Source organism: Lepisosteus platostomus, chromosome 11 (genome assembly GCF_059453375.1).
Source record: "Lepisosteus platostomus isolate fLepPlt1 chromosome 11, fLepPlt1.hap1, whole genome shotgun sequence".
Classification (NCBI taxonomy): domain Eukaryota; kingdom Metazoa; phylum Chordata; class Actinopteri; order Semionotiformes; family Lepisosteidae; genus Lepisosteus; species Lepisosteus platostomus.
The window spans coordinates 31,874,008-32,018,186 of NC_142621.1; the positions used below are offsets into that span (position 1 = coordinate 31,874,008).

Sequence of the window (144,179 nt, forward strand, 5' to 3'; positions counted from 1 at the left end):
TTTGGAAGCTCACAAAATTTCACAGTCAGATTATTGTCATTTTATCTGTAGTTGAAGCCAGAAAGCAGCTGTCGCAGAAAAAAAAAATCTCCTTTTCCCTTAGGCAAAACAGACATTCATGAAACTAAAGACACTGACAATATTTTAAGCTAGTATTAACTTATTTTATGAAATATGATGAAAAACTTTTTTAGGTATTTCTTCTACCCCATAAACTATGAACAAATTTTTTATCAATTTTACATTTTTCTTTATTTCCATGACTGGAACCCTTAGTTAAATCAGTATCTTTAACCTTCTTGTTTCTTACTTTGCTAAGCATCAACATTTCATCTCAGTCTGAATTATTACTTAGATACTTAAATCTATGTCCACACTAACCCTAATACCTACTGTAGGTCGCTGCTTCAGTGGTTTCCAATTGCATTTTTAACAACATTAATGAGATGACACAAACGTTTTGACAGGTCCATGTGATTATTTTTTGTTTTGATTATTGTAGTGACATTAAAGTCACAGGAGGCTTTTAAACATGAGAGTCCAACTCTGGCCCTGGAGATCCAGCAGGTTATTTAGGTCACCATTAAATTACCAATTTCTAAAGATATAGAGCAGGTCTATTAAGATCAGTTAAACAGGAAAGAACAGGAGAACAGGAGTAATAAAACTAACTAGACTGAGGCTCTCTGGGACAGGTGTTGGAGAAAACTGCTCGAAAACTACATTTAACAAGTTACAATACGGTTTGAATTTGCCTAAAATCCCGACTAGGTTTTGGAGTCCTTGCACTGGCTTCCTGTGAGGTTTCAAGCTGACATTTAAACCCTTAGGAACAAGTAAAGGTTTATCCGAGGCTGAAAAGAGAAGAAAGGAAACACGACAGTTCGGCTGTGGAGCCTTCTTCGAGTGTCAGTTAAAATCCCTATGCTTACTTTATATGGTAACAATGTGGGAGTGGGAGGAGCTGCGGAGAACACAGGTCAAAGTCGACACCCCATCTGAGGGTGAAAACCGAACAAAAACACAAGAAGGAAAAAACCAAAAGGAATAAGAAAAATGTGCCACTTTGCACCGCAGCGTCCAGGGTGGGCTGTCCGTGTTTAACAGGGTGCTGGCAGTGGATGGTTAAGGGAACTTGGCAAGAGGGAAGGGTAGATCTAGTAGCAATCAATCAATGGAATGATTTGCGAGTCTGGCACAGAGGTTCCCGTCAGAAGGTCATCCTGTGAATCGGGGAACTTGATGACCTCGGCAACAGAAAGAGAGTTGAGGTGGAAGGAGAAGACGAGGGGCATGTGGCTCGGGGTGCAAGGATTCTTCATGGGGTTCCAAGGGATATTTTGGGCTATTTGGCCTTAGCCTCATTGCAGCATGACTTCTGAGTAACTGTGAGAAATGAAGAGAGTTATTTTGGGGTGGAAGGAGCAGTAAAGGATATAACTGTGAGACAATGGGATTGGACAAAGGTTTTCAGTCCTAAACAAAGATACTTACAGAATGTCCAGAAGCCAAAGAGTGATGGTAATCACTGTGGCAGTAGCTGGGTGGAACAAGTGGTGAAGTGATCTAGAAATAGGTGTAGATTGGGTTAGTGGATTTCAAGAGTAGATAGTGGCACTGGAGCCCCACCTGTAGATTTCAGGGATGCAGGAACGATACAAACTCCTTTAGATAGTCAGTGGTTGAAACCTGTTAACTGTAGCAGAAGTGTGAAGATAGTTGTTCTGAAGCTTCTGTATTGTTAACAAGTTTATACTCTAGGTTTATCAGAGGAGACGCCTGGTTACAAGCCTTCTGACGTTTGCCATATGACATACTGTACACAGGAAGCAGGACAGTCAGCCCTGTCTATCATTACTACTGTATGTTGTCTGCAATCTTAAAATTAGCCTTGTGTTCTGGTAACCACATTTCTGATAAGCTTGTTGAGTTTGCTGGACTTCTGGTGTTTAACACTTCTGACACATTGCAGTCAGTGTGTTCAAAACATTTGCATATAAATGATTTTTGCTTGCGCAGTAATGGTTATGTAGAAGCAAATAGCGCTTCATATCCCATTATGTGACTGCTGTAAATCAGAATGGAAATGCTTCAGTTCTAAAGGTATTTGTTTAAATATAAACATACAAAATGAAACTCACTCAAAGTAGGGCATGCAAAGGAAGTGCTATAAATATAAGTTCCAAGGGGTCTTTTGAGTGGCTCAAATAATAAAGACGTTCAATTAGAGCACAAGATGAACCCTATAGGTCAGATGTCACTGAAGCTGGATTAGTTAGTGACTGTGACTCGAATTCCTTTTGTGGTGGCACAAGGTTTTGAGGATGGACAGCCTTAAACCCAACTTTGTTTTCTTTGGCTTGCTATGTGACAGATGTTCTTGGGCCCTCCCAGCTTCCTGAATGAGAGACTTTTGGGTGGTATCATTCTGCTGTTTTTTTACCAAAATGAAAGCTGATAAAAAAAACTGTCCACAGGAAAAGTGGTTCTAACATCTTTGTGTATACACTGGTCTTCGTTCTTCTTTTACAATTCAGTTGTTATCTTAGCTCGATAACAAGGGACAGTTCTAGATCAGTGCAAAGTAGAAAATACTGACAACTGCATCTAAAAATTATTGTATATAAATACAGTTCAAGAATAACTCAATAAAGAGTGCAGAAATCACATACACATTGTCAAGGTTCCTTGTTGTATAATAAACGCTCATGAACATCAGCCAAAAATATGTTTTAAATCTTTGGTACTGAATATTTTTAGAAATTAATTTCTGATGTAATAATTGCTTTTGAACTATCCCAGTTGTCCACTATTCCTGAGACAGGAAATGACTGAGATTCCAGTACAAGGAGTGTTTGCTTACTTTGTCAATTAGTGTCTTTAAACGTTTTTAGTCTCTTGTCTTCTCTCTGTCTCAGTTAAAAATAAATTTACAAATTGCTCCAGGAGCTTGTTTCTTGTCACATGCAGAGACTGAGGAGAAATTCCCACTGTGTTTTCCATTAAAAGTTTTATTTTTTCTGCCTCCACAGAAGCATTCCGAACTAAAGAAGTTTTACATTAAGTGAGTTGGCTGTCGGGAGAAACCGCATTTTTCAATTCAATTAAACTTTAATTATCGTGGCAGGAATTTAGAAGCTTAAAGTTATTTGAATGTAACTTTCTGTAGTTCAGCCTTCTGGGGAACTGACCTGTATAGCGCAATTCCTCTCTCTAATCTGCAAAGGAACAAGTAAAGGTTTATTCCATGCTGAAAAGAGAAGAAAAGAAACACAATGTTTGGGTTGTGGAGCCTTCTTCAGGTGTCAAGACTCCACAGCCAAAACATTGTGTTATTTTTTCTGCTCAGCATAGAATGAACCTTTACTTGTTCCTTTGCAGCCTATGCGTGTTACCTAAATGAACTCTTTCTAATCGGTCTTATAATCAATTTTTAAAGTATATACTGCATGTACTGTATTCACTTTCTCTTGATACCAACTTGTGTACATTAATTCCTACATTATCTGAAAGCCACTGGGCCCTAGTAAAGTACCCAAAAAGACAGTGCCATTCCCTGAAGCATGGGTGAGAAAAGCAGAACTGTGCTCCGAACATAATGCCAGTACATTGCGTGGCACACACACACACACACAGGTACGATTTAGAAATGCTAATGGACATAGCCAGCACTGGGAGTTGGGAAGAAGCTGGAGACCCCTCAGAAAGACCAAGTGAGCACATGGAGAGCATGCAGACTCCACAGAGAAGGTGCTGAGGTCAGAATTAAACCCAGGACCCAAGAGCTTTGAGGCAGCAGAGCTCACCAACATGCCACCATTCCTGCCTAGCATATACAATACAATTAAACGTCAAATAGCTAGGCTAACGAATCACAGTAAAATTGTGAGAAAAGGTCTTCACTGTTCTCTGGCACTTATTTCGTTGCTCCCTTAAGTGAAGATTCAGCGAATACTACACGTTTGAAAGTATTATCTATGTTCTTTCTGACATTGCTCCATGTGCTGCATATAAAGAAAACTGAATATTAATCAAATACCTATTTATCTGTTTAGACAAATATTAATTTAAGTTCTCTCAATGAAAACAGGGTCTTATGGTGTGCTGCCTGACCACTACCCAGATCTCTGATCTGAGTAGGTACAGTAGGCTCCAGGTCACACACTGAGTCATTACTATAACTGCTTAGAATTATGTATTCAAAATGACCTATCCCTTTATACACCTGGGTTCACAAGAGCCTGTAAACATGGCTATTGCGGTTTTCCAGTAAATACAAGTCTTCTGTTGGCATTTAGTTCAATTTTTAGTTGGTGTTTTGCAGCTGTGAAGAATTCCTTCCGAGGTGAGTCTTATTATGTGGGATCTTATCAGAGGAGGAAATAAACACTGTGATGATTGTTGTATTTGGAAAAGAAGTAAAACACATACTTTATGTTTTTGGTTTTAATTCAGATCATATTTTCTGTTTGCTTTGTTTCTTACACCTCTGTGAGATTCCACAACAAGGACTTGCGGACAGTCAATGGTACACAAATTCTCTCTGCCAGGCCCAGTCTGGCTCCATGAAGACTGCACTGTATTGTTCAGAAGTGAAGCAGCACTTTCCCACACACTTCTTTAAAAAAAAAAAGTTTACAAAAAATTAAAGATTTTCTTTAGCAATTGGTCAATAAAATTGTTACTGTTACAAACTCAGAAAGAACACCTCAACTGCCTCAATGGGCTATTAACCTAGAAACGGAAAGATTTATGGGGCCTGTTACAGCTTCATTAAGTTTGTGCCCCGTTGGGGAAAAACAGGTGTAAACCAAAGAGGTTTGTGAATATTGCTCTTAGATTCATTGTAGGGAACCCACAGAAACTTTAGAAGATGCAGTTGTTCCCACTCTGCGAGTTGTTCATCAACACAAATGTAAAAATATAAAGATAAAATGCATACCTTCAAACTGTTTACTTGTACATTGTCTGCTGTTAGTTTGTATATTGTCTTGATACACTGTCTGCACTTTGTGTTTTTACACTTTTTTAACAATCAAGAGACTTTCTGTAAGAATTCTGTGGTACCATTACATGTACCAGTTACATATGGCAATAAAGTTCCAGTTCATGGTTTCACCTACTGTAACTGGTCCGGTCCAGCAGCTTCATTCCTAAATAAAAACCAGCACAGAAATCTAATCTCCCAGGTCACTGCTCTTCACTTCAGACTGATTCTTCTTCAGTCCCAGAGTTCCTCTTTATGCACGAGGACATGCTTAAAGAAGAGCAGAAAGGTTGAAATCACAAATTCATGCTGGAATTCTGACACAATCCCCAAGGTTTTGTTAACAGGGTTTAAAAAACAAGATTCGGTGGATGGAGGAAGTGTCTTTGTATATCCCAGTGTCTGGCACCCATTTTACCCAACACTGTTGTGTAAACCTATACTGCATGTCAACCTGACTTCCACTACACCTTTATGTTCTGAGCAAAGGCCTCATGGTTGAACATCAACCAAGCTCAAACCTGGCCAGTACTGTCCTATAATCTGGCACACTCTAAGGGATTTTTGTTGGTCCATTGTGATTTTTAAGTTAATGAAGATACAATACTTACACACCGTTCACTGATACCTTCTCCATAGGAAGGTTACTGATATAATATTTCAAAACAAAGGGAGCTGGACTTTCAAAGCTGATTGCAATTTTCTAGATTGTGTTAGTTTTTGCATTATTAAAACTAAAAAAAATAAATAAAAGAAAAGTAAAATTTACAGTACCTGAATGATGCAGTATATTTGAGTATATTTAAAAGCATATTTTAGAAGTGAAAAGGCAGATATCTTGGTGCAGGGATTTTGTAACACATACAGTACAGTACTACTGTATATACCCATATTTTACTTGCCATTTTCCTTAGTAAATATTAAAATGTAGTCTTGTCTTATCTCATTGACCAAATCAAAATGATGTGCATTAGCACAAATTTACACAACAGGGCATTTTACTCCAGCAGTCTTAATGAAGTACCTTGGTTAAAAGGACATCAACATCATCTCATCTGGGATTTGAACTGACAGCTTCCCTTTTATAAATCCCAAAGCCTAACAACTGGTCCACAATTTTTTGAATTGGCACACAAGTGCCATCTGGACAAGAGATCACTCAACCTGGTCAGGAGCTGTTGGCTAGAAATTTGAAGTAGTCTGACTACATTTTCCTGCCCTGGTTCAAAACCAGGCATTACCCCTGTCCATTGAACCAGTAGTCAGCAGCAACATTTATGCTCTGTATAGCTCTGCTATTATTATTTTTTTAATAGAGATTTTAATGTTGTGTTAGAAGAAAGAAGAGCTTCAGTTGTACAAAAATAATGACCTTGTTCATTGAATTGTATTTTATTTTGATTAAATCCATTTTCATGTGTTTCCTCTGTATCAACTCAATTCTCTTCATGCATGTTTGTCAGTGATTTTGCTAGATGATCCCAAATGAGAGGTTCATAATAATAGACGCCTTATGTTTTTTAAGACAGATTTTGAAAGACTGTTGCTAGCTAAGCATTCAATTGCCTATGGATGGTCATGGTACATTTTATTCCTTAAACATCCAGTTTTTTTGTGTTAATCCTCAATTGAAGGACAAAAGGCTTGATACTCAAATATAGAAAAAGCATTCTTAATAAAAGCTCATTGCATTCTCACTATATGCTCCCTGAGGGGATCTTTCACTATATTGGAGACATTGTTCAGCAGCTGAATAGTCCTCCCACAGTGTGTCAAGAACATGGTGTCCTCTTCTCTCCTCCCCTCTCCACAGTCCAGACCCCGAACAGAAGGAGACAACTCCAGCCAAGCTGACCCCAACTTGACTTTCTCCTTAATGCCTCAGGAAGTCAGGCGAGAGAACCGCAACAATATTTTGAGACCGACACTGAATCAATATTGTCTTGTGTTTCATGTGCAGGAAAGGCGAGGCAGGAGGAAGAGCAGGGCTGTGACACTCTGCCGGGGTCTGACAGCTGGAAGTGAAAGCTGGGCTCTTCTTATCTGTCAGTCTCAACTGCAGGGCACCTTTCTTCTCCTGTCAGGGCCTGCCCCTGCCTGTCACGGCCTGTGGGGGAGGCGGACATGGAGATAAGACAACTCAACTCTCAATCCCTCTCACGTCCCTGTACTGTATCTCTCTCCAGCCTCGCTCTCCATCCAGCCTCTATGGCCAGTCTCTTCACATTCAAATTCAAAGAGCTTTATTAGCATTATAGTGCTGCCAAAGAGTGACAATGACCAGTTCACTCTCCCTCCAGTCTTGTGGTCTTTTCGTCCACGTTCCTCAACACACTGCTTTTTCCTTATCTTTTCTTACCTATTTTGCATTGCCCCCCTCTTTCTCTTCCTTCTGTCTATACCCCTGTCTAATTTCTTAGCCCTATTACAACTCTCTGCATTACACTTCTCGATCCATCCATCCAACCACTTTCTAACTGTGTTATCCAGTACAGGATCATGGGGGAGCCAGAGCCTATCTCGGCAAGCAACAGGAACTGGGGTGTACCTACCCGGGACACCAGTCCATTGCAGGGCACACAGACACAAAGATAGATACAGTATGCACATCGCAGCTCACACCAGGGCCACTTTTCACAGAAGCCAACTAAAACTACTAGCATGGTTTTGGATTGTAGGAGGAAACTGAAGCACCAGGACGAAACCCCTGAAAACATAAGGAAAACACACAAACTCCAAACAGATAGCACCCCAGGAAGTGAACCTAGGGCTTCAGCTCTGCGAGGCAGCAATGCTAGCCACTGTCCCACTATACTGCGCTTCCACCTCTCTATAGGAACTAAAATTCAGTGTGGTTCTGGGATTTGCCAGACAAGAACTTTGAAATATGAAGAGCAATAATTGTTTCTTGACAAAACTACACACCCCTCCCTTTTGCTTTGTGTGATTGCCAGTTAGCCCTATTTAACTTTTCATCTGAAATTTCATCTGAAAAACTAAAAGACTTATGGTGTGGAGATGCATCTTAATCTACCACAAAATGAATTCCACAACCTTCCGCAAAATAAAATGACAACAATCAGTTTTCTGGGCTCGCAGCTCTCTCGGTGACGTATCTGGGTACTGCAGCACTGTTCTTGGCCCAACCTTGTCATTAACCCAGGACCATAAACCACACTGCTGGTCAGTTACAAAAGACAAGAAACATTTGCTTCTAAGTTCTGGGAATTCTATATGTCTGTGGGAGAGAAAAGTAGGAGTTGATGGAAATACAGTAAAACTTCAGGATTGTCGCCCACATGAAAACCATGATGCTGAGGAAATGAAGAGCGATTGTGTGTATCTAATTTCATTTAGAATATTGTGAACATCGCTGGTTCCATCACAGTGATTACCACATCACAAAAAAGTACGCATGGTTAAAGTATGTATTACAATACGTTCAAACGAACAGATTAGATCATCAAAGGAGCCTTGATACAAGTATTCAAAATAGTGGACACTACTGCTGAAGTTAATCAAATAGACAAAAGACATTTCAGGATCAACAAAGAATCAAGGCTGCAGGAGCAGACATGAAAATTAAGAAGTAGGTACATTTTAGAACTGAAGAAGCACTTGAAGAGTAAGAGTTTCTCCCATTTCAGAAATAACAAAGACTATAGATCTACTGTATATACTGTAGATCAAAGCCAATCAACTTATATGATGAATATATTGCCTTTAATTGTTGAGAATCAACTAATTTACAGTCACGGTGATCCAAAAGCTGGTATCACAGCAAAAGCAGAAAGAACACATGGGTAAGCAGACATATTGTAACAGAACCCATTGTCAGATAAAGACATTCATACTCACACACGGCTGTGAGACAAAACAATTCAATTAACATATACCAGAAAATACATTCAGGACTTCACAGACTCACACACCGTAAGGACAGTAATCGAATTCAGGCAGTGGTCTGTGTTTTATCACACTGTGTGCAACAAAGCTGTGGTAACAATAAAATCCTGTCAGCCCAGGTTTGCATTCTTTCTCCCCGGCCTCAGTCAGCATAAGTGAGTCTGTGTTCTCGAGTGTCAGCTCCAATCATGTTTCTGACCGAGCGGCTTGCTGCCTGCTTGGTTTTGTTCCGTCTCCTAACCTCAGGAATGTGACTGTGTTCCAGGCTCGCAGGCAGACCTGCACATGGCAAAATGATTTGGATTCTTTACGGTGAAGATTCGGGAGCAGTAGAAGCATGAAGGAGGGAGCAGGACAGAGGAACAGCAGATCTGCACAGGAGATGGAATGATGGCAATGGTAAATCGACACAACACACCACACAGCCTTAACGGTATCACTGTTATTATTACTAGAGTAGCAGCACGTCCTTGATCAAGCTGATGCTGACAGCTAAGGTACTCAAGGTCAGCTTCAAGGTACTGTAATTCAAACTCCAAGCAAAAACAGAGAAAGATATTGGAGTATGTACTGCATGGTACAAGTCATTGAGATCTTCAAGATATCCATTATCATTACTGAAAGAAACAGGACCTTTTGTAACAGCTCTGATGGGCTGACCCATAAACACAGAGTATCCTAATCCCGTGTCTGGAATCACAGCACAGATAAGGCACTTTGTTAAAACCCCTAAAATGACACATGCACTGGGATGCCATTACTTAGTCTAGGTTTTTGCTCATGTATCTTAACAGCAGGTCTGGTTAGGTAAAAGGAAATATTGTAGATACTAGTGGCAGCACATCAGTAGTGTCAGAGCAGGAAGGGACAGAGTAGCTTGAGGCCTGTAGCTCACTCACAATGTGAACACTTACTCATTTAAATGCATATCCTTTAACCTCTATATATGCCTAAGCATCCATTTCATCTCTGAGGGTTTTCTGTGGTTTGAAAACAGAAAACTAACTTGATCTTTTCTTCTTTTTTTTTCCATTTTTTACACTATAAAAGGCTTGGCTTTCGACCAGAAATACCCTTCAACACGTTACTGGCTCATCTCTGTCCAGAGAATGCATGCGAAGGGATGGGAAGAAAGAAGGTGGCTTAAACAGAAACAGATTTTCTAATGGTTTTGTTTCCATTTAGGCCTCCTGCGTCCACAGTTACCGCAGTTAACTCTTTTCCGTTTTCTTTGTTGTGAAACAGTGTTGATGCATTTTACATGTTCAAACCTGAACAAATCCAAAACAAAACAATGTAACATTACCCCATATCCAAAATTACCTCTATAAAACTTTTTGCTTAAATTTAATTCACTAATAAGCATAACTTATAATACTAGTAATCGTTTTATTCTCAGTTCAATATTTTTATGTTTATTTTTCTTATATATGTTTCTACTCTATCCCTGTTTTCTAATTTTTATTCTCTTTGCTGTCGTGTAATTCACTTTGGATCTTTTTTATGCAGTCGGCAAGGTTGAAGAGAGTGCTGGACTGTTCTGTGGATTTCTATTTATTTTGTCACTTGTAATCCAATCAAATAGTCTGATTTGTGCACATAGTGCCTAACGTGGACATGCCATTTTATGTGATAAAGACGCATATGCCAAGTACATTCCCTTTATTGAACATAAATCCACTTGTGCTTCTGCAAGAAGAGGAAAAGAAGAAGACAGACAAGACAATGACAATGAAGGGCACTGCTTGCAGACCTTGGGGGAGACTCCTTGTACACCTCTTCTTTGCTACAGTGAAAAGGTAACATCTCCTACTTCAGTCAAACACACAGTACACTATGCCAAAACATATTATGTTATCATGTTCTGTGTAGTACATTTCAATAGTCTGTAGTAATTAAAAAAAACTCATTCTGGCTTGGGCCTTCTGAACCTACAGAAGAGCAATTGATCTTTTATCTTAAAACGGGGAAACGTCTAGTAAATCCTCATTTCAGTTTCACCCTGGTAATTTCTCTTACAAAACTGGCGAGCCAGGCAGGAGGGACGATAATAGCACAAGCCGGTATTTATTCAGAATGTATTTGCTTAAACAGACAGTAAAGGGAGATTCCTAACTTAATTCGACTTAACTGTATACGGTGCTCTTCAGAGAACCTACCATGAGAAGGTCAGGGCTATTTGTGTTACACACAGTACTCAAAGTATGAATTGTGGCCAAAACATACTTTGAGTAGGAAACCACAGTTTTGTGGGAGTGTGATTGATATAGTCACTGTCTGGGAAAGAGTTAATAAGGGAGAACCACCAGATTGGTGTCCCCTTAAAGGATATGATTGACAAAGAGATAGCAAAGGATCCTAATAGTTCCTCAAATTCAAATTTGGAACTGCTGTTAGATCAACTGAAAGCAGAGAAGGGTAAGAAAAAGCCTCTGAAATATTCAGGAATTAATGGACTGGGACAGTGTGTTGGCACAGGACCAGAAAGACAAGTTAAAAATGACTGCTGAGGAGAAAGTCAGTGTTCTGACAATTCATACTTGGAACAACAAGACCAGTTTCTGACTTCTGCAATTACTGTTGCATCAGCAATGACCTTCAATTCCCCAAAACAGAGATCTGAGAATGAGAGTCTGAGGGCAGAGAATATTGGGTTACAGCACAAGCTGTCTGATGCGAACACCATCTCAGGACATGGCCCAAGCACCACCTTCAACTCAGGCAACCACAGCAAATGTGTAGAAGAAGCTGAGACATTAATGTCTAAATCAAGAATAAAGCAGGTCATGATATCAGTCATAAAAAGGTCTTGATCTGATGAGAATTATGAGGACCATTACTAAATTAACTGGGATGATCTTGATTCTAAGGCTTGAATCTAAGGCTTGAGAAATAGGAGACTGAGAAAGAGGTTTCCAAATCCTTTTCATCTCCTCCTGTAAGTGGGGTTTCAACAAGAAGAACGTTAAAATTCGTTTTACAAAAAGCAGCTGAAATTTTAAACGAGGCAAAATCTGACACTCGCAGTGAACAGTCTCAAAGACTAATGCTTTCGAAATGAGAGCACTCAAGGATGATTTAGGCCCCATTAATTTAAATACCGATATAGAAAAACTCTGCAATCGGCTCATTGCTCAAAGTCAAATATACTGCATGCACATCTAAATGAAACCAACTGGAAATCAGTGTAGTGTTAGGAGCTTGTTCTCCCAAACTAAGAGCTTTATTAAACACTACTGAAGTAAACAGGGCTGATAACTGGTCTGATATTTTAGAGCTCACCGGTGATGCGTGTGGTTGGTCAGGAAGGAGGGAAGCAGATTGGGGAGAGTGGGGAAATCCAAAGGAAAGGTGAACATGTAAGATGCTCCAGAAACCTGATCACACCAATTGGAAAGTGGATACTAGGATGATAATGATGAAAAGTTTAGGAAAGCTTTCATGGTTTACATCCAAATCTTAAGGTGATTCTTGGATTAAAAATTGACTTTTCTGAGGAATGGGACAGTTTATTCCCTGAGGTTTAAGAAACTGCTAAAAGACGGCACATGGAAAAACACTACAATTGAAATTGAAAGGGGAAACAGAGAAAGAAATAATAGGCAAATTGTTTGTAGATGAAGGGCCTTTCAATTTTTCAGCAGATCAAAAAATTTTGTAAGATCAAAAGATCTTTCAACAGAAAGATCAGCCTCCTGAAAATTGGCAAAATCACCCATATAATCCACAATGGAGACAACATACTACAACAATGGTTTTGATCAGGGACAGGGTCAGAGCTGGGGTTGGGATGGCTGTCAGAACCACAATTAATAAATCAGGCAGGCAAACTAAAGACAGGAGTCTGAGCGTACTCCAAAAGTCACAACTCAGGCAGACCAAGGCCAATATCCTCAGACCGAACTAAAGTGGTAATTAAAAGACATTTTTACTCATTCTGGCTTGGGTCTGCGTCCTTTCTTTTGAACCTACAGTATAGAAATAATATCTCTGACACCACCTACTCCTAAATCTTTTTCCGGGAGACAACCCTTCCAACTTCTTTTTCGCATTTTTCCCCACTGCAAGAATGAGAAAATCCTCTCAAAGTTATGTATTTTCTATTATTTGTCTCAATTAAAATATAAGCCTTCTTTTCTAAGTAAAAATATATTTTTTTAAAGTCTGAGTAGGGGGCTGCATCAGCCTGCGTAGGCTGTGAAGGAACAGGTAAAGGTTTATTCCACGCTGAAAGGAAAAGAAAAGAGAACATTTTGTGTTTCAGCTGTGGAGCCTTCTACAGGGGTCACCATTTCACAGCAGAAACGTTGTGTCTCTTTTCCTTTCAGCATGGAAAAAACCTTTATCTTTTTAAAAAGCAGACAACACATACTATTGTTATGTTTCATATGAAATGTGTCTTTGATAATATAATGTTCTTTTGGTTCACATACTGTAAGTGGGTCCTCCTCAAGTCACTATATCTCCTGTACAGAAGTTTGACATCGCCTTCCAGTCTTTAATGCTGGGACTGAAAGAAGATTTCCATAAAGAGACATACAATGACCTATAAATAAAACACAAATTGCAGAATTCCTATGACAGCGCCCAAAAATAGACAACAGAAATATTTGGAAACGAAACAAGATTGCTGCTTACTGTATGTTTGTAACGTTTAATCCAAATTTAATTCCGAAACTCAGTGTCACAGACAAAAAAGGAAGGCAGTCTGCAAATCCTTCTCACAACGCTGGGTGCAAGAGACAAATAAAGCTGGTCACAATTCAAAGCAGATCATGTCCAACACAGAGACACATGTACGAAGAAAAAAAAAACACTACAAGAATCTCTTTGTAATGTTAAGCAAATGGAAAAGGAAATCTTGAATAAGGAGTTTGTGGTTCTGGTTATGAAGGATGTCTGCCTTGAAGAAGCCACCCAGGGTTTTCTAGGCTGATGGGACTTCGCTTCAGGCGCAGACCCAGATGTGTAGGAAACCGACAGTTAGCGTTCTTCCTCAGGGTGAAGATTCCAAAATCAACAAGAGAAATGAAGGGAGAAGAAAAAGGAGAGAGAATAAAACTTCAGAGCTGTGCTCACCATGTTTTTTTTCAACAGAACACCAGCTTCTCTTAACCCACTACTTGTAAGAAACAGCAGTAAAGCAGCAAAATAGACTGTCAGACATAAAATGACCCAGAAGAACACACTAAAGATATGACTTGCTTTGACTGTTTGCATACTCAGATTACTATGCAAACTGTAAGGAGAGAATGTTAAAAATGACAATGCTTTCAGTGCTAATGTACTTGAGAATGGTCACTTGAGAACTGTTCTCTAGGTCCACTTAAGTCTCACTGTAATATTTTCTCATTCATTTGGTTTTCAAAACTGTTCTGCTATGGTTATGCTGTCTAGTGTTCACATTCACGACAAAGGATACTGAGTTCCACACTTACTTGAACCTATGCTTTCTCTTTTTGTCAGAAAAACACATGGCCCTGCAGCGTGCTGAATTATCAGTGTCTTCAAACAATATTTTTGTCAGTATAAATATATAGAGGTAAACAGGGTCCAGGATTAAATAACACAATGTTTTGTATTATCTTGAAATACTGTAAAGAGCAGAGAATTCTTGACTAAGCCTGGACTGGCTGTTTAAGCAATGCCACATGATTGTAATGATGAGTATTATAAGAGAATAAACATATCACGTTGAAAGATTTAAAATCCTAGCAAAATATAACGTTTAATTATGATGCGACAAAAACTTAATAAGAAAAAATGACATTCAATAGTTTGAAAATAGAAATCATGGCTCATGAATCAATTGGTAATTACTAAAATCAACCGATGTTGGGAATACAACCTGTTTTCTCATACTTAAGTTACATACCGAAATGATTGTTTCTAAGAATTTGAAAATGAGACTTCTTTAATCAAAAGTAAATTAATAACGTATCTATTGAATTGTTCGAGTCGACCGATTAAATCGTTAAAAAGGACCATCAAAGCCTACATTGTGAGTCACCGCGCCCTCTAGTGGCCGGTGTGTTGTGTGTTTACATTTTTTAAGTTTTAATGGATTTTCTAAAGTTTAGCATTCAGACAAATTGTCAAACTGGGTTCATCCCCGCCTCCCGTGTTGCCCAAAATCAAACCTGAAATCAACAGAACACGATCCTTAACCCACGAGTTCCTGAAAGGAATTATTTCGCCTTCTTTCCTTGTATCTTTAAAAAGAAAAAAAAAACCTTCCTACCTCCTCCTCCGGTAAACAGTAAAGCACAACTTCATTCAGCTTCACTCGGCAGGGTTAGGGGGAACCGAAGCAAACGGGAGCATGGCGGAAATTCGGGCAGACTTGTTCGCTTCTTTCCAGGCAACGTAAGGCGAGGTGCAGTGTGGACCGTATTTTAGTTGTTTATTATATAACCTTGTATAAGGGTTCAACTATTAATAAAAAGACAAGAAAAGGCAGCGCACACTCTGAGGCGGCCGATACCTTTCGCACTTTCAGAAGTAAAGATGCGTTTTCACCCTGGATTGTGCTGGGTCCTCGTGAATGCGCTCCTGCGGTGTGTCTCCTCCAGAGCAGCCCAGAGTGGGTCAGGGCATTGCCAGCCGCACAAGTCGGTAAGTTACCTGTCGGACCTGATGCTCACTGCCGGACCAGTGCTGCGGCACCCACACTTGATTTCTGACGAGACAGTCTGCCTTGCGCTGTATCCCCATCTCACGGGGGAGAACGTATTTATTTTTAAAATACACGTTGTGCGCCTCTCAGCAAAGTTTTCATAGAAGCACGTCTTTCTAAAACAAATCGTTTTTGATTTGGGGGAAAAAAAAGACAAATTGGGGAAACCCAACAGCAGTGGTCGCCGACCACTTTACATTTTTTACTGACCTGTTAAAATTATTATGAAAGGAAACCTTTGGCATTCTGAATTGGAATTGGCTTAAACTGACTATGTGTTGGAAAAATCTGGGAGCACAGACAGGAACAACAATAATTGAAATTGAAAATAACTGTCAAGAACAGAATTCTGTATTTTGTTCACTAGATACATTATTCAGTCAGGAAATATCGCTGTGTCATGGGTTTAAGTTAAAATTATCTCGTTTTCACCGCCGTTTTCAAGACGTAAGCACAATTTTACTATAGGAAGTGTTTAACAAAGCTACAACGTGAAAAAAAACATTATTTTGACTATTTTCTTAGTTATTAGATGAACTAAGAGTATCAATAACTGATACAGTAAAATACGGACTGTTATCTGTCAAACTTTATAAGAACGTTTTGAAGATCTGAGACTGAGCGTCGGTGGCTGATTAATTGAGTAATTAATACTAATAATAACCTCCTCAAAACCTGCATTGCTGATAATAGGAAATGAAATTCTGAGTTCTTCATTACACAAGTGCTTCCTACTAACTTTCGATTGAACACCAATAATTGTAGAAGTTGTTCCTGTCCACTGCGGTCACAGTACAAGGGAAATTACTAAATTAAATCGGGAATTACATTTTATTTCTTGTTCTCGTAATAATTTGTTTAACACAGATATGCTTTATATACGCACATTTTATTTCACCGCGCTTACATCTATGCTTGCTTGCGGCTTCAATTAGAATTCTTTCTTTAATAGTGACAAACCCAAATTTCGACCCCAGAGGAAGAGATTGTTTTGCCCGCTTTTGACGCACACTTGAACTTCTCTTATGACAACATTGACGAAACGTCGAAAATTTAAACTAGAAGTGCACGACCAATTACAGCTACACTGCCAGGCTTGCAGTATTTTACCCTATAGGCAGATACTAAATGAACTTCAGATCAGTCTTTTTAATAGAGTGTCAGAAATTTACAAACTCAAAACCACGAGCAAATCTATTGAAAGAAGCATTTGTTTAAACACTGATTACAACACTTTTGTTGAAACGAAAACAAAAGTACATTAAGTGCATTTATTATACAGTACATTAGACTCATAGCGTGTTTGTTTATCGATTTTTGTTACCTTGTTTTGTATTAAGGGTATATCAATTTCGGAAACAGAAAGGTACAACATAAGCTGCTAAATTTAACTCCATCTACGACTGAACTATATTTGTAGTAATGTTGTAATAACCTACACGGGGGCTGTTCATATACTGTATGTCTTCAGTATTTTTAGTTTAGCAAAATAAAACGGGATTCTGTCATATCCACTTTAAATGCTTATTCATGAAGACGTACAAACAGAACACAACTTGTTCCGATTTGCAGACAAATTAGATAGCAAAATTTAACATAGGGCAAAACTGCAAAACTAATTTAGAGAAGAAATGCAAAACAAAGGTGGGATTGAGTGCCGAAACATGAACGATGCTCTCTGCGTCGATTGTCCTACAGGAAATTCTCTTTTGCACGTCGGGCCTACAGCATGACTATGGTGCGGGCTATTTCTGGGTTTATTTCCTCACGTCAGTTAATTTCAGCAGTTTAAATCACACCCAGAACATTCAGTGAAAAAAAGTGCAGGTTAATTCCACACAAAGAGTAGAACAGACATCCTTTTCAGGTGTCTCAGACCTGATTAAGGCCACACAACCGAAATGATCCGTATTGTAACTGTACCAGTTTCTTTGTAGACGACACGATGCTGCACCTCTTAACAATTAACACTCCCGTCGTTAAATTCCATGTTTCAATTTTTATTTAGCGACCTAGATTTGACCCACGGACTATAAACATATCAGGTGTTTTAGTGACATAACTGCATATCAGCCCTAAAATCTTAGAATTTACTTTTTTCATTACATTCGGTGCTTATTGTAATAATGTCTTAATGTCCATATCCACTTGCTTCCCCTTTGAACTGTAGCTACAGTACAGTTCAGTACAATTCAAATTGTTGAATTGTCACATTCCCCAGCTAACAGAGGTACAGTACGAAAGCGAAATTCTTCACGTTCCGTTTTGCACATGTGGAAATATCAGTTCTCATTGTTCTTAAGAGTATTATGCCGTGTATTGCTGATCATCTGTTGGATCGGTCTCTGAATTGGATATAAACTATTTAAAACAGGACCATTTGAAATAAGCTTTTACGATTAAAGAGCTATTTATAGACTTTGTACTATGTCCAAGTTTTGAAAAACCCATCTACTCGGTTTTTTTTTTGCCAGCATCGTTTACCAACCGTTTTATTAAAAAATGAACACTTTTACCCTTGAAAGTTGGGACCTTTTTGTCTACGCTCGCCTTATAATGATTAAATATCGTGTTTACTCATACTGAGTAGGTTTGTCCAGTAAATATGAAGCCAATAACAATGAGGCTGTCATGCTCAATGCTACTGAATGTACAGTAGTACAGTATGTTGCCCTTTGTATATCACAACCAGAGTATACACAGCAGATTATATAACAATGTTCTATACTCTCTCTATATATACAATCGATTCAAATTTTAAATATCCTGAAATTGATTGACTAAGTTTACACTTAAATTACAAAGGAAGAAAAACTAATTTCCTATAGGTACATTATCGATGTATTTTGTTAACCGAAACAAAAGTATAACACGGAACGTTATTTTTTCGAGGATATATTTCAGGGACAGGACGTTGGAACAAGCACACGTATTGTATAACTGTTTTCACTGACGTGGTACCGTTAGTCTTTCCCTGCCAAGCCCCGACACAGCCCCGTCAGTGTCCCGTTTGTGTCACAACCCAGATGACCGACTCAATTGCAAAGCAGTAGTAGATATCGCGACTTCATACGCAAAAAAAAGTTCGTGTGCTATCAGCTTTTAGGGATGTGATATTAGCTTGGAAACGTAATGCTATTACAATTACTGAAAAAATAAATGACATACTGTAGACTTTTTCTGAGGGTGTCAGTTACCAATTTGCAATCGAGTCAGAAACCATATGAAGTCACTCAGAACACATACTGTAATATTACGTAGGAGTGTACGTCATATTTCATGACTATTCCTTTTACTGTATATCATTTTTTCGTAATGTTTTGTTGATATAGAAATATGCCTTTCATTGCAAGGCAGTTTCAACAATTTATGGCACTACTGCGTGCGATCCAAGCAGCAATACCAATTTCAGAAGCAAACGTGATATTACTGTATGCTTGGATGTGCAGGTGACTACTGTATGTGGTGCGTACTTTGTGTAGCTTTATCAAGGTAACAATTTCGGCAGGTTATAAAAATGAAATGTCTTCTTTTGAAATAGGCCTTTTTATTTTAAACAAACATGGAAGAACTGTAAAAAGGAAAAAACATTCTGTCCATCTTACAAGTTTAGAGCCAAAGCTACAGTAGCAGCTACAGTATTGATCTGAGGATCTCAGCCAGCTGTCTTGCTTCAGCATCTCTAAGTAACTTGTTCTCACAACCCATCTTCTAAGTTCCTCCTCAGTATTAAAAACACTTTTCTTTAGTTTCTATTTATGTTCTCTGATTTATTTTTCACGCTAATCTTTAAGTCCATAAAGGATTGACTTTGTCCCTGCTTTTGAAAATTTTAAATGTTCTTTGTAACCTTTGCTTTTCCAAGACAAAATCCATTAAAGGGTGTAAGACTGTACTTTAAGCCTGTGAATATACAGTGTGCATAGCCGCTATTCTACAGTATGTACTCCTGAGTATCTTATTTGTCATTTGGTGACCATATTCTATGTAAGAAAACTAGAAAATTCATCCCTATTAGCTCTATACTGTACAGTAGCTACAGTAAGTGAAAACACCCAGTTTTTGTGCCTGAAACTCCTGGCTGGGAATCTAGTTCAAGTTAACTTTGTGTAAGGGATATTTCCTTGTATCTGTTCTAAAGAAATTCCATTTTAGTTTCCAATTGTGATCCTGTGTTCTTTTTTTGCAAACTGAGTGTAAAAGAATGAATTAACTTTCTTTTCCCTGAGGATTTCACACTTGCATCTTATACTTATACCCTTATACTCTTTCTAAGGGTGTAATATAATTTTTGTGGAATTGTGACTAAAACTGAATACTTCATTATTAATGAGGTATTTATAATGCAGTGTACAATTTTAACAAAATTATTTATGACTGAAATTTAATGCTTTCAAATAGATATCCTTACATTTTGTTAATTTGTCTTTGTAATGTTGTCTGGAAGAAGAATTATGTCAAAATGAGCACATATTAATCTCTTTTGTGTTTCCTATAATTTTTTCTGTCTGCACTTACTGTATCTACAATATGTCATTTATTGAATTTACTTTGCTGCCTCTACAGATTTTGCTGCCCTTTCAATTTTTGTATCCTTTCTGTGTTTTCATCTGTTTTGTATTGCTTACTGTGTATGTTCTGCTTGGTTTCATTCATGCTTCTCTCACATTTCATAATACTTTATCGGAATAATTCAGTGTTCAAGACAGACACCCAGAATGGTGATTCTCTTCCAGGATGGGTACATGTGAAACAAATTGCATTAGTTAGAGTGATAAACCATTATGGCAAAAGATTTCTATTTTCTGGCAGGGCTTGTTTTCTGGTCCATTTTTGAAAGGTTTCATAGTGGGCATTTTCGTTTGAAAAGCTGTAATGGTAAAGAAGAAATTTAAGCACAGAAAACATACTTGACAAAACATGGAGTATAAGGAATCAAATAAGCCGTGGATTAAATATAGTAAGGAATTTTTTCAAAGCAAATGTTATTTGTTTTTCCGTTATTATTCACCCCAAAGAAAAACACATTCTTCTGTTACTTTCACTTAATGGTGCTGATAAACTGAAGTTTGTAGGGGGGACCAAATTGTAATATTGCACTGGACACTCTTTCCTCACTATTAGTGCAGCAAATACAGCAATTAGAATTTGACCAGACTATTGAAAAGGATTGAATAGTCTGTATCTTCTTGGAGTTTGGAAATACTAGTAACTGTCTGCTCTCAGTTGTATAAATAAGGGTAATTAAATAATTGTTGCTCAGAGTTCATACCCCTCCACAGTTCTTAAGGTTGTCACACAGAGTCCAGACTTCCATCTTCATATTTCCAGGTGGTCATCCTTCAAACCACGCAGGTTAGAGGACAGCCAAATGCTCGGTTGTCTGCAGTTGCTGTATGTTCTTGTGATTTAGCTGCCCTCCAAATTCCGGTCTTTTTTCCTTTCAGGAAAGCGACATGAACTCGTTCCTCTGGAAAATCAAGAGAGATCCCCCTTCCTTCCTTTTCGGGACGATCCACGTGCCTTACACCCGCGTCTGGGACTTCATCCCGGAGAACTCCAAGGCGGCTTTCCAGCAGAGCAGCAACGTGTTCTTCGAGCTCGACCTCACCGACCCCTACACCATCTCCGCCCTCACCAGCTGCCAGCTGCTGCCCCAGGGCGAGAACCTCCAGACGCTGCTGCCCCGCGACCTCTACCGCCGGCTCAAGCGGCACCTGGACTACGTCAAGCACATGATGGCCCACTGGGTCACCCCCGACCAGCGCGGGAAGGGGCTCTACGCCGACTACCTCTTCAACGCCATCGCCGGGAACTGGGAGCGCAAGCGCCCGGTGTGGGTGATGCTGATGGTGAACTCGCTGACCGAGTCGGACGTGCGCTCCCGCGGGGTGCCCGTGCTGGATCTGTACCTGGCCCAGGAGGCAGAGCGACTGCGCAAGAGGACGGGCGCCGTGGAGAAAGTAGAGGAGCAGTGCCACCCTCTCAACGGCCTCAATTTCTCCCAGGTAGGGACGGCCGGAGCGCCGTGAAGGGAAATGGGACGATTTCCCCTCAGCCCGTGAATGAGCCTCAGTGGACTCTACTAGTTTCCCCTAGATATAAATCTCAAGTTCAGGGGAAACAGATGCGTTCGAGCACTTCGGGCGGTTTATAACGGTGTTTCGTGTTTATGTTGGGGGGTTTCCTTCCTTTCGGAAAAAGAAACCAGCGGGGGAAAAAGACAGGTGAAATTAAAGACTTGGTCCGGAAGTGGAAGCACTGACCGGGACTGTTAAAGAGTAGAAAAACGCTGATAAAGACATTGCTGGTGCCCTAGTGAGGAGAGTCCTGCAGCAGGGGAAAGTCAAGAAGAGGAAACTCTGTGGGTATAATAGCTAGGCAGTGCTTTGCTTTGGTATTGACCGTGATCAGAATTAAAAGAACAAAGATCTTACAGCCCAAAGTAATACAATATCAAAGAAAGAGCTATGTAATTGTAACATTTAATATAGAAATACTGTATATACAAAAGCCCCCTTTGTGTTTTTCTGCATGTATAACAACTTTTGTTATGAATACAGCTTAGTTAGGTGAGAAAACATAGTTAGGTTCTTTACCGCAATCTTTACCTCATATTGACCTTCAACTTCTTGATCACAACAGCTCGGGGAAAATCATGTATGAGTAGCCAGCAACTTAAAACAAAATGTCTAAAATGTACCACTGAACCGTGATATTGCTTAAAGAAGGAAAACCATTAAGTGAAAAGTGTAAAACAAAGCAAAATGCCTGACTTTTGCGTGACAAAGTATAGCTTTCAGGATCAGAATCAGCCTTTGGGTATATGGAGGTTTTGTTTTGAGGCACAGCAGTGCTGTCAGGGCGGTCTGTGTGAAGGAATCCATCACACATCTGTCAGCAAGCTGATTGGCTACATGACATTATCTCATACTTGGTATACAATACGGTTCCTACTCAGTCAGTAACCTGAGATTCTGTCACGGCCAAAATAGTTTGCTTACCGATGACATAACATCAAGACATTTCATTTTCTGGGGTTGTAGGGTGATATAGAGTTTGAAACAAGAGGTCTTTAGAAGTTGTTTAAGTGATGTCAACTACAGGAAAACGGCTCAATTTAAAGCCAGTGCTGTGATGTAGGAGTTGGCAACCTTGGCACTTTCATTACATTCCTTTGCAAGTCAGGCTCCTTATTTATAGGCGATCTTCAACAGCACAGTCATAGTACATTAAGTAAATAAAATACTTGCTTGATTGAAGTCCTGAAATGGAATGGAATCCCTGATCTAATGAATTTGTAATACAGCGTTGTATAATCTTCTGTCCTCATGAGAAATTCCTCAGTGGGAGTAGACTCCCGCTGATCAGAGCTTGACTGCAGTTCTGTTGGAGAGTGTTAACATGACGTCCAGGCTATTCACGATTTCAGGAGAGCATTGTGACAGGGTCACTAAATTCACACATCTCTGAGGCACTATTGTTTAAACATCAACTTCACACTGAGCTGTCAGTATCATAAGAGCCTGTCTAAGCAGTCCCTCCCACATAAGCCCAAAGCACTGAAGAGGGGCCCGCAGTAGAGAACAAGCTATTGAATTTTTCATGTTTAAGGACATTATGCTCTTTAACTATATTGTTATTTTGCAAATTAGGTTTTTAGATATGTTCAATTAAATTTAGATTAATACATCCTAATTAGACCCATTGTGCAAATGAACAGATCACATTTAAGATCAAGCTGTGCATAGAACCAACAGTAGCCTCAGTCCCACTCAGCTCCTTGTCTTGCCTGGCTGTCACAGTGTGACAAACCACGATGCCGGTCTCTTCATGAGTCTTTTTCTCTTCTAAAGACTGTTTTTTTACACACTGGTGAGCACAAAGGACCCTAACAGACCTTGTGTCCTGTACATTAGTTACTTAGTAATACTAGCAGGACAAGTTTCTTCTCCCCAGTGGAATTGTTTCTTCATGTACCTGCAGTTAAAAATTCCACTACGCTTTCATGCCAATACTAGAATAATTATTTTCCAGCTGCTTAAGAAGGGGCAGGAGCAAAAAGTCTTGAGAATCACACTGCTAATGGTTTAATTGCAGTCAAAGATTACTTAATTAATTGCTGGAGTGTTGGAGTAAGGACTTACAGTGAAAGGGGAAGGAGAGACCCCAGTAATGACAGTAATCCATTGCAGTTCGTAAGCATGCAGCTCCAGCTACTCTCAAGAGCATGCTCTGCCCCTCCAGTCACACATCCTGGCATGTTGTTTCAGGGCTGCCTGGAGCTGCTGTGCGGTAACAAAATCTGGATATCCTGCTGCCCGCAATAAAGTTGTGCTAATTTGAGAGATTTCCCTTGGCAACCTTTCTCTTTCATCAGCACCTCTTAACTACACTGTCAAGACAGGCTTGTCACACACGTAGTGAGCCACTTAAAATTCACTTTCAGACCAGTAGGCATCTCAGCCAGTACAGTGCAATTCTATACGCAAAGGGCATTCTCCATATAGAAACGTTTGACTGGTTTTCTCTCCTTTTATCCCCAGTGTTTCAGTAATGTACACCGTATTGTAAGGATCTTTAGCTGAGTGCATGTATTGTATGCTGAAGTACAATTCTATATGGAGATAGCAAGGGTTTTTAAATGCGGTCCGTTTGCTCAAACCACCAGACTGAGTCAGTTACAGCTTTATGAATCCTCTTTTTATATAAACACAAGCTGGCACATTGCGCCACTGTGTCTTAGCTGCTTTTCCCTATGTCTTGTCAAACTGATCGTGGCATTTCCAAATGTCAGCAGAACAGTTTTAGATATTTTCCTTTTAAATTGGCTTCATAACTCTGCTCTCCTCCCCACTGATAGCTGATGTGTGGTGAGCGTTCTGGCGCACTATGGCTGCCGTCGCATCATCCAGGTGGGGCTGCACATTGGTGGTGGTGGAGCGGAGTCCCCATTACCTGTAAAGCGCTTTGAGTGGAGTGTCCAGAAAAGCGCTATATAAGTGTAAGCAATTATTATTATTATAATTAAACAGATTCATCTGAGCTCAACTGCATGGTCTCATATAACAAAATGTGGATGTTCAGTTTTCCCATGTATGAGGAATCCCTTCTGAGGCTAGGAATATTCTCCAGCAGGTTTTGATGCTACTGTAGCTTACAAGTTCATCTGCTGTTGCCTGTGTGGGAATTATGCTGAAAATGATAAACAAATCATATTTATTTAAACTGCCATCTTCAACCCACATCCCAGTGGTGCATTCTGGTGCCCTGTATTCTTAAAGTACTTTCGTCCAAAGACTTTCTGTTAACTGTCGAATAACTTTAGGAAGGCTAGAGTTGGTGCCAATGTTTAATTATTGGAGGTTCGACCTGAAGCCACACTAAATGAAGTATAAATAGGGGTAACAGATGCTCGTTTCCGAATGTTTATTGGTTGGCATCCCTCCCTGTCAGACTCTGTAGCAGCTCTTTGACTCTTTGGTAGTGATTGTGATAGCCTTATCCATGTGGCCAGGCAGTTGTTCCCTCAAGCAAGCAGGTTTATGCCAAATCTGTATCTCTGTTTACTCTGAGAACTGATTTCTGCTCTTCCCCGTATCCAACATACTGTATAACGCCTAAATAAATAATAACTGCCAAACCCACTGTGCCAAAAGACACAACTTGTGACATGGGAGGTTTTAAGTTTGTTAAATATATTAAAGTAAAAAGTTCCAGTCGCCTGAAATCAGCTTGAAGCTCTTTGCCTTGTCATTTTCTTGGTATCTGTGTTGTTTCAGCTTGAATCGGTTACAGTGGCTTGTGTATCTGAGAATGTTATAAGGGAGGGTGTGTACAGATAGAGGAGACACCGAAAGGCCTTAACTAGAATTTGGGCCAGTATGCAAGCTCATTTGTTTTCTAAAGAGAAGACAAACGCTGAATAAACGCGAGACTGCCAGTTCTAGAAAAGGCTGGTGGTTTGTTTAAACGTTGTCGTTTGATGGCATCAATCTTAACTATCAGCAATTGAAACTGGTTAAGTATGGCTAAAGTTTTTATGTGCTAGTACCAGTGAACTTTGTCTGGACTGGCATGGGCTGGGAACCTACAGATCAATGCATTGATATTACTGTATACCAGATTTAAACTAGTCAGGCCATCCCTCTACCAAAACTTATCTTGAGATGTTGCTTTTGGTAAAGATGCTGTACAAAGGGTCGTAGCCGTGGCAAGTTGGAACTAATGAATCTTTACTGAGGATCACGTCTTGAATGTTATTTACAGTAGTAGCTCTTAAGTCTTGTAATTTGAGTTATTTTTATCTCCTCTGACTGAGGCAATTGTACAATATTGATACTTTTATTGGTGTTTTATTCAAAAGACATGTAAGGACTCCCATCAGCACTGACGGGCATGGAGAAAGGTAAGTTAAGGTTTACTGCCTACTAATCAAAGAACAAATTATTTCACTTATTCAGTTATTGTGGTTCTGTTATGATCAGCCCACATATTACTTGTTCACAATAAAAAACAGCAGCTTACACTATCCTGTAATTAGCCTAGCAAGATTAACTTTAAATGTTTGTGATTCATCTTTTACTCCTGAACTGTGAAAAATGCCTTAGTGCTTTGAAGTAGGATCCTTTCTAAGACACACTAACACTGTATATTCCTGTCAAAGAACAGCACAAACTTCAATATTTCCCCCCCGTTTCACACTCCAATATTTTTCTGTAGCTTTGTTCTTATTTCTAAGGTTTGTGTTAGTTTGTGAATGCTTCGTACAGAATGGAAGTCCTGGTAAACAAAAATGCTGTACAGAAAAGCCTCCACTGGTGTATGTCATTCACATTCAAGCTCTTGTTCAGTGTGCCACTCATTGCTGAAACCAAATTAAATTAAAAGGTGTTTTTTCAAACAAGAGTGTGGATGTTTAATCTAGGGCTGCTGGAGAACAATCTGTCCTGACAGCTGGTGGGCTTGTTTACTGTGAAGTGTCTCTGACATTACAAAAAGATGGAGGGGAATCATCTTTCGTTTGTGAGAGATCAGGGCTTATTTTGATAAGTCGAGCAGCAAAGTAGGTAAACAAATTTTGGGCATGCAACTTTCCCCGATATTTGTTTTTGATTGTATTCTAGTCAGAGCCCACCCCTGTGTCCGTGGGCTGAGGTCACACGAGCTGGCGCCCCGCTCTTGCACAAGGGTCAGAGGTCAAAGCCTTGCTGACAGTGCTGGTTGGTGTCAGGAGACACTAGTCTGTGCAGATTAGTACACAGACTGGCTTTCATGGGGCCACAATTTCTATTTTTAGAGAAATTATTTGCCAGACCTGAACCCACCCCAAGGTCCATCATTTCATCCACGCAGATTGTTCTAGGCACATCTTCTCCATGTTAAGCACTGTGGTACCAACTTACACAATATACTGAAAATGAGTCACTTTAAGTGAACATGATATATTGTTTTAAATGGAAAATACTTGAATTTCTTAAACTAAATTATTTATATTCTACACTTAATATGTGAGCCCCCCCTCCAAGTACTTTAAATGTGGAGAAATAGATATTTCCTTGAAAACTGGACAAAGAGATCAACACAGATGTTGATTTAAAGCTGAGGTTTAGGAGAGAGCAGGAGCTGCAATCATTCTCTGCATTGTAGTTGACATGAGGAGACGTGCAGTAGAGACCCAAGGGACATTGGAGATTTCTGTGGGAATCATGGGAAACGCAACTGTCTGTTGTGATGAGACAGGCAGACATTTTGCACCAGGTTATTCTAAGCTAAGGGACATCCAAATATTGTGGCACATCTCCAGATGAATGTAATTAAAAATTGACTTAATGAAACCCCTAAGCAACACATGTGATTTAATAGTCATTTCATGACCTCTACATGACCTGCTTATAATAAAATCTCAGAACAAGTTGGATGCCGAGTTTTGAGTGTTTGAACCACTATGGAGTGTGCACAAAACATACAGTTTCACACAAACAAATCTCCCGAAAGAAGCAGCTGACAGTACTGTCCCGATTCTTGAAGATAACCATTACTTGCAATCCTCATACCTGAGCAAAAACCAAGAGCCCTAAACTAACCTGAATGATTAATTACTTGCATTAGAAATACAAAACACATGGTAAAACAGTTATAATATAGTCATAGTGGAACTGATAAAGCCATCATGAATGGTATGCTTTATGATCTTATCACTCATTATGGCTAACCAAATTCTAAAACTGTGATAATGGAAACACCAGACACTAGGTTTCAAATTAACAATACTGCCAGCGTGTCACTATTCATTTCCGTGTTTGAGCGGTCTGTCTTTGTCTTAGAATTTCCTACAGGATTCTAGTTCTGACAGTGGTCCCCTTTTGGGAAAGACTGCACAGTTAACTTTCAGTTTATCTTCACTTGTTTCTATTCACTACAATTTCTCTTCAGTTTGACTCTACAATAGTCATTCCTAAATCGACAGGCACAGGAGAGTTCTACTCAATTACTACATGTCACCCATTTGCAATATTCACTGCATTGTCACTTTTACTCAGAAACACTTGTGCATTGAACCTGGCTTAACATTTAAAAAAGTTTTCATTTTATTAATCACTATTCCCCCTTTACAATGGGAAACTCGATTAATTTAATGCTCCAATGTTCATCTTCACACTATGCACTACACAATTATTCTCTGGTTATTAATTTTTGATTAATAACCACTAATTTCCCCTATAACTATCTCCACCAGCTGATCCTGTTTGGCCAGAGACACCACTCTTTAATCAAAACTTGCACCCCTGACACAGCTGCAGCAACAGGTTTGTCAGCAGTACAACAGATATTCACCCTCTGCTATCCAAGTTCAGATATAGACTGTCTTCCTTTTCTTCCTGACTTCTCTTATAGTCTTCACAATTAGCCCAGAGATGACCCAATCACACCAGTTCCTCTCCCTTATGTGGAATTGCACTCCCTGTGATTGCTAATTACTTATTCGGAACATCTGCTTCTCTTTCAAATGGTTCTTTCAATGAGCAGTCAGCCTTCCAGACAGATAGTTTGATAGCTATTTAGCATACTGACTTCTGAATATTAAAATATATCCCATAGTGCACTCAAATTCCAAAAACACTTTTGGCCAAAGCAATAGCAATTAGTAAAAAATTACTAAAGATATTTATAATAAATACATATTGTTTTTTGGTATTTACAAAAAAATATTTCAGAAGCTCATTGTCTGTCCCTCTGAATTTGGGACACATCCTGGGCTGCAGCTCTACTGAGGTTCCCCCCTGCCCAGTAGAATTAGAAAAGCTGTTCTGATTCTGGTAGGAGCTGGAATTCTAGCATTAGATTGGTTATTTTAGTGAATAATGTTTGATCCTAATTTAGTTCTTGCATTCTTGCACTGCAGCAGAAAGTGCATCTCTGTCTCTGTTTCCACTTCCTGGCAGTGGGTGCACAGCCAGGTCTGCCTGTGTTGCCCAGTTTCTACGGCCAGGCTGTGGTCACTGAGCCCGTACTTCATCAGAAACCGTTTCTCCTTGCAAAACCCTAGCCTGCTTAGATACTCAGCTAGTGCGTCTTTTTAGTCTGTTGTCTTTTTAGGGCACAGTAGCTTTCTAATTTGTGTTTGTGTGTGTGCATCCCAGTGTGTGAGGCAGTGTTGTCTGGTCTGTGCTGTGATTAGTTGACTTTGATTTGTGCAGTTCTGGTTTTGCCATCCTGAGGCTGGTTGATGTCAGTGAGCTGCAGGACCAGTTGGCTGAGGGATCAGCTCGGCTCTTGGATCAGGGCCTCATGGTGGTAGGAATTCTGGCCACTACATTTTAGGTGTAGTCAATATTTTATTGCTCTTTTCTGTATGTTGGTTAGCAGTGTGTACTGGCCTATTTCAGGCCTCCATCTTCTGTCCCATTTGTTTTAAACCTTGTTTACTATCAGACAGGATAAAAAACCGCCTGGAATTTCCTGTTCTCAATATTGCTAGTACATTCTCTGGCTAAAGACTGACAAACCGCTTAATCTTCACAATAATAAAATGCAGCTCTGGGAAACTGTATTACTTTTAATCCATCATACACATTTTTTCATGTCAGAAATGTAACTGAAACTGATCAACTTCAGTTCAGTAATTAAATACTTTAAGAGTGGTGTATGACAGTGAAGAGTCCCAAATGTTTCTATTGCATTATTATAATACCTCGGTATTTCGAATTTAATTAATTTGACAATTCAGGTGCTTTTCATAGTGAGTTTACCAGCTGAAAAGTCTTAGCTGTCTGAATGGAAATCTTCTGTTTTTAATCTTATTGATCCAGTAGCACTGTGTTTTCTTTTATATTCGCTGCCATTTGCACCTCACTAACTCTTTTTCCACATTGGACCTGCTGGATTAGGGACCTAGCTTCGGGGATTTTATTTATTGAACGTCTGTCCTCCGTATCCTGAGTATGTTTCTCTCCGTATTGAATGTCCTAGCTGTGAGAACGAATTCTCCACATTGAAACTGCTGATCCCAGCACAGTGTTTTCTGAAAGAAATAAAGGACTGGTATTGAACAGCCTTTTGGTTATGTTTTTAATGCCAACATAATCCCTGATTCAAAATCCCATACAAATGGATCACTCGTTTCTTCCTTATTTAGCAGTAAGGCATTACAGAAGAGAGGAAAGATTGTTTTTTTAATTTGACACAGATTTTGAGTAATATAATTCATTGACTTTTGAATTAAAAATGGATTCTAAATTATTTCCCAAAACTTTCCTCTCAGTATGTTATGGACATTTTGAATGAACAATGGTATTGTAACTTTGGAAGTATGGAGCATTTGAATTACGTCTGATTATGAATTATTATATCAAAAACCAAATAATCCTTTTAATTTGATTATAATCTCTGTTCAATGTGAGAAAGACTTAGTCTTCGTGTATGCGTTAATTAAGTAGTTTATGGCAAGGGCATTAAATTGCAATAAGGATGTGCCCCATCCTATAAATTTAGTCATTCACAATGAAGTAGCACCCATGCACCCATAAACTACGAGGTGAAAAAGATGTGTCAAATAGCAGCACAGTTTTAGGACGATCTACCTTTCAGAATAAAAAAATAGGCAAAGGCTTCTTCCATACTGAAAAAAAAAGAAAAGAAATGAGACGTAATGTTTTGGCTGTGGAGCCTTTTTGAGGTGCTCTCTTTCCTTTCCTTTCAGCATGGAATAAACCTTTACCTGTTCCTTTCCAGCCTACGCATGCTGATGCAGCCCCCTACTTGAACTGATAAAAACTAAACGGCACGAAAACGTGTACCTATACAGTACAGCCCTCCCAAGATAGGTTGCTGGGTGGCTTGTGAAGAATGTGAGCCACCTCACAGAGAGCAGGCTTAATATCCCTCTTCTTATGTTCACAGTGTGAACTCTGTGTCAGAACAAAGACCGTATTTTATTAAGAGAACCAATTTGTTCTTAATTGACCTGTCTGGTTGCAAGCGGTAAAAAGAATCTTCTGTGTCCTGCCAACATGTTTTGGGAGATCAATGTGAGAAATGGCCCAATATGTAAACATACTTTCTGGAATAATTAGCTCTAAGCAGTCAGTCGTTTGTAACATCCCAGGCTTGTTTTGTTTATGTGAAAATCACATTTTCCCATTTTCTTTTTACGGGCTAGATGTACAGAAGCTTACAGGTTGTTTTACAGCGCCAGAATTGTTTCCATCTGGAATCATCTCGCTCTGTGCCCTTGAGGCCGTCTTTCTTCATGAAGTCATCTCTGATTATGTTAGAGAAAATGTGCCCAGATATCTAAATATCTGTGCATGCACTTTCCAGTGTGAAATCTTACTGCAGGGGTTACAGCTCATCACCTCCTTCACATACCGTAGATAAAACGTCCTTTGACTGCTAAATTGCTGTCCTCATTGGACTTTACATTGTTTTCTTGTTACATTTTTCTGAACTTTTTCTGTTGTTGCCAATCTGTTTTGAAATTGTCTTTACAGATGGTGAAGGCCTGAAGATGTATATTAAAATATTTCTCTGAGGGCTATGATGCCTTGGTTTTAGTCACACAGGTGTTGTGCACCTGTTGTGTCTTTCCATTACTCTAAAGAGTTGCATTTTTCACCGGGCTAGTTGACACTGTATTTTAATCATGCCTGTGCTATTGTTCATGGAGTGAGTTAGGTCCTTTGTATTATGTAAGTCCTTCAACTGTTGCTGACAAATGTTTCGTGACTTAAGTTTCCCACTGACGCAAAAACCACCAGTTGCAGTCATAAAGTTTTAGTAGTGTGCACATAAATCCTAATTTTTATTTCCTTCAGGAACACTTTGTGCCCATTTTAAGAAAAAAAAAAAGACAGACTCAAATAAACACGCATTTATAGGGAATTTGTGTAATGTTACATGGTTGAATGTGGATTGGAACTCATTTCTGCCCTTTATGCAATTTAAACCAGTTTTCACTTAGTTCTGGTCCCAAAGAGCCTCTGGTTCTCATTGCATCCATTGGGAAGCTTTTAAGGTCATGACCACTGCATTCTTGGAACTGTACCCAAAGAAATGTATTCAGAATCAGGAATCATGGATTAGGTGTACAATAATGTGACCCCATTCACATCAGAAAACACTGACTAAAGCCACAAAGCCCAGTGACCATCACTACAATGATAAAACAGTAAAAATAAAAAAAATCTTAATAATAAAACACTTCCAAGTCCATAAAAGTTTTTAAAAAGATAAAAAAGAATAGGTTCTGCTTTGGAGGATGAAGCACTAGCAATATTTGAAGATATATTTATCCTGCCATAAGTAAAAGGACAGTGAATTCAAAACTGCTACTGTACTTCTGTGGTATGCTCAATATTTCGGATTTAAGATGAAACGATGAATATGAAGCAACAGTACAGAATGTACTGAGTTTTTCTGTGCACATATGCGTTAACTTTTTAGAATAATACCACTTTTTGTGTTCCATCCCTCCCCATTTCAGGTGAGCACAATATGAACAAGGAAACAACTGACCAAAAAGAAACACCTGACAGCCAGTTGTCCCAATACTTATACTTACCTGACGTGGGGGGGATTGAACACAAAAAGTGCTATTATTCCAAATATAAGAACAGAAATACCCAGAAATAAAAGGAGGCATTGTGTGTTTCCCTCATATTAATTTGTTCATCTCAAATCTGAATTACATGAGTATGCAGGAAAAAATAGCAATGCTGACTTCATTGTCCAAATATGTACTGTATGGAAGGCACTGTATTTGCATGTCTGTAAATCATTCACAACACATAAACATGCATGAGCACTAGAATGTGGAAAATGAAACAAGTAACAACCTTGCAGTGAACCCTGTTTGCCAAGTATGTTCGTCCTGGCCACTGTGCAGGCTGGGTACATGGCCTCTAATGCCAAGCCTTGTAATGGAGCCCAAGCTTAGCTCGGCTGTCCTGCTGTAGCAATGCGGGAACAGAGCTGAGTGAAGCAGCAGGCAGGAGCAGAAGGGGGCAAGCAAGTCCCACAACCATGGAACATGGGATTGCATACACAACAGGGAAATCTGTTTATCCCTGAGAGATTATCAAAGGCTTGAATAAAGTGCAACAATCGCTGCCATTGGACCTGACTGATTTGCCGGGTCTTTTCCACTCTAATCTCCTCACTCAGAGACTGACCTGTTGTTTTAAAGAAGGACAAAACCAGATGTGAAGTCTGCACCCACATCCCTCCTAACCCAGGGCTGGCTTGGAACCACAAAACAAGGAGAAAACCTGAACTGCACGATGTTACAATATTACACAGAAATGCTGACTATATTGGAAAAGTCAAGGTTTGTGTTACAGTATATAAACACAGTCCTTCTTAAAGTAGGAGTCACTTAATATAACTTCAGAAAACAAAATGGTACAGTTGCTCTAGTCAGACTCACAGACATTTACAAAACACACCAACACCATATTAGGTATTGTAATATCAGGAAGGTACCTTACTGATAACAGTAGTGCTATCAATTTTTACTAAGGCACCTTGATACTTCTACAAATTAAATGACATTAATGAATCAACTACAGTTTGAAATGACTGTTAGTTTTACATTTTTTGCTACTATCTTCAACTGGCTTACTACCCTGCATATTTAAGGCAGACAGTTTTTGCTTTAGGTGCAATAATGCCCAAGTTATACTGCATCTGACTCTTTTTCAAAAGGAAGACAAATGACAGAAATTCTCACATTTACAGTACATGGCAGCTGAGACCCAGAACTTCGTAGAAAAAGGTCCAGAAAAAGGAAAACACCAGCTTGAAAGATGAGACCTCAAAGATAAAATCCACATTTTTGAAACAATGTAACTGTTTGGAATGGAAACAAAGGACTGTGATGTGGAATGAAGTAAACCTTTTTAAAAGTCCTTTCTCCCATTTTCTCTTCCATTTAACTACTATACTGTATGTACTGTAGTCAGTTTGAAAACCTTTCAGTTTTCTTGCACTGTTGGCCATAATGAAGTTTAAATGTGAATGAAAAGATTGTATTTTCGAATATGAAACTGGATTTAAATTATTCATATACACCCTATTATTGTTATGTTAAAGACCTTTATGTACAGTACATGTTAGTTGAGGACAGTGGCTTGGTTTGGAGTTTTAATTAAGCTCTGTAGGCACTTGCTCATTTGAGTCCTAAATTTATTATTAACTGACTATGAGCACAGCTCCTCAAACGCCATCACATAATTCAGCAGAGTTGGCTCTCTGGGGCTGGCAGTGCATATAGCAGCACAGATGTGTAACAAGCACATTTCTGGAAGAGCAGTGCTCACAGTCTTCATTTTCCCTGGGATGTACAAGTATTGCAGCAGTGAGCAGAGACGAATAACAATTTGCAACTCTAAATGTGGAGTGCATAAAAATAAATATTACTGGCATTTGTAGTCTCTGTGAGCAGCTATTTCAACCTTTTTAACTGTGATGTGGTTAAGGTGCTTGTAGCTACAAAACAAGCACAAGCCTACTCTATTCAGTGTGGTCTCACAACATTTGCCCCATATTATTATTTTTAATTAACAGTCCCAAATACTTGTGATCATTGACAACCTCTACAGTCTGTTTAATACAATGGATTTGAAGCAGGCTACATTTTAATTTAAAAAAACTCATGAACAGGTACTATACTGTATGTACTGAGAGGGCAAAAAGGACCTAAACTCTTTCTCTGCTTTGAGAGACATGATACAAAGGATGAGTGGAAGGAGATTCAATCTTTGTAAATCATCACCATGGAAACGTGGTGAAACAAAATGAAGAAAATAGGAAAAGGTGATGATGCATTTTAAAGAAATGTGTGGGTTAGGATATGGTCATAAAACATCTCAACCCTTTGCCAGGATGTCAGTATCCTGGGAGATGAATAACCTGGCTCAGCACCTCTGCAGCTCTGAGTCTACACTCATCTCAAGTCACAGGAGAATTAAAATTCATCATTACTCCCTTCCTGGAAAGAGACTGGAGTTGGAAGCTTAGTGTGGCTCCTACATGCGTCTAGGACGTGGAGTCAATGGTTATTTGAAAGTACAGCAGATCCCTTTGGGGGACCTTTACAAAAGTGAATGATGGAGGCACATTTGTAGAAACAAAAAGAAAGTACTATGCAATCAGGGTGAAATAATGTATTGTTGGACGATTGTTAGCACTGTTCTGGCTGCGTATGGTGTCACCGAAATAAATCTCGCTGAGAATATGAACGTTTTATTTCCCAGATCAGAAGTATCAAGTACTCTAACTCTACTTATGGTTTCCAGTCGCAGCTGGGTGTGCGTCCTCGTCCTCCAAAGTTTCCTTGCACTTTTTAGTGCCTCGCTGCCCGTTTACCGATTTAGGCCTTATTTAATTCTCTCTGCAAAGTCAGTCTGCTTACAGTAAGTTTGGTGGAGGAATTGGGAAATTTAATTTGGAATTGGCTCCCTTTTTTTCCCCTAACCTTCAACCCTTCGTATTCAAAATGTTTTCTGTCCAAACAGAGAAGGACAGGCCAAGGAAAATGAACAGACTGACAACTCAAAGAGCACAGCGAGGGAGAGGGGCTAGAGCCACAGTGGGGGAAGAGAGGCTCAGACTGGGAAACATTCTCACAGGAAAACAGGAAACCTTTCAGTTTCTCTATTTTCACTCCTGCCAGGAGATGCAGTTTCATAGTTTTCTTTGCATCAGATTTGAAAGGCAAATCGGTCAATTTCACCTGTCATTCACTGTTTTTTCTTCTTCGTTCGGTCCCTGGAACAGTTTAAATCTAATATCAAACACATGTGAGCATTTAAGAGGCAAATGAGTTGAAAAATCAAATTTACTTAAAGATTACTTTAAAGTTTGATCCCCAAAGGGTCACATTCGTCTGCCAGAGACTGATGGCCTGATTTAATTATACCTCAGGCTGAGACAGAGTGAAGGAAATAAGCACTGAAATAAGCTGACTAAATGGAATTGGTAATAGGAGCATAGTCACTGACTTAGTGCTGGAGGTGTACAGCAGGTGAAAATGCCTTAGAAAGACGATGAGCTGCTCCTTCTAAAATTACTTGGCTTTTTCTCATTTGAAATTCACCCCTGTGTCTTTACCAAATGGTGTTTTAATGAAAATATAGAAATTTCACAGGGCCTTTCCACACCTATATTATCTCTAGCTCACATTCGACTGTCAAAAGTTACCCTCACACTGACCAGCAGATTTTGCACGTCAGCCGTGGTCTTTAGAAAACCCTTTACAAATCAGCACTTATAAAAAAATGTTTGTGGAAAAAATTAACATTCCACCCTGTGGGCATGTGGTGTTGCTGTTGCTAAGGTGCTTATAGGTTCAGAATTCTGAGGTGTTCAGGGACAGTGAGTGTTTCTTGAGGCATCGAGAGGCTCAAGTCTGATTTTCTTCCTATGTAACCGTACAATGAACACTTACAAACTCCCTAAAATGGAACTGGGGAAAGAGGCAACTTCTCCTGCCTAGACAGTCATCTACAAAACTAAACTAATACTCTATAGTTTTATTATTTTAAAACTTCTGTTGGAATTCTACAGTTGCTCTTTCCACAAAAGGGCATTCCATGAAATGCTGTTTGATATGATTGCCGTGTGTAAACAGTGCCTTCATAGACTTTGTGGAACCTGCGTTGTGATTTCAAGGATATCCAGAATTGCAGGAACAGTAAGATCTGTAACCTATTAATACACCACCAGAAAAGCTCATTTCTGAGAAATATCTGGTTCACTAACACTAACTCCAAATAAACTACAAATTATCCAATCCTTTATTTGCAAGTGAATATTGCCAACTATTTCCTTTTTATGTTCCCAATCAAATTATTTTTCTTCTTAACCTACTGTAGGTCTCCAATATAAATACCGTATGTGTGCTTAGTTTTAACAGCCATCTGCCACTTGTTCCATTGTGAGTCCCTCAGTGCCTATAGGACATTGAGCATGAAGTTGAGGATTCATGCTGAGCTCTGGGACAGAACCATAAGTTAGCAGCAGGCAGGTGAGCAGGGGACACTGTCAGACTCAAACATGCATAACCTCAACCAATTCTGTGCAAATACTTAGGAGATCCCAGACCTACATCCATTACTGGGCTGAATCCATAGAATTTATAATTAATAATAATTGGTTACACTTATATGGCACTTTTCTGGACACTCCACTCAAAGCGCTTTACAGGTACTGTAATGGGGACTCCCCTCCACTACCACCAATGTGCAGCCCCACCTGGATGATGTGACGGCAGCCATAGTGCGCCAGAACGCTCACCACACACCAGCTATCAGTGGGGAGGAGAGCAGAGTGATGAAGCCAGTTCATAGAGGGGGATTATTAGGAGACCATGGATGGTAAAGGCCAATGGGAAATATTGGCCAGGACGCCGGGGTAACACCCCTACTCTTTTGGAGAAACACCCTGGGATTTTTAATGACCACAGAGAGTCAGGAAGTCAGTTTTATGTCTCATGCCAAGGACGGCATATATTTTTACAGTATAGTTTCCCCGTCACTAGACTGGGGCATTAGGACCAACATAGACCACAGTGTGGACGACCCCTGTTGGCCCCACTAACACCTCTTCCAGCAGCAACCTTAGTTTTTCCCAGGAGGTCTCCCATCCAGGTACTGACCAGACTCACACCTGCTTACAGTAGGTTCAGTGGGTTGCCAGTTGTGAGTTGCAAGGTGATATGGCTGCTGGCTATTCCTCAGAACTAGGGCCTTTAACAGCTGAGCCTCCCAGGTCCTCTTGTCTTCAATATCTATTTCATCTCTTGGTAGATTAACACTGTACATCTCTTTCATTGCTTTGAGAAAACTGAGTGGAAATTTTGCTGTGGAGCAAAATCACTCTTGAGTTTCCACTGTAGTCAGCTGCACCCTTACCAGCAAAAAGATAGAAATCATTGTTATTTCAATCTCACATATCTCAAATATTCGCAGCGCTTGAGCTTTTCTCAAAGCGAGGCGTGGGTTACGCCTCTGATCTGAGGTACTGACACCAGTGAGCTGTGCAAGGTGAAGCCCCAACTGTTTGCCATTAGAGAAACAGGATGCTGTTCCAAGATTCCTGCTCCAGCAGGACCTCCTCACCACATGCACATCAACGTCAGCTATTGAATAAGAGAGAACGACTCGAGCTCTTTTGAACACAGAACCCACTCGGATATGAAAATTTAGCTTGGCTCTGAAAGCCTGTGTGTAAACAGTGTAATTGGTTCCTGCTGCCCAGGGTAGAGTGATTCTGCCAGCCTGCTAACCTGGGCATTCACAACTCTGGACTCCCGGGTCCTCTGGAGAAGGCCCTCACTGCAGTGACCCTGATGGCCACCTTAAAGCATGTTATTTTCCTTGTTGCTGAGGTTTTCAAATTAGCTGTATTGCACAGCAAAAGAGACATGTCATCCATGTTAGAAACATTCTCCGTCTGTGTTTATCAGTGAATGATACTATAGAACATAGAATATATATTTTTTATAGTTTAACACATCCTTTTTTTATATCACCAAAAGTGTTTTTAATTTATTTACCAATTCAATGTTTTTTTAAACACATTGGTGTATGCAATAGGAAAAAAATTATCATAAGAAATGGGGTATGTGAAATAACAACTAAATCCCTAGGTTACTTTGTACAAATAAGGGGTTAATTTAATTGGGAGGTTAAATTATTGGGTAACATGTAAGCATGAAAGCCACCCTGTCTGTAATTTCCTGAGTTTGGTCATCATCACATAGGTTGGTGGACTCAAACCATGTAACAATAAAAAGACATTTCAGAGGACCCCAGAAAAAGAGTAGTTGATGCTCAACCCTCTCCACAGTGATATAAAAGACATTTCTAAACATCTGGGGCTCCATCAATCCATTCTCAGACACATGGGTAATATTCTTCAAATGTAAAATATTCGAGTCCATGGTGACTTGACCCACGACTGGTCATCCTGTCAAGATCTCCCCAAGAGCAATCCACAAGACTACTGGAAGAATGTTAAATGGAGAGACGCGTCGAAAGGTAAACTTTTAGGCCACGATGCCAATGGTATTGTGTGGTAAAAGCTAAACCCTGACTTTCAACAGAAGAACCCAATCTGAACTTCAAACTGTCAGGCATAGTGGGTGGGAATATCGTAGACTGGGGTTGCTTTGCTGCCTCAAACCAAGATGGATTACTATCACAGAACCATAAACTTGGTGTTACATCAAAATCTGGAGAAGAATGTCCAGCCATCCCTTCATTGGTTAAAACAATGATTCTTGCCATCCTTTTCAAAATGGCTGAAGACCAAGAAAATTTGCCTTTTGGACTGACCAAGTCAAGGTACACACCTAAACGTAAACACCATTTGTGGGGAAGACCCACAGATGGCAAATGACTGTTCTGTAAGGAATGACTGAACAAAATTAAAGTCAATGTGATAGATACACAGCTACAGAAATCATCTAATTGAAATCACTTCTGTTCAAGGAGGTGCCACCAGCTACTGAATATAGAAGTTCACATACTCGCACAAGGATACTTACTGTTAGATGATTGTTAATTAAATTTTCCAAATGTATCTAATTTCTTTGTTTCATACATGTAATCAAATTATATCTCTCCTTTATTAAGACGTTTAGTTGTAAAATGTACAGACTACAGACCAACGCAGGAGGAGACAAACGTTTTAGTGGCAGTGTAGATCAAGTTAACAGCAACCTGGACATGTACCCAATACCAAATTTATACAAAAGGTTACACTGTAGGCCTTGTTCATAACATAAAAGAGCTTGCTCATTGTTGAGGGTTGAGTTGTATTGGTGTACCAGGAATGGAAGGAGCTCAGGGCTTCATCACTCATAGACAGACACAAGAGCATAATATTTAGTTCTTCCAAAAATCATAACTCATGGCTTTGAAACCAAATTTAGAGCTTAATGCTGTGCTATATACATTTTAAAGAATGTTGCGGCAGACTGGGGCTGCGACACCTAATTAATTAATGTGAATGGGGTACTCGTTCTCTTAATCTGTTTAATTAGCTGATTGACTATGCTGCAAATCAGTCAATTAGCTGCTCTGGCGGCTGCCTCCAGCTCTTAAAAGAAGCTTTTCAGGGAACCCAGTAGAATTTTTACTTTTGAGGTTTGGGTTTTGAGTTTATTTATATATATAATATATATAACATTACTTGATTAACCCTTTACAATTTCTTGCATTAGGAATTATCTTTTTGTATACCCCAGCTTGCTCTCCATGAGACACACAGACAAGGAGAGAGCCTGGGATCAGAGTGCAGGGTCTGCCATTGTATAGCACCCCTGGAGCAGTTGGGATTAGTTCTTGCTCAGGAGCCCAACAGAGTAGGATTCCTCTGCCAGCTGCGGGATTTGAACCGGCAACCTTTCAGCCACAGGCGCAGATCCTTAGCCACAGAGCCACTGCTCCGCCCCAAGCGGTTTGGTCCGTTTATGAGCTTTGTCTCAACTTATTTTGCACTAACTAGAATGTGTTGTTACATTAACAAAAGGATCATTTGATGGAACCTCCACATGTGTACCATGTTTGCATTGATAAGACCACAATTGCGTAAAGTATTGTAGAGATGGTCTGTCAAAGATGGTTAAGGAGATAAACTAGTGGATGAGGTTTTAACCCAGTCAACATACTTATGTGTCCCACAATGCTCCACACTTTCACCAGTAAAGCTACATCTGTAGATTTAACTTATGAATCTGGTAAGAGGCTGGTCTGCACACCTTCCAGAGTGAACCACAGCCACAGCTAGCACCTGCCAGTATCTCAAACGTTTGGTTTCCTGTGTTCTTTAAACTCTGTACCTCTCCTGTTACAAGATTAGTCCGTGCTCAAGCCTGGAGGCTCTTCGGGACAGATCCTCTCCTGGTGTCTGTAGCGATAAGCAGATTGAGAGCACTTGCCACACCATGAATGCAGTGCCAGTCCTTCTTAGAGTGACCTCCTTTGCTGAGTGGGTAGCCATTGTGCAGTTAAGTGGGCTACAGCAGTTGGGATAAGGTATTGTGCTGAAGGATACAACCAGGGATTTAAAGTACCGATGGCGATGATGTGCAGTTTAACATGTCCTTTAGCAATGTTTTGTTTTGTAGAAATGAAAAATGTGGAATTGAACAAGCTACTGGAAGATGCAGAATGTTTGGTAACTCTTAAATGTGCAAGTACAGCAGTGATTGTGCCAGCTTTCCTATTGACTGTGAAGGACAATGTTGAGAACAATGAGTGATAATGAGATCACAGGGCACATTTCTGCATTGTTAAAGCTGTTTCAAACTACATAGCACAAAACAAAACCCTTACTACATCACTAAAACATATGACTCTCTAGCTCTGACAAAAGATAAATCCTGGGATTGTCAGCACTTTTACAGCAAGCTTTAAGAACCTCATTAAGATATCAAGAACCAAAACAGGCAAAATCTTGTCTCTGAAGCTAAATTTTCACCAAATTACTACATTAATAAAGCAGTTATATATTTCAACAACTCAAAAAATCTTTACAAATCATGGTTAAATGATTACTACATTGGTCATCCTTTTCCTAAATTATGGTCATATAATAAGAAAGACTACAGCAGCTCATCGTGCTACTTTTAATTTATTTCTTGCTTCTCCATTTTGTTCGGTACTGCTCTCCAGCCGCCTGTGCCTCGACATGTACAGTATATACAGTATGTATCCATCTATAACTTATGAAGGGATACAAACAAGGACAAGATATTTGACTGGTTTGTTTGGCTTCTACAAGCTAATTGATCTAAGGATCTCATCCTGCTGTTTCTTGAAAGGACCCAGGATATCAGCTTGACAACACAAGAGTCTTCTAGACTGTCAGAGTGTGCAGAGTGTGACATTCCTCTGAGCCTGGGAATGGATCTGGTCACTTTTGTCTGGCCTGATTCCAGAGCAGCAACATCTTTTTTTTTTTTTGCAATTTGGTGACTAAACCTTCACACAGCATTCTAAATGAGGTCAACGCATCAGACAAATCCATTGTACAATTTAACTCCATGTTTTGGGCTATTACTGTAAATTTGCACATTCTACTTGCCTTGTTTATGGCTTTTGAGTATGTTGAGTATGATGTCATCATAAACCCATAAATCCTCATCATAAGCAGCTTTTTTTTAAAGTGTGTGTCATATTATATTTATAATGTGTCCTTTCTTTGCTTATTTTTATGGAAAATGACAGTGTACTAATACTAATATACAAAGTGTAAAACACACCCCAGACACATACTGTAATCCTGTTGCTTGTGCTGAAGTGAATTCTAAGGTATGTGTTCTGAAACCATCACTGGTGTTTAATGTAACTTTCTAGTCTGATATTCCTCATGATTCACAAGATCTGAACACCTCTGTATAGCAAAAACCTCCCTATTTCCTTTAAGCTTCGTGAGACAGGCAGCTATAATTTTTGATAAACCAAAAGAAAAACGTTTATACAGAATCTAAGAAAACCAAGACCAGGCTACAGAAACCCTAAGAAAGTTAGCTGTAGTTTTTTTTCCCCTATTGTGTGTGATAAGAGGGGATATATTAGGGTTAGCTAATGAACTGCACTTTTGAAGTTTGGTGTTTGTTACAATGAAAATACTGTAAGTATTGCCTTCACAATGAAAATGAAGTATTTCAAGTCTTTTTACAATGCTTTGTACTGTACATGAACACTGAATATGACTCTTGGTGTGTATATACTGTATGGGATATAGGTGTGAGGATGACAACACCATACGTTTGGCTGCAGTGTCAGCAGCAGGGACTCAAACCCACAGGCTTCCAGTTAGGGATACAGAAGCCTTAATGTCTGCTGCATGCAGCTTTTGTTTGCTGTATTCTTTATTCTATTAAAAGAGTATCAATATTCTTGGACGGCACAGTTAGCACCGGTTAGCATTGTGCTGGGGCCCTGGGCTCAATTCCTGACCTGAGGTGCTATCTGTGTGTAGTTTGTAAGTTCTCCCAGTGTTTGAATGGGTTTCGTCTGGGTGTTCCAGTTTCCTCCCACAATCCAAAGACATACTCATAGTTTCGTTGGCTCCTGAGAAATTTTGGGGCGTGTGCCCATCATGTGGCATGAGAGGCTCCGGCTTCCCCCACAACCCAGCTTCACTTTGACCCAGAAAAAGGTTTTCTTCTGTAATCTACTGTACGCAAACGCATGCATGTTTTTAAGCGAGGGCCCTAAGTGCTGGTCTTCTTGAGCCACAAGATCCTTGCTCTTTTGTTTCACGCGTCTACGAAATTATATGATTGAAAGAATTATTAGCTGGAAAAGGAGGTATAAATGTGGTAATGGCTTTAAATTATTAAAAGATGGCAATTATGAGTACAGTCTAATAAATTAAGTGATCAAATGAATAACACTGTGTCAGATCATGGATTGCAGTAGTTTTGTATGCCACTTTACAGATCCTGCTTGACTTCAGCCCGTAAAGGTTGGGGGAAGGGCCCTGCTTTATAGCAGGAGGAGATGATAATACGAGGGAATATAGACTTTCTTGTGAATTTAATCTCTAGAGCAAGAAAAGTGCAAGCTTTAGGAAAAACAAATGTCTGGGCTTCTCTCCACATGACCTACTGAAATCGCAAAGCCACATACACGTTTTTAATGTACTTGTCTTACACATACAAAGCCAAAATAATGAAGTAAAGAATTTCCCCAGAAACCGAGGTGAGTACGAGCTGCACTGTTTTCAACCTCCCCTCGACACGTGAAAGTGCACTTTATGAGGGCCTAGTGGAGACTGCAGGGCCTCACTGAGCTTGCTGGAGACAACTCAGTCCAAAAGACTATTCACAGGGCAGACTGACCACAAAACCTGAAGGTCCTTTTGAATCCCAGGGCAGGAGTGACACCATTTTCTCTCTGTGAGACTTCAGTTCCAAGCTGCTTTCCAGCAAGTCAGAGATTGTTATTACTGGGGTCACAGTGTTCTCAGACTGTTGGGATTATAGATGAGATAATCCAAACAATTGTTGGTTGGATCCAAGTTTATGTTATGGCTCTTAACCTTGGTGTTTAATACATCTATATATTTTATGTAAAAATTTGAATTTTCTCAATTGTGAATTCCATTCTACACTCAGGGTGAAGGTAGAAAAGGCACTTCTAAGTGTGATAAGCAAAGCATCTTGTAGTGGATCTAAAAGCTTCAAACAGAAGCACCATCTGTTGCGAGATGTAGCGAGGGTGTGAGTTTCAAACAGCTGTGGAACTCAAAGAAAAAACTGAAGACAATAGTAGAACTGAGCCAGGAGTAGTGCTGAGAAGTTGTTCATCTGAAGGATATCTTAATAATCACATCTTAACAACTGCAACACACCCTCAGCCCTCTGCTAACATGAAGCCCACATGTGCTTCTGCGATGTGACCTCTGGGGCAGGGTTAATTGGGACATTCACACTGAGAGTACCGCACAATGTCCAAACACTGATAGCTTCTCCAAAACACAGACGAATGCTATCTGAAAACATTCCAATAAAATGTGGAAAATAAACTGTCTGTAACAAGCTGTTTAAGAGACTTGAGAGTCTTTTTTTATTTTATGGACATAAAGTGAGAGAAAATGATTTTTAATGCTTTTAACACTCTCCTGGTTTAAGATGTTGGCTTGTGCTGGTCTATAAATGTTACACAAAATGTTTATTTTAATGTACCATTAAGTACTGCCTTGCTCTCTGTGTTCAACAAGAAACCATTGATTATATGTTGTAACCTCAGTTAAAAAAAAAAAGATAGTCAATTTTGGTTAAGTCTGTGTCATACTCCAAGAATTTCAACAGTCAGCTAGCTGTGTGAGGGCAATTTTTTAGAGCAATTTCTCCAATTATTGTGATACATTTTAGTGAAGACCCGTGAAGGGTTTTGTTTGTACTCAGTTCTTGCGTCTTTTGGAAGTCGATGGGATTTCCCAGCGAAGCTTTTCCCCATTACACACTTGCTAAAATAATAAAAAAAAACTTTCAACATACAGTACTCTACCCGGACTGCTAAGAGGTGTACAAGCGTGTCCATGGGAAAATGAAAGAATGCTAACAACAGTGAACTGGTACATTGCTGACCCTTTATTTGTGTGCTTTGAAATTCACTATTCTGGAATTTTTAAGCAACCCTTTCCTGGCACACCAATACTCTCTAACTCTTGGTAGAGCTGTTATATTGATACAGTCTGTCACTGAAATATACAAAGCCATTCTGGAGAGTACAGCTAAAGCTTCTTCATTTTTTTTCCTTTTGGTTTCCTTGTCATAACAGTGGTGCGGTGCCTCTCAGTACCTAAAGCAATTAAAGATCGAGTTCTGACTCTTACTGTGTTAAGCAGTGTGTCCCTGGATGTGGACGTGACAAGAAATGGAAAAGGCAATGCTGTTTAGGAGTAACTGTCAGAATGCCTAATAATGACGAGCACCTTTAATTAATGTTTTGCAATTGCATTAAACTTGATCGGTTTTGGATCCATTTTGATTCTGTGTTAACAAATGGGGTATCACAGAGACTTTGTAATGTTTTGTGGTCAAAGCAGTTGTGGTGACTACGCTGGGTCTTGGACACTTCACAGCTTTTCGTGGGCCAGTTGGATCAACACTGAAGCTGACTCCAGCCTTCCTGACAGCTGCTTGCAGAGAAAGACTTTCTAGCTTGGACTGGATGACTGTGAAAGTAGTCCCACTGGACTGAAAGTTCGGACAGTCTCTCAACTAATATTTTCTGTTACTCCTTCTAGTGCATAAATATTGGATAATACATTCTGCAGACCCTGTGGTTTTAAATCCATGACTGCCATTTCAGTCTTAAGAGTTGATGAGCTCAAGATAACCATTTCTTCTTCTGACAGATTTAGTTGCTTTTATTTAATAAACACATCTTTTTGGGCTTAACAACAGCCTTCCTGCTGTTTTCCCCACTGTTTAGTTAGCTGAGAGGACGTAACGTTAACGTTTTACAACTGTATGAAAGATGATGTTCATTAAACGTTTAGGGAAGTGGGAGCTCTGCTGCAGGGTCTGTTCTCGATTTGGAAATTTTGGATTTTCTTTGTTTTGAGTTTTTAATATATATGAAGAATGAGCCAGGAATGTTGGATCTTGTAGAGATATTGAAGGATTCAAATTAGGCAGCTGTCAATTGCACATCTGGCTAGGCAGGTTGCAGAGGGATTAGAAATCCGTAAAGGTCATCCACGTGTTCATTTACCGGATTCATGCTTCGTTATATTGTTTCTGCAAAGTTGTGAGATGTTGCTTCTTGAGAGATCAATTTGACATGTTAACTAACTGTTCCTGTCGGAATGTTTTCTTGAATGTATTCACAGAGCTGAAAGTGAGAACACAATAGGGAGATTTCACTCACCTAAACATGGAAACATACTGTATAGCATGGCCCCATTAAACCTTGACTTATTGAGCTTTATCTTTTAATGGAGTAACTGGACTTTAGCACTTACAAGCAGTCTATTGTGAAAAAATATTGTGGGGTGTCTGAGAGGAAACAGGCTTCTGAAAAAACTACAGAGTACTTTTTGTTTTGTTGGCATTTTTTAAAGGAAACACAAAATGTTTTTCTTTTCCTCCATAAAATTCACACCTAGCACTGGGCACATTGCAAGGAGCAATTCAGGATGCCCTCCTTCTGCAGGTCAGTTTAATCCTCCTAAAATCCACTATCCTGGAAACATCTGCAATTACTCAATCAAACTTTAAAGAGCATGATGAGTGCAAACGGCTGTTTAAACAGGGTGTCTTTTTCATTGAGCAAGCCTGCTTTCACTTTGGTTCGGAATAGAGGGGTCTTCAGTTCAGAGAAACTGAAAGCAGATCCACGTGATACACTAACTAGACATACAAGTCTAACTGGGACTGACAAGCATTTAAAAGACCATGGCACTTTACAGCTTAGTTGGCAATATTGGTTTTCACTGTGAAAATGCACAGATTTGCCAAACATCTATGGAGAGCACATTTTGATGTTATGATCTCAGTAAAACGCTCAGGTTAATTGTCTTTGGAATACTGCTTTTGCTCTTAACCTGGTTTTGTGTGAGCTTCATGTCAACCTCAAAACTGGATTAGTCTGATTGTCATTAATGTGTTTTTGTTGATTTTGAACTGATACTGAAGAAGGGATGAACATGCGAGATGACCTAGTAAGTCACAAATAGAAATAGACACCAGCACACCTCCTTATACTAGGGAAATGGGTGGGTGAGGTGAGGTAGGGGCTGTGTGTTTCCTGATAAATCACAGAGAACCACTGTTTAACGGTTTAGGAAAGATTGTACTTTAAAATGTTTACATCGGTCAAAGTTTTGACATCGGCTGCCTTGAAATAGCTCCCTGCATCACACGCATGGCCCACATCCCTTTGCCTCCAGGTACACCAGCTGCCAGTGGCCCTCCCAAGTCTCTGGTGCCTTCCTGCAGTGACACATGACTCGTTTCAGTGCGCAGTCAGTGCTGGCCCTGGAGTGGGTGCCAAGCTCCTGCCACCTGCCTTCCAACCAACATAACACTGGCCCTTGCTACAGGTCAGTGCCCAAACAGCATGCCAACGGCTCTCAGGCTCACTGACCCCTTGATTATAAAAATCTCTAGATTGTCCTCCAGCCCCACACCACTGTCCAGTATTAGTGATAACGCCAGGGCTGGGCAACCCTTCAGACACACATTCACAAGCTTCTGTCCACTCCGAGAGTTTGATTTAATTTCAAATTAGTGACAGCCAGCCAGGCCACCATTACCTTCACTTTACCAGGATGATGATACAACAACAACAACAATAATAATATCCCATCAATCCTGTCTGACTCCCCCAACCCTGAATTGGATTAAGTAAGACTAAGAATCTTATTATACAACCATCTAAATACGCAGTATACCTTAAGAATAAAAAACTTTCTGCTTTCAGTTTGTAACCTTCAACTCTAAAAAATAAATTAAAAGACTGCAATTATTCTGCTCGGGAATGCAGGTTTAAGTGAATTAAAATACAGACTGCAGCTAAGAACAATGACCAATATTATTCTTTGACGTACTTTGTAAATTTCCAAACGTTTTAAGCATGCTGAGATGATTTTATCAGATTTTCATTTTGCTCATTATGTCCACTAAGCAATCTGTGACACTGACAACACCACAGGAAATGAAACTTAATGTGAAAAATGTGAAAGTCATGCTACAGTATGTGGTATTGGGTCCCGTTAGTTCTATTTTTGAAGAGCCACTGGTCACATTGTGACTAAGCCAGGGACTCCCTTCTTGGTGCTGTCTGTAAATTGTCAGGTCGGGTCAGGACTGGGGGGTATCATACCAGGGATTTCAAATAGAAGCAGAAGCAGCACCCCCACAAACACACAGGAGATGAGAAGCAGATGCTGCTGACAGACATTCACAGCAAGATAGGTCACTCTGGGAGCTTGTCCATGCGGGAGAATTAAACCTATCAGTCACACATGAAAGAGTGCTCTCAATAATAAACACATGTACCCGTCACAGGCCTGACTTCGCTCTCTCCTGGTGGGAATGCTGCAGATTAGGTGAGGAAGAATCAGGAAACTTGCTGTCCTTTCATAACACGGTTGACTTTCAGGAGTTTTGAAAGGTTTAGGAAGGGCACCGCAGAGACAATGTCGTCCAGCATCACCATAAGGGCTACAGATTGACAGATCCTGGTTCTTGCAAGTCTGTCTGATTGTTTACATTGATCAATGCGTCCTGGTTTCACTGCGTCTTCCCGGGGTCTTTTTGAAGGCATGGAGTATAACGTAAAGAATGACAGGAAGCAAGCCTTTCTTGACTAAATCAGCAAGTAAGTAAGCTGAGTATTACTAAATAGCAGAATAGTACTAGAGTTACAGCTATATTTTGTGGTTAACACAGAGCAGGACAGAAATTTGTTGTGGTCCTACGGGTGCTGTTCCTTCGATGCGTTATCACTGAAGGGGACGTACGGCCTTCTCATGGCCCGAGATGCTGCAGCGCTGGCTACTGCTTGTGTTGGCTGCCACTTCTGAGCTCTTTCTCAGAACGCGAGGTTCACTTTCCAAGAAGTCGCCTTCAATGATGATACTCTAATTATGGCCTAATAACGGAGGGCAATTTTCTGTCATTACTGGAGCGCTCTGTTTTGACGCCTGGGCGCTAACGCGCTGCGTCCAGCCGCGGAGAGAGGCGAGGAGCTCCTCCCCGCAGCCCCCCCCCGGCCACATGCTTCAGGGCCTGGGGCAGGGGGATTTACAGGGGCGGCTGCCTCTCGCAGGTGGGACGCTGGCTTTTATTAAGATGCTTCGGCGATGAGGTTTAGAACAAGCAGAATTCCAGAGGCAAAGCCATTACAGCGGCAGCAGATGTACATTGTGTCATCTTTAACCAGGTCAGTTCCCGGAGAGCGATTGAAATGCAGTGCGATGGAGTGCTCTGAAGTAAATTGGCCGGGTCTTGAATCAGCAGCCTCCTGTTGCCTGTCACATTGCTCACACATTCTGACACCATACACACCCTCCGCTCTCCCCACGCACAGGCCTAGCAGAGCAGACAGGCAGCTGCTGTCCTTTGTATTGTTCTTTCGGGTGGACCCTTACCTGCCTAAACACATGTAGACTAGTTTCATTTTCCAGGACTCAAAGATGACGAAGAGCTACATTTGTTCCTGCTGAGTCGCATAATGAATGTTGAAATGCCGAGGGCAAATGGGCACCTATTTGTTCTTTTTCAGAGCGAGGAAAACAATAGGTCTTCGTGGAACCTGAAACTTAAACAGTGCGCTTAGCTTAAACTCTCGAGAACCACACATTTCTGGAATGAATTCCAGTGTCGGCGCTGTTTGAAGACAACTGAGAGAGTTTTTTTTTTTTAAGGGAGAGGGCAGAGTTTTTCATTCTGCGTGTACCTGCAACATAGATCCAAATGAGGTGGCTTTCCTGGTCACTCTTCTGTGTGCATTCCTACATCCTGAGCTTTGAGATTAGCCACCAAGTTATGTACTTGTGGTGTGAGGACAGATATTGTGGCCTCGGAGAATGCTCTAATGTGCAGTTTGCAACCACATGTTTAAAGCCTTGCAGTCATTCCCCCTGTGCACACAAATAAACATCACATTAATAGCTGCGGTTAACTTGCCAGCTTCTGTGTACACAGAGGTATTTTATACTTTATGCTGGGAGGAGGGACTGTGGTGCCAACAACATGCAGGAACAAAAAATGATGCTTCGCACACACCCACAAATACATAAACATCACACTTCTCCTGCAGCTACACCCACACACACATCTGCGCAAGCAGTCCAGACCGCAGTAGATGCTGAACCAAGGCATTATTAGCAAAAGAAAACGGATCATTCCTTGACGTGCCTCACTTTAACATTGTGCTATTCTCTGTCGCTTACTGTTCACAGTGTATTACCACAAGAATACTGTCTTCTATTTTCACCAAAGAAAATGTAACCTTTTGTTTAAAAGAGGATGAGTTAGCCAACTGTACGTAAACGTGGACATGCACTCATTTGCAAAGGTTCAGATACCTTTCAAAATGTAGCGTTGGAAAAATGCAAAAGAAAAAAGAGTGCCAGTTTTTAAAAACGGTACCATTTTGTTTGGTCCCTTTTAAGTTCGACGTATTTGAAGATCAAATAGATGAAAATAAAGTGCGTCTGCCAGGGAGATTTTATTACTGTGAAAATAAGTCCATACTGTGATGTGATGGGTGAATGAGAGTAAGTCTCGGTTTGGCTTTACGACCGAGTTCCCTTGAGCAGGAAGGGACGAGCAATTGATTTAAATTATTAAGCAGTTTCTCTGGTGCATGTTGTAATTTATAGCGGACAGCTGCCTATGGTGAACACGTAAACTACAGTACCTCAAAGTTTCCTTTCACCATACTCCACTCTATTGCAATGAGAATGCCTTTGATGGTCCCCAATAGATCTCAGAAGACTACTGAAATCAGTCTGTGGTTGAATGCCTCAGTAGCCCCAAACCATCATTTTGTTTTGGTAAACTTTCCAAGACTGAATCTAGATGAAATCTGAGAGCAAGGTTTTTCACACACATTTTTAGACTTTTAAACTTTGTTCAGGAAGCTGGAGATAGGACAGTCAGATTTTTTTTTCTTTTTCGGGGACAACTAGAAAGGTACAAGCGATATTTAATAACTTAAGATTGGTTGGGGTTTTGGTTAGAGTTCACTTTTCTACCCAAGCTGTTCTTTTATGACAGGCAGGTAGTTTTATTAGTCTGATATTTGTCTCCAAATGTTGCATGATTTCCATCAAATACTTTGTGAAATTTTCCAATGTAATTTTCTACTATTATTAGTGATAATGAGAATCCAGGTTTATTTACTAAAAACCTATGTTTTTCAAAATAAAGACAAATATTTACTAAACCTGAGTTCTTTAGAGTTCTTAGCATCTGAAATGACTGTAAAGAGAATACTTTGGCTCTTGAAACTGTCTTGAATTGCAACATTTTTACTAATTTTTACCAAATAGTTTTCACTTATATACTTTTTTCTGTAACATGCTGAATGTCTCATTCTTGCAGCAGTAGAAATGCTGCAAGTTAAAGCACTGCTGGCACTGCATGTGGAGCCTCCACATTTCCTCAACTGGCTCCCCTGGATCCTGGCATATCTTAATATTACTGTATTTATAATGAACGTTCACCTGCTGGACCCACTGATTGGGACTCAGTTAAAGCTGTGTTACACGCAAGTTCCATTGTAGCTGTTTGACCATTTGGCACTGTGGTACAGTGGTTAGCATTACTGTCTGCAGCTCGGGGTTCAATTTCTGACCCGGGGTGCTGTCTGTCTGGAGTTTGTACGTTCTCCGTGTGTTTGTGTTGGTTTCCTCCCACAGTCCAAGGACTGGTAAGTTAACTCACTTCTTGGAAAACTGGCCCTGGGGTGAATGTGTGCATGTCTGTGTTTGCCCAGCAATGGACTGTCGTTCCATTCAGGTCCCATCATGCCTTGCGCCCATTGCTTGCTGGGACAGGCTCCAGCTCACCAGTGACCCTGTATTGGATATAGTGGTTAGAAAATGGAGGTTGAATGGTTGTTTGACCATTCTTCGAGGACACTTAATATAGGTAAAAACATGGAGGAGAGGTTTTTTTGTGGGGATTCTGGGCAATTATTAAAAAATATTTTAAAAGAAGCTCTTTCTCTTAAATACAATCCTTATTTATTTGTGTTGGTAGCAGTTCTGCGATTTGAAAACGAGTTTTGTGTAGGTTCAACATGACTGTGGCATGAGACCTCTTGGTTGTTGTTGTTTAGGATGTTGTCTCTTGTTCCACGTTGTCCACAACCCTTGTGGATATTCTTGGTAGCTGGCAAGAAGGAAGCACTCAGTGTGGAAAATGAATAGAGACAATAAGCAAAACAAAAAGCCTCATCATCTTTGATGACCTGTAATACAACTTGTTGGTGTGTTCACAAATGTCTTATGCAATAGTTCAGGTGGGGAGCTGTGTCAGCATGCGTAGGCTGCAAAGGAACAAGTAAAGGTTTATTCCAGGCTGAAAAGAGAAGAAAGGAAACATAACATTCTTCAGATGTGAAGGCTCCACAGCCAAAAACGTTGTGTTTCCTTTCTTCTCTTTTCAGCATGGAATAAACCTATTACTTGCGTCTTATACAATTACATCTGGACAACCTCATAGTTTTTAATATGAAATCATTATTCCCTGTGTTGTACAAAAAACTGTGAAAATCTGTCGTAAAAGAATAAAAAATATATCGTGAACTTGCAGAAATCAACAGAAAAACTGATCAATAGGCATATCCACCTCTATGGCTGAAATCGCCCACAGAGTACTAAATACATACAAACAATCTGGTGTATAATCAAAAAACCTCAGAGCTTTAATAGACAGAAGAGCGCTTAGCCGCATTGTGGTCTTTGCTGTTATTTTATCCACCACAAAATCAATCATGGAAAAATGCTTCCCTCACCACAAAATGTTCAAGCACAAGTCTGTTGAAGAGACATGGCTGTGGCCTTATAAGCAGCAAAAGTTTTGTCTCACGATTTACGGGGGAATTTTTTAAACCTTTCTCTTCCAGTGCACATTTGCTACCGTCGGACAAATTCCACCTAGAAGGTCAATTTGATTTCGGGTTTACAGTTACTCTTTAAAAAACAGGAAAGAGTGTTGCACACTTTGGGATTGCACTGCAGGAGGAACTCAGGACATTTGGGCTTGAGCATTGTCTGCCTCTGTCCTATCTTGATATCAGTATCGGTCTGCTGGCAAAAAATATGTCCTGAGATTTGAGAAACCTCTGCATTAGCAATCTGACAGTGGCAATTATTTTTATATCCCTGCAAATAAGCTGTTTCTGTTTAAAGTGTATTTGGTTAACACTGATATGACGATACAACTGAAAACACATTTAAGATGTATTAAAATTAACATGAGGGAGAAATAGTTTTTCTGCTTGCTTTCCAGTTAAATGTTCTTAAAGTAGATGTTATTCTGAGACAACTCTCAGCCCAGAGCACACATCTTCAGCCATTCCATCTATCTCTTACTGTTTATGTGCTTGCCAGACTTGGCCTGTCTTTCTGTGGTTGCCGATGTGATTATCAAGGTTTTGTCTGAGTTCTATCTGGCACCTTTGCATGGGGCAGAAGGGTCATGTGACAGGAAGTGGAGCAGAAATGATATAGTGCACTCCTGCTGCTCTCAAGAACATACTTTGCACTCCTTCATCTGTTTTCAATTGCCTTTCTTCTAGGCTACTTGGACCTCGACTCTGCTGTGAAAAAAGTACGATCTTCTCATCTCATTGTGCTGATGAGAAAATCAACATCTTAAGCTTCCAGAGTCGTTTTTTAGGCAAGCTTACTTGTGACAGGGGCTTCAAAAGAAGCTTTCCACATTTTCTTATTTGGAATAGATATATCTTTATCAGAAGAGAGCTGGGGAAGCAGCATGGGGAAGGATGGGGACGCTTGTATGTCTAGAGCAAGAACACAGAGGCGGCCACAAATATTTTCCACAGAAGGAGCAATTCTGGATATTGCCATGTGACCTTCTCCAAGAGAGCACCAGCCAGGATGCTCTGTAACTCCTGATGCCCTGGATGGTGGTGATATTTCAGTGAGATTAATAGTGATATTGCAGAAGAGTTTCCGAAAAGAAAAATGCGGAGCGTCATGGGGTCTTACTGTTGTGCACAGATATTACACAAACACACGTGCACTGGCGTCTCTAGATTCCTGTTCTCCGTGAAATGGAATATTTATGTGCCATGAAATCAGCTGGTTGTGCACGATTACCAGAATTAGGTTTTTCATTATGAGAATGGATTGCCAAAGGATATAAAGAGCATGACCAGATTTTTATGGTTTGCATTTGTATTCCAATCCTGGATCAACACAATCCCCTAAGGCAGCCAGTGGTACATCAGTGAATTTGAAGCAAACCAGCATAAACATGTCGGCTTCTTATGTTTATTAGCCTAGCTTTCTTCAACATGATGACTGAGTGCTTTAAAATAATATCAACAACACAGATTGCTGCCTTTTTGCAACTTAACACCCAGCACGCTGCTCAGCACCATAACAGTGAAGGCAGTGTATCTGGTTGCAGTGTAGTCTCAAGTACAGTATATTGTAGCGGATTTGGGCATCATGCAGGCTTGGCTCAGAAACAATGTAGAAGGATGATATTTTACCACAGGTGCATAAGTGTTGTGGAAAACCAGGACAACTGAGTAACATTTTAGGTGGGTTATTCTAATATTGCACGGGACTGTAATAAAAATAATAATAGAAGTAACAGACGCTTTCGGTTATTGGCCAAATCCGGAAATTTAAAGCCTCATCACAGAAACTCGCCAAGGAAATTATTCAGAGCAGCTGCCCGGAGAAGACGCCATCCCCAATCACGAAATACACCCATCCCGCCACGCGCACGCGCCTCGGTTCAAAGCCCGAGCAGAGACGGCACCGCGATCAGTCTCCCGACGCTGTCTGTCTTGCCATCCAGGTAGCCAGGCAGCGGTCAGGAAATCGAGAGTGACGGGGCAGGCCGAGGAAGGGGGGGGAGGTGATCCCATAAAGGCTTCTGGCTCGCTTTGATTCGAGGGAAAGGCTCCCACTAGCGCTCCTCCGCTCCGCAGAGATTGACTCTAATAAACAAATCATTACAGGAGGCCGCTGGCCTCGCTTTGTTCCAGGTCCCCTGGCCGCACGCCACCGCTGGGGAAGTAATGAGCTGGAATGGAGCAGTTCCCCTGCCTGCGCTTCAGCGTCGTCTGCTAACTTGAAACACATGGGCGTCACGATGGAGCTGCACCTCGCCTCACTCTCCCACTGTCTGTCTCCGGGCCGCCTGCCTCCCAAAGGCCAGCGGCGCAGCGGCGTGCGCTGCTCCGTGCCAGGGAGGGCGGAAGCCGGCTCCCGAGACGGTGCCCTCGCACACGTCGGGATCCTCACCGATCCTGTTCTTCAGGCCCATCCCAGCAGTCTGGCCGTCAGGAGTGCGGTTTTAAGAAACTATGTGCTGATTAATCATCCCATGGTATCAATGAATCTGCTTTTTGTTGGTCTTGTGTAATTTGCCTTGATATAAAGAAAGTATGGATAGACTGACATTGCCACGAACCCGGCACATTTTGACTTTCTCAGTAATCGAATGAGAATGGATAAAGCAAATCACATCAACAAACAGCCTTTCCAAGTGGTGTGCTCTATCCCAGTATGTAATAGCATTGCGAGTGCTGCAGCAGGGGTTACGTTACATTGTAAGACACAAGTCTAGACCAAAGCAATGTGTCCAGTGTCTGGATTATTTCTCTTTATAGCACAGGCTGATCCTGGATGGAGTTCATTGGTGAAACCTGCCCACCCTCTCCCTGACCATTCCCCAGTCACAAGCATTGATCATTTCAGACCCAAATGTGCTTCACAATATTAGGAAAATGAACAATTCTAATACTGGCATTTATAGTGGCATTTGTTGCTGTTGGCAGTTGTTTGGTCAATTGTCAATGCAGAGTGGAGGATTAATACTGTTAAGTGAGTTGTGTTAGAACTTGCCTTTCTATGCTAGAATGTACATGAAAACAGTGTACATTCTACGCAGGAAGTCACTGAAAGTAAATGAAAAAAGCGAAGATAAGACATTTTATTGGTTGGTATGACAAGGTGGATTGACTGACAGGGGATGAAGCTTACAGCAGTGTCTGACAACTGTGGTAATTTTCTCGCACTGTGTGAAACACTTAGATTGCACCAGACAAAGCCACAGCAAATTGAAATGGCGTGGTTTTGCTGAAGATAAGGTACAAAATCTGGAATAGTTCTGCACTGGACAGGTCATAGCTGATGGTTTTGTGTGTAAACACAGCTACAGTATAACATAAAATGGTAATAATGTGAAAAATTAAAGGACTTATCTGGAGCAGAGTCAGCAGAATATGTCACCACAATCCGTGGTAAAACAGATTCTATGTTTATTAGGGAAAACTGCAGTCAACTAAGAAAAATAATGATCACCAAGACAGTTTACCTACAGTACTCAGATTGAAGAATTATCCAGATTTACTGTTGTTAAAAAAATTATAATGGTTATGATTTCTGCTCTTCACTTCACTGACAGACGTGAATACAGCTCCAGTTTTCTCTTGGCATATTGACACAACACCTACTGTACCTGCCTGGTTCTTGCTGTTTTCTGGATGCCTTAGTGTAATGAAGAAGAGAACAAGGAAGAGCTTGATAAATCTTGCTATATCAACCTGCTAGTGATCAATGAAATTTTCCTGAAAGGACATTACATTTATTATTTGGAGCCGAGTACTTCTTGTGGTAAGAAAAAATAATTACAATACTATATTAATAACAAAGTTGTTCAGAAAGTTTACACCGGAAGATATGTCGGCTAAATGAATTCCACAGATAAGTAAATTAATATTTTAATTTATCAACCATATGGCAAAGGAGACTATGGTAGAAAAATGGTTAAAAAGGAAAGCTGGAATTACTTATCATATTAAACAAAAAATAACACTGTTAAATAGAATTTAAACTCATTTGTGTATTTTAGATAAATGAAGACCAGTGAATTTTAATTAATGATGATCATAAAATCTTGATTTCTGCAAGAAATTACTTTGTACATCTCAGATATTCCATTTATTTATTGCAGTTGACAATACAGACCAAATAGCTGCAGTACAGAAAAAAAGGAAGGGAAAAACCATCACATACTAGACAGAGAGGACAAGCTGCCAAACATAGGATGGATTCTGCAGACCTGCAATGCCAGACCAGTGAGCTGCCTTCACTCTTTGGTGTAGGGTACTGTATGTTCTTCTGAACACGCCACTTTGAGCTTTCAATTTATTCATAAACCCTTTTATTTAAGTAAGAGCTAAGGCACTGGCATAGTTTTATTCCCCCCATTCCCCAGGTGACTATTTATACTACCTGTAAAACAGATTTGTGTAGTTTGCAGCGCTAGCATGAGGAGTGTCAGTCTTGAGCATAGAGCACATTGCACATACACCGAGAATCCTAAAATTAAGTCATGCTGATGGTAAGACACAGTTTAAGGCAAATAAAAATAGCATAGTAGCCAATGGTTTCATTCTGAGGTTTACCACCATGAGCACTTCTCCTGTCAGAGTCCAGTCAGTTCCTTTAGGGGGTTTAAATACAAGCAGGTGAGTGTTGACACGAAACGAATTAAATCGTGAATCTAATCACAGACCCGACGTACTGACACACCCAAACGAACAGCAGCATGTACTCAGTGATATTAAATGATGGTCACTGGTTAGCAGTAAAAGCTGTGACACACTGTTCATACCGTCTTGGAGCCACAGTACATACTATAGTACACACCATGATTTAACTGTAGTTCTCGTTATTAATATTATCACAGGCCATAGAATGGAATAACTATGGTACACATCAAGATTATAATCATAATGTTTGCCATAATATAACTACATTAAACATATTACTATAGTATTACCATAGTATATATTAAAGTGCACACCATTTTATAAATACTACTGTAGACACACCATGCTCAAATTACTAATACACATTGCTCCAGTACAAACCGTGGTTACTTCCTCTGTTTTGACTACATTAATTCCATGCTTCATGCAAGAAAGAATCCAGTTTTAAAGCACGACTGTGCTAGGTTTTTAAAATCATAAACATTTTTGCACAGTGCTGGTCAGGAAATGTGGTTCGGCCTGTAGCTCTGAGCCCCATTCACCACCTGTTTTTGAATTGATCAGCAGGGGAGCTGGGGGCGTCGGAGAAAGGTTTTTACCAGGTCTGTCTCCCTTCCCCGACACAGCCAGTCCCACACTGGCAAAGGTAATAAACATTTTGGAACATGTAGGATAGACGTCCTCATTTTATACTGTAATGAACATTCCAAAACGTGAACGCATTTGAGGTTGTGTATACCTTCTCGTGATTGCAGGGCAATCGAAAACCATTTGAGTTTGGGCCTGTTCCAATGGCAAGCTTTGGAAATCCACACGCAGCGCCTTGCTATCGCTATTAACGGCTGCTGTAGACCTTTAATAACTGCTCTAAGCAGAGAGCTCATTCGTCATGTCCCAGCTGAGTCTCAATCACAGATGCTGCCCTGGTCAAGTAGCCCTTTCTCTCTCTTTGAGTCTCCGAGACCTAGTAAATATTGACACACTGTCCCAGGCGGGCTGGCCGGCAGGGTGGATTGTGAAGAGCAGTTCTGGGGGTAGAGAGTGAAGCGTATCCCAGCAGCCTGTTGTTTGCAGACAAGTGTAAGCGCTCACTGCGCGTTATTAACTTTGCTGATGGGGTCAGAGGGCTCAAGGGGATTTGAGCATATTTCTCATGGGGAGCGTGAGCGGTTGAGAGGGTTGTTGCAGCAGTGGGTTGTTCAGGGCTGGGGATGAGAGAAAGGATTTGTCCCATGCTGGGAAAGAGAGAGACCTACAGTGTCTGCAGCGCCCCCTTACTGGGGCCAAGATTGAAAAAGCCCGAGCAGAAGCCCACCCTTTCTACCTCCTGCTCATTGAAGATTCGGCTGCTCTCTGTTTCTGTAGTAATCCCCAGATTTCCTGTGCTCTGTGGAGCTCAGGAAAGCTTTTCAAAAAGGCAATAGGTTTCCAAAGCTTGTGGAACAGTTCGGAGGAGAAAAGAGAATACTTATCAAACACTTTGAAGAACTCAATATTCTTTGGAACAATATCTTGGGGTCCATTCCAAGGTTCTCTTTAAATCATATCCCCTGTCTTTTTATATTTAATCTTCTATGGCATTGTTAAGTGAGTTTATCCAGATTGTATTTCTACAGATACGAGACTCCTTGGATAAGGGTGTCTGCTCCGCACATAATGAACACTTTTTTTTCATTTCTGGGAAATCTCATACATGCATGTGAATAAAGATTTCCCTATCAGACAGCATAGCCAAACTGCAGTGATGTAACCATATTTAATGTACTGCATGTGAGCACTTTCACTGCTTGAGTGTAGTCACTGTCCTGCATTCTCAAAAGTGGCAAAAAATACTCCACGGATGCAACCTTGAGCAATTTCAGCATTCTTGTTTTACATTTTTCCTTCTCCAAATATAACAATGAGATTTTAAAAGAAAAAATTGGAGAACAACATATCAAAATTCCTATGTCATGTCTCAGCTCGGGTGATGTCTGCCTGGCCTCCCAGTCTGTCTGAGTGTACAGTGCTGTTTTGTATAGAGCTGCTGATTTTTCGACCACTCCGTGAGAGATTGCCAAGGTCACTGTGTAATTCCAAGTTGAGACTGGGAGCCCAACGCAGCCAAGATCTACTGGTGTACTTTCTACCACTGCCAGGTTTTATTACTTAAAAGGGTTGCTTACCTTCAAACAAATTAAAGCTATCACACAGAGAAGTGCCAAAGTGCTCTAAGTGTTGTCAGCAGTTCTTGAACGTGGAAATTCAATTTCAGGCTCTTTCAGATCAACACCTTTTTTTTGTGAACATTACATTTTATATCAACACCATTCGTAGAACTAACCCTCCGAGTCTGAACAGATCAATCAATGGGAAAGGAAACATCTCTCTGTGAGTCCACATGTAGGGTTCCACAGATTATTGGAAACTGAGGATACTCACAGTACAGTAGGTAGAGAAAGTGGCCGTTTGAAATGATAGGCAATGACCTCGGCATTTTGAAGTAGGCAGCTTCAGCTGTGAGGGCAGGCTGGGGTCACTCATGGTGTGTGGTGGCCAGTGTGGCTCTGACGGCCCAGAAAGGAAAGGTGTGTGCAGAGGAGGGCAGGAGCAGGTGTGTGGGCAGGAGCAGAATAATCGCTGGGGTTTATTGTGCATTCTTTACCCCCTGTTGCTCTATAGGTCATTGTTCTTCTGTGATCCTCCATGACCTTCACAGGCACTGCAGATAAATCAGTCTTTTACTGCTCTGGCCTGGGGAGATCAGACAACGGGGCATTGAGCTGTAGTCTGAGATCGAGATGAGCTCACCCTCTTCTCGTTGCCATTAAACCATGACAAGCACATGTACTCCCGATGTGGTTCCCCTGTCCCCTCTTACATTTAGGAACTAGATAAGAAATACTCATTGACCAAAGCCAAGAATAAACACAGTGAACTTCTCCAGACTTAAGTCAGTCCATGATTTCTTCAAATTAATTTTTAGAAGGCATCAGTATTGACATGGCACCTGTCCTCTTACAGGACGAGTGCACTCACACTTGCAGTTCAAATAGAATGAACCCATTTGCAATGGAGTTACAGTATATTGTGCCTCTGAATGAAGACAGAATTCCTTCTCTAAGGAAATACAGTACTGTATGTGCTCAATACTTTTTATAACAGGTTTGCATAGAATACAGTATCTTTTTATAACAGGTTTGCATAGCAGTCATACTCTGAAACATTTCATTGGGAATGCTTGTGTGTGAAGACTGAACATGAAAGACAAGAAAAAGCTGATTATCCCAGCATTGCCTGTAATCTACACATGTGGGAGACATCATTCATCTGCGGCCCACATGCTGCAGAGTTTATAATTCTTTTGGCATTCTGCATGGCGGTATGGGGACTTCTGACAGGAGCGCCCTCTGCCTTTCACCCCCTAGATATGCATCAGACAATACTGGAGACTGTAAAGAGTTTTAAACTCATTGGGAGAAATGCGTTCCTTCCAAGCCATTATTAGCACCTGTTCACTGCTAATAAAATAATACTAAACTAATAAAAGCACAGTCGACAATTGTAATAATCAACTGTGAAACCGAATTTGATTCAAAGTCAATTGCCTTGTTTTATACAAAAATCAGTAAATTCCTGGTTTCTGAATACTGGCTTTCCAGGAGAGTCAGAAATACTTTGCTTTCAATTCTGCATGGAAAATCATTTTTTCATTACACTTTTACTGCGGTGAGCTCAAGGCAACAAAAATGCATACCGAAGGCAAATTTATTTTTTCCATGATTTCCATTTTATTCCCACCAAAATACCTAGATCAAGTTAATTCTTTTATAACTAGTTTCATCTGGAGGGAACAGCAGCCAAGGTTTCTGGCTGACAACCTTACAGCACTCCACAGATTCAGGTGGTCTGGCTGAACCCTGTTTTAAAAAGTATTATAATGTTTTGGGCTTTTCAGTTGAAGGTGTTTAAGACATTGTTGGATAGGCGAGTATCAGCCTCACTGCTCTCAACTGAGAAACTTTTCAGAAAGTTCGAGGGCTCCCATTCCAACTTCCATTTCAACTGCCTTCGAATGGAACCAGTGATTGCAGTCTCACACAACATTTAGAGAGAGGTCAGTCAATTTCTTCATATCTACTGTACAACTTCCTCTTACCCTTCAAACAATAACCTTACAGGTTTATATAAAATTATCCCAATTCTCTATAGAAGCCTATAATTCATTAATAGCATTTTTCTAGTAGGATTGTACATAGTTATCATTGTAAAGGTACTATAAGGTCCTCAGCCCCTTCACTTATCCAGCCTGCTCTACAAGGATTGTTCCTACTCTTGGTCATATCTTATGGTTGGCGATTATTGTTGACTTGCCATCAAGCTCTCACAATTACTTAAAGAATCTGACAAAATGTGGGCATTGTAAAAAGACGATTGACCAATCCCATTTTCTGTGCAACTGCACAACACAACACGCTGGCCAGTGACATTGGACAAGCAACACTCCAAAGTGCCAAGATGGCGGTGAAGCACAGGCCGAGACGGGTCTGAGGTTACGTGAAAGAAAAGGAAGACATGGTTGAAGAAGTATTTGTAAAGGAAAGTACTACAGTAGATGACAAAACTGTGACAGTGTGGTCCGATGCCTTCTCTCATCTTGAAAACCTTTCAATTTAATGTGAGCCTCCACTCTTCTACGCTTTTTTATTCTTGATGGTGTTTTGCAATGTGGTTTAGCTTCATTCTGAAAATTAGTAAGAAACAAAACAAAAAAAAATGTCATGTGATCCCCTCATCGCCAAGGGACTTGCTGCGTGCCTTGTTTGGATCATTGAAATGTGCGATGTGTCTCCTGGTTCCTCTGGCTTCCTCAGACAGATTCTGGGTTGCCATGAAACCAGGAATTACCAGCTTTTCTTGTGATGGATGATGGGATAGGTGAGTGAACTAACAGAATCTGACACCTTCGCCAAACATTAGGGGAATTTTAAAGATTTTTTAAAAAGCCTATTTGTGAAATAATAGTACCTCATATGTCTCTCTCAATTCATAGTGTCACTTTATGCATTCCTGTATGCCCAACCAGTCACATACTGTAGAGTGTGCAGAGTTATGGGAGCAAGTTTAATTCTTGAACAAGAGCATCCTGGAGCTCCTGTGGGTTTTTTGTACATACTGTTATCACCTCTTAAACCCATTAGTTCATTAACTGAGGGTTAGCCAGTTCTGGTAAGCTGTATTGTAATAGGCCATTTGTTGCAATGTTGCCAAAGAACAATGTTGCCTTCTCTGTGACATGCTGATAAAGCTGTGCCCATAAATTACCCAGTGAAAGGACAAATGCTGTCATTTCTAAAACAGTTCAGAATTCTAAATATATTCCATCTGGATTTGTTCTCTCTCTTAATGAAACTCATTTTCTATAGGATGAGGGTTTTCTCTTTTTTTCAAATTGCCAAGGCCCTGCTAGACTGATGAATTGTTTTCAATTTTTCTCATAAATTTTAATGTCTTAGTACAGTTGTGCTCCAGGCGGGAGTCCCAAAGTTTGTTAATGAACACCTGATACTTACAGGGCTGGTTAAACACCACAGTATTAGCTATAGTTTTATACATCTTCCTACATCTTTTAATTGTTTTTTTAAACTTGAAATGACCGCTTTGTACATTGTCAAAGAATAGTACCTCAAAAGAAATGAAAGATGGTATGATTGGAAATTCCCCAAAGTCACAAAGAAATTACATCAGTATGGGCACCACCCTGATAAACTGGGTAAGAAAGCTTTGACAAATAATTCCTTACATTTGTAATTCTGTTCAACTGAGCCATGTGAAAGAAGCTATTATTGGTATCTCTGATTTTCCTGTTACTAACACAGGAATGTGCTCTTAGAGCTTGAAAAGGAGTGGAGAACATATTTCATAACTGCTTCAGCCCTCCAAAACGCACAGGTAGGAATACTGGCAAGTTTGCAATGGCAGCTTTTTGGGATAATTTTATAGTTTCCAAAGTGATTTTGTCACATTGCTTATAATACACATTTCCTTCATTTTTCTAGGGCTAATTCACTCCACAGTTCACCGCAAATCTCTGTATGATTTGCTATACTTGTACACTGGTATCTTTACAACGAAGTTCAATAAGGCTTAGGCCAGGGGCTGTGCAGAACTATGTATCACTAGAAAAAGCCTTGTACCCACCCAGCTGTGAAGGTCACCCCCCCTTCCCCCCGTGCAGTTAAGTGTTCTCAGGGAAACTCCCTGTTCCTGGCACCACTACAAAGGGCATGTCCACCTCTGCCAGCTGGGCAGCCCACAGCCCTTATTGTATCTGGCACCACTAGAAAGACACAGCCAGGATGCCGCCTGGCTCGTGGGCCATCTTACAAACACTAAGGCAAGCGGGGGATAAAAACACAACACTACAGGAGCCGTTACTGACCTGAGATTGCAAGGAAAAAAAACAACAAAAGGCAAATGCGATGTAATGGCTTGTTATTATAAAATCAGCAGGGGGCTGCAATTATTCAGCAAAATATGCAATGCAAAAATACAGAATTAGGGATTAAACCATTTACGGATTACCGGTTTGGCAAACAAATTCCTGCTGAGGTCTGTAATTGAAAAGAGATTTTGTGCAACTTGTCTGAAAAATTATTGCTCTTTTAGGGGAAAGAAAAGAGGGAAGGATGCGAAAGAAACGAGAGGAGAATATTCTGGACTGTCAGATTCAGTTGTTGAGACGGCTCTGTGGAGATGAAACAACAAACCAGAATTTGCAGTCTTATTGGATCTGATCCTTGACTTGAAAGGGAGATTGCAGAGATTTTATTAAAGTACTTGAAAAGCCACAGTGGCTATTTACAGTGAGAGAAAACAATCACTGTGAAGTCGCTTGTCACATAGTTGGTCTATCTGAACAAGCAGCAGGCCAGTTAAACAAACAACCTCCAAAATAAAAGTAGTGAAGTATGGAGTAGTGTTGCATCCCTCCCCAATTCACAGAAGCACTAACTCTCTGGGTCTGTAAGGCTGTGTGACTTGACAACCCCCTGGCTCAGGAAAAGAGCTGCAGACAGATGAGGTCAGGTACCGGAGGCAATAATGAGCCTCCCAGGTTCACAAGTTCAGCTTTAAAAGGGATATTGAACAGAAAATGTTTTCATATCATCTGCTGGCTGACCAATGCCCGGACTGGGAATTAGCCATTTCTTGTTCAAGCAGAACGCATCACCTTTCAGTGAGGACTTCCAGAGAAACCTGTGTTTTCTCCATGCTGATGGATGATCTGCTCACTTGGGGCACAGACTCTTCCTCTGTCAGGCACAGCTTACTTCTCTCTAAGGGGATCCTTTTAAATTTCCTCTTTTCCCAATTCAAAGTACTGCAAGGAACAGCTCCCTTTTTCAACCTGAAGTAGAGAAACACCAGACAGTTTTTGCAAGTTAGGTGCTAACTTAAAGCTGAGTTGCCCCTGATGTGACATTTCGCTGTTAATTTAAGGATTCCTGAAAATCTGATCATCATTTCAGATTTCCAGAATGTCACTTAAGTAATGTGAAAGGGAACCTAAAGCAACATTTCAGTTCCATATTTACACTAAAGGTTAACGTTCTTGTTGGACATTAATAGTAGAAAAATCTGACTTTCCTGCTACTTAATGCTTTTAATGCCTTTTTTCAACACAGATAAAATTCCAAAGGGAATGATACCATTATAGTGAATGAGCATGAAATAAAATATGACAGACAATTAGAAGTGGATTGCATAGAATCTGTTCTTTTTTCTATAATCATTGCATCACAGTACAGTATCATGGGGACCCTGAGACTATCCCAACAGACAGCGGGATACGCCACAAGCTGGATACGCCCTTTACTGGTGTCAGTTAACTAAGATAGCATGTCATTGGACTATGGGAGGAAACTGGAGCTCACAATCACAAGAACACACAGACTCCACACAAAAGATCCCCCAGATCAAACTGAGGACCAAAGAGCTAACCAACACACCACCGTAACACCCTAAACCAAACTCATTCGAAAAAATTATGATGTTTCATGGTACGAAATCCCAATTTTACACCGTGGAGGGCAAAAAAATATTGAGCTAAGGTGGTTTGGAGTTTAAACACCTTTTCAAATGAGATGAAATGACTGATGAAAATAACACCAAATGTAAGGGAAATAGACACTGAAATTCAAGCATATAATTAGTTATTCTATATGTACTTTAAAGCATATGTGGTTTCTTGAATATGTTGGTAATGTGTCCCAGTATCAGAAAGTACGTGTGACTTGTTAGGTAGACACCTGATTTCCAATGCAGACCATGATAATTGAAGGCCCCAACCTCTGTCTTGGAGCCCATTTGCTCATCTCAAGAGATTCACCACCTGGGTACCAGGCAGCCAATATCCCACGCAGGAATCTCCACGTCTTGCGCTTATCTGATAATTCAGTCCTCTGCTACCTCTGCCTGCTTTTCCTAGGTGAAGTGTGCAATGTGGTGCCCAGGCAGCCATCTGATCCTCCAATATCCATGAGCAACTTATCTTCCAAGTAGGTAGAAGATAGTTCCTGTATATTTTTTAACTACAGGAACTATCAGTATCTTCAAATCCACGGGATATGGCTGACTGCAAGCCCTTACCTGTAATGCCATTTATATGAATATAGCCCTTCTCTACTGATGTCTGCACCACACACGCCAAGAAATAGTACCGTATTGTCACATGCTTTCTTAATCAAGTATGGGCTACATAATGAGCGCAGGCATCGATGTTTGTGACGGAAAACAGTACATCTCTAAAGGGGATTTGTAAAATCATGGGAGCCTGCCTACTTGTCAGCACACACACAGAAAACCCTCAGGAGCAATTCAATAATTTACAAGGTCATAAACTAGGAATGAGTCAATTACATTGATTACATGAATTACAATTACATTGCCTAAGAAAACAGTGTGACAATGTTACTTTATTTTAAAAAATGAAATGTTTATACTCTAAAAGCTGGACCAAAAATAATGTTTAAGCAGATTAAGTAATAGTTTCTGTTCATATCATAAAATTGTTGATATACAGATCTTAAATGTGTAGATAGTAATGCACTGTATTGGTGGTGCAGTATTCTTCTCTTTCACTGTGATTTGTAAAGTATCAGATGGTTTAAATGTGTTATTTACATTGCAGTCTTACTTTTCCAGGGAAAGAATTCACATTATTATTGTGAAATAACATATCCTAGAACTACAAGCAGTTTGGACTTCAAAGCAATATGTTTTCCATTTTTATTTGCTGAGGTCACCAAATTGTACTGGTGTAAAGCTGTAATTGTACTATCTTAACAACTTGGATATTACCCTGATTAATAACTTATCAATGGTGAAGCAGAAATACCAGTTTGTTTGTACAGTATATAAATTCACCCAATTTGGTGATTTTTTTTGCAGTCACACACAGGAAACTGAGCAAGTGTAGGCAGACTCCTCCTGTCTGCAGGTCATTCATCTTCTGACACATCAGAGACCTGGTTTAGTGATGGCCCAGACTTAGACCCTATTTAAGACGGAGGAATTTTGAGAACAAAATGGAAGTCAAGCAGCCATCTTGGCTGATGTAGGAACCCATTTCATCGCACAAATTAAATCACTTTTCAGTCCTGTCCTAGCATACCTGGCACGTGCAAACCTGTGAGTCCATCTTTGACAACAGCCAGTTTAAGATTTAGGAGGGAAGAAAATACAAATGAAAAACCTTAAAATCTCTCTTGGCTTCCACTACTTGGAAAGACCAGAAGTCCTTGCAATCTTCACAGGCTTTCACGCAATGGAGCTTGGTAACAAGTAGAGAGGAACTTTGAGTTTGCCCGAGGTCAAGGAACTCAGGGAAACTATGTGCCACTTGGTGAAATCTAACCTCTTCAGAACTCTAAGAAGGGCCATGATATACGGTCTGTCTGAAAACCTAATTATGATTGACAGCTGCATCTTGTCTCCTGGCCTATGAGAGCAGGTGGAAGGGGCGGGCAGCACGCTGGTTATCCCTGTCATGGTGTCAGGTGCTCTGTCACTTGGACTGCTGCTGCCTGGAGACTATAAATCCTCTCTAAAGTGGGTTTACTCTTATTTTTATTGCTGCTGTAAATCTGCTGTACTAGAGCCCTGAAAGGCAGCAGTGTCTATTTTTAAAATTGCTTTTTTTTCCCTGGGAGTTGTGATACTGGGACTTTGCCAAGACTCATTAAATAAAAAAATAATCCCAACTTTAGTAGAATTGCACCCTTTTATTTGAGTGGTGTTCAAAAAGATAAACTGAAAGCATTTTTATTGTGCTAACCAACAGATTAATTTTGAGAAAATCCAGAGAAATACATCCTTAAGATTCTTTATATATTTGATTCAGAGTGTTTACTTTAGCTCAATTTTAGCAACGCCAGCAGCTGATTTAAGCTTTTATCTGCTGGTTTGTGTTCCATGGCAACATGACAATTCCTTCATGACTACACTGTAACCTTTGTAGTTGACATGCGTGTCAGTGTCTGTCAAATAAAAATCTTTAAATGAATCAATACGAAACTGCACATTTCACTGAGTTATTTTTGGTCTTTTTAAATAAAAACACAAATAAAACCCAAATCATCTATTTCCCATAATGAAAACTCCACATCTTAGAGAGCATGCCCCTAGGATGTTTGCGCAGGAAAAACTGTACTTTCGCACAGAAGCTTCCCAAAGATCCAAACTTTTCCTACAAAAGAATTATTCTTCAAAACAGAACTGTTTCACCAGACATTTTCAACCCAAGCCTACTCGTGCACCTTCACATCCTTATCAACACAAAGACCACCAATTAAAGCCATCTAGGAACATGCATTATAATTAGTCAATTACACAATTAGTAAGCTATACAGTACAGAATTACAAGTCCTTGAGGCCCTATTAGGCGACCTCTAGTGGCCGGACCTTGGAAAGGACAATCCTGCAATGGGACAACCTGTCACCATGCATTCCTTTGATACACAAATAATCTCCACCTCCCATTTCCTTTAAATCAGATGACGCAAGTCAAGCAATATGAACTGTGGAGCAGCAGAGAAAGGTGTGCTGTCTGCTATAGTAGGATCTCTTCCAGTTGCTCCTGAAAGAAGCCAAGGTATTGGTTTTAACCACATGGCTGGCTAGCTTTTTTCAGACTCCCACAGCCTCAATTTCCACTTTCTGATTTCTTAGATATCCTATTTCAAGTCTGCTTCATGAAGCAAGACAGCACAGATAGTGTTGCTGACCCATAGGGGTGGGGAGGTGGAGACGTATAAATAAATGTAAAATGAGAAACATTTTAGACTTTATAAATGAGGACCAAAGCAATCCATTTTTCAAGGTAGTATATTTTAGAAAATGCCAACATAAGAAAACGGTGACTCAACATGTACAGTATATGTCAAACAGGGTTTTGTCATAATGTAAGTCAAGTCATTGTGAATGAGGAATTTATGAATCAACATTTTTTAAGATGTCTACCTCTTGTGTAATGCTACAAGCATCCCGATGATAGTCCTCTTCAATTGAATCATTCGTTTTGAATGTACATCGATCCATTTTCTAACCTTTATATCCGAATCAGGGCTGGAGGGCAGCCACAGCCTATCCCAGCAAGCAACGGGCACAAGGCAGGGTACACCCTGGACGGGACACCAGTCCATAACAGGGCATCCACAGACACAGACGCACATTCACACCAGAGCTAATTTTCCCAGATGCCAATCAACCTACCGATATGTCTTTGGACTGTGAGAGGAAACCAGAGCGCCTGGAGGAATCCCACACAAACATGAGAAGAACATACAAACTCCACACAGATAGCAGCCCTGTGCTGCCTATTTTGATTGTACTATACATATGAAATTTAAATGAAATTGAAAATAACATGAACACAGTGTGGACTTGCTTCTTTTAATTTTTTTTCTAATGCGCCCATATAAGATTTTGCTCCTCCGTGAACTGTGTGATTTTATTATATTCAGAACAAATGAAAAATGGGAAAAGAATAGTGCAGGTTTTACAGCAGGCATTTGTCATTATTTTTCTTGTTCTTAAATTTGTGTTTCCATAAACAATGTATGAGCTGGTCAGTGGTGTCGCTGCCCTGTGAACTAGTCGTGTTCTGTGTGCGCTGTGTTGCAGGTGCTGTTTGCTCTGAACCAGACCCTCCTGCAGCACGAGAGTGTCCGCGCAGGCAGCCTGCAGGGCTCCTACACCACAGAGGACCTCATCAAGCACTACAACTGCGGGGACCTCGGCACCGTCATCTTCAACCACGACACCTCACAGGTCAGGCTGCAGGCCCGTGTGGCCCAGTGTCCTGTTTGTGTCAGGCACACAAGCATTTTTGACTAAATGAAATCTGAAAAGCAAAACAGAATGGAGCAGGAGAACCACCTCTCAAAGAAGGTTGTGGAGGTTCTGCCTAGCATGCGTGATTACTCTCAACTTTTTATGTAAAATTGAAGTCGTGAAAAAGGTTTTATATGCAGAGACTCGGCATCTTCTGTTAACGTGAAGATAACTGATCCACATAGAAAGGGATAGTCAGGTCTGCTGTATTATGTTACTGAACATTGGTGAATAATTCAATGCATGCATTTCATGTTCTGATGTGCTTCAGGCATACTGTATACTCAGGGCTGTGTTGGAGCCTCTTCTGTTTACATGTTGCCTCTTGCCCAGATTATTTGTGGTCCCTGACTTGGGTTTCAGTGCAATGCTGATACTCAGATACACTTGAAGGCCAGATACTACTGGTGTAGGCTGTGCACTATACGAGAGCCCATCTGATAGTAACGTCAAGCTAAACTGAGGTGACCGAGGTTGCTATCCAAACACGAGCTTTGCTAAATTGATCACTTCTGTTTTAGCACCGACAGTACTGAAATTAAATCCTCGTTGGAAGTTAAAAAAATGGACTTTTACAATTACTTTTGATGGCCTTGATTTCATTCAGATCTGACTATTGTAATGCCTTACTTTATTTACTGAGCTTCGGTATCAGTATCAGTCCAGAATTCTGCAGCTCAAAACTACTGTATCTTATCATATAACCCATCCAGTGTAAATCGTGTCTATTTCCTCTGACATTTAAAGTAGGTTTGAATTTTCTCCTGCCCACATACAGTATAGGGCACTGAATGGTTTAGCTCCAAGTTTCTGTCTAACTGCTTATTACATGCGAACAGTTCAGTACTACATCTGACATGTGATGATTCTGAGCTCCTTTCTCTAGCAGATACAATCCTCCACACAGCAGGAGACAGGGTTTGCCGAACCAAATCCATTTGAAACTATAAAACGTTTGACATTTTTACACCTCTCTTATCCTTTCATTCCTCAGTAGCTTAATGTAGATTTTAGTTTCACTCTTGGTTTTACTGGGCAATTTACTGTTTTTCAAATCAAATCAAAGTTTATTTATCAAATGCACAACAGTACGGCATGCAGCAGTGGTTGCTGGCAATGAAATGTCTTTTTCTGCGAGCTCAGAAGAATCACAAGAATCACAAAAATTCACAAAAATCACAAAATTGAGGTTACATTTTTGAAATTGAATAAAACTCAATGTGAGTCGAGCTGTTATGTGTCCATGGTGTATGCAATATATACATGTAGTGCAGTCATGCTGAATATAGTGAGAATTGTGTGTCCATGTAGCCATTACAGGTGATTTGCTAAGGAGCTACAGGTTGGCTATTTAGCAGTCTTATTGCCTGGAGGTAGAAGCTGTTCCGTAGTCTGTTGGACTTGGACCGAATGCTTCGATACCGTTTACCAGACGGTAGGAGGGAAAACAGTTTGTGACTGGGATGACTGGGGTCCCTGAGAATGGACCTGGCCTTCATCAGACATCTCGCTGAGTAGATCTCCTGGATGTTTGGCAGCTCACAGCCGGTAATGAGCTGCGCTGACTTCACCACCCTCTGCAGTACTTTGCGATCCCGTGCGGAGCAGCTCCCATACCAGGCAGTGATGCAACCAGTCAGGATGCTCTCAATAGTGCACCTGTAGAAGTTGGCCTGGATATGTGATGGCATGCCGAAGTTCTTTAGCCTGCGGAGAAAGAACAGGGGCTGCCGTGCTGTCTTGACCACGGTGTTGGTGTGGTGGGTCCAGGTTAAATCCTCTGAGATGTTAACTGCCAGGAACTTAAAGCTGCTGACCCTCTCCACTGCAGTCCCATTGATGTGAATAGGTGTGTGGTCTCCACCCTGATATTTCCTATAGTCCACAATCATCTCCTTAGTCTTACTGATGTTCAGAGAGAGGTTGTTCTCCTGGCACCATACTGCCAGGGTTTCAACCTCCTCCCTCTATGCAGACTCCTCACCATCTGTGATCAGGCCAATGACTGTTGTATCGTCCGCAAACTTGATGATGGAGTTTGAGTTATGCTTGGTGACACAGTCATGGGTAAATAAGGAGTAGAGGACAGGACTAAGCATGCAGCCTTGGGGGGCTCCAGTGTTTAGAGTCAGGGTAGAGGATATGTTGGTGCCCACCTTCACCACCTGCGGAAGTTCTGTCAAGAAGTCCAGGATCCAATTACAGAGGGAGGTGTTCAGTCCCAGGTCCTGGAGCTTGATGATGAGCTTTGAGGGCACTATGGTATTGAATGCTGAGCTGTAATCAACAAACAGCATTCTCACATATGTTCCTTTCTTATCCAGGTGTGAGAGGGCAGTATGGAGGGCAGTGGCAATAGCATCTTCTGTTGACCTGTTCTGGCGGTATGCAAATTGCAGTGGGTCTAGGGTGTCAGGGAGTGAGGAGGTGATGTATGCTTTGACCAACTGCTCAAAGCACTTCATGATAACTGATGTGAGTGCAACAGGGCGGTAGTCATTTAGGCAGCTGACTCTGGATTTTTTAGGAACAGGGACAATGGTGGTTTTCTTAAAGCAGGAAGGAACTATAGACTGAGCTAGGGAGAGATTGAATATGCCAACTGGTCTGCACGTGCCTTAAGAACACGGCCAGGGACGGCATCAGGGCCAGGAGCCTTGCGTGGATTGGTCTTTTTAAAAACTTTACACACATACTGTACTCTCTGGATATGATCAGTGGGTTTCCGTCTTGGATTTCTGGAATCTTCCTGACTGGATCTGCGTTGCTGACCTCAAACCGAGCATAGAATGAATTAAGCTAATCAGGAAGAGAGGCAGACTGTTGTGCGATATAGCTGGGTTGCATTTTGTAGTCTGTAATGGTGCGTATACCACTCCACATGGTCCGTGTGTTGCAGCCATGGTAATATGACTCTAGTTTTACTCTGTAGTTGTATTAAGCTCTTTTGATGGCTTTCCTGAGGTCGTATCTGGATTTTTGGTATTTACCCATTTACCCATTTTCTGCTCTTTATGTAGGTTTTCTGAGGGTGTGTATGTAGGTGTGGGGAAGCAATAAATAAACTAACAGACTGCCTGGGTTTGTAGCAATAAAGAGTGAAATATAACTTATTTCTTTATATTTGTGCTTTGCTGGTGTACTGTACATCTGATTTGTTTTGTTGTTACTGAAGCCACCCAGATATACACAAGAATGAATAACTACAGAGGCAGAAGCAACCTTATTTTAGCCTAGGCAACATCCAGGTGAAAAACAAGACCAGGAGTAATTATTTCCTAATCAGCACTTAGCTTGTTCCTAGTTTCTTTTCCAAAAACAACTTGGTCTATATCAAAGAGAACTGTCGGGACAGTTTGTCTGATGGGAAGCAGTGCAGTTCGTAAAACTTTGTAGAAGCAAAAACACCTAGAATAACAGTAAACCATAAAGGCATGTTACAGAAAAAGAAGGAAGAATGTTGTGGCAAAGGAAATTGTTTTGTAATTTCAGCTCTAAGCGGAACCAATGTGGAAGAAAAACCAGCCAGTGATTGTCTAAATGTTGCTTACAGTAAAACATGGATTTAAGGATAATTCCAGTTTAATGTTTAGCATGCATTACAAGATGCTTAGTGCAACAACTTAACTATATGTCTAGAAATATTATATACATCAGTATTCTGTATGCATGCTGTTATTATCTACAAATTATGCAAACAGAATTGGATAGCAGGAAATTCTGGTTTGATTAAAACATACATGAAAGATCTGGATATACTAGTGTAGAAGATGCAGAAAGAAAATCTTACCATGCAACAGTCTTAATATCTTTAGAAGTAGGTGTGTCAAGCCTATAGCTTATATAAAAATTTATTTACTGATCGTGTTAATTGATACTGAAAATTAATTGCAACTTACTGTATCAATTACTAATAACTGGCAAATACAGGGTGAAATTAAACAGTTGGAAGGGGGTTAGGAAACACAAAAACATTTCATGTCAATTGCACAACCCCACTAACCTTTCCAGAAAAGCTCGATTTAGTTTAGCTAATAGGTTCTGTGTGATAAGGTATCTTGGGGATTTCTTTTTTTTTACATACCCCATAAATCATATCCCTGATTTAAGGGACCTGTGTTCTCCTGCATCTTATCACTGCGAGGGCCAGCGAAGACTGACTGGACCTGATAGTGCTAATTGGAGCAGTAGAGTCGCTGCAGTCCAGGGGTACAACAGAACAAAGGGAGAGGGGCTTGAGGGCTTTAGAAACCTGAAACATGGGAGACAGGAATCCCTTAACTGGGAAACTTAATGGCACCCTCCTCTTTGACAGATCATTTATCATCATTCATCTGCAGCCAAAAGAGCAGACTACACTCCTGATAAAACACAGCCATTAGGTGCAGATGCAAGGAACAAAAATGTCCATTAGTTGCATTTTTTTTTATCACAAAAAAAAAGTTCAAAAGTTCCTGAGATTCCTTGATATCGGTATACGAGATGCAACATTTTCAAGGGTTTTTTTTTACTTGTGAAGTCACTTTAATGGAAGTGATATAACTCTTCACAGGTTCACGGACACCGTAACAAATCCAGGGTCGACTTTGCCTGCTTGTGATGAAGTTGTCCCGATGTGTTGGTGTCGAGATGCCCCTGGTGTCCCTAGGCCTAGGGAGGTGGATTTTTCCACTGCAAAAACCACACAGGGATCTGAAATTCCCCCTTTATTGGGCACCGATGAGAAAAACAAGGCTTAACCTTTTGTGTTAGAGAAGATATTCTAGAAAAAACACTAGGCTCAACCTAGACAAACACAAAAACAAAGGCTCAACAAAGATAAAATGAACAAAAGCTGCCATCAAAGTCTCCTATCCTTTAAGCCTTATCCTGACAGGAGGATTACCGAGATATTCTTTACAACAATATCACCACTCAGGAATGAATCCCTTAATGCAACAACACCAACACTGTGTTTGCTTGGTCTGTCCTGGTCTTTCAGACCCCTCTGGGATCCTGGATCTAATGTTGGTCCCCTCTTGGGGAAGACTGCATGCCCCTCTTCCTTACAATTGATATTCACTTGGTTCTATTGATTAGAGTTACTGTTAAATTGAAGAGAATCTGCTCTTCAATAATCTGTCACTTAGGTCAACAAGCCCTGGAGTATTCCACTCAATATCTCCAGGTAACCCATTTACAATATTTTCTAAGTTGTCTCTTCTAGTCAGAGAGTCACCAGTGTGCTGAACTCAACTTAATTCTTAACACCAGTTCACCATCTTCACTTTTACAAGCACTACAGTACCACTCTGCTATCTTTCTCTTCAGCAAGTGACAGATTTTGATTAATAACCATTAATTTCCCCCATTACTATTGCAACCAGCTGATCCTGTTTGCCCAGGAACACCACTTTTTAATCAGAACTTGCACCCCAGACACAGGTCCAAATAGTATGGTGTTCTCCCACTAATTACAATCTAATACAGCACAAGCATGCTACTACACTTGAGTCATGACACAGACTGCTGCCTTTTTCTCCTGGCTGCCCACACAAGCCTCATAATTAGCCTTGATCACAGAGGTGTGACTAATCACACACAGAGTCTATCACACCAGCTCCTTTCCCTCATGTGGAAATTCACTCCCACTGAGTTATAATTAGTCATTAAGAGCTGCTGTGACTCATTCAACAGGATCCTGCAAAATGAGCGATCTGCCTTCCTAACACAACACTTTGTAAAGAACCAGAATTCCTTTACAAAGCTAGAGTCTTAATATGCACATCAAACAAAATAGCAAAGAAAATCTTTATACATCTTCAACTAGACCAATTTTTAGTAGTAGAGTAGTTTATTGCCATATGTACAAGTACATTGGAACACATACCCTTGAGGGAACAGACAGGATAGGAGGGAACAGTGTCACCAAGCAGACTCAGTAGACACAGTGCCATTAGAAGAATGATGCCAAACAGATTGACTCCTGATTCATCCCCAGCATTACAGACAGAAGATTTAAACAACAGAAACAGCTCTAGTTTTTTGGCTGGTGGCCAGGGCTGATGGAGGTACTGTAGGTATTCAGACACGCTGAAAAGGACAATTAGAGGAAAAAAGGAGGCTGGTGAAGGTGAGAGTGAAACACTGGTACCTCCTGACAGGTACAAGGCTCACAGGGTCTGAAACACTTAGAAGGCACATGCAGTCTTTGGTCAGTTCAAACATCTAACTCCCATGTTATCAGCCTTTCCCTTTGGTATTCGCATACTTCTGGAACACGTTGCACATGATGCGGTAAAAAAAATAAATAAATAAAAATAGGGACAGCAGAATAGGCATTGCTTATAATATGCATTGCTCTTAAAAATGCACATCACAGACCTCTGTTTCTAAAAAGGGAATAAAATGTGCCCACCCCATATTCTGCTCATTCAGGGCCAGCACCCAGTAAGAACACAAGTTTCACTGCAATGTTGGTGTAATGTACTATAGATCTGTTGTTGTTCACCAGAATCAATGCAGCACAGAGCATGTCTGTGGGCTCAAAGGCCATGGCCTTAGTCTTGGTTAGGGTTGGCTTTTGTTCAATTGTTTATTATTTGTTATATAAAGAGACTAGGCTTTCTTCCCAGATTGAGCTATCTGTGACAAGAAATGTTTGATTCAAGGAGTCCGACTTGATATTATGTGCAAGACAGCCCTGCCACTCCTGCCTACCACCTATATGGAAGCAGTGCCTGTGATTTGCAACCAAGGACAACTCTGTACAAAAAGAAGATTTTCAATGCACTATAGCTCATTTTTAGCAAATAATAAAAATTTGAGTTTTGAGAAGAATCTCACTGTTCTAGATGCAATAATACAGTTTGGCAAACTATTGCAAGCTTTAACTCCTGAGTATAAAAATGACCTATGAAATGCTTATTTCTACTCTACTTTGTTCAACAGGTGTGATATACAGTACTGGATGTAGATACGTTTGTGCTCTGGGAAGCCAGATTGTTTTCATGGCAGACACGCAATTCTTTTCAAGGTGTTTCTATTGTTGTGGAATTGCAGGTTTGCTAAACTGAGCGTGTCAGTTAAGCCCTTATTTGATCTGGTAATTACAGGCACTCTTCTCTTACATCTCAGAGGAACATCTACAGAATTCCAAATGCACTTTCCATTAATTAACAAGGATTACTGTGTTTTACAAAGCATAATTAAGTCAATCTCAGCTTTTTTATAGGATACAGACGTATTGTGGTTTGCTATTAAAGAAAAAAAAACGAGAAGCTGAAAATTACAGGTTATAAGCAATTTGTTAGCGTGATAATTGCACATGAATCCTTCTTTCTATTCAGTTAGAGAAGCACTCTATGACTTTTATGGCATTCCTGAGGTTTCCTGTACATCAGGCTCATGTCACGACCTGGTTTGCCATCTGTATATTCATATCAAAACACCTTTGGATCTGCTTTCAGGTCTTTAACTTCTCATCTTCCCTTAAAAGACAAGTCAGCAATTCAAGCCAGTTTAAGTACCAGCTTCATATAAAAGGATGGTGCTTTCCCTTTGTCCAAGACTCAGAAATGTAAAAGATTAAAATGTAAAAGAGAAGTGTACAGTGCAGCACAACCACACTGGACAGCAACATGTTCAAACAGCAGCACTTTTCCAAGGGGGGTTATTTTACTTAATAAAGCGACTCTTTTTATACCTTTAACAGCAAATGGTAAAAGCAAGTATTAAGTTTCCCAGTAAGTACAAAAAGAAGAGAGTACACTGTGGAGCGTGGAAAAGGTAGAAGGAACAAATTGTGCTTTTGTTACAGTATAATGCAAAGTCATAGAAGCTGCAGATAAAATTAAAAAAGGTTTCGATAGAATTAATGACAGGCCAAACACCTGGCAAATGATGTTGAAAGTAGATTAGAGCAGGGTTTTGCATGCAAGCACTAGAAACAAACTATAAATACAAAATAGGAAACTGAGGTGATACATCATTAACATCTTCCCGACAATGTGTGGAAAATTAAAGAGGTAAACAAAATGTTAGGATATGTAATTTAAAAAGTGGAAGTTGCCTCAGGGCATGTTAAAATTGTATAATGTATTGGTCTTATTTATAATATTGTGTACAATCTTGGTCACCAACTTCTTGAAGAGATAGCTGACCAGAAAATGGCATCAGATGCTTTTTGAGGTTATAATATTACAAACCCCCAAAGATATTGACAATGTCAGCCCAGTGGGCTTTTTCAGAGTGAACACTGAAACGCAGATCAGGGGACACAAGTGGAAACTTTTAGAATGGAGAACAGGAGGCACTTCTTTACACAAAGTGCTGTGGGAGTGTGGAACAAGAGGTGCGGCAAAGGAGAAGGACATTGATGCTTGGGACAATAAACTATCAGCTTCCAGACTAGAAAGGTTGAATGGCCTCCTCTCATTTCTGACTTTTCTTATTTTCTGATGTCTAAAATACAAAAACAGTAAGAACCTTGCACAAAAATACAAAATCAGATGATTTCTGGTGTCTTCCATAAAAGACAAGCAAAAGTGTTTGCTCTTCAGAGACACTGCTTGCTGTCAGGATTGTTAAGAAAATTAGAGTTGTGCTCTGGCTGATACTGTTCAGTGTTGTGGCAATTGACCTTTTGCACTCGAAACAGTGTTTGCTCAGCATTTGTTACCCTTCTACTAAAAAAGGGAATATTGTATTGCCTTTTCTTGTTTGTTTTCATTGGGTTTCACTTAATTATGATTACATTTTAAAAATTGATTCCATACAACGTTACTGCTGCTGTGCTCAAAAGCAAATATTATGCTTCTGCAGTTTAATCCAGCATGGGGTCTCAGTTCAACCAGGTTTCCATAACTGCACAGGAGTCTGTCCCTAATAGTGAGGTTACGCTGTGTTCTACTGTATTTGATTAAGATCATTGGCGTGTTTCCTGCGTTCCAGCCGCACCAGAGCTGAGCTAAGTTGCACAGCTCCACACTGTCTCAAGCAGTCCCTCCTGTTGCATACAGACAGCAAGCACATGGCTCCCAGGTGATCGTGTTGAAACCGCTCCTATCAGGAGCACTCAATTAATCACCGTACGAGATTACTGCTGAAAGGGCTGGCGAATCAAAGCCATGTGGGCAGCAATGTGGAGGTCAGGCTCTGATCTATGAAGATTTTCAATGGTTCTTCCTCCTGGGAAGATTCGACTGACAGGAGCGAACTGTTTTAACACCGCAGCCCTGCACCCCAAATTCACACCCCACCCTCCTTCAATAGGACTGTGTGCCCCTGCAATCACCCCATGAATCACCCAGCGAGCTGTCCATTTCGACAGAATGTGGACTTCATCACACATCTCAACATCTCCTCCGTGTGTAAATAGCAGTTTGTGGAAGTGCGATATTGGAAAGTCTTTTTGCAATCTATTTTATTTTTTTAATGACTTCTCTTTTTTATATCATATGATATACAGACTTTGCTGTCATGCTCTCTGGAAGCATTGTACGGGATTGTGCTGTTGAAAATATAAAGCAGCCTTTTTGCTAGGAAATGTATAAACTGTAATTTCGTCTTTGGTGTTAAGACCAGTCTCATATTTACATATACAGTACAACTCAAGGAAAAAAACAATTTGTATATTTCAATTTGGTAGAATGCTGAAAAAACACTGCATTGAAGAGTTTAATTTTTAAAATGTAAGTTGCCATTGTGGGCAACCACTGGACTCATGACTAACAAGTTGGAGGTTCGAACCCCTGCTGCAGACACTGCTGTTGTACCTTGAGTAAGAGGTGCTCCAGTCCACCCAGCTGTACAAGTGGGGACCTTGAGTGTGTTCTAGAGGGGTGATGGGCCCATGTCCCATCTGGGAAGGGATTCACATGCTCTCTAGTCTGCATCAAACACTACAGAGACTCTAGTCTAGACAGAGTGGCTCTAGTCTGAACTTTACACTTTTAAGAGGCTCTACACTTTGCTTAAACTTTCTGCCTCCAATGCAACAGATATAATCCATGTTTACAGAACTTGCAGAGCTCTTTGTTGCAGTGTCATATTTGCTTCGCTTTTGAATTCCAAATAAAATCCATCTAAGTTTCCAAAATGTTCCTTCAGACAGAAATATCTAAAAGTTCCATATTGACATCGGACCCTACATTCAAAACACTTCGTTTCATAAATCTCGCATGAACAACAATGGAGATCCCTATCTTTAAATCTTCCCAAGACCTGGTTAAAATCGGTGCGTGAACTCGCCAGGTCCCTGCTGTCAGTAATAGCAGCTGCTTTGCCTCCCCAGTTGCCTCACTTCGTCAACAGCACCCTGCCGGATCACGAGCGGATCACTGCCCAGCAGATCGACAGCTACTTCCGCCAGGAGCTGATCTACAAGCGCAACGAACGCATGGGCCGGAGGGTCACCGAGCTGATGGAGAGCAGCCCGGGACAGACCTTCTTCTTTGCCTTTGGAGCAGGTGGGTGCAGTACAGCAGGGGGTGCACACTTCCCAACTTAGCCAATCAGGTTAGCAGTGTTATATACTGCTACAAGCAGGTAACAATCAGGTGTACTGCTGGATTATTGCTACTGTATGTTTCAATGTGCTGCACAGATATTACTAAAAGGATCTTTTATTACAATATTTTATGTTTGTCTAGATACATTTTTACCATGGTACCTTTTAATGAAAAAAATACATGTATAATAGTTTAATATATAATACATTTGCTATATATATTGTATTTTAATTGATGAGTGAACAAAATCGAAATGAAGGAAGACTTTTATCATGGTCATAGCCAGGCTGGTTGCCTTACTGAGAGGGATTAGTAGTACTCACAATACAGAAAATACCCATTAAAAAAAACATGGAAAAATGACCAGGCAGAAGTTATATATTTAGAGTCATCATAAAAAGACCGATCTTTAAATAGGTTCTAAAACTATCCACATTTTCAGAATTTCTGTTAGAAGAGAGCGATGACAATGCGTTCCAGAATTGCGGGGCTGCATAAGGTTCTGTTGTCCATCTATCAATGAAATACCCTCCCATACCATGCAAAAGTGCAGTGGATATAGCAGAGGTAGAGTACTTTGATGAGTGCATGTTGTAGTGATGGAGTAGTTTGCCAGTCAGTGTAGTAGAGGTGGAGTAGTTTGACAATGGGTATTGTAGAGGTGGAGTAGTTTGACAATGGAGGTAGTACAGGTGGAGTAGTTTGACAGTGGGTATAGTACAGGTGGAGTAGTTTGACAATGGGGGTAGTAGAGGTGGAGTAGTTTGTTATTTGTGGTGTAATGTCAGTGCAGAGCGGCTGATGATGCTGAGGCAGAGACTACAGGCATGGTGGAGGCTGTGTAAGCAGACCCAGCGGAGGTCCTGAGACTCAGACAAGGGCTCTTGAGGCACTGGGAAACTGTAATGGAGCTGATTGACTATTCAGTATTCCACTGAGCATAAACTGAGGCAGGAGTGGTAAAACCGGTGACCTATAAGCACTCTGGCTCAGCAGGGCAACAGGTAGTGCTGCAGCTGTTGAGCCTTAGTGCTCTCTACATCCCTGAGCTGTTTGTTTGAGCTGGGGCAGAATGAGTGATACTGAATGAGTCTGTGCCCATGGCAAGGAAGCACATTGGAGCACCAGGAGGTATTCTGTAATGTGCATTCAAAACACAACAAATAACACACACATCTAACAACATCTAAACTTCACCACGTACACGGAAACAGATCGGAATAATAAAAGCTAACAGCAAGAAAAAATGGCTGCAATGCCAAATTAATGAAAAAAAAAATCAAAATCGATGTCATTTGTCGTAAAAGCTACAACCCTACAGAGATTCTACAGTCCTTGAGTGGAAACAGATGGCAAAATGCTTACATTTTTATCTGAAGGGAAGGAAATGGCCACACTTATACAGGCTGTAAAACAGAAATCCCCATCTTCAATACAGTAACAGAATCCCTGAAATTCCAGCCCTCAAAAACCTTCAGATATTTGCCTTTGCAAATGCCTTTATATGCTCCTAAGCCCCAGAGTTGCTTTTCTTATTGTTACATATATAGTGCTTTTAGAAATACCTTCTCAAAGGACTTTACAATCAGAAAAAAGTTAAGAAGGAGGTAACAAAATTAGCCCAGTTGAAATCAAGGGTTTAGAATGCAAAAGAATATGCAAGGGGCAGACACAGAACCAATTAAGTAAAAGCCCTTCTGAAGACAGTTTTGAGTCTGGATTTGAAAGTGCTCAGGGAAGGTGACTCTCAGATATCCTTGGGGATAGAATTCTGGACCTTTTGGGCATAACAGGAGAAGGCCCTGTCACCCCCAGAGTGTAAACGAGCCTGGAGGTCGAACAGGAGCCCAGAATCAGATAAATGAGGGCTTCAAGTTAGGGATAGGAACAGAGGTACTGAGGTGCCAAGCAACACAGAGCCTTATACTGTAGGTGAGCATTAGGATTTTAAAGCGACATGAAACTTGATAGAAAAACAGTGCAAGGGCTCCAGGACAGGAGTAATGAGATCACTCTCATGTGATATAGGTAGGATTCCAGCTTCCGAATTTTGGACATACTGAAGTTTGTCCAGTGTGAAATTAGATACCCCAGCACATAGGGCTTTGCAGAAATCAATTCTGGAAAGGACAAATGCTTTACAGCTACAGTCACAGCCAACGCAGGACGTAGTCTGGCAATATTCGTGAGATGGAAGATGTTTTACAGTATTGCTTTCTGCTGATGTAAAGCTGTGTTCTTCCTACACATCAGTTGTATTGACTACAATATGAAGAGTCCATGATCGTCCCTAGCCTGTTGACATACTGGGGTGGTGGTGTTGCCTGTAGCATTGACTCTGCTCCTCTCTGTGCTATCTGCTCTCTCTGTTTTGATAACTCCATTACGCCACTGCAGGGAAATCTCAGCTGGGTGTGCACAGCGACATTTGATTAATGGTGATCGCAGTATTCCTTCCCGTGTACATTTTTCACTGCTACAGCCGCTCAACATTATTTGTACAAGGCTGCTTGAACTCCATCCAGCTGCGCATTGTGTATGTTCGCGATCTCTGCAGATTCGGCTGTGACCGGAGGTAATTTTGTAAGTTTGTTTTCACAAGTGGACTGAGTGCTGTATTCTAAAGTTTCAGACCTTCAGAGCACATGTTGGAACTATCCTTTTGGGTTTTACGTGTAACCTGACTACAGATTTGGACTTGGTTTTTGCATGAAGTTTGCCATTGACCCTATAACAGACCACCCATTCCTCACTGTACCCTGTTTCTTGTACTTTGTCTTTTTATAATATTCTCATTTTTCCAGCAGGGCGTTAACTGATCATAGTGCTGAACATTCCAAGGCCGAAAGTTTCATTAATCTTTTATTGCCATCTTTAAATTTCAATGTATCGATGGTTTTAGCAAATGCGTCAGAAAATTGTAGTTATTCTTGTTAATTTCATGGCACGAAAACTGGATTAATGGATAATACAAACATTAATTGAACTAATGTGTGTAATGTTTCCAATCTGTGTTGCTTCGCTGTAAAATAATATTATTCCAGGTTTCATGTAACGACACAGAAACAAGTATATTCCAGTAGAACTTTAAAAACAGAGATTATAACCCATATGAAATTCAGGACTGAGAAGTTATCCTTCCTTACGAAATGGGTTTAGGGTGTGTGCCTTATCATAACATTGATACCTCTAGCTGGTATTAACCGAAAAGGGCTCCGTCCTTCGAAGGAGATGTAAAACTGAGGTCCTAAAATATTTGTTTCTCGAAAAGAACAGGAATTTTACGCTCGTATCCTGGCCAAATTTCCTACTGGCCTTAACCAATCATGGCCTCCTAATAATCCCCATCTATGAACTGGCTTCATTACTCTGTTCTCCTCCCCACTGATAGCTGATGTGTGGTGAGCGTTCTGGCGCACTATGGCTGCCATTGCATCCTCCAGGTGGGGCTGCACATTGGTGTTGTGTTGGGGTCCCCATTACCTCTAAAACACCTTGAGTGGAGGGCAGGGGCGTCGCCAGAACAATTCGAACGGGTGGGCATTTGGTTTTAACCCGGGGGGGCCAGGGTTGCATGCCAGTTTGAGACACGTGACTCAGCGGACACATAGTAACGATTTTTTTCTGAGCTGGTCTGCGTTAAGGAGAGTGGAAATGTCCTTGTCATTTTTAATGCGCATTTCATGCTCCTTCCATACGGCCATGCGGGTTACATGATCCTTTGAAGTGGAGTGGTTGGGAAACCCTTTGCCTCACTCTGCGGCGTGTTTCCAGTCATGAAACTGTTAAAGTTGAGACGGTTCGCATGGGCACTGTTGAACTTCCTACAGGGATAGCAAAACGCTGCATCGGCTTTGACGCTATACTCCTGCCATTCTCGACTATGGCACCGGCACGAAGGTACATAAGAGCAATTCTTACCCTGAAACAGACGGACAGGGTATCGATGTAGAGTGACCTGGTTGGGTTTTTCAATCCCTAGGTCTTCAGGGGGCTGCGCCAGTGCTCCACAAATGACCAGACAGGAGTCTTTATTGGTTAAGACAGCACCGTCTTTAACAGCAAAATTAGCATGGCTGGAATTAGCGTGTGCACTTCTGCCGTTGTCGATGTCTGCTTTCCCCACTACTAGCCACCCCTTTGGTGGTGACTGAAGATGGTCCTTTGAACCGTTTTCTTATTTTTAGCTTTCCGATTAACAAAATGAGATTAATCAATTTCTGGCTACAAAACCGCCTCCTGTGTTGCATTACAAATCCCGTACTGAAACCTCAGAGGTGACATGGGGCCCAGCTACGTTTTTTCAATCGGCATGACAGAAAAAGGAAAATTTGATGGACTATATTAGTTACAGAAAGATTTTTCAATATTTCTAAAAAACAAACATTTTTTCCACTTTATTAGAAAATTCTTTTTGGGGGAGGCATTGCCCCCCTAATGCCCCCCTTAGTGATGGCTGTGGTGGAGTGTCCTGAAGCATAAACAATCAATAATAACAACAACATTATTATTTAATTATTTCAGGGAACCACTCGAAATTCAGGTGAGCAGAATGACCGAGACAGCCGCCTCTCCTGTTCCCATGTGCTGGAGAATACACCACCATTCACTCTTTTCATCCCCGTCTCACTGGTTTAAGTCTATAGGGCTGTGCCAGAGGAGTCTCAGATCTGGCTCTGCTAGTTATTGAGAAGGAACATCTGAACGGGTTTATCGCAGAGTGAAGGCTGATTGAAAATAATTCTTTCCAAATGAGCAAGTCAAGTGCGGATGCTGTGCAGACGTGCATTTTATTGGTGCCATGAGAAGCTTTTTCCATACATACATATTTAAAATAGTTCTGTGCATCTACCTATCCATCTATATTTCTGTCTGTCCGTTTATCTACATGTCTAATTTACAAAACCACAGCTGAGAAGAATTTCTTATGATAGAATGCTGTGCCGTTTTCTTTGACTTAAGTATGCTCTGAAGCCAAGGATATATAACCTTAGAAACCACAGGTCACGGCAGAGAGAACGAGTCTATTTGGTACAACACAATGGCAGATAACATATGAGACCTGTGTGATGTGGACCATAACTTGTATAGATTATCACGCTTCATTCCTCTCAATGATGAAGTCTATGTGCAAATCCGCAGCTGTCTAGCCAACAGAGCCCTGGCACAATCAAAATACCACCTGAATATAATATGGAATATAATGAAATATAATCCACTTGCCTTACAGTACTTATCTACCAGTCATATCACTGTTTGATCTTTGTCAAGTCCTGTAGAATGCACATGGCCAAGCTTTCGATTGTATGTTGCTGAAAGTGCTCAGCATTTTTAGATGAATTGTATTATTCTTGTGTCAGGCTGCTCAATTTAAAGTGGCAGGATTTGTTTATTACCAAAGCTTAACAGGTAGGGACTGTTAAGGGTAGCCAAATACTGCACCTGCCCTTATGTCTTGACACACGTGATCACACAGGACAAGACACTGGGGTCTTTATCTAGTGACATTGCGCGCCATCATTAGGTGCCACCAGGGGAGATAATTTCATTAGCACAGGCAAAAAACGAACTGTAATCTCATGAAGAATAAATAACAGTCAAGCAAAAAATTTTCTGCTGATTCAACAGATCTCCAGTTTAGAGATTGGGATCTTGTACTTTAGAACTGTAAACTCTTGGAACATAAATGAGGGGACTTTTTTTTTGCACTTCTAACTTGCTTGGTTGCTAGTAGCTACAGTAACTGAACTGAGGACTTCAGCTGTTTCTTGAAGGACCACCTTCAAAAGCATGTCAAAGGAACAAGCTCCAGACTCCCAACATTTTTTCAGAAAATAATATCCCCAGTTCTCAAAGTGCTTCCTCTTAACTGGAAGTTTTATTTTCCATCTGTTGATTGTGAAGAAATTCATTGGGGTGACACAGAATCATGTTCCCTCAGCTTCTCCTGGGCAGTACGTCCCCAGACCATTTTTTCACTGCTGCTTCTCTTGATACAAAACATTCTTGTAAAAAAATGGAAACATGTTTGCTTATAATAATAATAATAATAATAATAATAATAATAATAATTGCTTACACTTCTATAGCACTTTTCTGGACACTCCATAGCCATAGTGCACCAGAACGCTCTGCACACATCAGCTATCAGTGGGGAGGAGAGCAGAGTAATTAAGCCAATTCATAGATGGGGATTATTAGGAGGCCATGGTTTGTAAAGGCCAATGGGAAATTTGGCCAGGATGCCGGGGTTACACCCCTACTCTTTTCAAGAAACACCCGGGAATTTTTAATGACCACAGAGAGTCAGGACCTTGGTTTTACTTTTCATCCAAAGGACAGCACCGTTTTACAGTATAGTGTCCCTGTCACTATGCTGGAGCATTAGGACCCACATAGACTGCAGGGTGAGCAGTCTATGTGTCGCCCCCTGCTGGCCCCTCTAACACCTCTTCCAGCAGCAGTTTTTCCCAGGAGGTCTCCATCCAGGTACTGACCAGGCTCACACCTACTGAGCTTCAGTGGGCTGCCAGCTGTGAGTTGCAGAGTAATATAGCTGCTGGCACTTAAATAGGTGTATGTCTTTATACATAACTATATAACACGTATGTCCCTGACTATATTTCAAACATCAATATTGAAAATATTGATATTTCTGGTTTCAGTGGTCAAGGAAAATTAAAATTTGATTTTAAGATTTTAAGAGAGGTTCCAGTACAGTTTGTAAACGTTTGCTTCAGGACATTGAGCAGCACCCCTCATGAATTTCAAATGGAGCCCTGTGTTCCTCTAGGCAACAGCTTTAGCCATAACACCGCTAGTTAGAAATCACTCTTTATGCGCATATCATTTAAGAAATGCGCAATTACCGTTTGAAGGAAAATAAATCCAGTGATGGCATAAAGAAAGGCAGGATTTCTTTTTCATACATACTCACATCACCTCCACCTTACCATCAGTGGCGTCTCTGGGAATTTGCTTTTGTGCATACAGAGCAGAGACAGTCAATAAAACGTAGCAAATTTTTCGTTCGCTCTTTAAAGGAACAGGAATGATGCCGCTGAAGTCTACTACATCAGAAGACCTGGCACCTAATTTTCAAGGCCTTCCCAATGAAAAAAGGGGCTTTATTGCAGCCAGCAACAGTACGAGAGACACTGCAATTAATTTTGATTGCCTTGATGCATCCTTGCTGGTGGGATAACAGCAAGCACATGCCTTTCTCCAGCCATCTTTATCCCAAGTGACAATGTAATTATAGGGAATTCAAATTCCATTTCCCTTCAATAATATACCAAAAATATGTGCTGTGTAAAATGTGGGTTTAAGCAGAGTGTGTTGATGCACATTATTCTGGAGGGAAGCTTGGTATTTAATGAGTATGGCATTGTGAGTGAGCTGAATTAAATGCAGCTGACACCAGCTGCACACAGTCCTCTGGTCTCGAGTTGCAACCACTCCCCCGTCACCCATGTGCAACTCATTTCAATTCAGACACACCACGGGCCGCTGGTGGCGAGCAGTTCAGTTTCGAAAGGCATGAAAATATCCAGCGGTTGGCAGGCGCAGTCGGAACGCGTGGGCGACCAGGAAGAGCTAAGCGTGTCCGCTGGGGATGTGCCTCTGTCACCTAAGCAGGGATATTTGGAAAGCGCCTCTGTCTCGTCCACATTTTCCCCAATGTGTTTGGTGAACCACAAATGGCTCATTTCTTGTTTTTCTCCATCCATTGATCCCTGAGGGTCTCTGCTTTTAACGACTTCTAAAATTAGGATTATCTGTTATTCCGATTTCTTGTCCGTCCAGCTTCAACTTGTCAATTTCTATTCAACGTGCCTCAGCTCAGCAATATCCTCCATCAACTATGTATGGTCTCATCAGCCTTAAAACACAGCCTAGTAAGCCCAGATATACCAACCACTAAAATTGACACAGTGCACAAACTATTATATAGAAGGTACTGTATGAGGAACAAATATAATATTTTCCATTGTTTTAGTTCATTTTCATTGTGAAGATGATGCCCTTGAGATATCTGTGTATGTAGTGGTTTCTGTTGAGAGGGGTGATGGAGTAACCTTTTCATATGAGAAGGTTTTTTATATTGGCATTGCAAAGTGACAATAAACGGGAGAAGATGTTTTGAGGGTAAAATAAACCATTTTTAAAATGGCACCGTCTGGTTCAATCCCAGGAATTAAAGAAGAAAAATAATTTTAGAGTAAGCCTCCAATGAGCATGAACATGATGCTGTGACCAGTCAGACAGTTAATGCACTGATCCTTTGTTGAATTGTCAGATTCCACACTGTTGCTATGAGCAGGAAACTCTAAAAGCACAGCCACTTTAATGGGGATAGGAGGTTGCTCAGGCACACACACAGAGGGCTAGAAGGTAAACACGGCATCATTCCAGGAACCTGCTCCAGGAGTCAGGCAGAAATCAATTTCTCTCACTACATTTGTAGAATGTAGTGTAAGCCCATTTAGGCATGTATTCCATCTACCATCTACTTGCACTACACACTGTCTGTAGTAGAAAACAGTGCAGTGTTGTATTGAGAACATTTCAAGTCTTCCATAATTCAAGTCCTGTAAAATGTCTTTATCACCTAATGTCAACAGAACACTGTCAATAGGTGCAAGTGCCCTGAAACGTGATTTATAGATTGCACGCTGGATTCATATGGAAGAGAATGTTGCTAAACTGGACCTCTGTAGCATTTGTTTGAAGATCTGGAACCCTGTTTTATTACCCTATCAGCTGATTATTTATCCTGGATGGAATTTGTTCAGTGTACTTTTCTTCCTAATTCTCCAGGTCTGTAGATAAACATGCGACTTGAGCTCGGGAGAGATTAGTTCTGCCCAGTCAGACTGAGCTGTGAGCTGCTGCCTCCCTGAGATCTGATACTGGAAAGCCATTCAAGTCCCACACACGTCTCTTTGAATTTCAACAGCCAGAGAACCGAACAGCACCCTCTCTGCGGGATTTAAACAGCCGCCTTGATTACATACTGTAGGCAATCCCTCTCCATTAAAGATTTTACTTGATTTATTTAACTCGCTGTCCTGGAACTGCAGCTGTATATTCTGTACTTCCCTAAGGCAGCAGGTCTCCCTCCTTTCTCATGTAAGTGCTGTACACCAGTGGTTCTCAATTCTGCGACCCCGAATTGGATGAAGCAGTTGGAAAATGGATGGAGAGATGGAAAACTACAGTTGCATTTACAAGAGAAGTAGTCCTGACTAGTCACATGTTTTTTTTCCTGTTTTCATAAGGAATTATTGTGGTAATCACATTTAAAAGTATATTTCTTTGGTCCAATTGCTTCTTGTAGATGTATTATTGCACCTACAGTAATATACAATCAAAAATTATGACTTGTCAAGATGAAGAAAAAAAAGACAGGCCAGTGCTGCTTCTCTGATGCATCACTTTATATGCTCACATGATGGAGTTCTCAAAATACAACTGAGCTGCTGAGATTTAGATCAGTTTGTAATGAGCGTTGTTTCTGTTGCATAATTGTCAGTTTATTCACAGTCAGGCATTAGTGGGGAACTAGCGTTTCTGCATTGGCCTCAATGGCATACCTGGATCTGTGTCTGACTGTGCCCGAGAGCCAATGTGTGTCTGAGTGTTTAAATGTGGGGGAGCACATGTGGTGCACATTTGCTTGGATTGTGGGTAAACTGGCTGATGCAATGTGCGATCGTTCCAAGAGAATCCAAGAGCCGCTGGCACAGAGTTCCAGCCTGCTTGCCTCACTCCCTCTCTCCTTCCCAAGGATCTGTAGCCCGAAGCGGAGTTGACAGTGGGCTTGATGTGCCGTTTTTTTCATGGACGTAGTGCACATCCAGCCTAAGGAAAGCAGTGCTGGATCTGTGCGCTCTGCCTCTCCTTTCACCACATTCCTATTGAGGCACCACAGAATGCTGTATGGATACACTCATTTCCACTGTCATGCAGAGAGCAGATGATGTCACACAGTTTATATTATATCTCAAGGGCGGTCTGTGGTCTGAACAGTGAAGAGGGTATTTTAGTTTTTGGCTGCAAGATGGCATACATGCTGTTTGATATTAGTAACAAGCAATTTTTACATTAAAATAAGTGCTGCAATACTAAAACTTAATCTTGTCATCTTTCATTTCCTGATAAATACCAGGCCTTCTGTTTTAGTCTCAGTTTTCTCCTCGTGGAGAAGAACATAGGTTGCAAAGCTGAGTGTGAGTGATCTGTTTGGCCCTGTTAAAATGCAAGATATTGCTGTAAACATTTTTATGTTATTAATGTTCTTGCTTTTCATACATGTTTGATCCATCTGCACTTAGAGCTGTGGTAGTTCAAGATATTCCAGTTGTTTTTGGGGGATTAGTAACATTGAGGCCCTGTGCAAACCAGGTCTAACATTACACTAATGCAGTCCAGTGTTGGATACCATCTGAAATGTGCCAAACAGCCTTTTTTAGCAGGTTCTGAGCTGCCTCTCACATAACAAAAGTTGAGACAAGCTGATCCTGTGTGATTCATATTATGAAAACAGGTGAGAACAGCCAAAATAAATAAAAACGAATGTCCGCCCCCAGATCACACAAGGCAAGGTGAGGACAGCTTGCGGAACAAGACAGCAGCAGCAGATACCACTAATACACAGCACAAGTGCAAACGGAGATATGAAGAATGTGATTTATCACTTTATGAAGTGAACTGCAACTTAAGTAAACTTCATGACCGTGAGGTGGACATTTACCACCCTGAAATTAAACAGTGAAGACTGGACACAGTGGTCTCTGAGTGACAGACTATTATAGAAAAGAGAATTTCAAGGCCATGCACGTTCAGTGAATCAGCTGGATTTCATTTCATTTGTGCAGAGAGATCATGGACAGAAAACAAAACTGACATGAAGGAGAAACTGAAATCACCATTGCAAACATCAATTTGGAAAACGTGGCACCACATTCTGCTGAAAGAGATGGAGACACTTCTAGATGTGATGCTGAATGGAAGAATATCACTTATGAACAGGCCACTTTCAAATATATACTCAAATTTAATGGAAGCTACAACTATGACCCCATTAGAATTTGGGAATGGATATTCACATCAATGAAGCACTGACTCGAAAGGACAGTTTGTGTTCAAGTCTATATACAGTATGTGACATCTGTGAACTTGCAGATAGGGAAACACTTTTACCTAAGGGCTCCTATAACTCAGAGAACTGATTTGCCTGTCTCCTCAGTTCTCCACTTAACTACAGCCAACTCACACAATAGGTGGACAGCGCTACCAAGTGCTCACTGACAGGTGTAATATCAGGTATTATCTAGAGCTCAACAGCAAGATCAAAAAGACACACGTAACTAGAACTGTACAGACCAATGAAATCAAATTGAAAAAAAATCAGGAAAGATGAAAAAGGGGGTGGCACTAATGTTCACGTGCTATTAAAGCTGTGTTACTGTTAAACTACTGTATCTCTGAAAATATACAGTTCTCAATTACAAGAGGTGTAGTTGAAGGGTGGGACAGAACTTGATTGATTTGGTGGACCGCTGCCATACATGAAGTCTTCTTGAAAAATGGTTTCTTGTTTGTTTTATGGCTATTGGAAGGTGCAGTAACAAGCATTGCAATTCTGTGAAATGAATCAAGCTTGTCCTGGGTCAGAACAAACTTCAGAAAATCCTTAATATCACAATTGATGGGAGATGAGCACCACACTGAAGCCTTCTTGTCCATCAGCCGAGAACTCTTAAGGACATAAAGGGCTGTACAGGTTGTAAAGACTTGAAGACCAAGGTAGAGGGCAGACACACTGTGAAACCTTTTCAAAGCACCCAAATATACACTCAGCCAACTGCTTCACAAAGTACGACAAGCTTCAGAAACTCAGATTATGTTAACTAAAAAAGCATTTTATTCCATTTGTTAAAGACAATTTTAATTTGCAGGTGGACTGCAAAGGATTAAAATAAAAAATAACTAAAGCATCCAATATGTTTTCAGTTTGAATTACATTTTGATGTTTCAACTTTTTGATAGTTTACTACGATCTATCGTACGACGATCTGTTTTGAGTTTGCCTTAAAGATGATGTACCTCCTGTTACTTGCACAAGGGGAAATTTGTCTGGAAACTTTATGGTGAATCAGCTCATATAAAAAGCAAAAATATATATTGAGAAAGCAAAATCAACAAATAGTTCAACAAATAGCACTGTAAAAACAGCCTGTCAGAGGAGTATGACGTTTGTACATCATTAGATAGTGCAAGAAAGCTTTCTTTAGGACATCGAAATGTTGAAAAAAGAAAGACTCACTAAAAAAAACACTGGATAGGTGGACTTTTGTGTGCAGTTACACAGGAAAACCACGGCTCAGCAGTGCTGCAGTTCACTGGTTTTATTTATTCACAGCTGCTTCAAGATAAGACGCCTAGCCTAGGTGGTGGCGTGATGAGAGGTACAGTAGATTACCATGTGAGTCAGGAACCAGGGACCAGGTGCCGAAATACTGCTGTGATAGAAATACTGCTGTGATCTTGGTCTGTTCATTGTCTCCCAGGGCTTTGACAGTTCAAGTCTGTATTGCACTCTGGCAGCCGCACTGAGCACATTCTTGTACTGTTCCTCAAGCACGCACTCCATTTAGCAGAGCAGAGGCTGGGAAAGGTCAAAAAGCCGAGCTGCCCACTATAGTTATTGTATTTTCCTACTGGTGCCTAGTGTAGCTGTCACACACAGCGACCTGTACCGTGCGGTGTGCACCCAGTAAGCTTTAGACAAGCATTAGATACTTAATACCAGACTTTCCAAGAGAACCTGGCTATGTGCCCACAACCCTGCCCCCTGCATCTCAGACTTGAACCCTGCCCCCAGTTCCCACTCCTTCTCCTTTTGCTCTCTATGTGAAAATGGCTGTGCACTTGCTCCATACAGAGAAGACATACACTGTATGCACTCCTCACAGCAGGGCTCTAGATACGGCACATGGGTATTGCATGCCCCTTTTGAGCTGTTTTTTAAGCTTTGTGGCACCCATCTATGTGATGGGTTGCCGGAGTTCAGCACTGCAAGACAACTGGAGCCAACGAGGCGCTCTGCAAGGAGTGAGGCCCCATAACCACTCAGATAGGGTCCATCCATCACCTTCAACAGGCAGAGCTATTTAACCCCAGAGGTCAACGGTAGCTGTGTTGCAGAATGTCTGCAGTAGCAATGAGGGAAACCGACAGCCTCCAAGACAAGACAGCTCTTTCCCTTTTCCTTCTGCCATCTACAGAGCCTACCACACTTCCTGCTCTACATCAAATGGCCCAACAGCCAACGCAAAATTTAGCTTAACCATATTTGCAAACTGCCAGCCTGAATTCAGTTCACAGACTCTTTCCAGAAAGGTTTATAAATGGGAGCTAAACAACTTACTTGGCGGTATGAATGATTCTCGGCCATAACTGCTTTTGATCACAAACCCATGGTGCAGATCTTGATGGATTCTTCACCGGCACCAGCTGTGGACACTCTTGTCCATATAAATAGTAGCACAAAGAATTGCAGACATCATTAACAGAGTTCAGACAGGACCACATCTTTTAAAACCCCTTTAAAGACTCCCATGCATCATAAGTTGCAGAAATTAAAAGCTTCACTATTAATTAAAAACAAGTGGGATTTGCTCTATACAGTATCTTGCCATAGCTTAAATCAAGCTAGTAGGCCCTGCTATTTTTAAATTTAACAGCAGCAGCTTCCTTAAAGCTTGGCTGCCCTCACAGTGCCTGGTTAATGTGGTTTGACAGTGATCTGAAAGCACACAGGATTTATTTACAAACCATTGACCATGATACACATCATATCCTTTTTATTCAGAGTATTAAAAAAATTCTAACAAGGTTCCAGAACTAGAAAGGTTTGATCCACGGGGCACTAGCATGGCTGAGATTTTCACTAATAAACATGTCTGCCAGGGCTATGACAAATAAGAATGAAAAAGAAAGTGTTGTAAGTCAAAGGAGATGAATAAAGTTATCAGTAGCTTGTTTCCAGCTAATTGGTTTGAGGGGTTTTAGTTTATGTACAGATAATTCTTTCTGCCACATCTTTTGAGTGATAAATGTTTTAGTACCGAGGACATAGTGAAAACCAGTAGTTGCAGTGTTACTGCACAAAGCACTGTCTTGTTAAAGTGTTGTCAGTCTTCTGCCTGTATCTAGGACAGAACCTGCATGCAGCACGTGCCAAAGCTGCACCAAGTGCTACTGTGTTTAAGTCAGCTCCATTTTATGTTTAGTTTCCCTGCATGTTATTGTTTGTTTGGTATTTTGACTGCTGGTGTACTGTTGTGTGGAGCAACGTCCACCTCATGGGGATTATTATTTGAGCTGCAAGGAAAATGTAAAAATACCTTCTACAAAACCACACAAAAGTTTAACATGGATAGCACTTGCACACTTACAGTCTGCTCCATTAGTAAAACTAAAGACCTCCAGCAGGACTCACACAGACAGTATTCTGAAACATGTATAGCTGTTTATGGGCTGTGAGAAGTCACTCATTGAAAAACTATTCATTTTAAGTGTTATTTTTATTTATTGACTTCTGCGTTTTAAAAGGTACAACTCCTACAGCCAGCAACCCAGTTTATGTCTCCTGCAGGGTGTTTTGGCTGAGCGCAGGAGGAATTTAGCCCTCTGCCGTCAGGAACAAAAACAAATGCTGGGGCAATTCCACTGACCACTTATCGTGTCAGAGTGCTGACCTGCTTCCCGAAGAGCACCCCGACTTCCTGCTCCCCCCTACCTCCCAGCCGGTTCTGCTTCCAGCAGCCGAACGCCGGCTTGTCAACGTTCCACCAGCGAAAGAAAATCTAAATATTTAGAGTAGACGGGAAACAGTTTGTGTTCTTACAGACAGCCATTGACCCCCACAGCTAACTGAGACATCATTCGCTATAAAGCAGCCTTTTTACACCAAGTCAAGGAGACTAACATGGTTTATATTTAGTCTTCTGTTTCATACCTTTATCTTCCGAGGTATAGCTACTGCGATAAGCCACGGCAATTATAAAGAGACCTCGCGTATTTCATCACCAGACATCGCAGCCCTACAAACAAGTTTAAGGAACGTGAAGTGCCAGAGCATAAATGTCTACTTATGATTTTAAACAACCATTACAGACTAAAGCGCTTTTGGTTAGTAAATCAGGAGGGAAAATGGGATTATTTTAGATTTTACAGCCCTCGCTGTGTGAGCAACCAGACTCTTTAATTTTGTTAGTGCTAGACATCCAGATCGTGGCCTTACAGATTCCAGAGTCTATCCAGAGTGAATGCAGGAATTATAGAGGGTGGATCTTCATGCAGATCCTGACACCAACACTAAATACGGACCTGTCGTTTTTGTTTCTCAAATATGAAAAGGGTCTAAAATAAAGTTGGAAAAGCAAAAAAATGTGTTATCAATATGAGCACGAGTGTTGAAAAGACTAGGAATTTCCTGTGCCAGCACTCTGTTCTGCTTGGCTTCAGCCTACCATCTAGCCTTCTTGTGTGTGTTTTAGGGCTTTATCACCCTTTTAACACTGAAAGTAAGTAGAAAGGGAGCTGTAATTATGGGAAGGAATGCATGTTCGGCTGGGTGGCCTGGGTGTTCTCTGCCATGCTGGTGTGTTATTTTACAGCCGCCGAGCTGCTGTTTGTTTGCAGCGTAGCAACAGCGTGTGGCCGCACAGCGCCGGCTGTCTCTGGGCTGCGGCCGGCCCGGGGTGGCTCTGACAGGCAGGAAGGGGAGGGGGAGTGAGTAACGACGTGCCGCCGGCACTGGAGACGGTATCTCCGAGCCCATCCAGGACAGAGCCTGGGGGGCGCATCCCTGCAGCCCCTGTTCAGTCAGGCTGGTTCTGGGCAGGAGGGCATTTGAATCCTCACAACCACTTTTACTTCCGGTTCACCTCAGACTGTGGGGGACAAGATGCTGACACGGTTTATTACTGATTGCTGTAGTTGGAACATTTGTTCTTACATTAGCACATTTCATGTTGCCCAAGTCTCACCGGTGGTCCTGGGAGTTTTCCAGAAATCGGCGTCTCCCTCAAGTGATCCATAATCTCCCAGAAATCACCCCCCCACCACCACCACCACCACCACTCCCAAAATATTCTGGTGGCGACACCCCCGGTCCGAAAAATCATCAGCAAATTATTATATAATATGACCTTGAGTCATCTGAGAATCTGCTCAAATCTGCTAAACAAGCCGCATCTCTGTACGACGAAAGTTTGCAAAGAAAGTGAGATTATTCAACTGGACTAGGATTATTGGATTTATAATTATAATTATAGGATTTCTAGTGCATTGCATATATTATAGCATCTATCAGTGAATTATTTAATTACATAGCTGTGATTTTTCAAGGGAGACCTCCAGCCCCCGGTCTACAAGTTTTCACTGGAGGAACGACCCACTCCCACCCCCCTCCCTGAAATCAGGTTTTCAAAGCTAGGATGTCTGACATGTCATGTCATCCCAGAGGCCACAGGGTAATCACTCCGTCCACTACTGCAGTGCAGCTGGTTAAAACAGCTCATCGGAGTTTTCGCCCCACGTCTTATTTCTCCTGCTCCGTTCCACACGCCCCCCCCCCCTCGCCGTCCCCATGCTTGTCGCCATGCTCCCACTTTATCAAAGTCGACCTAGGGAGGTCCTCCCCAGGAGGGGGGGCTCGGGTGAAGTCGGTAAAGGGAGACAGGAGGAGGTGAGACAAAACCTGAAGGTAAAAACAGAAAGCATCCCTTCTCCTGCCATCCTCTGCTCATTGACAGCCCAGTCATGACCAGAGACCTCATCACCAAGTTCCAGGGGTTAATATACCGTGCTGCCTTGTGAACCAGCCTTCAGTCCACGCCTCCTCTGCACAGTGGCAGTCCTTCAGTACTGAGGCAGAGGAGGCAGGACAAAGTGTTCAGGAGCTGGTCCCAGCCTTCCTTAAGTTCTGTTACCTGGATATTGCATTTTGCTTTTTGACATGTTACAGATATTAAAATACTCGACAGCTATAAGGCTCACACAAAAAAAAAAGGTCAGGGCTGTTGTGAAAACCTTCTGATGATTCTTTTTATTGGAATGTTGTTCATTTAGAAACTAGGATGTCCTGCATCACTGCCCCTGCATCGTGTGACTCATGAACGACAGGTCACCTGCGATTCCATCCCTGGAGTTGCAGTCCATTCATTGCCAATGTGCTCTTGTTCCCTCCCCATGGAAATCACAAAGAAACTCCTTCTCTCTGTGGATTAATAATGTCCAACTGAATACCTACAATCAAGTCTTTTCCTACTACTGCATATTCATTTTTTATATTAATTATTTTGAGAAATCTTGTTTCCTTCATCAGTAGACTGTACAGTGTGTATATCACTTGGATTAGTGAATGCATCGCCCCTGAGATTACAGTACTTCACTAGAAGGGCAGTAGAGTTCAGCTCTCCTCTGAGCTGACTGCGAATACAGGATATTGGTGTTTACAGTGGCACCTATTTTAAGACCATTCCAGGGCAGCATCCATCAATTAAAAAGTGGAGCAGAACTATATCAAACCCAGGCACTTTTTTACAATTTGCCATGGTGTCCACATGTTTTGGTTATATAAACACATGTGTATGTTTATTATAAATAATATATTCTTACACACACACAGCTCAATTCCAGGACAGCCAGCAAAATAAGATGTCTTATGTGTTTTTAATTGGGCAGATTTGTCACTTAAGAGCAGCTAGGAAGCAGAACATATGGAGCGCATTATGTGCGTTTACCACTGAGGATTAACAGGCCCTGATGGCGGTCTCTGGCCCTGGCCTCGGCTGAGGAGAACTGGGCTGGGGAGCCCAGTGCCAGGGCCCGTGCTGCCAGGGTGTGCTGAATCAGAGCCCAGGTGGTGGTACTGACTGGCACAGGAAAGCTGACACACAACTGTCCTGAGAACAGGAGAATTTGCAGTTCTAAATCCACAGAAAGCCTCTCTTCAAACAGCTACAATAAACAAAAACAAAATTGTGTGCAGCTGTCTTCCATGCTTCTGCTTAGCTGCAGTGGAATGTGTAACAGTGCTCTTGGTTAAATATTTGGTATCAGTTTCCCCAGCAGTAGCTCTTTGGAAACTATTTATTGAGCTGGGATAGTATAGGATGGTTTTAACAGTTGCTTACTCATTTTCCATAGTCCATTTTCTGTCATGTATTCTGTGTCGTAGCTTATTAATCAGAATGTGAGAGGCTCTTAAAGCTGGTCTCGGACATTTACGATCTTGGCATCCCACAAACAAAAAGCAGAACAGACACACACAGATGCAATAAATGGAGTTTATAACACAAGTTTATGAGGAAGGTTACCGTTTATCCTGATTTTGCACACTTCCGCTCTCGTTTGTACAAGTCTCACCTTCACACATCTCTATTGCATCCCTTCTGCCACTTTATCTACACCCTTGCAGCAGCTCCCTAGCTCATTCCTCACAATAGTGAGTGGTGTTTGGACAGCCTGTCCTCTCAGCTAGGTTGCCGTTCCCTAGGCTACAGTTGTAAGAAAGAGTTTGTGAACCCTTAGGAACTATATGGATTTCTGCATGAATAGTTCCTAAAATGTGATCTGATCTTCATCTAAGTCATAATAATAAATAAAGACAGTCTTATTTAACAGACAACACACACAGCATTTTACACTGTCATATCTTAATTGAACAAATGGTTTAAACAATCAAGGTAATTGATGGAAATGTATGTGAACCCTTATATTTAGTAACTAGTGGAACCTTTTATTGGCAATAACCTTAACCAAACGCTTTCTGTAGCTGTATAATAACCTGGAGTTATTGTTTCCCATTCCTCTACACAAAACTGTTTCAGTTCATGTGCATCTTCGGGATGTCTTGTTTGAACGGCCTGCTTCAGATCACGCCAAAGCATTTCAATTGGATTGAGGTCAGGACTCTGACTTGGCCATTCTAAAATATGGAATTTCTTCTGTTTGAGGCACTCTGTTGTTGATTTACGCCTGTATTTTGGATCATCGTCATGGAGGCCCAAGGCTTTAGAAATCCTTTTGTAACCCTTTCCAGTCTAATAAGCTTCAACAACTCTTCTTCCGAGGTCCTCTGAAATCTCTTTTGATCAGGCAATATTGCACTTCAACAGACTTCTGTTGTGAAGAGCAGGTAACCACAATTGTGTGATTTTTCTATACAGCAGGGCGGGTCAAACCCACACCTGAATTGATTGGAATACTTGACTCCAATTACCCTCTTTTCAAGATGTCATTATCCTAGAGGTTCACATACTTTTTCCATCAATCACCTTGATTGTTTAAACCATTTGTTCAATAAAGATATGACGTTGCAAAATGTGTGTTGTTTGTTAAATAAGACTGTCTATTTATTATTATGACTTAGATGAAGATCAGATCACATTTTAGGAGCCATTCGTGCAGAAATCTAGATAATTCACAAACCTTTTCGTACAACCATAGGCGAATCACTCCAAATACTGCTTACATACAGTATTTCAACTCTCTATAGTTAGGATCCAACCCTCATTAGGATCCAACCAAGCTACTGAAACACAAGATGTCAAGGGCTGCAGGAGGTGAGACCTGCACTGGCTCTGATCTCATTTGACATTGACGAGAGTGAGGGAACAGATGTCAAAAGGACGTTTGTTCCCCTGTATCTTAACTAGGTGACTGACAGACCAGCACAATCATTAGGTCTGATCTAGCTGCCACTTTACTGAGGTATGCAACTGCCAGGCCCATAACAGCCTTTGATACACCAGCCAAGAAACATACAGCACGACAATTTTTTTTTAACTGGAATTTTCAGCATGTTTAATGAGGCTGTTGAGAATCTGCCTCGCAATGCCAGATTCCTGCCTTCTCCAATCCTTTCATGTCTTTGCAGCATTGCTGAAATGTTTAGAATGAACACAACAGCGCAAAGACAGATTTCTGCTTTCATGACAGCGTTTAGTAAGTTATCATGAACTTAAAGTTCAATTACATGACTGAACTTCAATGCAAGCAAGAGCCTTACATGCAGCTGAGGGGCTGGGGCATGAATGTCTGCCATTATTTGCACTTGCCAGTATGAAAAATTAATCTTTCAGCCTTTCTTCTCCAAGTTAACGTGCTCCTTTTATTATGTCTGTAGAGGGCTAAGAAAAAATAAGTTTTTGAAAAAATATTTAATATAACTGTCAAGACAGAAGCCGTCTCACTACACAGATTAAATGTAAAAGAAAAACTGTACTGAGAGGCATTATAAATGCAACACTACTGGTTCCAAAACTAACTTGTTGCGTTTTTAATGCTTCAGCATAGTTCTATATACTATACAGTATCGTATATTGCTGTCATTGCACACATCTATAATAATCTGAAACTACAACTTCTAGTCCATTTCATAGCAGTTGGGTTATTTGTTACTTGTTTATTTGATCATTAATTCAGCAAAATAGATGGTATACGGCTGACAGAAATATGTTTTTTATGTACAGTACATGAGAAGGGAAAGCACGTGGTTAAAAAATGGACAGTGAAGTAAAAAGAAAAAGAGGAAGTCTGTAGACTTAACATGCAGAACAGACTTACTAAGGAGACCGAAGCATCACAAGTTCACCTCCTTGTTTTTAAAACTCTCCTCCACTCTCTGGATTGTTCCCCCTCGTTTCAGCCAGCAGGCATATGGGATGTCTTTCATATACATGACACTGTAGATTAAACATCTAAATTAGTATTAAAAACCCACTGCTCATAATGTTTAATCCTGCTACAGAAGTCATATTTTCCTCTCACCCATTAACTTGAACTGAATTTTCAGGGAAGGATTTAAAGCAGAGTCTGGCATCCTGGTGGGTCCTCATCTATGGATTATTTTGCTCCACCACAGGACTGTGGTCTCTCTAAACAGCTACTCTCTCTCTCACCTCAGGCCACTTCCTGGGGAATAATAGCGTGCTGGACATCCTGCGGCAGGAGGGCTATGAAGTGGAGCACGTCTCCCCAGGACAGTCAATCACAGGGTGAGTCTGAGCCATTCTTGATAAACACGGTTCTTCATTTTTAATCTTCTGCAATATTCACTTTTATTTGAAGCTGCCTGTTAATCATTACAGATCTATATAATGTAATACATAAAGTAGCCTTTTAGCTTTAAGGATGCGTAGAGAGGAACAAAAACATTCAATGATGACGAAGACCTGACAATGAGTCCATTAGATTTGATGGGTCGTCTGCTTGTAGCTGTGACTCATCATCAGCATGACACTATTTTTCTCCACGCCTCGCCAGGTACTCATGGTTTCGCAGTTAGCTCAATTTGTGGTGTTCTAGCTGATCTGTGGCTGGGGTTCTATTGATTGTCCCATTGCTCTTGGGAGACTGTAACCTGAAGACTCCAACCAACTCCCAGATCACAACCACTACAGGACCAGACACCCTGCCTTCAGTGAGCATCTTAGTGTTCTATGGGGAGTAGTGCTCACCTTTCAGAAACATGAAGCCGTAACCCAGAGACCAGAGTATTGTAACCTACACCATTAACCCCATAGCCCTAACCTTTTACATGTTCACGTGATCTCAACCATTACAAGATCACATACAACCCTTAACCCATGACCATTCCTACCGCTGTGAGCCATAACCAGCACGGTAGTCTTATTGTGATAACATTTAGTAGAGCAGTGCAACCTCTTCTCAGCTAATCCTGTTTGGCCATGGAAACAAAACCATTACCTCACAAGTGTCCCTGGCCCCACACAGCAACAGCCAAGTCTGCCAACTACTTTAACACCTTTGTTCCTCTCAGTTGCTCACAGGAAACTTTCTGCCTCACCTTATGATGGCGTGTCTATGCTCTTTACCTTCAGAGCTAGCCCATGGGAAGAGCTCACCTTTGCTTCTCCCCTACTGCTTTGCTCTTTAGTGTGAGCTGACCGGGCTCCTTTGAGACTGCTGTCCAGGTGTTGCCTAACAAGTGAGAGACCGTTGTAAACCTAACTGGTTAACCCACACGCACATATTTGTCCCAACCTTTCTAATAACTCTTATTAATCTATTAACCCTTAACTCTATAGTAAATAAAGTAATTAGAGACCCCAACTATGCAAGACCTCCTCAGACTCCTGCAGAACTATTACACTACTATAACATTTCTTCTTTTGCTTGGATTTATTGTTGACCATGAGTTGCTGTGATCAAGTATTTGAAATGTCTGATCAGTGTAAATTTGTTCAGAATTGACAAGTCTGGTTTCTTCACACGCAAGCTGAAGTGTATTCATTGCCTACTATCATTGGAATAGTAGATAACACTACAGAAGCTTTTGAGTAACTTTATTAACATACTTTTGTGGCATTAGTATTTGAATTTACAGTATGTCAGTGCTTATTTTTAGTGGATACATCACAGATACAAAATGGCAGATTTAAACAGATCATTCTAACCCTAAGAGTTAAAAAAACGGGCTTGTTTATAAATACAAGTCTGGTCAACCTTAGGAATGGGAAAGTTAAAGAAATTATATAATTACAAATTACAATCAATTTTCACTGAATCACATACATGTACATTTAACTGCCCTGCCCTCAAAGTACTTTATAGAGTCATGATCAAGTGCTCTACACCCTCCCCCGACCTGTGTGCAACATTTCCTGTTCTTGTTTCGATAAAGGCTGCTCCGTTTCCTTTGCCCACAAAGGTCACTGCCTGCGCAGCTACTTCTGTCGGTGGGATCTTAAACATGCACTTCAAAGTTTAAATGACGCATAAATCTTAAATAGAAAATAGTAGGAACAGGCCAAGTTTTATATACAGTTCTTCAAAGACTGTGAAAAGTGTGCCATTAGTTTAATGGTCCATGGTCCCACTGTGGATTTGTGTATAGAATTAGACGTTAGAGGAACAGACCACGCACACTGAATATGGCACGTTGCTTAACCTGCTGTAAACACGTTTGAAAAAAATTTATGTCAATTTATTTTCTATATATGAGATAATTCTGATTCATGTGTGAGAGCCAGCCATGAGCGTGAAATAGAAGTCATTTTTCAAAAGTGACAGAAAAAGAAGTAAAATAGGATCACAATTAGGCAAAATGTTAATAACTGCAGACATACCTGATTTAACACATTTAGTAAAGCATAATTTCTCCTGCTTTAAGAGTTACAGTACTCTCAGCTATTTGCAACCCAAAGTCCAAGGTTTGACAGAGCAAGAGGAACCAATTCACAGGCCTGCATAACACAAAGCAGCTGAATCACAGCATGGAAGAGGAGGCTGTAGATCCCTGTAGAGCCCTTCTTTAATACTGGGGAATAAAACAAGGAAAACAGATTCCTCTCTCAGGCCTGACTGTGACTCCGCCATGAGGGAAAGAGTAGTGACTGGACTCTGGTTCAGTGGCAGCTCAGGGCAAGAGGGTTGTCTGAAATGTGTTATCCCGTTTACCTAAAGGTAGCCACAAAACTTGGTGAGAAACTTCACTTGGTGTTCTTTTTGTCACAAATGTTCTATGACTGGTTTAAAGCCGTGTCAGCAAGTTCAAACATAAATAAGACTTAGACATTTAGATATAAGTCCTACATCTATGTCTGTGACAGATTACAAAGACAACTGTTGGGGTATGACATATAAAGCACATGCCAGGTTTCTGGTAGCTCACACAGGTGCGTGGAGAGCAGGCTTGAAACTAGTAGGAATCAAACAAAAGTCTTGACCATCAGTAGAACGGAGAGTAATGGGTCCCACTGATCTGCTGCTCAAGATCTCACCCGGACTCCGATCCGGATCTGCTGTCTGAGATACTGGGAGGATCTGATAGATCTCTACAATGGAGCCTTCTGCAGAAGAGCCTACCCCCTGAAATAGGCTGTTGGCATCATAAAGGGCATTTTGGATGCAAGTCCTGGCAGGGCTGTTTGAAAGCTTTGTGTGCCTCTCTCAGCTCACGCAACCCTGGGCTGCCTGGCACAGCCGCACTCGGAGCTGGGGCATCCACAGCCTGGGTGTTGGAAATGCAGAAAAGCAAAGCAAGGAGCAGAGGAAACATCCCTTATGTTTATAAATCTAGGAAACATAAGAGAAACAACACATTGAAATTTGTTCATTTAATTTTACTGTTGTTGGCAGGAAGCTTGAGATTGCAAGTCATTTGAGTCAGAATGCCTCCAATGACAGGACCTGCTGTTCTAGGCATGAGCTGAGTGCTGTCTGCTGTGCCCAGACACACTGCTTGCAGGGATTGTTTCTAGATCTTTTCCTTTTATTTTCTGCAGGGTGTGAGTGTTTTATGATGTTTCGGTCCAAGCTTTCTATATTTGGGGATTTTCTCGAACCCTTACTGAATAAACCATTTGATATTCTTGTTCTCAGTTTCACTTTCCCACATGCGTGAGGAAGTGAAAGCTGTACATTTGAACTCAATGGGGTCCTCCCCGGTCTTGCGACACAGGAGCATTTCTGCAGGAATCCTGCCGCATCCGACAGACACCTTTTAAAAACAAATTGGAGGTTTATTATTTAAGTATCCTGCTACATGAAATACTCGAGCGAAACGCATGAAATCAAAAGGAGCACGAAGGAAGAAAGAAAGATCGAAAAAGGCCTGCTGCACTGTTTGGGAAAATGAAACGAGGGAAGCCCAGCCCCCCAGTGAATGATTTATATGTGTGTATTAGGTGTCAGCTGTGAAGAAGTGCAGCCTAAGTGAAGCCGACATGACAGAGCAAAGGAGACTACAGGAGGCAATTTAGGAGGCAAATGTTCCCTTCTTTCCAAACCATTTCTTCTAGGATAATGCCGATAGCAGGGCCGGGTGCTTTTTCTCCAAATATACACGGAGTGATTAGGAGGGACTGTGTTTAATGTGCAGGGGGAAAGGAGGAACATGTACGCTGAACCCGAACCCTTAATGCTAACAGTTGCCGCAAAAGGATTTGTCATTTTCCCAAAAGAAAACATCTCCTTGTTCTTTTTTTAAAAAAAAAAACAAACTTCTGGATTCATTTTGAGGCACACCAGGTTGTGCGGCTTTGAAAGGAAATTATTTTGAATGACCGCACGGTTGAGGCTTGAAAGGTGAAGGTGGTGGAACGGGGCTCTGTCTTGAGCATGTAAGCTTGGAGCCCAGTGTGAGATAACACTAGATCCATGAGAACCACACTCAATTGAACTGCTGGTGTATTCACAAATACGTTGCAAAGTATCCACAGCAAATACAAAGAGCAGCAAAAATCGAAGTGAGGAAACTATCCTTAATGTCTTAGACACTCTGAAGGCTTTGCCAAGGCAGAGACAGCTCTTCAGCTCCATTAACAAACTGAATAAACAGGGTTTGCAGTCTTTTATGCCTGATGGTTTGCCTCTTGGTACTACAAGTATTGTTCCTTGAAGGTCAACCATACCTGCATAGAAATACACAGAACTACACCACAAACACCACCTCTTAGCTCAAAACAGTGGGCTCCCTTTACATAATTTTTTAAAAATGAAATATTTAGGGAAATGTATTGGAAGAATGCAAGCTCTTCTCACACCCAATGATTGAGGTCACTGGCCACCCTCCAAACCACAAGAGGGCGCTATGGAGGCAGACTAGGGGTCTCCAAGTTTCTGTTTTACAGTTTATAACCTCTGGTGGAACCTGGAATATAGTTTTTGTGCCAAATGCTAGCACATGCGTTATCTCCCAAACAAGAAATTAAAATATTGCAAACATTTATTTTATCTACGGCCATTTAAAAGTCCAAGTCAATTCCCTTTCCCAGACCCATGCTGTGCATTTTGTGAAACATCGATTCAGTTGCAAGAGCAGATTAAATTTATCTTGCAAGCCACATGAGAGAGCCTCATCACAGATTGATTATTCTATTCCATAACAAATGCAATGTCTTGCCACAGGTTGTCTGAGAGCATGTCAGTGTTTTACATGCAGGTAGTAAAACCACAATCTATACCTGAAAATTGAAAATCTGAGGGACCACAGAAGATGTTTACTGCATGTTGCTGTGCCATTTTCACTTTCTAAACACTGTGGGAAAGCAATAAAAATGGCAAACAATTTAAAAATAACTAGGTAAAATGAAACAATTTCAAGGGATCAAGGGATGCCATGTCAAAATTGTGTTGTGAATTAAGATAAAGTATTTTATACAGCACCTTTAAGAGTTTCTTCTCAAAGCACTTTACAGGAAAAAAAAACATTAAAAGAAAACAAAAACACAAGGTATTGGAAATATAGCAAAAGAAACAAGGAGCAGACAGACACCAATTATATAAAGCCCAAGTCTGGATTTGAATGCACTCAGTTCAAATGAGGGAATTTGTTTGGGAATTATGAACAATTCTGATCAGCTCAATACAAAAAAGAAAATGTTCTGGAATGAGTATCCACATACATTCCCAGGCTCACTGACAGGCTAAAACAGCAGTCTTTTTACCCTCAATCTGAGAAGACTCCAAGAGACCTGATCCACATATTCAATGCCAAAAAGAATTGAATAAAAGGCACTGACAATTAGCTCCATGAATTTCTTTAAAATCAACAGTGAAATCTGAACCCAAGGACATAAGGGAAGTGGTTTTAAGCCAGAGAACAGTGTGCATCTTTACACAAAGGGTTGTGGGAGTATGGAGTCAAGTACTCAGCCATGTTTTCAAAGATGAAACTTTGATCTGAGCATCCAATTGTTTGCTCAAAGAAGCCAGTTAGCTGCTAAAATCCAAAACATAAGTTTGAACTTTCTTTCATTTGCAAACTGTTACAGTATATCACAAAATAACACTGCGTGCCAAAATAACACAAATGTTATATTTTGTATTAGATTTGTGATCACAAAGTGTTTAAAACTCCACAACTGCCTGCTCTGACAGCCAGAGAAATCCCTTTCACACACAGGTTGAAAGAAGTAAATTTTAACACGAGATTCACATTTTAAAGCCAATCAAAAAGACCATAAAAGTTCAACAATAAATTGAGGGCCTCAAATCACAAGTGAAAACGGTAGGTTAAGGGCTGAAAATAGAGTACTGCTTTGTGTATAAAACCATGGATGTGTGGAAGCAGTGATGTGGTTGAAAATTGTAGGGATGCTGCAAGTAACAGCCTGAGATTCTGGGATCAATTAGCTACCAGCAATTAAATGAGCAAGACGGGCCATTTAATACTTGTCCTATGTTCTTATGTACCAAATTCCATTGCAAGTGTAAATAATCACAACAGCCTTTTTTTTATCTCCTCTGTAGGCAAAAGAATACAGAAACATTTTTGCAGAAGTGGAATTATTTATTTTTATATGCAGAGCCATAAATCCAAGAGACCAGGAAGCTTTCCAGCAGCAAGAGCAGAAAGCGCCAGAATTTAACAGCCAAGCTAATGTGGTGTTATCTGAGAGCGCGGGAGCTAAGCTGGAGAGCGCAGAGCAAGAGTTTGGCAGTCAGGCCCAAACCAGAGGCTTTATCCTCACATTTTGGGACGTAAAAATAGATCCCTAAAAGTTTATAACACTCCCAAGTACATTAAAGACAGTCACGCAGCTTGGCTGAAAACGAACTAGCAGCCTTTTGCAAGGCTTTAGTGTTTGTGAGGCAGAGCAGAGCACTATTCACCATTCAGCTTACCGTGTTCCTCAATATTGAGACATTAAGAGCACTTCACTCTCTCAGGCTGACTTAGGCAGGGTTACAGAGTGCAGTATGAAAGTACAACAGCATTTGAGAGACAACCCCCTATATGATCTACAACTCTTATGTGTCTCATTGCGCTTTGAAAATGGGAGATCTGCCCTCACGGTATGGGGAAATGTTTCCAGCGCTCTTCTGCTCCATGACCTGGTTGAGCAGTACACAGGAAACGGACTCTAATTAAAAGGCTTGTTTCTGGCATGTGGGGAATTTTTTGTTTACAATGTTAACGCTTGTAATCGTGGCATTTTTCTGGAGCTGAAAGAAGGTTCCTGAGAAGAAGACCCATCCTGTTCTGTGTGGGTACATTAGCAGGCACACTTGCATGATGAGCAGTTGACTAACGACGGAAGGAGTGGCTGTGTGTTATGTAGCAAGTTATTCATATCCCACGCTTTTCTAACACAGTGTGGCCTACAGTTACCAGTTCAGACACACACTATAATCTTCTCTGAAACGTGATCTATCATGTTAGCAACACGTCAGATAGAGAATTAGAGATTGTCAGACTGAGTGGCTGAAGTGATCAGAAACTATTGGTTTTCAGACACTTTTGACTCAGTATAATCAGTACCAAAGAATTCTCAGATTACTGGATACACTGTGATTTCCTTTAGAAACATTGAAGTGGGACTTTGTGAGCTTCTCCGTTTGTCGGTACAGGAGGCCGGAACAGCCTAACCTAGGACCAGAGGGAACGGAGATCACCGAGGTCACCCCGACCTGGGACACGGGCACCTCGGACCAGGGGGCCACTGAGGATGACCCCTTCACCCCTCACCTACTGCTCCCCGACAGCCTGAGCCAGCTGGAGGAGTTTGGACGCCAAAAGAAGCGCCCCAAAAAAACGCACCGGCACCACAGCAGGCAGCGGCACTTCAGTGACCTGTGGGTGCGCATGGGAGCCAGGTGAGCGAGCTGAGACTTCGCCGCAGGCAAGCGAGGAGACTTCACAAAGCACAGCCTTGTGGGAACATTGCGCAACGCCAGCTTGAGCATTTCATACTTTGTGTGTTTTGCCCATGTAGCCAACAAGAGACACAATGCACAGCCCTGCCAGAAAAGAGGCGAGCAGCTTTGATTAAGGCGTTGTGAATGTGACAGGGCCTGCTGAGGACACTCATGCAAAAGGCTGACCAACTGCAGAGGCAGTTGTTGCTGGAATAATGAACAATTCCTCTGCTCTGAGTAATTACATTTTATTAACTTTTTTTACAGCACAACTCATCTGCCAAATGTGCGAATCACCAATGGCTACATCACAGTGGAGCCACTCCTGACGTCTGAGGAGCAGCACAGGAGAGCAAAGGCCCACAGCCAGCAGCCTCTGCCTGGACCCCGGTCTTCAGCAGCCCCCACGGGTTCTGCTGTAGCCTTACTCCTCTTTGCCCTCCTCAGTCCGTTGCTGTGTACCTCCTGACCACCAGGTGCGCTCTCTTAAAAGGAATGTATATGAAAAGACAGAGCATGCTGGGGCTGGCCATGCTCCCTGAGGAGTTTCTGCACTGAAAGCAAGGGCATGAGTGGACCTGCTATCTTAAGAAAATAATATATAGAGTTTTTCAGATTTATGAAGCGTCTTATCACAAATCAAATAACTGACACCTTTTCTAAGAGGATCCTGTATTTCCCATAATCCAGTGGGGCATTTGTAAATTATGTATTTGTTCATAAAGAAATATTGTATATTTATTCATTCTTAGAGTATATTTTCATGCACTCCTCCGCATTCAAAACAAAAGGTGTAATTTATATTGAATCTCTAGAGTGAACCTCTGCAGCTTAAAGGTTCAGGACAGGTAATGTATGTGGCTCTGAGCTGCGTTGTCAGCACTTACAAAGTCCCCTTTTAGTCTATTGTGACTTCTCAACATACACTCTACTCACTCCAGCCAAAGAATTGCAACTGTGAGATTTTAAATTGCACACTGGAGAAGAGGCAACAGTAGGCAGGACTTTGATTTGACTGTTAGCTGAGGCAGAGGGCTGATGACTCATCTGGGCCCTTTTTCAGTGTTATGAAAAGGCAAACAGGTAAAGTTTACACTGACCACCACTTTACCTTTTTTTAATAATTCAAAGTTGTTTTTTAATTAGAGGGGTGATAGAATTTTATACTTTCTCTTTCCTGTCCCAAAACACAGCACGGTTCACAGTTAGGTGTACAAAGTTTAATGTCAGACACTTGTATTTTTAAAATAAAATTCTTGCCAGATTATCTGTGTGCTTTCAGCACTTTCTGCCCATCAGCGGCAGGTCAGCTATCAAACTTGCCTTTCAGCATTTCCATTAAGCCATTAATTTGAGAAGATGAACCAAAAAATTCAGAAGTGCAAGCTCGCTTGTGTAAAATCGCTAGTACAAATGGGCTGTGTGGTTCTTTCAGTGAAAGCATAGTGATTGTGAAGGAGTTAAGTTCAGGGCTGCTCTTTTCTGAAAACTGTATTACAAAATACTTGAGTGCTTGCGTTGTGTGCTGTTCAACTTTAAGAGGAGTGAATGCTTAAAGTCTGGCACAGATGGAACAAAAACAGATGGCTTATGCTCCATCGACAGTGGTGCATGGACCAGCCAGAGAATTGGAACGGCCATGAGACTGTGGTTCATCAGTCTTTACCAAACCTAGTCGCCGCTTGGAGGATGCAGCACAAAATCCGTCTGTGCAAAGAATGAAATTCAATCCAGATCTGGACAATGTAGAAAAGCGTATCATCTCAAATCACTGCACATGCAAACACTTGGAGACTAGATATTGGCTGGCCATCAGGCTTCCATTCCGACTACAAGAAAAATATAAAGATGTTTAAAGCAAGGAGTCTGCAACAAATTAATTTACATTCAACATTACATTGAATCCAATCCTGGAGTGCAAACCCAGGCTCATCTACTGAAGCTGTTTCTCAGAAGAGATCTCACCATGCCCCCTAATGGCAAAAGAAGAATTACACCTCAGCCCAAATACCTCTGAGTACAATTGAAAGGGTAAAGGTCTATATGAGGGATTGCAGAGCACCTGTCATGGGGTTAACTTCTCGCTATAAACCTTTTACCTGATAAAAAGACATTGGGCTACCACCACACAAAAAAAAACTGTCTTTATATCAGAAATGCTCCCTGCTCATCTGCCACTGTGCTATCTCACTATAAATGTCAACAGTGAAATTTACAGGCAGCCACCAAAACAGACTCACACAATGAAAATGTTTTGTTGCTACTAAATCATAGACACGTGTGTGTACACACACACACTATGTACATACCCATCTGCACGTAAATCCTAAATATTTACCAGCATACACATATGCATTCATCTACACACTCAGTTGCTATTTTTAGGAAAGGTATAACAGATGGGGTGGAGCAGGAGCACAGTGGTAAGCATCGCTACCTCAAAGCGCTGGGGCCCAGGTTCGATCCTGGACCTGGGGGGCAATCTGCTTGGAGTTTGTATGTTCTCGTTGTGTGCTCTCGCATTTCCTCCCACAGTCCAAACACATACTGATTACTTTGAGTTACTGGGCTAATTGCCTTCTGGGAACATTGCCTTGTGAGACACAAAGAGATGCACTTGTATCCTATGTGTCCCATCCAGAGCATAGCCTGCCTATTCCCATTGCTTGCTGGCATTGGCTTTGGCCCCGTGACCCTGAGTTGGAAGGAGCAGTTTGAAAATGGATGGTATAACATGGACCACCCTATGACCCTTGTTACCATACGAGGGAGCAAGGGAGAGACTTGTTCTATGAAGTGAGCTGGCTCCTACGCATGTTGGGGAGTTCACCTCCACACACACATTGTGTGCAACAAGTTCTTCATTCACACTGTTGACACAGATTTCCCAGATTCTCACAGGATTAAGCTACTAGAAATTAGTCAGGACACACCCGATCACCTCTTGTCATTTGGAATCTCTCTGCTATTCAAAATAAGGAAAGGGCAAATCTACTGGCTCTCTCTCCATATACTGTATCTTTAACTTAAGAGATATGCATTGCTCATCTCCGTGGCTTACTTAAATCCATAGATTGGACTTGGTTGCTTTATCTGCTCTACACTTCCTCTCAATAAGAAGAGGAACTCCGACTCTTCTTCTGCTCCGACTCCGACTGCTCCGACTTTTACTTTAGTCAGAGATGGTTTTTTTTTGCATTTTTGCGCCACCACAGGAAAGCTTGTATTCTTTGGTAATATCTATGCACCGGAACCCAAGAAGTCTAATAGGAAGAGAAAACATGTGATAGGTGGTGTCAGTAGTGGGATTCATACAGTCATGATGAAGACCTCCGCAGAGAGCCAGAGGATTCCACTATGAACAAGAAGCAAAACCAAAAACCCACAGACCTACAAGGGCTGAGTAAGAAAAAACTGTTACATCGGACCTACCCCTACCCCTGCAGGCAGAAAGATTGTCATCTTTACACTCATGGTGCCAGGAGATGGCAATATTCGGTTTGCAGCTACAGTATGTCTGTAGTGCAGCAGCCACCAGATGCTAGTACACCTACAGACGTCTGCAGCAAGGGAACCAGCAGAAATGATGGAGACTCTCTCCCCTAATGCATGAGCAGAGGCAATTGTAAGGCAACAGATGTCACAGACACAAAACCAGGGGCAGAAGACAAGATCAAAACAGTGCCTCGTGGAGTAATAGGACCAGTTGTGGAGAGTCCTGGACAACAGCTCTGAAGCACTTAACCAGGAGAAAGGAATGAGAGTAGAAAGAAGGAGTTGGTTATAGCAAGGCAGGATCAGAGCCAATCTGCCGAACCCTGAGCGCCTTTAATAATAATAATAATAATAATAATAATAATAATAATAGCTTACACTTATATAGCGCTTTTCTGGACACTCCACTCAAAGCGCTTTACAGGTAATGGGACTCCCTCCACCACCACCAATGTGCAGCATCCACCTGGATGATGCGACGGCAGCCATAGTGCGCCAGAACGCTCACCACACATCACCTATCAGTGGGGGAGGAGAGCAGAGTAATGTAGCCAATTCATAGAGGGGGATTATTAGGAGGCCATGATTGGTAAGGGCCAATGGGAAATTTGGCCAGGACGCCGGCGTTAAACCCCTACTCTTTTCGAGAAACGCCCTGGGATTTTTAATGACCACAGAGAGTCAGGACCTCGGTTTTACATCTCATCCGAAGGACGGCGCCTGTTTACAGTATAGTGTCCCCGTCACTATACTGGGGCATTAGGACCCACATGGACTGCAGGGTGAGCGCCCCCTGCTGGCCCCACTAACACCTCTTCCAGCAGCAACCTTAGTTTTTCCCAGGAGGTCTCCCGTCCAGGTACTGACCAGGCTCACACCTGCTGAGCTTCAGTGGGTTGCCAGTTGTGAGTTGCAGGGTGATATGGCTCCTGTTTGTCTATTTTTGAACAAGTCAAAACAATGTTGAAAAGGAACAGTGGGTAATCCAGTTGGCAGGTCTACTTTCTGGGAAGTCCAGGCAGACAACCATTGCACTTCCCCTTGAGGAAAGCCAGGGTTGTGTTCGAGTGAGAAAACCTGAATATTACCTGAATATGACATTAGTACCAAAGTCTGCCATCATTACCTCCAGGAGACCACATCTAAAAAAGGAATGACACCAGAAAAGTTTACTCCGTACTGAAACACTTAAAAAATTGCAGGCAAATCAATGTCAGTAATCATTAATCAGTTGGCCCTCATGCAATATTTTAAAGTTAGCAACCTGAAAGAGCATTATAGTTCAGGGACATGACCCAAGGGTAATATTTGAGCTACAAATGGACTAAGACAGTCTTGATGGCAAATGACATTGAGGGGAGTTACATCTTTGGTATCGCTGCCATCCACAGCAGACTCAATATTTTAGGGCAACAGGGAGAAAGTATGGACAGATCAGAGGATGACAGTCACTGCTGAGCCAGTTTTGGTCTTAAATGCATTTCCACTTACTGACATATTTCTAAGAGATGCTGGAAAAAAGGGTTTGATTTCAAAGCCCAGTAGAAGAAGTGAGTCTACAACATCATAGAAACAGATGAATGTAGAAAGATTATCCACAGTACATTTTGTAAAGCACAGATTAAATGCCCATTAAATCCAATAATGGAAGCACTGTTATTTGTGTGTATTCATTCATTCTTCACTAAAACTTTAGCACATGCCAAGCTTCCTAAGCAGTACTGATCCAAAAGGTTGTGAGTCTAACAGTATAAAAGGTGAAAAGCAATTTACCTGCTACAATAGTACCAGATTAAAGTGAAACTTTAGAAGTTTGCTTTATTTTGTGCACAAGCATGAACACCAAACCAAAAGAGTCCTTCCCTGGTGATTACATGTTAAGGATACAGATTTAAAGCCTTCACTCATCTAGAACTAAACATCAGCACACACTTTCTCCACTCACAACCACACCCACGCAAACTGTTAAAGGGGAGGTTTGGAAAAAAAACACCAGAAAATACCGCAACTAGTGTAGCGCTTAGAATAAGTGGACAAATGAAATAGTGCAAAGTGATGATACAAATGCTGCTTAGAAGGTTATACTGCACCCTGCATGTACATGTCATCGAACAGGAGTGTCCTGGAGAAAAGGCATGACAATCTAAGGACTAAGCAAGATAAAGAGAAGTTCATATATAATTTAGTCAGTGTGTCCTTTGCCATTTTCTTAAGTGGCTATGGAACTAACAATTCTTCTGCCACTTTTCCAGACTATGGATCACCTGCAGGTGAAATTCCACCACTAGACCTACAGTACCTGAACTCAAGGCACCTGTTGCTATTAGAACCACCAACAGGATAGTGAAGAAGAGAACAAGATGAAACTGCAACACCCTCTGTCAACACAACTCCTCCAGCTGTAGCTGTGGTAAAGTCAGTACCCTCAAGATGCCGCTAACTGGCTAACAAAGACAGAGAAGGTACCAGGAGACAGTCAGAGAATGTGCACTAAGAACCTGTCAGTTATTTCAGTAACACTTAATTTGAATGTTGCTGCATAATGCCTTCATAATCCTTTCATCGCTGCTACACAAGGCATTGTCACATGCATAATACGTTATGGGGACTTGTGCAAATGACAACGCGTGCAAAAGAGTTCATGACATTTGTCTTAGCATCGCATTGTTCCGAGTGCTGTGAATGATGCTAAAACAAATGTCATGATCGCTTTGGCACACATGATGACATTTGTCCATGCCCCTGTAAAGTGCTGTGCTTGTGATAATCACGTCTTGAGAAGCAGCTGTTATGCAGCAACATTCAAATAAAAAAATTACCAGTATTTCTTTATACAAAAGGTGTTGAAGTAGATTTCCAAAATTCTCACAGGATTAAGCTACTAGTAACTAAACATGACAAGCTCGATCACCTATCATCATTTGGAATCAGCAAATCCACTGACTTTCTCTCCACACATCTTTATCGCTTATATTTTAACTATGTATTTGGATATGAAATCTTTTGACTCCATTGCTAACAGGCACGTATTATGAACCTGGCCCCTCAAAGACTGGAGCTGCCAGCCCTGTATGTACAGTTGTGTTGTGCCCAACAAGTAGCTCATGCCTGAGTACAGGAACCCAGAAACAGCAAATCTAGGCCACAGATTTAAATGAGAAGATGAAATCACACTTCAATTTACTGTTCCTTTCATGCATGCAATACAAGTCTTTTTAGACCCAGAGATGACATAGCACCCTCAAAAGAGGATGTTATGCATAACCATGTAATCTATTTTTGATTTTTATAAAAGCACTACATTTTTCTCTGGGACAAAAAAAACGTGGTAGTTTGAGCAGCGATCTGAAACACTGCGAGTCTAATTAATTCCACTAGAGGGGGATAGCGTTTCACACATTCTTGACCAGCGTTAATAAAGGTGTTGGGAATCTTAACGTGCTGTTCCGGTAGTAATTGTGGCCCCTAATTGTTGGTTTGTTTTGTTTTCTTTCCAAAAATGTAGTTTACAGTTCATTCTTTTCTCTACTATTTGAGCTCATATCTTGTGTTGATATGATAAACAGAAACATACTTGCTGCCACGAAGTGACTAGTTCTATCAACACCTTCCACGGGAATGATATTAAATATTAAAGTTGCATGAAAGAAACGGCGTCATCCAGAATGATTCCCAGCCTGCTACGACAGGGTGCCGGGTTATTGATCCGTAACACTTCAAGTCCCTTTCTTAAAATAAGGTACCTATTGAAGAAAAAGGAACGCTGTTCACACATATCGAATCATAGTTAAGGACCATCCTTCATGAAGTGTAGATGTATACTTTTACTGTAGCTTAGCTGTTCATTACTAATCAATGTGATTTTATAGCTTAAATCGATATTTTCAAGCTCTGGTCTTTGGGCGGGTAGACACCGGCGGTCAAGGTCAAGTCCGGCAGACGTAGGGTTGAAAGTCTGTCACTGGTTTAGATAACTATCACATCGGAGACAATCATTAAATTATTCGTTAATGTGCGCGACCTGTCAATAACACCCCACAGCTGATATAAATGTTTTTTTTAATATTGTATCAGATATGATAATATTATGCGAAAACAAAAAAATCAATTACCTGAAGTAAGATCGTCTACAAATACTTTTTACTAGAATATATCCAGTTTTCGTAAACCAATTTAGCAGTAGGGCAGGATGTCTGACTATGTTGCATGGATTATCTTTAATTTTAATGTTAGGCGTGATTATTAATTACGCAATGACGTTAGAGAACTCTAAAAAGATCAATTAAAAGTGACTGATTTTAATGCCTCAACAGGACCGTTTGTTAAATGTGACAGTTTTTTCCTTATTACAGATCTTCAGAGTTCAGTGCGAATTACGCAGAAGAATTACTGTGAATGGACCGGGTATTTAAAAGAACACTGTCATGTTTGAATCATTACATTTTGTAGATTAAAAACACTTGAATTTTTATAATTCAGGTTGAAGAATTCACTGTTGTTTTCCGTTTAGTTTACAGTAAAAACACAATATATAACATTCTGTTTATTGATACAAATATTGTTTAATGATTTTTATTCTTCATAGAACGCCGTTTATTTTTCCCATTTATATACTTCGAAATGCGGTAGAACGGATATAAGTACGTCTGTCAAAGGGAATAAACTGAAACCCATGATTTCAAACAATCCAGTATGAAATGCACAGGATTATTTCTGACCAAGTGTTTTGCTTTGTATAGGAGCTTCAAACGGTGACGAGTATTTGTGTAAATTGCTTTCAATATTCACCCCAAGAAGAAAATGTTAACAATGCATTAATATATATATATCAAAATAACCCTGTGAAAACTCAACGTTATCCTTCTGATTTAAATCTCAGAGCGGAGCGAATCTCCTTTGAGCGGCTCCTACACAGAAGTATCTCCCTTTATTAACCTCTTGGAAACAGCATCGCTGCGTTTGTGCTATAGTGTAAACGGGAATAAGCCGTTACTGTTTTGTAATTTATGCGCGGAAACTACACGAAAAACTTGAAATTTGTTTATTTAAATAAACGTCAGACAAATTCCATGGTGCTCTCTAACAATATAAGGACAAAGGGACGGACTACGTGTTTGGTTCGCTTTTCCCATCTGTATTTGGTATTTGAAGTGATACGTTTTAAATCGGAAACATGTATAATGAAATCGACAATAACATTTACCACACGCAGCAAACCAAGTGCTCTCTACCGGTTTTTTTTTTCCTAGCGTCGCAGGAACCGGAATGAGTTGTGTGGTTAAAAGAGCAAGTTTCAAACAAACAGCTATTTCGCCCCTTAAGCCACCGCGGGACAATGTTTGCTTTAGCTAAAACACCATTTTGCCAGGGCTTTTGGGGGGCTTGTTTGACAAAGCGTGTGTCCTGCCAGCGCTCGCAGTCAGCTGACCCAGCGCCGATCTGGAGGGAGAGCGGGTTGCATATAAATAAAAGATTACGTCCGAGAATCAATTTCTGGCAAACTCATTACGAATCCTTGATCCTCTTAAATGATTCCCTTTCTCCAGCCTCCTGCGGTAATTACTTGCACGAGTCGCTTTTGCCCTTTGGTTTGTACGTCTCATAAATGAAGGTTGAGTTTGTTTAACCGCTCCGGATTTGCCAGTCATGTTAAGGCATATAATGCGCGAGCCCCCTCGTGCCCGGCCGCGCAGCGCAGAGCGGCGCTCCGGGACCCCAAGGTTAAGGCTCGCGAGTCCAGGGTAGGCCCATAGTTTATAATCCCGCAGTTCTCACCCCTGCCGAGCAAGTTGAAGGATAAAATAACCTTAGAGAGCCTGTTAAAACACCCGGTCCCCTTTCCACTGGTATCGCTACTGGTAACATCGCTGACAGAGGACTTCTACCGCTCCTACTAACGCTGACATTATTGCTTATTTATATGGTTCACCGTACTTCTCCCGGTATCAGTGCTGCTGATAACACGCATTGATATCTGCTGTCCATGTTAACACTGTCGCGCCCGGTATTCATTCTCCTGATATCAACGCTGTTGATACTGGTGATTTTAGGGACAACTCTACGGGTTTTCGCATTCCAAAAAAAAAAAAAAACTTTTTGAAAGCTGGCGAGAATGGTAGACAGGCACCAAGACCAAAATCCTCCTCCTAGACCTCAGACAGTTCGGAAGATACGTGAACCCGTCACAGTTGCTGATGGAGTACAGCATCATCTGTTCACCTGGGTCTCCAAAACCGTGGGCGCCACTCTAGAGTCAAACTGCCGCTGACGTCATAGGCGGCGATGACGTCTTAAATAAACGTGCGTATTGAAGTGGAAGATTTACTCCAAAGGCTATTTTCTAGTATTTGTAATTACTGCACCTCATATTACTTGTACAGACAATGGCAACAACGCAGAGATCATGCAAAAAAATATACCAAAAAGGATTTTATCTGACGTCATAATATCCACGGTTTTTTTTACATTATGGAAAGACGCCGAACATTTTGAACCGATTTAACCCAGATTAAATACAGTGGTATCATACAAAATAAACTGCGCCTACAAATTAAACGGAAAGTAAGAGCCGCCAGGCTCCTTCACCCGGGCAGCAGGTGTTGAACAAATTGACAGGCTGGCTAAATCTTGCAGTCGATATTTAATAGGTTTGTTAACTAATGCCATACAAACCGCCAGCGCTGTACGTTATATTCGATGTGACTATTGTAAAGTTCCTATTTCTGTGAAACGATTCTTTTTTCCACCTTGGCAAGTACGCTGTTGAAGAGAGCCTCACGGGTTTCTAACGGCTCTGCGCGTTATTATTCTGGACAAGGGCTCTTCAGAAGGGGAATGAGGTCTCTTTGATATCGGCTATAGCTTGAGGTGAAAGCGCACTTCAACAGGCCGAGTGAATTTATGCTTAAAAGTTGTATTTTTATTTACCCAGGTCTGCATGTAAAAGACAGCGGGCTTTGATGATGGTGCGGTTCCTATCTGACGAACACTTGATACACTAATGAAATATGGTAATCACAGGTACATAAAAGGATTATTGAAAAAAGAAAAGCAAGCAAATATGACTTTATGAACTGATATTCTGAACAAAAGGGGGGGGGGGGATCAATTCTTCTTTTCATAAACATTTTATATTACTCGCAATGATAATTAAATTGACCATCAATCTGGGTTACCACAATAGATACGCTGTAACAGTGTAGAAAGGCTCACGCGGTCCACTTCTTTCCCAACGGTGCTGTTGTTTTTAAAAACAATGCCCAAATAAATCTGTTTGTGAATGAAAAAAAAAATACAATTGCTATTTAATTCACACGTCTCCGGTGCTGGGGACAGATGCATAGCAAGCTCAGTAAAAACAATCCGTTACCACAAAACGGCAAGCAAAAAAAAAAACAGAACGTTCATGTTAAAACCGGTAAACGCCTGATGTAAGAAACCTTACCGTTTCGGGAATTTATAAAATTATTGCAAACGTTTTTATTACCGTGCTGTGTGGTCGGGTGGGGTTTGCGTGGCCGCCATCTTTGTTGGTGTTTTTGAATTTCGCGCGTCCGCTTAGGTGTGGCTTTTACTAAGGTTACTGCCCGAACCACAGCTGGAAGTAGGGGGTTTTAGTCATGAACCGGGACACTCATGTCTAGTGTCCGAGCTCTATATTCGTTTGCTCTTATATACATATATATCTTTGTTCAGAGACGTTTTAGTGTGAAGGAACCAGGGAGTTTTGTTTTGGCTTTGGAGAATCCAATCAGGATACAATTGCGATGCCGTGGTTGCATTTTCCTGCTACATTAGTATCGCCCGCCCAGAGGATTTGGGGATTTAAACCATTATCTTGGGTTCTTGGGTTCAGAGAAGTGGTGGTGTTTAAAGTGTCAGGAATTGCCTGGTCAGGAAGGAGCCAAAGGATATGCTAAGGATCCTTTTCAGACTTAAAAAAAAAACATTAAGTTTTTCCTTCTTCCTTTTTTTCTGAAAGTGTCATTTTGTTTATTGTCTTCTTTTTTGTTATTGAAGAGGGTTAAGCCTTTGTCCTCATGTAGGTGCAAAATAAAGGGTGCTATTTCATTTTCAGACACTCTTGCGCTCTCTTCTTATTATGAGAAATTCTGCTTCCCTAGAGACACAGGGGCATCTTGGTTGGTGAAGGTCCCTCAGAACCATCTTGTCAGGACAACCTCCCCCTATCTCTCAACCCCTATGGTGTTGGAATGGGATGTTAGTCCCCTGTATGCTCAGCAGCATCCCAAAAGGCATCCGTCTGGAAAAGCGACCCTGTGCATTTGCTGAGTGGGTAGGCGCCCTTTCGGGTCACCTCATTCCAGACCAGCTAGTCTACATCCAGCCAACATGTGCCATCTGCCTTCTTGATGAGCGTGGACCAGATGTTCTAGGGGTGTCAGATGGCTCCATAGTCCTGACCCAGGTCATCCACTGGCCTCCTTTCTTGATAACAGAAAAACAGTTAGAGAGCAGAGGAGAGAGGAGGCCCATCTAGTCTGTTTGCTAGAGAGTAGCTACATGATGCAGGGATCTCATCCAGCTGCTTCCTGAATGAAGCCAAGGCATGAGCTTCAACACCATAGCCAAGAAACATATTTCACCCTCCCACAGCCCTTTGTGTAAAGCACAGCCCCTGTTCATGGTTTTAATGCACTTTCATGCAGTTTCTATTTGTGCCCACTTAGTATGTGTTTCTCCACGGCTGGCCCAGCCCACCCCCTCTTTTCAAGATCGTTGTGTCATTCTTCTAACAAGCAGGCAGGCTCTCTGGCTGCACCAGGGAAATAGTGGACCCAGCATGGGCCAGGGAGTCCATCCACTTGTCCCTGATGACACTGATGTCCCTGATGTACCTCTCCACCAGTCCAGCTCACTACTGTCCTATGGCTGGCTTCACAATATTGGGATCAGTTCAGAGGGGCTTCACCCACTTCAAGACTTCCCCACTAGCATTGAAGGCTGCACTGTTGTATCTTGAGCAGTTTGGCCCGCTTGAGCAGGTTGATACAGCAGCTCTTTATACACTGTATACAGCAGCTGATACACTGAAGCTCAGCTGGTGTGAGCCCTGTCAGTACCTAGGTGGGAGACCTCCTGGGAAAAACTAAGGTTGCTGCTGGAAGAGGTGTTAGTGGGGCCAGCAGGGGGCACTCACCCTGCGGTCTATGTGGGTCCCAATGCAACAGTATAGTGATGGGGACACTATACTGTAAAAAGGTGCCGTCCTTGAAACGAGACACAAAACAGAGGTTCTGACTCCCTGTAGTCCTTAAAAATCCCAGGTTGTTTCTTGAAAAGAGTAGGGGTGTTACCCTGTTGTCCTGGCCAAATTCCCCGCCCCCCAGCCTTTACCAAACATGGCCTCCTAATAATTCCCTATCTATGAATTGGCTGCATCATACTATTCTTCTCCACACTGAGAGCTGGTGTGTGGTGAGCATACTGGTGCACCATGGCTGCTGTCACATCATCCAGGTGGATGTTACACATGGAGGGAAGTCCCCATGACCTGTAAAGCACTTTGAAGGAGTGACCCGAAAAGCACTATATAAGTATAGGTATAAGTATAAGAATTATTATTAAGTCTCACGTTCCCAGGGTGCTAGACCGGTGTGTAGTAGTGTAGACAGGAGCAGACTTTGCTTCACATCAAACAGCAGGCCCCTCTAAAAGCTGCCAAAGCAGTGTCGTTCTCTCCTGTCTAGCCCACCAGATTTCTCAGCCACCCATCTCAAACTGGTCCAAACTGGTGCTCCCAAAATGCACTACCATCAAAGACCAGTAGTTGTATCCCTGGATTTTCTCTTCCAGTGTCATGTTCTCCATCTGACTTCCCAGCTTCAGGTTGCAACATCTATCCTTCCCCCCTGACGTCACTGTGACAGATCAGGTTTTGACTTGGGTTCTTGCAGAAGTCAAAACAAGACAACAGCCACAGGACATAGAACAAAGGGAGAAAAGCAAAAGAGAGCAGGAGAATGCAGGAAACAGAACTTGATGATGACAGGTGTGCACCCTTGTAATGCAAAATGAGGAATTAAACCTGTATGAAGAGCAATTCACAAGTCACTCTGGAAATATGAATACACCTGGAACTGACACATGCGAGAAATGACTGTTAGATCATTTCAAAAGTTTAAGAAAAGGCAGAATGCACAGACATTGTGAATTAGAAGGAAGTCTTTCACATGCTTCATTGTGCAACTGCACAATCTGTATGCCTTCTGTGTAAGTGGGTAACTCTCCACAGAAGCTCACTACAAAAAATACTTTTTTCAAATGAGCACAGAGCTTTATATATTACACACGCGCTATGAAGTGCATTTTTTTAAAATGAATGACACTGGCATAGCAATATCTGAACACTATATACATTTTTGTTTTAGTCTACCTCTTGTTTCGCACAATGGATAAAACGTTAATTAATGCCCGGCCTTTAATGCATAACTTCCAGTTATTTTTAATTCTCCAGAACCTGAAAAGGTTGGAGGTCCTGCAACAGAGTGTTAATGAGGGAAGGGCCCTTTTGCTGTGGCTGTTATTGATAACGTTCCTGGAAGAGGATCAGAAACAGGAAAATGGCTTGCCAAAATCCCCTCTCCCTCCCACCTCTCTCTCACACAGAGATATACAGAACTGGGCTTTGGGCTTCTAAACCCAGGGCTCTCGTCTGTGGGACTTCCTCCACTGCCAGCACAAACAGCTGTAATTAGTGTCACAGTGTAAATTACAAAGCAGAGTCTGTTGACTAAGTCATGGAAAATATTTAATTCGGAGATGAATCAAAGGAGAGGGCTTTCGAAAAGGGACAGGCTGAGCTTGTCTGTTTGACCCCTGTGTTTACACACCGCCAGACGCGAGACAAGGTTTCCTCCAGGGACTCTGAGGGGCCGCGCCCCAGTACAGGGCCCCGCCTGCTGGCCAGGCCGAGGGAGAGCGGCCGAGGTCAGGGATAAGGTGGAGGTCAACTCTCCACAGATCTGCCTCCTCAAACACGGCTAATGGGACTCGACTGCCAGGGAGCCTATCTGGGAAGCCAATCAGCACTAAACACTCTGGAAAAACACACATCAAAGGATCTATTTACAAACTTCGGAATGAGTAACAATATTGGATGCAATTTTGCAGCAGCAATCCTACCTCTGGCCCAAAGACAAGGACATTTAAGGTCAGCGTTGTAAATCACTTTTCAATCTACAGCACACAGGCTTGCAAAAAAAAAAACACCACCGGTGAATGAATATAGCCAAAAAATCAAGATAAACCAATGTTTTTAACTTTACTATTTGGTGTTAAGGTATTAGCTTGTAAGTAGGCTTATGAGCTAATTTGTTGTTGTTTTTTCTGGTGTTTCGTTGTAGGATAATTCGAAGTAACAGCACAAAAGAGTGGTCAATACATTTGGAAGCTGAGAAGGGTCAGTGATTATATGAGATTGCACTCTAAGGAGTAACATCAAGGCAATTGACACAGTCCCTGAAATCTCCTATTAAAATCTTCTGCTTAAAGCCAAGCCACCTTTGAGTGAAAGAGAACCATATAAGCCATTTCGTGAGACATAATCAGCTCAGCAGCTCCATTAAACCTTGCAAGTTTATCATCAGCTTCAGGTGTATCCAGGTAACGTCAAGGACAATCGGCTGTTAAAATGCTGCAGTCAAGGTAATTATAGGTCTGTGCCTCGTAAAATCTGTTTGCACTCTGTAGCCTCCACTGAGTTCATGATGAAGGAAACACACCAGGCAGAAACACCAAGGTCCTTTAATTATTTACCACTGTCATTATGACTGGAAGTGGCTTTGGAAGTTCACAGTTCTCAGTAACTTCCCACCTGAATCATTCCAGACATCCTTAAAGTCCCACTTCTACATCTGCAGACCAGTGCTGTCTATCAGAAAGTCTCTGTGCTGTAGGCCCAAGGTCATTATCTGGCCATACCACAACAGCTGTAGAAGCTACATTCCTATGCAATAATATTTGCAATATCACAGTTTCACAAAAAAAAGATCAATTTAATGCATTTTAAAACATTTTTGTGTCTACCATAAAAAAAATGTAATAGACAGAATTAGGACACAAAAAATGAACTAGGACATACAATTGAATAATGACATTTCTCATACTAACAAAGAAACATGCTGTTGTCACACCCATTTGTGAAACATGAATAGTGCTAAACAGAAAACACTAAAACAGTGCTCCAACAAATACAGCAGTGAAGTAGTGTGTAGAGATGGGTAGAATATTCTGAAGGTTAGTGCAGTAGGGTCTTCATTGATCCTCTCCTGTATTTTTAAATAGGCTCATTTACAGCCCATTACATGTATCTCTTAATCTGTCTCAGCAGGCAACACACAAACAATATCCCAGCTCTGTGACTCTTATTAAATAAATTGACAACATTAAGGAACATCTCAGGCAATTTGTATATTTATATCTTGACAAAGAAGTCTAGTCTTTCTGTTTTGAATTTGCCCTGTGGTTGCTTCACTGAGTCATTTCCTGTATCAACAAAGGCATGGCCTTCCCTGTTCCTAAACCTGGTGACTGGTTTTAAATGGCAGGAGAGAGAATTGCAGAAACTGACCCACAGCCCCGAAAGTACGGAGACAGACAGAACTGGCTCCCATCCTAAACCAGTATTCCCCATTTTCCCTCCTCGGCCACGGCCCTGTGTGAATCCTGTGATCAAGGTGGGACTGTGGCTATAGCGGAGCTAGTGTGGGCAGAGTGACGTCATCGCCCTCCCTGCGCGCAGCAGGGACCTCAGGCGCCTGGGCTGGGGGAGGTCTCCTTTATCTCATGCGGCTGGCTCCCTGTTGCGTTACGCCGGAGACCCGGGTTCGAGCCCCAGGTTTCCCCTGTCAACACACACAGAGTATGGGGGCTCCTTGTCTGCCTGGAGCTTTTCCATTTATTTCCTTTTGCATGGCCATCGCCTTCAGCAATCGCTCATTAATTTCCATCTGTAAACGAGCGGCAGCCCCTGACACCAACAACCCCGCTTTCCCCATCTCTCTTTTTCTCTCGCCCTGCATTATATATTCACAAGAAGGCTTCAAGCTCCAGCGCTGTTTTGATTGAAGTGATGGGCTGATTTCAGCTCTAGTCGCTGGCTTCTTCCCAGTTGAGGGTCCTATAGCAAATAGCGAAATGGGCTTGTTTTGATAACACTGACCTTTTTCACTCTGCCAGCACGACTGCAAATAGGGCTGTGCGTGATCCTGCAGTGGGGGGAAAAAATGCAAATTCATCAGAAATAAAAGATCTCGGTAATGCTTGTGCTTGTTGCAACTCCCACCTCACTCTTAATTTTTTCTGAATTATTGAAAATCAGTGACATAAGCCTGCTGTAATCATCACAGGATTAGGGCATATATAAAGAGAAAATTATGTAGTACATATATAAAGAGAGACTAAATCTACTCCCTCTTATTTTGCCTTAAATAGATGATAAAACATTTACCGAGGAAGCATTGTATTAACTATTTTTTTTATTAAATACAACTTCCACACCAAATGGAAAGAGGACCTGGAGTTCCTTAACACATGCACACATCCCCTTGAAAAATGATTCAACAAACAGATTTCGTCCATCTTCCCCCTTTTTACTAGGGTCTGTCAGCTTGAGAAGACGTTGTCAACTTGTTACATTCAAATACAAGTCATACTGTAGGTTTATTCCATGCTGAAAAAAAGAAGAAAGAAAACATAACGTTTCGGCCGTGGAGCCTTCTTCAGGTGTGAGGCTCCAAGGCCGAAATGTTGTGTTTTCTTTCTTCTTTTTTTCAGCATGGAATAAACCTATGACTTGTTCCTTTGCAGCCTACGCATGCTGACGCAGCTCCCCACCTGAACTACTACATTCAAATACAGCTTTATGAGTACTGTATTTCACAGTTCCGTCTTTCCCAGTGTTTTCTACATAATGTGAGCCAAAAGGAGGCAGGCTGAGCTTGCTGTGTATTTGGATAAAGGCTGGCTTGTGGCTCTCCAGCAAAGAAACCCCTTCTTGGCACATTCCAGTCTTTCCCTGTATCTCGCCTACCCATATTGCATCTGTACCCGACTAATGTTGCCGGTCATTTCCTTTGACCTCTGCTTCAACTCCCAAAGCCCCTCTCTCTGAATCCTCACCCACAGGATAGGGGGAGCAGGAGAAAAAAAAAACGAATGAAAAAGGCCAAGCAGAGCATTCGAATTCTCAACAGCTAATTCAATTAGTTTGGTCTTTAGAACGCTAAGCTCTAATTTTGTCTCTGCACCTCCACCACAGGGCCCCAGAGGTAGTTCTTAGGCAACAGGGCTAGCATACCGAAAGTAGTTCCATCCCTTTCGTGACAGGGGTATCACGCAGGAGATCATCCAATCGCTATGAACAGCAACAATAATAAACTTCAACAGCTTCACTGACTTTTGCAATGGAGATTGCCCTGCCAAGACCAGAGGAGGGCTCGCTGAACCTGTTACAACGTGACTAATCCTTTAGGAAAACTGAATGACACCGAAGTCTTCCCTAGTTCTGAGGCCGGGCCTCTCCGCTTAAATGAACCAACCGCGGTCTGAGGTGGCGCTGTGCGGCTCTTTGAACCAAGGCTTCCCCCGAGAGACCGGCTGGGGGGGGGGCTCATACTCGCTTTGCGTATCACAGCGTTGGGATGTTGGACGTTTACAGCAGTCGTCGGTATTAATAAGTGGATGTTTTGTTAACGTTGCCGTTGTGAAGACCTGGAGACGTGCTATACATTCTCTTGCAGTCGATGCACCCATATTTATTGCTTGAATTTTTCCCTTGCCAAATGTTTACAAGACACAGAACGTTATCAGCGGTACTATCTCTCTCCCCTGTTACCATGACCTTGTATTTAAGTGCCAGTTTACGGGGGCCTTTTTGAATAAAACGAAGCGAGAGAGTTTAATACCCATTTAAGGCACGGGAGAAAAGAAATAATGGTTTTCGTGTTGCGCGATAGTCGAGCCTGTTAAAAGTTATTGCGTCGCAATAACCTCTCCCATTTCGGCGTAGGGTATTGTAAAACAACATCGTAATTCCTCATGTGACGGGCTTTTACAGCCAGCTAGTAAATCATCCAGGACAGCCCAGGGAATGAATTGCGTGGATTGGAGGTAATGGGCTACCCCGCCCCTTGTTGTCAGGTTTATTGAAGAGTGTCAAAGTATCCTTTTACAGCTGGGAGTAAACTGTCTTTAAAATAATGTTGTTGTTCTCTAATTAAACCTGTCAGATAATTCGTGATTATTATAGACAGGCAGGGCGAGGGGACTGGTCTTCACCTGCGTGAGTCGTTGAGGCGGAGGCAGGGCCGTCCTACAGCGAGCAGCCGGCTATCCCCGGTCAAGTACGACAGGTCTGCCTCGCTTGGTGATACACCCTCAACCCCAACGTCCCCGCAAAAGACTGAGCGATAGGAATGAGGGAGGGACGCGAGAAATGTAGAAAAGCAACGCGGGGTCAACTCATTGGTTTATGGAAAGGGTTGAGAAAGTGGTTATTATAAACTAAGGGTATTCACATGAGTTCGTTTCTATACTGAAACTTTATTCACCCTTTTTTGTGCTTTAAACGAGCAAGCCTTTCATCGCTAATTTTAGGACTTAAGATGACATTTACAGCCTCCAGAGAAGCAGTGGATATGTAGTGAATTCTCCACGCAGCCTATGTAGGGATGTTTCTTCAGTTGAGGCCAGCGTATTTGTAAAGCATACTGTTTGCCTTAATGCAATAACTGTGCATCCATCTTTTTGAAAACCCGGTCTTGTAGTGAATAAACAAAGCGGCTCCTATTCACAGTCTTTCGTGTGTCAGGCGTCTCAAAATGTCCTTTTTCTGTTGGCTGCTACTACGAACACAGACGGTTCTGATGTTACGACAGATGTCGTGATATTATCCGGTTAATTGTGATAATGTACATTACAGAGACGTGTTTCTCTCCTGTACTCCCAGTAAGTTGCTTGTGTGTGGTGCATGAAAGGTTAAACAGCCCGATGTGGAAGACGTGGAATGATAAATGAGGGGATTTACACACCCCGCTGTAACCCCACATCCGTTAAATGACCGGATTATAGACGACAGATGAAGAGGTTGTTTTCCTTCTCGAACACTTCTTCTCAAAGTGAAATACGCACTCGTATTAATAAGTGGAGTTTTGACCCCCCCTCAAATCGCAGATTTCAAGAATGGTTAAAGGATTTGCGAAGCAAACTAGCCAACCGACCTTATCATTCCAGTCCACAGCGCTGGATCCTACACTAAAATTCTTCTAAAACATGAGCTCTCACATGTTTTAGATTACAATGTTTATAGTTATGAAAAATAAAATACGCCTACTTGTACTGGCAGGCTTTACAGTCCTTTGGAAGGAATAAACAGATAAATGTTTTCCCGTGAAATACACACAGCGCCGTTTTCAAAACAGGCATAACTGTGAGCCAGGTTTCAAAGCCGTTTCTCTGAAAGCTGTTTGAGTCAGTAATGGCTTTTTTCCCCCAGGTTATTTATAGAAGCCGTGTCACTGTGGGCTAATTGAGCTACGTGTGCGTTAAACACAACCGGTTACATACATCAGGATGGGACAAAATCATTTTACGGTCCAGATCTTATTTTGCCCCTTTTGGAAATCGAATTGAATTAGCACTACTGTAGAGGGTTATTTCAGCACGTCTTTGAGTAAATGAAAACAGATCATTTGTTCGTTTTGGGTCCAAATGATGTCTCTGACGCCCAGTTTGTAGGCGTTGAAGCGGTCTATTCATTTTTTTTTAACTTGTTCTGAACTCTTCTACATATTCTTTTGCTCTCTGTTCATTTCTGCTGAGCTACGGAAAGAATCCGAGATTCCGTTTTGCTTATTTGATCGACTGGTCACCGCTTTACAAAACGCAATTGCTTTTCTGATTGCTACGAGTCGAGATGAAAAGAACACAGTAGTTAGTCGTTTTATGTGTTGGGTATTTGTTTTCACGATTGCCGTGCTCATCCGTACTTCCGGAAATCAATGCTACCAAGTAGCCACAATATTAAGATAAGGGCTTTAAAAAATTGAATTCTCTTTTGTAATCTTAAAAGAATACTGTAACTCAGAACAAGCAACTCTGGTTATACTCTGAATACCAAGTTTCGTGTTTCGGTGTAAGATAGGTCATTATATTTAAGCATACACTATGGACATTGTCTTAACACTTTAGTTTAAATCCATATATGGGAAAGAGATGCTGCTGGAGAATGCGCATAGAATATATTATGTGATGTTAAATTTTAATGGATCTGCGTGCTGTGCTGTGCTGTGTGGTTTCCTCGCACATTTTCATGCATTTATATTCCTGAAATAAACTTGGCAGAGCATTTGAATAACAAACATTTTAAACACTGGATTACAGGCGAGCTGTTAATGAGTCACAACACAGCTGTAAAACGTCGGGTTCCGTTGAGTAGACTACGTATTTGTCGGTATTTTTTATTTTGTCTTATAACGAATGACAACTCCAGTTTAACTCTCGACTCAGAACTAATAGAACACATATCGATTTTTAAATGGGGGCAGCACAAGTCACTGATAAAACCAGCACAAAAACGCGTGTTTTAATAAGTCTTTGGATGACATTTTGTAAAAATACATGAAGTTGCACTTTGTTTTTTGTGGTGTTCGGTTTAGTATAGTAGGTTAGTGTTTTAGCAATTTCTGCTACCACCTGTAATGTGCCATTTCATCGCTAGGGGGTACTGTTACGCTAGTACACATTCTGTCGGATTTCTCGACGTACTGGATTAATGTTGCAAAGGCCTTTAACACGTTAGAAGCCACGTTTTAAAACTTCTACATCACCGGCTCAATACTGATAATTTCACGAAGGCATCTACTACATAAAATAGGCGTACTATTTCTCTCGATGTAAAAATGGCTGTGAACTCGCTATTTTGAAACATCTAATTTTAGGTGGAGAAGAGAATAAACGCGTCGTTGTGAACCTTGCATTGTCCGACATTAACGACAAAGCGGAGCTCCCGTGACTGGACTGAGCTACCAAGCAGGTGTTCTCCTGTCTTATCTTAAACACGGCTCCATGCCCCAAAAGTGCTACTGTAGATAACAGGATGAACACCCATCGTTTTGGACTACACCTAAAATCAGTAGTCATTTATACGACTGGTTTCAAAACAGTACTAATGAAAACGTGATTGTAGTATATGGAAGTAACGTTAAGTAAACTTTTAAGTGTTTAAAAAAATAAAAGAAAATTAAAAAATGCAAAAAAAAACGTTATAAAGAATTACGTTATTACCATAATTACTGGAAACATTACAAACAGAACGGTTTTATTTAAAGCTGTTTAATACTAACGTTAGTTACAAAGACAGCTAAGAAAAGGCGATTTAAACCACCCGCTCCTGTTGTTTTTTTGCTTAAACATTCATGGTTCACAGCCCTTAAATGCAGTTGTATCCCATCCGTGGAAGAGAAACTATGGGCCTGTCCATGGGACTAAGCGTTTTAGGTCGTGAGTAACTACTATTGTCGCCGACAATAATAAATAAGATTTTACTTTTATTATTGTCGGCGATGGTGATAACCGTGAGGTGAACGTTTAATTTGCACAAATCTATTGTAGAATATTTTCTATTGTTTTATCCCAGATTTTACGACGTACTAGAGTCTCGGATTTAAAGCCCGCGGCCTCAAAGCGGTTTTAAGACCATTTTAATTTGATTTTTACGCTTGAACAAGGCCGAACGCGAGAACGGTTAGTTTTTGCGAGGGTCACCATTTTTAGCCATGATTTTAAATCGCATGTAAATCATTCCGCTGGGGTGGGTGTAGCTAATCCATTGATCTGGGATGAATACTGTGGCTACTTTCAGACCTTCCTTGGTTATTATGACTAATAAAAAAACGGTCTCCGAATGACCAGGGAAAAACTCTTCTTCTAAAACCCCTCTGTTAGTTTGGCTAGCAATTTACATTCCTTTGTGCAAAGAACGTGTAATCCCTCCTCCATCACGCCAAGAATAGACAACAGATTTATTGTCCTAGTCAACAAATCGTTTAGGTCTTTCCAAAGCCATTACCGTGTAATAGACCGAGGTCCCCCTTAAAACTCCGCTTCATCTTATCACACGAACCACTGCCTCCTAAATACTGAGCAAGAAACCCCGGTGTCCTCGCCATTGTCCCCACCGTGTCTATTCATGGCTAATTCACTTCTTCAAACTAACTATCCCCTGTGTGTTGCAGGGTGGGTGGCACGTCCGGCCTTCCCGCCGCCCCGTCCCGCGTCCATTCCCATCGTCCGAGCGCGGCGGGTTCCCTGTCCGCCGGGCGTGCGCACTCCCGAGCGGCGCGGAGAAAAAGCGGGCGGCGTCGTCAGCTTTCCCCTTTCACGCGTTCCGCGCCGCACAATGAAACCTACCAAGGCGTTAGCACTGGGGGGGGGAGAGACATGAAAAGCAAACACGGCGAGAGATTACATGGCTTTAAAGTAAGACGAGGCTGAAGAGTTAAAAAAAAAACCCAGGCGAGAGGTGAGGGAGAGGTCTCTTCCAAGGGACTGAGGTATTAGAGAGTTATTAACGCAAGGGGCTAAAAATGCATAACTGTACTGAAAAAGTATCCCGCTAACTGCGAACCACCAAAACCGTACGGAACTACGGGCAGTTTTTTAACCCCCGTTTTTGTTTGCTTTATGTCTTGGACGAACCGAAATTAAAACGATTTGCCTCATTCTTTCTGGTTCCTTCTTCCAGTCAATTCGACTAAACACGCTGGGTCTCTTGGAAACGAGAGCATTTTCTTCGATCAAAGCGTCATATGTGTGGGAAATGTGTGCTGGCATCGCTGGCAAGTGTGTCTGCTTTTACAAATTGTGGAAAATAGTTGCGATTAAAAACTGAAAAACCTGCTACTCAAAGTCTGGTACGTCGAAAGTTCGTGTAACAGTTTCAGCGCCCGTCTGTGGGGGGTAATTAAATATAAAAGCCGGATGCGAAAAATACACAAACTATTTTAATGCTATGCATTTTAAATTGAGCAATTCGAAATAATAAGGATTCTTCGGGGATTTTTTTCCGTTTCAATCTTTTGAGTAAAAGATATCATTAACAAACAATCTCGGAACTACTTGGAGAAAAGTAACATGCAATAATCGGAGCGTGTCAAGGTTTGGCGAGTTCCATATGATAAATATGCACCTAATTTCGGATTAGGTCGCTCAAATGATTTAGAGAAGAGGTATCCGTGCTGTTTTCCGCGAACTCGCTGGTTCTTATCCCCAAATCCCAGAGCCCACCACAGCGCTGTTCTTGGTAATCGCGAGCCATACGCACACAAATGGCAGGTGCAGAAAATCACTGAAACCCGGCGACCTGACGAACAACACACTAGCGTTACCACAGCAGAGGACACAGTAAGCAGCAGGACAGTCAGTGTGGTTGCAAATATCTGTAACTCCGTTCCTGTAATTAATTAAGCAGATTAATTGTTTTGATTTGCACTGCGGCATTGGTGTAATTCTACAGAGCGTGATTATTTTCATTAACTTCAGGCAATCGCTAAGCAGCAAGGTAGTCTTCATACTCCTAAACTACATCACATGCCCACAAAGAGCTCCAGCGGTTTCCCGCCTCTGCATAATGTACGGAATAATATAGGATGGGAAGGAGAAAAATGTTGCGAGACATTAAAGTGTTTTTAGTTACAAAAGGATGTAATATATAATAAACCGCAGGTTTCACATTATATAGATTTTACCTTTCAAATTGCTTAGCAGGGCAGGGCGATGTCATTCGGGAATTCGTTCACTCGTTTACTCATTTTGTTGAAATGCGCTTGTTTTCGTGTTATTGTTTGCTGTAAACAAACATCGGCTGGTTCTACACCAGGAAACCACAGTGTTTGCTGTTTGTTGTTTACAAGCGACGGGAAGGAAAGGTTCTAAGACGCGTAATTATGACTGCTTTAAAGGCAATCCTGGAAAAAAACACAGGTTAGTTGTCATTTGTCACCCGCGACCACCGAGCTAGAGCCCTGCACTTGCCCGATTCAACTGGCCGCATTAATTAACGTCATCAGTCAGCTGGGCGCAGTGATGGATGCTTTCCAGCCCTTGGCCTAAAGCAGGAACTCCGTCAGTCGCCATATATTCTTATGCGGGCTTGTTGTTTCACCCATAGAGAGACACCCCGAGCAACTACACAACCTATTTTGAAATCTCTTTTATACAGACTGTGAGGGAGAGATGGGGGGCAGATGTTCCCCCCCACATCTGTCGGCTTTTGTGTGCCCCTTCTCCGAGGCTTAAACAAGAGGTTACCCCCGAGCGACCGTACAGCGCCACTCGTCACAATCAAGCCCCGCGAAGGCTTTGATGCCTGTGTTTGGACACAGGCAATTGTCTCTAATTATTGTTTTTCTTTTCAGTTTGCCCAACGTGGAGAGGCCTGAATGGAGGAGAGAAAGGGGTTACCCCGGTGGAGTGACCCCGCTTCCCCCTAGCACGCCACCCCGGCGTCCCCCGCACGCACGCTTTCACAGCCCGCGGGAAGACTCCTTCAAGAAGGTCTGTTCGGGGCCACAAGTGGCAAAAGGAATCTTAACGAACGTGAGGAGACAATATGGGCTCGGATCCTCTGAAGACGATTTCTAAAGACGCAAGAACATTTGTCCAAACAAGCCGCAGATGGAGAAGTGAAAACCATTTGGACAGAATGTTTAACAAGGAAGGAAAATGATTTTCAGATGGAGAGGAAGTGGAAAGCAGAGATTAAAACCCAGACTTTCCCACCACTCATAAATAAAACATTAAAACGTCCCTCCTGGTCTATGCCTGTATAGGAATGCAAGAATTAAAAGTGTTTAGTTTTTTTTTTTGTATGCACAAAGTGCCGCCCGGAATAAGCTTGTGTAAAAATGAACATTAAGTAATTAGTGCGGTCGTTTTTAATGCCTATAACTAATTAGCGGGCACTTGGCTAAAAAACGCCTTTGGAGGTTGTTATAACATGCTGCAATGAACGGAGCTCTCTATGAAATTAATTGCGGATATTAGATTACATGCAGCCTTGATCATCTTGCCAAAATTTAATCCAAGTAATCCATTTACACAGCTCTCCAAGGCTGTACTGTTGACACAAGCTGTTATTTTTATTAACTCTTAATTATTTGGGTAACAAAACGCTCAGATGATCAGATGTCGGATTTTCTCGAATGGGCGGGAAACGCCGAATGTAATAGTCCCTCTTTCTTTCTGTCCTCATAATAACATGTCATCTTTCTAATGATTTCATTACATGACATCATGGGCTAAAAACGGGAACGGATTCTCATCCCCTCAAAGCAAACGTACGTTGTGTAGGAACCAAAATTAAACCACATGTCTTTCTATAGCTTCCATGTGATCAATTAAATCCATGTTACTCATTTACCACAAAGCATATGTTCTGCTTAGGATGCGTTCTTCTGGACTGGTTTTCATCCCTGTTTTTCCCTGGTTTCCTCGCTATTTGGAGTCTCGGTTATCACTGGCTCGACGCTGCCAGTGTTAAAGTTTCCAGGGAGGCAAGGAGCTCTCAGTCCCCTCGATAATAAAGACAGATTCAGCGCAGACGTGTGGGGTCCCGGGTCCAAACATCTAACTGAGCAGGTCCACAATTACAGCATCACCAAAGGTAGCCAAAAATCAACTTCTCCCTGACAACACGCCGCGCAAGATGTATCCCCGAGACCACACACAAGCACAGAACGGGCTGTTGTGTCTGGAGCGGAGGGAAGGACGAATTTGAGAAGGCGAAATTACAAAGATTTGTTAATATGTTCGAGGACAGCTTAATTCATTTAAGCAAAGTTGATACAAAGGTTTTGATGTGGCACTGTTTTTTTTAAAGAAAAAAGACATTATCACGGGTCACAACACGGGGTAGTTATATGGTTAGCGTTCTAAATTACTATGTATCTAAATGTTCGTTTTCCATTATTATTATTATTATTATTATTATTATTATTATTATTATTATTATTCTATCCCTCAAGGGAATATATCTTCAAGATTTCCTGGGAAGGCTTTTGCTACAAGTACTTACAATTTTATCTTTATCGTAATTTCCACGCTGAATAAACTAATTTAAAACGTTGCCTCACGGCCCAAACCGCGAAACCGTTTCAAAAGACCTTAATTAATAATTACTTGATTATTTCCACGCCTCGCCTCTTTGAAACCGGAACTGAAAGGGGGTTAAAGACATTTATCTGCATCGGCAGTGTCGGGGGGAGAATCAAATAAATTAAATACGCGCGTTGTTCAAACAAATAAGAAAGAAATTCGGTTTCCTTGAGGTTTACGCAGGTGGCTCTTCCGCCTGAGAGAGACGGGCACATCTGGCAAAGGTTAATACCGCGCTGTGATTGGAGAAAGAAGGGCCCGCTGTCACTCTCTGACACCGAGTAAACAAAGGGTTCGTACAGATTAATGCTATTATTGTAGGTACAATCCTGGGTTCGTTTCAGGGTTTTAGGCATTCATGTGAAGGAAAACAGAGCTTTCACTGGCCGATTATCAAACTTTATTGATTAAAAAAAAACTAGCAGACCAAACATGGAGAAGAAGACGAAAAAAAGAATAACGGACACATTTGTGTCCTCAACCGTCCACACCACACTTTTCCCTGGGTCAGAGATGAAATAAAACTTCACTCGCACCAAACACAAAACACTGAACACGTTAACCCAAATATGTCTCACATTATTATGAGTGAGGCTGATGTACAGCACAATGTGATCCACGGGTAAAAAAATGTTAACTTAGAAATGAAAACTTGAAATGTTATTAAATTTGAAGAAGCTGAAATGTCTTATCTTCTGTGTTAAGAGTTGATTAGCAAAGCGAAGTAACTGATGTGATGACACCGAAGATGAGCAACAAGATGTGTAACATATAAATAAAAGTAGGACTTTTCCGAACATGTGAGAATATAAATTGGTTATAAAGAAAAATGTATGTTCACTGACTAAAAACAGTATCGACAGACATTTAGCAATGAATTTGGAAAAAAACCTCCTTGGTAACAGTTATAAGCCTCCTGCACTCCTCATTTAATTTAGATTTTGTGTAACTTAATCGACGGGACATTGCCAGCTTTGCTGCAATTACTACAATCAAAATATTAATACTAAAATCACATGGTAACCCCACTCCACACTGTATTCAGTAACGAAACATTACACTAATAAAACATAATACTCAGTATCTCGCACTATCCCGAATTAATTACTAACTGGCTGCAGTTACTCACGAATAATATAATTGGAATGCTTTTTTTTTCTATCCATTTCAAGTGAATCGACTATACAAAGTGATCTCTACTCTCTCCATCTCAGCTGTAGTCGATAGTTCGTAATTTGGAATGCAATTCGCGCGGTCAGAGAAACGCGAGGTGAAGGAGCGTGGCCTTCAGTGACACTCAATGAGTTCCAAGCGGAAGTGGTGTCACCCATGTCTCATTAGACTCGTGAAAATGACAGGGTGACATTGGTTGTTAGTAGTTTATTGATCTGAAAATATCATCCAGCCCTTTCTTGAGAGTTATCATCGATGAAACTTCAACAACGGCCAGGCAGTTCATTCAAGACTCTTACAGCTCCGCTTAAAGACGTGCGTCCAATCTGGAAACCCAGATAAAGCTGCTCATTATTTTCTATTGTGTTTTCAGCTCCCTTTTCATCGACTTTCAATTAGCCCAATTGACTGAGCTTTCGGGGGTTTGAATTATTGAATCCGATGCCCTTATAATTTACTCCGTTCAAGACTACAAAAAATAAATTCTCTTCATCTATGCTTGTATGCCTTTAAGGACAGGACTGGCTACGGTGGCTCTTTGTTCTACTCTTTCCAGAGAGGCTGTTTTGAAGAGTAGTGACAACCTTTGTGCCTTACCTTAAATGGGGTCTTCCTTATTCATTTAAACTATTTTAACCGTAGGATATAGAAGATTCTTAACCCACATCTCACGTTGTCGGGATGAAGACAAAAATACCCATGTGACTGCCTCAAATTTCCCCTAGCTTTTCCCTAACAGAAGTTTATTTAATTTAGCAGAGAATGAGATATGAATATGTCATGCAGTATATATTTTTCGTTTAACTGGAACTCTTGCACTTAAACAGCTACAGTACATGCTTTGTAAAAAATGTGAGTTCCATGCATCAAGTCCTATTTTGAAGAGATTTTAAGGAAAAACAAATAGAAAAAGAAGACTACATTGTGCATTAAGACATACTGCCTTCCTGTGACACCAGAACAGTTGTTTTTCAGCCAGGTTTTCTAATGTGTTGAATTAACTTCACCTCCATTACTAAACCCCAGCACTCTGTCAGTGGATTAAGGAAAACCAGGTAGCATAAGACAGACTAGCAAACTAGAGGAGGTTCACCCAGCTCACTGCTACTAGTTATACACAAAAACATAAGAAAACTCACAACTGACAGAAGGCCAATCAGTCCATTTCGGTGTGGTGTGTTCTATTTCTTGAAAGCAGTCAGGATGTCTTTAACAACATGGCTGTGCAGCTTGTTCCATACACCTACAACCCTTGGAGTAAAGAAGTGCCTCCTGAACATAGTTTTAAATACATTTCCCCATAGTTTCCACTTCAGTCTTTTTGTTAATGTTTCACTATTGATTCTGAAAAACTAAAGTTCAGTTCTTTCCCATTTTATTAATCCCAAGAATGTGTCAGGTCCCTTTAGCCTGACTAAACTTACAGTATCTGTTTCACTAACAGTTGCATAACCAACTGTGATCCTCCCTCCTGGATCTTCAAATACTGGTTTTAGCACTACAAGAGCCTACCAGTATTACATACTGTCCCTTTACATAGCACTGGCTTAGCTGTATTGAGATAAGCTGTGCTCCTCAGGAAAAGCACACCTGAATAAAATCCAACAAGGCAACACAGTGGCAGCATCTGTATAAAGATACTACACACCTGCCTGTTTACTGTATACTCCCCATACACACAGTTCATGGCACTCTCCCACACACTGCACTGCACAACCCACTCCACACTACACTCGCTGACAGTCTCCCAGCTACACACAGCTGCAGACCTATTACAAGCTACAGAGCAGATAAGCATTCACACCATTTTAAAAGCAGTAAATGAAAGCATTAAATACACAAAAAATATCAGCGGGGGATGTAACTGACTACATAATCAAAATAAGAAAAACGTCTAAATGGATGCATAGATGGGAAGAATTTGTAAAAAGGAAAATTAACTGTTGAAACAAATACTTCATAACTTTATCCCATATTAACACTGTACCAGCCTTTCTTGTGTCTGTATTACGAGATTATACCACACATTTTTTCATACATATGAACCTTCATTTAAAAATTAAAAGACATATTTGTACTGTGACTTTTTTACAATTGTAATCAGAGAAGAGGCCACTATTTCAGTGAGCATCAAAACACAGTACATGTATTTATATGTCACCTGTTTCTGGGTAGTTGCTACAATGCTACAGTCACTGTGTTACAGAATGAGCTGCAGCACATCATTGTGTGCTGTATTTCAGCTTTGGCTCAGTATCAGTAATGCTTAGTTTAGCATTTGTCCTGTGCAATGAGAGATGACAGTAAAGATAGAATATACACACTGATTCCCAACGTGAGAGCACTGAATATGACTTATTTTCCACTGAAAAATCACTTCATATTTTAAATGAAGTAAGTTTGGATTCTCATTCAACACGCCTGACATCACAGCCAAACACGTTCCATGTAAAAACAATTTCCACTGGAGAGGTAAAATGGATTAGAACGCTGTGCTCATGTGGCATATATAACACCATGTGTATTGCATCAGAGCAAAGAATTACTCTTTTATATGGTTCTGTGCCATTCAGATTTCACAGCCCAAGCTGATGTCTGTATCAGTTCTGCTCTCTGATCTTTACTGGCACACTCGAGAAAGCAGGATCTGTTCAGTTCAGGTCCAGGGTAGGCATGGCACTCCTTAAATTACAATGGGTTACAGATATAATTACATGGTAACTACATATGCCATTAAAGAACTACATCTTTGTTGAGAAGATTTGGTTGAAGGTTATAAACTAGCACAATCCAGTTCAACAGCTAATCCTGAAGCTAATCAGAGGAGAGGTCACTATTTAAACATTGCTTCTCCAGACAGGTCTTGCTGTCTGTGGAGCTTCTTCCACTTGAAACATGAACTCAAAAGAATAACAAGTAATAATAAATAACACTATGCAGTACATAAGGTTTCAATTATATTTCCTTTGTTCCGTGATAGTATTTAAAAAACACTGTACAAAATATATCAAGCACATATTGGATGTATGTCCAGACATTCCAATTTGTGAAACAAATGTTGTGATCCAAGAAATAATACATGTTTTATATTATTATTATTTTTATTTTGGTATGCAATTTTGTATCTGTCTTCAGAAGTGCACTTCACCACATTACGTTTCAAATCTGTCCCAGCCTATCTTCACATGCAATTATGTCATCATAGAATGGGTTAGCTAATAAGTTTGAAAAAATCCAGAAAAAACAGAATGAAGTTTAACTTCAGGTTTTCTGCTTCAATCAGTATTTTGTGGACCAAAATATTTCCTCAGCTCAGCTGAAGTTCACTTTCTACTTGAAATGTGAACCATCCTTGCTCTGTTTGACTTGGTGAAATTACATTGATTTAGTAAAATTAGACAAAACCCATTAATTATTTTTTCCAGACTGAAGGTTATGGTTAAGAGCCAAGCCTTGAAAAGTGAGGCACTGAGATATTGTGATATTTTTCATTAAGGTTCTGAGCCACTGTGCAAGCCAGCAGTTATTTTTTTCCACTTCAGTATTCAGGGTTTATAAAAATACTCTGTCACTGGAATCCACAGGACACTATTTATCCAGGACAGAATCCATCCACCTTTCAACAGGTTCACTCAAAGTCTTGGAGAGCCACAGAAGGGAGCACACAATCATGTTAAAGTCAAGATATACTGTACTTTCTAACACTTCATGGACATGGAATGACTGCAATATGATTTTTTTTCCAGATGTCTGCTACCAAACTCTTATTTGTTTATTTAAAATATCCTGATGTACAAAAAAAAACACCGTCTTGGATATTTCATGTACATCTGCAGCTGTCAGAAAGCTTCTTCACACCTAAGGAGGAGAAGGAGTTGAGACAATGGAAATTAGTATTATTACATTCTGAAGTAACTCTCTAGGGCTCTTGGTGATTCTTGATAGATTGGAAACTATGTGGAAGTGCATTAAAAAGAAGAACAGGAAGTATCACTTTACACAAAGGGTTGTGGGGGTATGGAACACAGTTCCCAGTTATGTTGTTGAGACTTATACTTTGGCTTCTTTCAAGAAGAAATTCTTGAATTAATTAGCTACTAACTAGCGAATCAGGCCAAAGCACCGGAATCCTAACTTCTGATTCTGTGTGAATCTACCCAAAACGCTTTGCGTTGGGTCTGCCTGTGTGGCTGTCCTTGGGAACCAGACTGGCCATGGGAATCTTATTACCGGTGCATCTTGCAGAGTCCTGCCATATTCAAATGTGCAGCTTTTGTATAAATACTTCAAGGTTCAACTTCAAGGTGTTTGAAAAGCAGCATTTCCTCCCAGCTTCCCCATGTGTCCAAAGGCATGACACAAAGATAAATGTGTAAGGCTCTCAGGATGTCCGAAAGTTAGTTTGTTCATTCTAACATGGAGAGGCTCTACAAAATCGTACCACCCTTAAATCACAGTTATGGAATCACAAGAGCTCTGTAGGAAAAATTCGATTCCACTCACCATAGCTCACTAGGTAGCAAACAGGCGAAATCGATAACAAAACAGCATACTGCCTCCAAACCAGTAGTAAGACTAGAAATTACCATAGAGGTGCGAATGCAGGGGGGCTATTACTGGCTTTTTGGACACTGCTGGCTCCACAAGTCCATGGGCAAAATGGCTGCTTGCTGTTAAATGTCATTTATTTCCATTTTACTCAACAACTTGTAGCTGCTGAGAACTGTGGCCATGGGCCAATGACAAAGAAAGTTAAAGATGAGAGTGCACACTTCATCCACCTCATCAGCTAGCATGGCTCACGCGTGTCATCAATAAACCCGATCAGCTCCTCCTTCTATTTACCCTTTAACTCCCACGATTCAAGTCTCTGCAAAGGGATATGGGAGCCCAGGAAGCAGAGAGATAGATGGCTGGTAGAGAGGAACAGTCTGCAGTGTAAGTGATTGCAAGGTACTGTATCTGCACATTTACAGAGCCCTTCAATTGTTAAATAAATCATATCCATCATAAAGCTACAAAACTGCACACTGTCAGCACTGCAGAAGACAACATATGTCAAAATGTTATTAGCTTTACAGTTTTTGTGCTTTAACTCAAAACAGCAAAATGTAACTAAAACTATAAAAATGTAGAACCTGTTCATAATGCCCTTTTATTTGCTTTTCCTAATTCAGATTCTATATGAAACCCAAGTGCTGGATTTTGCCACATAGCTTGGAAAAACTGAATTGACTTGACACAGGAACTGCCAGAAGAGTCATGGCTGTTTTGTATTAAGAGCACAGCATATGAACTTGTGTCCCACCTGTCCGTTCTTCAGGGGTGAAAGAAAATAGCATTTTAAAAAAATTCTTCAGTCTTTCATCCCAGTGACATCTAACAGCATTTACAGACAGGACAAACCAATAAAAATAAAAACAAGTGGGGAGTACATCTGTCCCCCACTGTTGAGAACAATGTTCATTATTGAATTTCAACCCTGGATAAACATCACCAAAACAGCAGGAATATAGAGCTGGTTATTTGTTTATTTGGCTATTTGATGATTGTTTTCCACTAAGGAATAGCAAGGCAATATTTAATATTTGAATAAAGAGAGTTAACAGATTCTCCATTAAGAGAAACCAGGATAACTTCTCTTTTGGTATCTTTCATAATGAAGTAGTTAAACTCAAGCTTTTTTCTTTAGGTCAGAGAATATAGAGTATACCTCACAAAAGAATTGATGCTTGATACAGTACATGTCCTCCATGCTGCTAAAACGTGTTTTTACATTAATCTTAATATTCATTTCAGTCGTGTCTTTAGTGCAGTAGCCATAAATAGAAATCTTCAAGGTATTGGCCTAATCAAATGTCTTTATAAATCAAGTCAGAGTCGAGAGCAAAAAAAAAAAAGACACTTCATAGACTTCACGGTAAGGTCCCTCGAAGCACAACGGATCACTGACTTTTCACATGTCAGGCAAAAAAAAAACGAAGTCAATTATGTATTAGAAGCTCAAAAATAAAGGGAATGCTTTTGTGTTTAGGGGGTATTTTGTCTTTAGTAGTAACGCAATTGTCGTGTTCATCAATATTAAAGAACGGTGACCTATCGGAGAGAGATTTTGTACCAATATATTAGTTAATTGATTTAGCATGTATAACAGCACTCTAATGAATATTCATCCTATTTTAGAGGTATATATTTCCTGATTCTTCAAAGGCGCCGTCCGATATTATTTTTTATAATATACAAGAACGACGCACTTTAATTACACTTAGGCCATCAACTATAACCCCGAGACTTTAAATCATATCCGAGTACCCTTCGTTTTCACGAAGTATTGAGAGAAACACTAGCAGAATCGTAAATTCAAATATATCGAATCACGAAAAGGTCGATAACCATCAAACCCAGTTAATTCCCAACAAATTATCTAATCCAGATGTTGCACGTCGAGTGTAAACACCGTGCCCTATAGAATCATAAAATAAATAAGCATGAAACGGTTGAGTTTCAAACAGCGCCTAACCCAGCCCGGGACCTCTGGAGTCCTCATCTTTAAAACAGGAAAATGTAAATATGGTAATATTTAGCACGTGTTTTAAAACAGATCGGTTTTCTTAAGGCCCACACACGACACGGCCTCCCAGCGCCGGCTCTGCTCTGCACGTGAAATCGTCTTCGTGTTTGTTTGCGGATTTAAACCCTGGAGTTCAACTAGGCCTTTCACCCATTGAGACGTGTCACAGACTGCACTGACTGCTGATCTGATAATCTGGCTATATCTAATGTTTCTCGAAAGGAAAAGAGGGGAAACACACGCACATATGGAGATACTTAAGGACCACCAGGTGAGGAAAATTGTGCATTTTCGAATAAATTCAGAAAAGCCCATTTATTGCCTAATTACACGGGATTGTCCATTGATGACATACTTCAGAATTCAGTGGTGTCTTCCAAAACTGATGCACAGTATTTGG

General features: G+C 41.1%; 1 protein-coding gene and 2 long non-coding RNA genes across 4 annotated transcripts; 2 read left to right on the top strand and 1 right to left on the bottom strand.

Moving 5' to 3' along the window:
• Positions 1 to 13,531: 13,531 nt before the first annotated feature.
• On the bottom strand, positions 13,532 to 15,275 carry LOC148652448 (uncharacterized). The gene is made up of 2 exons (XR_015925321.1): positions 15,135 to 15,275; positions 13,532 to 13,884 (listed from the first exon to the last, which is right to left on the bottom strand). It is a non-coding gene; the product is annotated as an uncharacterized LOC148652448 (long non-coding RNA).
• trabd2b (TraB domain containing 2B) lies at positions 15,157 to 110,106 on the top strand. The gene is made up of 7 exons (XM_088599164.1): positions 15,157 to 15,508; positions 21,017 to 21,577; positions 69,980 to 70,126; positions 80,463 to 80,637; positions 101,666 to 101,756; positions 109,078 to 109,323; positions 109,633 to 110,106. The coding sequence occupies exons 1-7, from the start codon at positions 15,401 to 15,403 to the stop codon at positions 109,832 to 109,834; spliced, it is 1,530 nt and encodes a 509-aa protein (XP_088455290.1). The 5' UTR covers positions 15,157 to 15,400; the 3' UTR covers positions 109,835 to 110,106.
• A 17,136-nt stretch (positions 110,107 to 127,242) lies between these two features.
• On the top strand, positions 127,243 to 134,688 carry LOC148652450 (uncharacterized). 2 transcript variants are annotated; one of them, XR_015925086.1, is made up of 2 exons: positions 127,243 to 127,992; positions 134,298 to 134,688. It is a non-coding gene; the product is annotated as an uncharacterized LOC148652450 (long non-coding RNA). The 2 variants fall into 2 exon arrangements; XR_015925087.1 differs by lacking the exon at positions 127,243 to 127,992 and adding an exon at positions 133,978 to 134,185.
• The last annotated feature ends 9,491 nt before the right edge of the window (positions 134,689 to 144,179 follow it).

Coding starts and splice junctions, on each gene's coding strand:
- trabd2b (XM_088599164.1), top strand. CDS start 15,401: ATGCGTTTTCACCCTGGATTGTGCTGGGTCCTCGTGAATGCGCTCCTG. Junction 70,127..80,462: donor TCAACCACGACACCTCACAG/GTCAGGCTGCAG, acceptor TTGCCTCCCCAG/TTGCCTCACTTCGTCAACAG. Junction 109,324..109,632: donor TGGGTGCGCATGGGAGCCAG/GTGAGCGAGCTG, acceptor CTTTTTTTACAG/CACAACTCATCTGCCAAATG.